The 121,896-nt window shown below is 51.6% G+C and overlaps 3 protein-coding genes and 1 long non-coding RNA gene across 14 annotated transcripts; all 4 read left to right on the top strand.

Annotated features, from left to right (window-relative positions):
• The first annotated feature begins 275 nt into the window (after positions 1-275).
• EIF3B (eukaryotic translation initiation factor 3 subunit B) lies at positions 276-22,772 on the top strand. Of its 4 annotated transcripts, none has more exons than XM_061208092.1 (19): positions 276-837; positions 5,568-5,760; positions 7,687-7,806; positions 8,114-8,171; positions 8,366-8,494; positions 8,883-9,040; positions 9,869-10,000; positions 10,083-10,149; positions 10,540-10,586; positions 11,602-11,812; positions 13,451-13,523; positions 14,384-14,506; positions 15,967-16,045; positions 16,802-16,940; positions 18,842-18,961; positions 19,492-19,569; positions 19,936-20,044; positions 20,519-20,637; positions 21,361-22,772. In XM_061208092.1, exons 1-18 carry the CDS (start codon positions 426-428, stop codon positions 20,620-20,622), a joined length of 2,352 nt encoding a protein of 783 aa, XP_061064075.1. In that variant the 5' UTR covers positions 276-425; the 3' UTR covers positions 20,623-20,637; positions 21,361-22,772. The 4 variants fall into 4 exon arrangements, with proteins under 4 accessions (XP_061064075.1, XP_061064074.1, XP_061064073.1 ...); XM_061208091.1 differs by having other exon boundaries at positions 18,842-18,967; positions 22,199-22,772; XM_061208090.1 differs by having other exon boundaries at positions 18,842-18,967; positions 21,347-22,772.
• A 2,905-nt stretch (positions 22,773-25,677) lies between these two features.
• On the top strand, positions 25,678-53,091 carry LOC133104265 (kinesin-like protein KIF19). The gene is given in 14 exon segments (XM_061209895.1): positions 25,678-25,842; positions 27,424-27,534; positions 28,912-28,999; positions 29,960-30,096; positions 30,308-30,433; positions 31,507-31,701; positions 34,796-34,939; positions 35,552-35,695; positions 37,710-37,859; positions 46,029-46,156; positions 47,447-47,630; positions 50,550-50,631; positions 50,634-50,819; positions 53,012-53,091. Coding segments are annotated over 13 exon segments (1,755 nt in total). The 5' UTR covers positions 25,678-25,842.
• A 4,085-nt stretch (positions 53,092-57,176) lies between these two features.
• Positions 57,177-60,101, top strand: LOC133104049 (uncharacterized). The gene is made up of 3 exons (XR_009703462.1): positions 57,177-57,495; positions 58,078-58,454; positions 60,028-60,101. It is a non-coding gene; the product is annotated as an uncharacterized LOC133104049 (long non-coding RNA).
• Positions 60,102-75,830: 15,729 nt separating this feature from the next.
• On the top strand, positions 75,831-94,601 carry CHST12 (carbohydrate sulfotransferase 12). Of its 8 annotated transcripts, none has more exons than XM_061208718.1 (3): positions 75,831-75,894; positions 92,287-92,490; positions 92,878-94,601. In XM_061208718.1, exon 3 carries the CDS (start codon positions 92,952-92,954, stop codon positions 94,218-94,220), a length of 1,269 nt encoding a protein of 422 aa, XP_061064701.1. In that variant the 5' UTR covers positions 75,831-75,894; positions 92,287-92,490; positions 92,878-92,951; the 3' UTR covers positions 94,221-94,601. The 8 variants fall into 8 exon arrangements, with proteins under 8 accessions (XP_061064701.1, XP_061064697.1, XP_061064700.1 ...); XM_061208714.1 differs by having other exon boundaries at positions 75,832-75,899; positions 92,230-92,490; XM_061208715.1 differs by having other exon boundaries at positions 75,834-75,894; positions 92,230-92,490.
• Positions 94,602-121,896: the final 27,295 nt, after the last annotated feature.

Genomic DNA, 121,896 nt, shown 5'->3' with positions numbered 1-121,896 from the left:
ATGATATTCTCACGCACTTCCGTGTACTGAGATGATTTCTGGTACCTCCCTGCGGCTTCACAAATAGTTTATTCCTTTCCCGCAGGGCCCGACGGGAGAAGGAAGGGAGTGGCTGCCATGTTGGACGGAACCATCTGCTACTTTAGATGGGGTAGCCTAGTTCCCAAATAGTTTGTAAATTGACCGAAGCACGTGCGGTGATTAGAGTGGAGCACGCACTTGTCACAGGGGCGCTGTCGGAATCCCTGGTGGGCATATTTCTGCCCTGTGAGCTCTTCCGGGCGCGCGGGGCTGCAGCAAGGCATGGGCGCCCCCCTATCCCCGTGGGCGCCCCGCCGCACGCACATGGCCCGGCGGTAGGCGCGCGGTGCGGCCTGGGAGAGTCGGAAGCGCGGCGAGGCCCGGCGAGGCAGCAGGGAAGGGCCATGCAGGACGCGGAGAACGTGGCGGCGCCCGAGGCGGCCGAGCAGCGGGCCGAGACCGGGCAGCAGCAGCCGACCGCCGAGCCGCCGCCGGGGGAGGAGCCGGCGCGGCCCGGCGCGCAGGAGGCGGCGGGCGGCGAGGACGAGGAGGCTGAGCCGGGGCCTGATGTGCCGGCCGAGCCCGCGGCGGACGAGGAGGAGGCCGGCGCGACCCACGGCGTGTCCCCGCCGCCGCCCGAGGATTCCCCCACCCCGGCCGCGGACGAGGCCCCGGCGGGGCAGGCGCGGGACGCTGCGTCAGAGACCGGGTCCGAGGGGTCGAGCGGGGAGCCGGGCGGTGCGGCGGAGAACGGCGGCGCGGACGAGCCCTCCTTCAGCGACCCCGAGGACTTCGTGGAGGACGTGAGCGAGGAAGGTGAGGCGGCGGGGCCGGTCTGCGCCAAAGTTCCCGATCCTCGAACGCGGGAGGGGTGCCCGCCCTCTGCCTGTCGCCCCCACATAGGGAAGGTTTCCGTGAGCGCCTGGATTTTGTTTTCTCCAGAAGAAGAGGAGGGCAGGGTGGTGACAACTTGGGGAGCCAGCCACTGGCACTGCAGCCTGGAGTTTGGAGGGTGATGAGGGCAGACGGCGTGCACGCGGGAGCCGTGGCCGAGTGTGCAGCGGTGTGGCCGTTAGGGTCGAGCCGAGCAGGACACTCCATGTGCTGCACGGTCTCGGGTGACAGTTCTTCGTCTGCAGTCTGGGTGCCCCGAGTGACCCGCCAGACTTGTCAAAGGCCTGAGACTGACTCGATGCCGACTCCTTAGGGGTGGATGGACGCTGTCCCTCGGGAGTGGGAAGAGCAGGGTGGCCAAGCTGGGTTCCTTTGCCCCCGCTGTCCCACAGGAGCGTCTACCCCCAGAGAGTTCCTTAGGAGGACAGTTCGAGGCCGGCTCTACCCGATTCCTCCTGTTTGCGTCTCTCTTTTCCTAAGTCTGTAGGCATACCATCATCCGTCTGTTGGCAAATAATTTTCTTGAGTTGTAGGATTGATTATCGCTTACTTTGCCTTACTTTTTGCCTTGGTTCGACTTACGTGCATTATTTCTGCTTTGTGCCTGAGAGAGCCTGTCTCCTAAGGTGACTTCTGATGATGGCTGATCTCATTTGTTTTTATGTTTGTTTTTAGCCATTTTACCTCTTCAGGCTGGGAGCACATCAGTGGATTCCTCTGCATATTGACCACCTTATAATAAAATGGGAAAAATGAATTAGACACCATAGAGGTAGCCAACTATACACCAGGAAGATGTTGCCACTTAAAGTTAGATTTTTTGGAGATGGGTGTGATCTCTCTGAGAATGAGTCAGAGTAATAAAGGATATCATAAAATGAAAAAGAAGGTTTAGAGAAACAACACAGAGTTGTTTGACTTTGAAAGATAATTTTATTTATTTTTAAAATTTTTATCAAATGCTTTTGGTTTTTTTTCCTTCCAGTTTTACTGAGGTATAATTGATGTACAGCACTGTATACGTTTGAAGTGTGCTGCATAATGATTTGACTTATTTGAAACATCATTTTAAAGGGCTACCTGTTATTGTCACTGTTGTCTTATACTTTATTTCATGAGACAAAAAACATTTCAGCGTGAAAAGCAGGAAGGGCTCCACAAGCTAGTGAGGACCTGGGAGCCCCTGATCCAGTCAAAGCCCTTCACCTGTAAGAAAATGTGTTCCTTGTGGAGTAGGTTGCTGGGAATTGACAGAGAGGCTGTGTTTCTGGGCTCACCCCCTTTCCCCTACCCCCCAGCCTAGACCAGTGTTCTTTTCTTACAACACCAATTTATCTTCTATTTTAAAATTTGAGTTTTGATTTTAAAGCCTATTTTGAGCCCTTAGGTATTTATTCACGACTGGTTTTTTTGTTGTTGTTGTTATAAATTTTATTTATTTATTTATTTATTTATTTTTGGCTGTGCTGGGTCTTCGTTTCTGTGCGAGGGCTTTCTCTAGTTGCGGCAAGCGGGGGCCACTCTTCATCGCGGTGCGCGGGCCTCTCACTGTCGCGGCCTCTCTTGTTGCGGAGCACAGGCTCCAGACACGCAGGCTCAGTAGTTGTGGCTCACGGGCCCAGTTGCTCCATGGCACGTGGGATCTTCCCAGACCAGGGCTCGAACCCGTGTCCCCTGCATTGGCAGGCAGATTCTCAACCACTGCGCCACCAGGGAAGACCCACAACTGATTTTTTTTAAGCATTATTTGAGCACACCTAATTTACACAAGATTTCTAGTATGTGACTTCCGATGTGTGACAAAGGATACTGACATGAGCACAGGCCAGCCAGGCTAGGTGACTGCTGGGAGGGCCTTTGGAAGCCCTTGTGATCCTGATATTTCGCCAGAGTGACCTGTGAGGCTCCTGGTCCTAAGGAACAGAAACTGAGCAAGCTGTCAGTTTTCTTGAGGCCAGTAGCTCACGTGTGTTTTCTGGTTCATGAGAACTGCCCTGTAGGGTCAGAAAGTGATGCTCAAGATGCTGGTTGTTTTGAAAATGGGCTGAGTCTCGTGATGAGCCCTCTCGTAGGTGCCGCAGCCCCAGTGCCGTTGTCTTGCCTCCTTCCTCTTTGAGACAGGTGAACTCTCACACAGTTGCATCTTTTATTTTTTTAATTAATTAATTAATTTTATTTTTGGCTGCGTTGGGTCTTCGTTGCTGCACGCGGGCTTTCTCTAGTTGCGGCGAGCCGGGGCTACTCTTCGTTGCGGCGCGCGGGCTTCTCGTTGTGGTGGCTCCTCTTGCTGCGGAGCACAGGCTCTAGGTGCGCGGGCTTCAAGTAGTTGTGGCACGCGGGCTCAGTAGTTGTGGCTCACGGGTTCTAGCGCGCAGGCTCAGTAGTTCTGGTGCACAGGCTTAGTTGCTCTGCGGCATGTGGGATCTTCCCGGACCAGGGCTCGAACCCATGTCCCCTGCATTGGCAGGCGGAGTCTCAACCTCTGTGCCACTAGGGAAGCCTGCACAGTTGCACGTTAATCAGTTTAATTTTTCAACTGCCTTTGGTGCTTGGCCAAGCAAATATGTGATAACGGTTTTAACTAAGTGTCTTCTTTGCTACTTAGTCTTGAGAACTGTTTCTTTATTCCCTGGAGTCAGAGTGGGAATCTGACTGCGTGGGCTGGTAATGATGAAGGAAATGTGTTTCTTCTTGTGTAGTTACTACTCTTATTCCCTTAAGTGTGTGTGGGTGGGTTCTTATAAACCAGACACAGTTTGTATAAAAGCTGAGCTTTTTGTGGTAAACTTTGTAAATTTGGATCAGGCTTAACAGGTCTTGTAATTGTTTGGTAAGTCAGCTTTAAAAGTAACCCAAGGATTTGACTGCAGTCTCTGTAGGAAAGATGCGATGACCTAATCTGCCTCTTTCCTTCTTTTTCCGTTTTGCTTGGCCTCAATTTTAGCTTCATTGAAATTTAACTGGCAATTTTTTTATCCAAGGTAACATTTTCAGTATCATTCGTTAAAGGTGTTGAAGTTTAATTAGAGATAGTTTATAACAGGGCTTGCCTCTGGAAATTAAAGGACTTTTTTTTCTTTTTTGAAGACCTTTTAACTTTTTTCAACACAAAAGTGAAGAAAATTCATCTTAAGTTTTGAAAATGAAATACAACAAAGAATATTTTCTGACATGTGTCCTATATAGCATGTTGAAATGCTTGAGTATAGTGCAGAAATTAGAGTGATAATTAGGTTCCAGAACACATAGATACCTGAGTAACAAGCCATTGTTCTTCAGCTGTTGTTTAAAAATTACCTTGTACACTCATTTTGCCTGTACAGACAGTCCCCACGTTGTGATGGTTTGAATTACAGTGGTATGTAAGTGGGTTTATCAGGAAGGAACCCCACTGTAAATCAGGAAGGTCTGTATGACCAGTGTAGCTTCGTGTAATGAGTATGCTTTGATGGCAGCCTTAAAGATGCCCTTCTGTTCTCGCTCCTAACACAGTGCCTTGGAATCTTACAGCTTTCTAGACAAGCTGGCTAACTAATTGGGATTAGGATTCGTACAGAATTTGTGTTAAAAAGAGGAGGATTTGCTTTTTTCGTCTGATACTCCATTTGCCCTCCGAGAGCCCATCTGCAGCAACCAGTCCAGCGTTTCTGTTGGTGCTGGGGCGTTACGGTCAAAAGGACTTCAAGCCTGAGACAGGCCTCTGATAAGACAGCAGCAGGCAGCCCCCAGATGACATTGAATCGCCCAGAAAACAGTAGGCCTCCAGTTGGCTTCCCAGACCTGTTTGCATTGATTCCTCTGTGTTTCTTTTTCCTAATTCGTTTTACACCTATCTTTTCTTCTTTTTCTCTTACTCTTGCTGACCATTTTATGGAAATGAAGCAATTCTGAGAGGTTTGAACACTTAAGATTTGGGTTCTTTGATCTTAATTTTAAAAGCGGGTGGCATGAACATAATAGGTTTTGAGCTTTGAAGTTACGAGAGTAAGTTGACGTTGCTTACTGTGTTCCAAGCACTGTTCGAAGCATTTACAATTTAAGGTCTGAATGGCTGGTGTCTCCCGGTGATACTGCGAGGTATTTCGTCGAACTGGAGACACCGTCGTCGGTAAGATGCATCACTGTTTGCTCGCTTTCATGAGCTTCTCTAGCCTGTAGTCACCTGGTTGAAGAGCCAGTCTCGGTCCCGTGTGGTTTGCGAACAAGGCTGTTTTACGCAACGAGTATAGGGTGACGAGTTCGTTTTGTTGTAAACTGAAGGCAGTGCCTGGGGGTGGATTTGTAGTAGAGGCGGGTCAGAGAAGGCCATTCCCTGGCTTACTTCGGGTTTTTTCTGATTTCTGGTGAAAGGCCATCCTCTTTTTTGCCTTCTTCATTATTAAAACCTCTTTGAAAAGATTCATTTAAAATCTTCCATTATTGCCAGACGTCAGTTGACATATCTTGACTGTCAGTGGGAGTGTAAAGAGTTACAATATTTCTAATTCTTTCAAGTTTAAATTTTGAGTCAAGCCAGGGCTCTGATTTCTTTTGCTCACAGTGAAAGCATTTAGATTATTCACTTTTTGCTTTTTGGAAACTTGTTCAGTGTGCTAACCTAGTGCATTAACTTGGTCAAAAAAAGTCATTCGACAAATCTTTCACTTGTACAGAATTACTGGGCGATATACTCAAAGATCGGCCACAGGAAGCAGATGGAATCGATTCCGTGATTGTGGTCGACAATGTTCCTCAAGTGGGACCTGACCGTCTGGAGAAACTCAAAAACGTCATCCATAAGATCTTTTCCAAGTTTGGGAAAATCACAAATGATTTTTATCCAGAGGAGGATGGAAGGACAAAAGGGTGAGTCATGTTCTCCAGCACGGAAGTGTCACTTGTGTTTTCTTGGTAGCTGACAGACACCGTGAAGATGATCGTGTGCTCAGGAGCTCACTGTGAATGCGGGAGCGTGGCCTCACTTTGGCACTTTGGCCACGTTTATCCAGGCCGCCCTCGGCTGGCAGCTCTGTGGAGCAGTGATTTGGTCCTTGGGGTCATTGGAGGGAGGGCGAAGGAGATGCAGTGTGGTTCTTGAATTAGGTATTGTAAGGTGGCTGCTATGCTTTTAAGAAATAAGACCTTGATCTCTTCGTCACTGAACAGTTATTGACACAATATACATTCTGGGTAAAGGGACCAACAGATCTGAAAGTTGGCGAGATTTCAGGAAAATCTGACATGGTATTTTATTGATTCTAAGATGTGCTTTTTTCCCACATTTATCATCTCTGAAATGGAGATACTTCTTAGAATCTAGGGGACATTGTGTCATTCCATAGTAACTTTTTTGTGGCATCACCTAAAATATTGTATCTTTTATTTATTTTTAAATTTATTTATTTATTTATCTTTGGCTGCATTGGGTCTTCGTTGTTGCGCGCAGGCTTTCTCTAGTTGCAGCGAGCAGGGGCTACTCTTTGTTGCGGTGCGCGGGCTTCTTATTGCGGTGGCTTCTCTTGTTGCATAGCACGGGCTCTAGGCACGTGGGCTCAGTAGTTGGCTCAGTAGTTGTGGCACGCGGGCTCAGTAGTTGTGGCTCATGGGCTCTAGAGCGCAGTCTCAGTAATTGTGGCGCACGGGCTTAGTTGCGCCACGGCATGTGGGATCTTCCCGGACCAGGGCTCGAACCCATGTCCTCCGCATTGGCAGGCGGATTCTTAACCACTGCACCACCAGAGAAGTCCCTGTATCTTTTTAAAATGGAAGCATGAGGTATGTGTCTTGCAGTTTGCTTTTTAAGTTCAATGTTAGGTTTTTTGTGTTGGTAAGTGTAATTCTAGTTTCTTCCTTGTAAATGCTCTGTGCTCTGTCATATCATATGATAGTTTGTCTGTTTTCCTATGGATTGACAGTGTTTTGAACAGCAGTTAGGAACAGCCTAACAGTCTGTCCTCTTCTGAGCACAAGAGAGGGTTTGGGCTGCATGAAGTGTCCCTCTTCAGTGCCACTGGCCAATCCCAAATTATGCCTGAGTGTCGTGACCAGTTTACATTCGACCAGCAGTAATGAAAGTTCTGTTTGTTGCTCCACAAACTTGTCAGACTTTCACCATTAAAATTTCATAAAAATATCAGCCTCTGGGTACAAGCAAAATTGTCTTTTATGGGACAAGAATGAGAAGGTGGTATAAACTTAATTTTTTTAAATTTCAAATTTTGGAAACTACCTAGAATAGTTTTAATTTCTTAAAAAATTATCACATGCAGGTAATGCTTCATACTTTTTTTATTTCAGGAACTAGGTGGAAGGATAACCTTTTTTTGAGCAGTTGCTTGTGTTATTTTTGTTAAAATGAAACATTCTCTGAGAGCCTTTGTAATTTTGCCTGTGATACACAGTATTAGACCACCCATGTTTTTTTAAACAGTTTTGTTGAAAGGTACTTGACACAGAGTAAAATCGGATAGTTCTAAAGTGTACAATTTTATAAGTTTTGGTGTATGTGTACACCCATAAAACCATTATCATAGTCAAGGTAATGGACGTTTTGGTTAATTAGCTTTTCTATAATTTCTGATCGTGTACTTAGAGACTTTGGATCTTTGCTAGGATTTTGTTCACATTTAGAACTGTCCTGCTAGTGATCTGACTGCCTCCGGGACATGGCAGGAAGACAGGTCTCGGATACCCGTGGTGGGTACGAGCCCTGTGGAAGTCTGGGTGTGTGGAGCGTGCCCTGCCTGATCTTCAAGTCCGCACTTGTGCAAGTTGCCCTCTTTCTCAATTCAGGTATATTTTCCTGGAATATGCATCCCCTGCCCATGCTTTGGATGCTGTGAAAAATGCCGATGGCTACAAGCTCGACAAGCAGCACACATTCAGAGTCAACCTCTTCACTGATTTTGACAAGTGAGTTCTGACTCAGCCCAGGAGAACCTGGGCATTTTCCTGAGCGTGAATGGCCAGCCGTTTCTGCCCCGGGGGGCAGTGGGTGCTTAGTGGCCTTTTAGGTAGCTGCATTCTCCCGTCAGACCACTGCAGGACCATTTCACGTCCCTGGCCAGTAGCACCCCCTGACCACCAGCATCCCCTCACCGGTTATGACCAATCAAAACCTTGTCCTTTCCCTCTGCGGGGAGGGCAGGGGTGCAGTAGTGCCTGTGGTTGAGAGCCACTCAGCCCTGTGGTAATCGTCATCGTGTTGCTACTCTTCCAGGTACATGACTATCAGTGATGAGTGGGATATTCCAGAGAAACAACCTTTCAAAGACCTGGTATGCTGTATAAAATCTATACGTAACTGGAAGAAGTGGTGGCTAGCCTCTTGGCTTGAAGTGATGTATTCCTCAGGAGTTAAAGCTGCTGACTGAACTGGTCAAATCTCTTAAGAGCAACAGTTATGAATAAGTATTCTTTGGTTAAAATTAATGAAGTGTAATATATTCCTTGCCTTTGGTTCTGTTTCTAGGGAAACTTACGTTATTGGCTTGAAGAGGCGGAATGCAGAGATCAGTACAGTGTGATATTTGAGAGTGGAGACCGCACTTCCATATTCTGGAATGACGTAAAGGATCCGGTCTCCATTGAAGAGAGAGCGGTGGGTATTTGCTGCCATGTGGGGGCTTGCCTCGTGTTTCCGTAGCAAAGAGGAGCTTGGTGGGAATTCCCTGGCAGTCCAGTGGTTAGGACTTGCGCTTTCACTGCCAAGGGCCCGAGTTTGATCCCTGGTCAGGGAACTAAGATCCCAAAAGCCACACGGCAAAAGAGAAGAGGAGCTTGGTATAAGAGCAGGTGAAGTGTCACGTGCTTTGAGGTTACGCCTCTGAGAACAACTTTTATTCTTCCAGCTTTGAAAGGCGCCCTAAGAAGTGGATAGGCTTCTTGTGTTTTTAGCCTAAAGTTTGAGGAGTATATTTGTTGTAGACTTTGGACTCTTTGTGTTCGGCTTTTTGTTGTGTTAACATCAGCACTGATTTTTTCCACAGAGATGGACAGAGACGTATGTGCGTTGGTCTCCTAAGGGCACCTACCTGGCGACCTTTCATCAGCGAGGCATTGCTCTTTGGGGGGGAGAAAAATTCAAACAAATTCAGAGATTCAGCCACCAAGGGGTTCAGCTTATTGATTTCTCACCTTGTGAAAGGTAAGCTGTTTGAAAATTGCAAATGGAGTCATGCCAGCCTTCTAGGGATAATTTTTTAAAGCTTTATTTTGCAGTAATTTTAAAGTTAAAATAGAAACATTATAGGAAGAGTCCAAAGGACTCCCGTGTGCTCTTTACCGTGAGTCTCTAGTTACTATTTTGTTGCACTTGCTTTATCGTTTTCTTTCTCCACACATATGCATAAACTACATCTTCTTGCATAAGGGACTTGAGTATCTGCTGACTTTGGTATCGACCGCGGGGTGGGGAGGCCTGGAACCAGTCCCCTGTGGATACTGCACGTGACCATCTGTTCTCTTTACCTTGTCTTAATTAAAATCCAAGGAAGAGAAAGTATGAGAATTCCACATCTCTCATTCCGCTCGTGCACACAGCCGACGTTTGTTTGGAATCTGTTGGATCATTCCTTGTCCTGATTTTATCAGGGAAACATTTTTTTTTAAACACCTTTATTGAAGTATAATTGCTTTACTCAGGGAAACATCTTGAGGTGACCCTTGGAGCACCCTGGTGCCGAGCGGGACTGAATGGTCTGTGCCACGGTGGTTCTGCTCCGTATTTCGAGTGGGGTCTCCAGGCGGGAGGACGTGGTCGGGGGAGCCTGGAGTTTGGAGAAAGTGCTACTTACACGAGTCTTGGCTGCTGTTCTGGCAGCCTCACTTGTGCCTGGAGTCACCTTCTGGAGCGGAAGCTTGGCCACGTCCACTGCAGCGTGGACAGGTCCTTGCCACACCCACACAACTGTGACCTTCACATGAGAGGAGGTGGAAGTGTGCAGGAGATGAGTAGGTGTCCCCTCTGTTGCAGATACCTGGTGACTTTTAGCCCCCTGATGGACACTCAGGATGACCCTCAGGCCATCATCATCTGGGACATCCTTACCGGGCAGAAGAAGAGAGGTTTTCACTGTGAAAGCTCAGCCCATTGGCCTATTTTTAAGTAAGTGGACCCATGGTAGCCAGTGGTGACCTCTTTGTGGCCTTTTCTTCGTCGATGAGTCTGGCACTTTTCTTCTTTGTAGGTGGAGCCATGATGGTAAATTCTTTGCCAGAATGACACTCGATACTCTCAGTATCTATGAAACTCCTGTAAGTGATTTATTTGATTATCTGCAAGTGAGCTGCCCCGTCAGTTGCTTGTCAGCTGCAGTACCTGCTCGAGGATGCAGTGCTTTCCCTTAATTTGTGGTGCAGCCAAAAGGGAGAGAGACTAGTTCTGTGCCTTTCAGTTGCTCGGGTCCTGGATTTGGGTCTTTAATCCGCCAGCCCCCGCTTCTGCCGCTGCAAGGGGTTAAGGGTGGGAGTGGGTGAAATGGGCTCTGGAAATATGTACTTTGCTGCTGTGGGCGAGTTGCTTCATTGTTGATCTGTCGCCCTCTGCTTACACCGCTCCCTCGGCAGGCTCACGTTGTAAAAGATTGTACGTACCACTGAGACATGGGCTTGGTTTAACTCCACTGTAACCTTGCTTTTCCGCAGTCTATGGGTCTTTTGGACAAGAAGAGCTTGAAGATCTCTGGCATAAAGTAAGCGACTCTCTCAGCCTGTGGTTTTTGCCTCCCTCCTCTAGCACTTGGCTCCTGCGCAGTTGGAGAAAATGCTGGTGCTTTTGTCACCCTGGCACAAGGGTGTCACTTGTGCCTGCCACCGCGCACTGTGTGTTAGCGGCCCCCATCAGCGTTCCCCGTTCGTGCTCGTAGGGGCATCTTGAGGGCCTGCTTCCTTTCGCGTTTCTGCCTTGGAACCAGAGACTTGGGGGCGCAGTCTTTGAGGAAGAGGGGTCTCCACTTAGTTGAAAGTCTCTGTGTCTCTCTGGTGGTCTGTGCCATGGGGTTTGCGTGGCCTCAGTGGTTTTCTCTGTCAATGAGGAGGCACGTTTTTATTTACCTGAAATCTCCGGGGGCAGTGAAGTATCAGCAGTGCAAGGACATTCACGCTTCTTATTATTTTTATGTTTACATTCTTGGGCAAAATGATGGCTTATAATTAAAAGTAAAACTGGGAATTAATTCTCAGTAAAATGCAAAAGTAAAGGTACTCTTCACAGATACGAACTCATGGATTGTTTGTTACAGCACTTCTTAGTGTAACTTTTGCAGTAGAGAGAATTGCCCTAATTCTTCTTTAATCCTCTTATATTTTTTGATTTGGGGTTTTCCCCCTTTAGCCCCTTAGTGAATCTTCAGAAATCATGTAGCTGGGTCCATCAGCCTAAAGTTTATTTTACTTGCCTTGTGGTTAAGAGTTTGAGTGGGGTTTCAGAGCTTGGGGATTGAATCTCGTGACCCCTGTGTGACGGTAGGTGGTATTATCAGCACCCCTCTCTCTCCTCGCTGGCACAGTGTGTCTAGCAAAGCCCCCGAGTTGTTCTGGGGACGGAGCCCATGGTAGTGAGCGCTCAGTGAGTGCTGGCTGCTACGAGTGTTCTTGGGGTACATGCGCCACCGCTGAGCTTTTACGCAGAGAATGAGGTCTCTTGTTCTCTGCTCTCATCATTTCTTAGCCAGTCCTTGTAAGCATTTCATTCTCTTTGTTCTGCAGAGACTTCTCCTGGTCTCCCGGTGGTAACATAATAGCCTTTTGGGTGCCTGAAGATAAGGATATTCCAGCCAGGGTAACCCTGATGCAACTTCCTACCAGACAAGAGATCAGAGTTAGGAATCTATTTAATGTTGTGGATTGCAAGCTACATTGGCAGAAAAATGGAGATTACTTGTGTGTTAAAGTAGATAGGACTCCAAAAGGTACCCAGGTAAGTGGATGCCAGTGGGCAGGGGGCAGGGGTCATTCCTTCTACAGCTCAGTTCTGTTCGGGGGGTGTTAATGGATTTTTTGGTTCAAACTCATGACCTATTTTCACACCCACCTGACACCGAACGTTAGCTGGTGTGTCATAGCTAGAGGTGTTGTCACCTTCCAGCTGAGGAGTGTAATGTTTTTCTATACAACTTTGAGTGGGTGATAACCTTCACATAGTTTAGAGTTGACGTAGGTTAGCGTTCACAAGAGAACACAGGGAACTCTCTAGGCACCCACCTTCCTTTTCTGAAGGAGTTAAGATGAGTAGGTTGTTTTCTTTTAGATTTGCTCTTTAAACACAGGCTAGCATGGTTGACACAGTTCTGCAGCCAGACTTTCTGTTGGTTTGCATCAGTTAGTATTTAACTTATCCAAAAAATTGCGTGATTTTTTCCTTCTAATGGAAATATTTCTCTTCCTTTTACCAAAAAAAGGTTGTTTTAACTGTACAGTTACTGGACTTTATTGCATTCACACAGTTGTACACGTTACCACTGTCTTAGTTCCAGAACATTTCCATCACCCCCAAAAGGAACTCCACACCCATGAGCAGTCACCCCCATTCCTGACGTTCTCTAATGTGCTGTCTTGCTTCCTGTCTCTCTGGATTTCCCTATTCTGGACATTTCATATGAATGGAGTCATACACTCTGTGGCCTTTCGTATCTGGCTCCCGTCACTGCACGTTTGTTCCAGGCTCATCCAGGCTGTGCCGTGTGCCCGCCCCTCATGATACTTGTGGCTGAGCAGTGTTCACTGAATTGTATCATGTTTGTCCATTTAGCTGTTGGTGGACACTTGGGTAGTCGCCACCTTTTGGCTGTTGTGAGTAACGCAGCACCCGCTTTTACGTGAGTGCATCTTGAAACGCGCTGCAGGGCGCTCTGCTGTTTTGAAGTAGTTGGATCAGTCCTAGTCAGTGGACCTTTATGGCACCACAGCTGCAGTGTGTATTCTTGGACCTCTCTGTGCTGGAGATGACCTTTAGGGCAGGTCTTGAATAGAATCTGGGTTGGGGGCGGTGGGATCCATTTGTTCTCCAGAGACTGTACCAGTTTCTACCTCCGTCAGCTTTTTTTTTTTTTTTTTTTAAATAAATTTATTTATTTATTTATTTAGGTTGCGTTGGGTCTTCATTGCTGCGCGCGGGCTTTCTCTAGTTGTGGCGAGCGGGGGCTACTCTTCGTTGCGGTGGCTTCTCATTGCGGAGCACAGGCTCTAGACGTGGGCTTCAGTAGTTGCAGCACGCGGGCTCAGTAGTTGTGGCTCACGGGTTCCAGAGCACAGGCTCAGTAGTTGTGGCGCACGGGCTTAGTTGCTCCGCGGCATGTGGGATCTTCCCGGACCAGGGCTCGAACCCGTGTCCCCTGCATTGGCAGGCAGATTCTTAACCACTGTGCCACCAGGGAAGTCCCCCTCCATCAGCTTTTGAGAGTTACTGTTTCATCATTTTAATCACTACAGATATTCATACGTCTTTACCAGGTGTATATGTTTAATCTTTCATTAAATTCTTAAATTGTCCTTTCTGTCTTCCTCATGCTTTCAGTTTCCAGAATGTTACCCCTTTCCTTTTCTTTTTTTTACACAGGGTGTTGTCACAAATTTTGAAATTTTCCGAATGAGAGAAAAACAGGTGCCTGTCGATGTGGTCGAAATGAAAGGCAAGTCCCATTGTCGTCGTCCTGTGGTTGAGTTCACCTGTGTGCTGTCACGCGTACCCTTAAAGCTTCTGTGAATTCATGGCCCAGGTGGAGTGGCCGAGACTCGGAACCCTAGCACACAGTGAGCAGCATCTGGCTCTAAGTTACAAAGCACGCACGTGTTTAGGGTGTTCTTTGTCCTTTCCAGCTTCAGTCTCTTAGCTTTTCCAGTTGCCGAGTGAAGTGATGCCTCGTGTTTTCCCACACCACGCGATCTGCTTATATAGCAGAGGAACAGGGGTTCTCACCATTTTCCACACTTGGGAGAGAACGTGAAGGGCAGGTTTTCATCACATGCCCAGTGACGGCAGCCGAAGGACTCGTGCTCTTACATGTGAAAGTTCTCAGTTTAATAGAGGTGTTTTGTTTTTTTGGTGGGTTTCTTTGGACTCATGGAAACTTCAGGTGCTGTGTTTCTGTCTTTAGGTGGAAAATTTAGCCTGTATTTTCTGTTTTGCTGGGGAGAGGAGGAGGGGAAGGGGGTGAAGTGGCCGTGCTGCCTGGGTAGAGAGGTGCGTGAGCCCTTGTGTCCAGGGCCGCGGCGAGGAGGGTGAGGAGGGTTCGTCCACAGGCTGCACCGCACCCGGCCTGCCCCTCCCCGCCCCTGCGGCAGGACGTGGTGGGGGGGACGCAGGGTGGTGTCCCTGCTGGCCGGGCGGCTCCACGCAGGGGCAGTGCGCTGCCTTTGTTTCTGTGCTGCTCTCTGGTCCTTTGAATGAATTTAAGAATTTGGGGCATTTCTCTGGGTGAATAACTTTAACTGGTCAGGAACATTCTGTTCTAAGTGACCAAAAGGAGCTCACCCTTCTTCCCGATCTTAGAAACCATCATAGCCTTCGCCTGGGAGCCGAACGGGAATAAGTTTGCTGTGCTGCATGGGGAAGCTCCTCGGATATCGGTGTCTTTCTACCACGTGAAGAACAATGGCAAGATCGAGCTCATCAGTAAGTAGGCGGCTTGCGCCCCGACTCTCGGGACAGAGCTCGGTCGTCGCTCCGCGGAGAGCGCTCGGCGGGACAGGCACAGAGGGTCACGTGGGCTGGTGGCGGTGGTGATGGCCCCAGAGGGAGTTTGTCACAAAGGACGGGCCTTCTCTGCGCTCCCGCGGGGGCCCTTGAACCTCACTGTTCCGAAGTCCTGTCCTGTCCTCTCGTGGCTGCAGCTGCCCGCTCTGGGCTTGGGGTCACGTGCCCGCCCTCGGTCTGCTCCGCCTGGAAGCCCCTGCCCTCCCTCAGGACAGGCTCCCCGCCCAGCCCGGGTGCCACCGGGGCTCCCGCTCCTTGCTCTCCTGTCCTGCGGCCTCAGGGCCAAGCACGAGGCGGGTCCGCGTTTGTGGCGTCAGCATTTCTCTTTGTGAGGACTGAGGTGGGAGACCTCTTGCACCCACCTCAAGGGTGAGGCGCCCTCAGGCTCTGCTCGCCCCACGCTCCCCGAACCTCACACGGCTCCTTGCTGCAAAGGCAGGGGGGTTGTCCCAGTACCTGACAGGGACTCCTGTGCCCTGGGAAGAGCTTTTCCTGAGATATTTCTGTAAGAAATCAGGTTCACCTCCTGAAGTTTAGCAGTATTTGTGGTAGAATCATTTCGTGGTGTTATCAATTGGCTATCACAAAATTGACTGTGTTATTGATTCCCTTCCTTATGAAAGGAAGTAGGGGCAGCTGAAGACTTCATGGTTTCTCGTTACCAAGTAGGTTATAAAAGAGCAAGTACGCGAGCGCCTCTGCCTTCCGAGCGCTCCGCTCCCCTACCCTCCCGTGAAGGGTCCCTGTCGGGGTCGTCGCACGCACTTCCCGGCCTCCTCGTGACGGTGTTCTCTTTCCTTTGTCTCTGTCCGAGAATCCTGCCGCCCCCGGTCAGGGTGATGCTGCCTTCACCAGTCTCTCCCCCTCCACGCCCCCCCAGGGCGAGGACCTGCCTCTAGCCTTCAGGAAGGGAGTGGTTTGGAGAGATGACGGAGTTTAATAGTTTCTATTAGTTAAAAAGGTGTGTGAGTCACTAGAAGAGAGGATTTTTAGGCTTTTCGGGGTCGCACATCTCTCTGAGAATCTGATGAAAACTGTGGATTCCTCACCCTGGTGTTGAGTCCCTGTAGTAACACTAACCGTAAGCGGAGTCTTCTGTCCAGTTACGTTGTCAAGTACATTGTTTTGAACGTACAGTGTTATTTAAAATAGTATTGCAGCTTCAGAATCCCCCCCACCCCCTCTTAGTTTTTTTTTAACTTGGGTCATAATTTGAGGTGTACTTAAGGTGATTTTCTGACCTTGTTTTCACAGGTAGCAAACAGGTGTGGTACCTCCATAGAGTTGTGGTGTGTACACCCGTGGGGGGCGGCGAGAGCCCACTGCTGGTCCTTCCGTCTCTGCTGCAGGCTGACCTCTGACACTTTCTTTCCTTTCAGAGATGTTTGATAAACAGCAGGCCAACACCATCTTCTGGAGCCCCCAAGGACAGTTCGTTGTGTTGGCTGGTCTGCGGAGGTGGGTTTCTGTCTGATGCTGCGGGCTTTGGCTGTGGGCTGTGCAGAGACCCTGGCCCCCGGGCCCGCGCCCTGGTTCTGAAGGTAGCGATGCTGGCTCTGCGCAGATGCAGTGGACAGGTTCTCGCACAAAAGGGTCGGCCCAGTTTGGGTGAAGCGTTGTGTGGCGTCTCCATCCTGCTCCCGAGACGCAGGCCAAGACCAGGCAGATTAAAACAGCCTGCCCGCAGGCGCTTTCACTGCGGGCCTGGAGGACAGGTCTGCGTGGTTATGCAGGACCTCTTGCTGGCGATCCCGTTACCATGTGTAAGATCCGTGTCGCCTTGTAGGCAGGATGTTCAGTCAGGCCGTGAGCCCATCTTGTCCTCTGGTTGGTGTGACCACGAGGACCTGGGCGTTAACCTCCCTCGCTCCCCCTTAGTTGCTGTTCAGCAGGACGTGTGCAGTGCCCGCCTCTGAGCCAGCAGGACACCCCCGTCTCACCATAGGTGCTTCTTGCTGTGGCTTTGGAGGCTTGGCCTCAGACGGCCTTCCCTCTGAGAATAATCACAGCAGACACTACGGTGCTCGTGTGCCCTGTACGTCTTCAGTCACAACATCCTTACGAGGTCCTCGCAGTGATTATTTCCACGTCGGTGATGAGGTGGTGGTTAGGGGACCCCGGGCTCCCGAGTCTGGCCTGTACCCTCCCCCTGGAGCCGGGGGCGGGCGCACACACGGCTCCTGGCGAAGGCCCACCGTGCCGTCTGTTCCCCAGCATGAACGGCGCCTTGGCCTTCGTGGACGCTTCGGACTGTACGGTCATGAACATCGCGGAGCACTACATGGCCTCCGACGTCGAGTGGGACCCGACCGGGCGCTATGTCATCACGTCCGTGTCCTGGTGGAGCCACAAGGTACGGGGGCCCGGGGAGCCTCGGTGCCACGTGGACCGGGCCGTGGGGGAGCGCACCGAGCGTGGCATCGCATCACCTCCCCTCCTGCGGCTCTTCCCGGCGGGCGATGCGGTTCACCCACTTGCTGAGCTCCCGGGCCCGGCCCAGGCCGCCCAGAATCCCTCTCCCCAGAGCCCCGAGGGCAGCCAGCCTCCTCCACGAACAGGGCGGCGTTGCTTCATCTCTCTTCCTAAGCTAGAGCGCGTCTTAGTCGCTCCAGTCGGAGCCCGGGCCGCCCGCGTCTGCCGCCGCAGCCAGAGGGCTTGTAGAGTGGGAATCAGGTGGCACCGCTTCCCGACTCGGTTAGCACCCACCCACTGCACTGCAGGGCTAAACCAGGCTGCTCATTGGAGGGTGGGTCTCTTCTGGTTTGCACGTGGTTTCCCAGCACAGTATTTCCCTCTTGAGCAGTTCCTGGTTCGGACCGTCAGTACTTGGTCGCCCAGCCCGTTAGGTCCTCTGTGCAGCGGCCTCTGACGGCACAGCCTTTGGCTGTGCGCGTTTCCCGAGCCGAGGCCGCGCTGACCCCGAGCGCCCGTGCTCGCTCCCGCCTCGTGGCCTTTGCGTGCGTCCCCTTCCTGGAATGTCGTTCACGTGGGTGCTGTGCTTCCTGCCATTCAGGTGGCGTCAAGCGCGCATCCGCAGAGGCTCCCCTCCCCACCTGCTCCCTGCGTCCTCTCACCCCGCTGTATGTTTTCATGGTGCTCAACGGTACACGCTCGCCTTAGCCGTTGTTACGAGTTCCTTGTCCCCTTTTCCCGCTGGCATGGAACTTTGCAAGGACAAGGGCCTTTTCTCCTGTTCTGAGCTGTGTTCCCAGCATCTGAAACTGCTCAGCCTTCAGTCAGGATTTGCTATCTGAATTGGGCTGTGTGAAAACTTTTGCCGTTTCTGTTTTTAACTTCTTGAAAAGATCATCATCTCTGTCTTTAGCAAAAGATTTGCGGGTGTGTCAGCGGAAGTAGAAACAGGATTCTGTGATCGCAGGAGCAGGTGTGGACCGCCAGTGAGCGGGCTTCTCGGCCTGGGGCCTCCCTGAAAGGGCATGAAACTGTGTCTGTGCACAGGCACTTTTCTGGGGAGAGGACCCATTTCCTCTGGGGTCTCAGGAGAGATCCATAGCCTGAGAAATTTGTGGGGCTCAGAATTTGTGTCCGTACAAATCACGCTCTGTAGTGTCTTGTTCACAAGCTCAGTATTCTCACACTGGTGGTAAAACTTGCTGAGGACCCTACTTTGTCTTTACTGACTGTTTTTATTGATTGAGGTGTGGACAGTTGAACCAGCTCGTGCCTGTTTACAGACCCACTAGGGCAGTTCTGTTTAACGAAGTGATGAAGTTTTAGGAACGTGGGCTTTGCAGACGTCACTGGAAACTGTGTCTTGAGTAGTAATCCTTGCATTCGGAGCAGGATGTGTTGACCATGCCCGTGTCTAGTTTGTTCAGAGGTCCCCTCAGTGAGGCCTACCCTGACTTTACAATCCTTTTAGACGGCTGACCACGCGGTGTTAACTGCCCCCCGAGTGCTGGTCTGCAGCGGGAGTTCACCAGAGCGTAGATTGTGGCACTGCCTCCTTTATCCAGCTGCACCGTGTTTGGTGACGTGGTTGGTTTCTGCTCTGGCACACGTGCTTTGTTAGCCCTGTTCCTAGCTGCTGCACGCTGCGCTCTCCAGTCAGGTACATGATTCTAAGTGTCTCCCAAATACCAGCGACGTCGTTTGGCAGATGATCGGCTCTCGAACAGCTGTTGAACGAGATGGTTAGTTTTGTCACTCTGTCCACACTGCGGGCTCCAGGGCCTCTGCATCCTGGTGTAACCTGGTGCGGGGCAGCTCAGTGGGGCCTCTGCTCTCTTCCAGGTGGACAATGCCTATTGGCTGTGGACCTTCCAGGGCCGTCTCCTGCAGAAGAACAGCAAGGACCGCTTCTGCCAGCTGCTGTGGAGGCCTCGGCCCCCCACCCTCCTGAGCCAGGATCAGGTCAAGGTCTGGTCGTCCTCATCAGGTGTAGGGACGTGAGAGCAACTGACGCTGAAAGAAGCAGCTGCTGCTTCCTGTTAGCGTTAGGCTGATAATGAGTGAGGAGTAGAAGCGGGACGTTTATGGGGGACCCTGTGAAGAGACGCAAAACAATTCAAGAATCAAAAGGAAAAGAGTAGTTTCAGAGCGGAAACTTAGATTTTCAGGTTAAGGCCACGTCAGTACCGTTCCAGGGAGTTTGCACGAACTGGGGGGGGGATGAAAAAGATGGCAGGGGCGACTAAAAAGTCCTGATGGGATTTACGTAGTTATGGAGAAACACGCTGCTGGTATCAGGACGGAGCTGAGGGAGCGTGTAAATCCCAGGGAAGAAGGCAGGCCGCTGGCGTGCGGACGCTGCGTTTGAGCGCTCTCGGAGGCTGTGCTTTGCTCATCATCAAGGAGGTCGTTCCACGTTGGCAGCTCTGAGGGTTACATGTGTGGTTCTTGCTTCGAGTGTGTAGATCCTGAGTGCCTTGTCCTTGTTTCAGCAAATTAAAAAGGACCTGAAGAAATACTCCAAGATCTTTGAACAGAAGGATCGTTTGAGCCAATCGAAAGCCTCAAAGGTTAGCCGTGTCCCCAGGCCCGAGGGGGGCGCCACGGACCGTCCCCTCATGGCAGAGAAGGCCAGCGCCAGGCCATGGGGACAGACGGGCGGGGGCGGCTCTGTGCCACTGGGGCCCGACTGTGGCCCTCGGGTGGCTGGCTTTTCAGACACGGAAGGCGGGTGGTACGGGCCACGTTAGAGGCAGAAGGCAGCGAGCAAAGGTCCCACCTTTCCTGCCCCAAGAGTCTCTGTAGAGTCCTTACGTCAGTCATCCCGTCAGGTGGGCCTACTGCTGACCGTGTTTTCATTTTCATTTGGGTTGAGCAAAATTATGACAGTGATGAGAGTTGTTAGTTCTGTAAGTTCTCCGCAACTCTACCCACAGGAATTAGTGGAGAGAAGGCGAACCATGATGGAAGATTTCCGAAAATACCGGAAAATGGCTCAAGAACTCTATATGGAGCAGAAAAACGCACGGCTGGAATTGCGAGGAGGTAACTTTCTTAGCCAAAGATACGCTCTTCAAAGCGTACAGTTAAAGTGTTTTTCCCTTTTTTCATCTTAATTTCCCAGAGTTTTCAGAAAACATCAAGTGTTGCCTAAAGATTCTTAAAAAGAATCTTTCAAAGAAGATTGTGGCTTGCAGTATCTTAGTTCCCTGCCCAGGGATCGAACCCAGGCCCTGGCAGTGAGAGCACCGAGTCCTGAACACTGGACGCGAGGGAATTCTCTCTTTAAAAGTATCTTAAAGGGAATCTTTAAAAGACTCTAGAAAAGAACTGAGAGTTTCTTGCCACCTGCAGGTCAAGGCCATAGTCCTTTCTTCGCAGGGGACCTTGCTGTGTTCACACTGGCCTCTTGGCGGGTGCGGGACACGTGCGCGCGCGTGTGTGTGTGAGCGTGTTCCACGAGTTTTCGCCCCACATCTGCACACAGTGTGACACACGCACCCCTGCCGCCCCCTGCAGGTGTGGACACGGACGAGCTGGACAGCAACGTGGACGACTGGGAGGAGGAGACCATCGAGTTCTTTGTCACCGAAGAAATTATTCCACTTGGAAACCAGGAGTGATCCGAGAGCCCTGTGGTAAGACTTGAGACGGGGAGCACGTAGCGCCCTGTTGACTCTTCCTTCCTGCTCTGTTCTCCCGCAAGTCAGAAGGCAGCTCGTGTAAGGGGATGAGTGAAACCCAACTTCCTGTACTCGGGGTTAGCCACGTCCTTGCCTGTGAGCTGTGAGGGGTCCAGTGCAGACCCTGGGTGTCTGGAGCCTTTCGTCTGAGGGCTCTGGGCCTCAAGCTCCCGTAAAATCCAGCAGGGCTTGGCCATGGGTGAGAGGAGGGCCGGGGCAGACACTGGTGGTTGATGCCGGCGGAAGAGGAGGGAGGCTTTGCTGGGAGAGGGCCTCGGGGTGTCCAGCAGAAAGGTGGGTCTCACCAGCCGCAGCACCCGTCCTGGTCCGTCCCTGGTTGGTCAGAGACAGGAGCCTCCAAAATCCCGTCAGGTGCAGCCAGAACGCAGGCTTCAATAACAGAGAACAGACGTGGCGGCTCTGGACCTCAGAGCGGACGTGTGTGCGGGGAGAGGAGGTCCGGGCCTTCGTGTGCCTCGGGTGTCCGGCCGTGCTGCCTCCGCGGCAGGGAGAGCAGGGGTGGCGGCTCCCCCGTCCAGGCTGCTGCTGTGCATCTGCAGGCGTCGGACCGGCGTGGTCCCTCCTGCTTCCTAAGGGCGTGTGCCGTGCGCTCACCACGCGCGCTCACCTGGGGCCGAGGCCGCTGCTGACCGACCTGATGTAGTTCCCTTGTTACAGGACAGCGAGTGGACGGTGTCCCCTTGTTGCAGCGTCACCGTGTGTTGTGCTGGAACCGAGGTCATCCTTTTGCGGAAAGCCTGCCCACTCCTGACTTTTCACCTGCGCTTTCTCTTGCCCAGGCTGTGGCCGCGCCTGGGACTCGCCGTCTCCACACGTCGCTGTGCCTTTCAGCCCCTGGTACCCAGGGTGGGGGAGGTTTGCCGGCGCTGCTCTCGGTTTTCGCTCGCTGGGTTTCCAATCGCACCGAAGACTGGGCCCTGCCTCACGCGGCCAGCGCCGTCCACAGCCGCGCGGGGTCCCTCCAGGGCTCCCTGGCTGCCAGCAGGGAAGCCGCTTGGGGCACCAGCGCGTCCCCCGCCATTCAGGTTGTGACAGGTTCTCTCAACAGGCTGAACGTGGAAATAAAAGCAAACCTGTACGAAAAAGCTGTCTTTCTCCTGTCTTTGAACGTAGATAGCGGCCTTGACCTTCGTGCTTCTTCCGTCTGCCACAGTAGCAGCCGCCGCTGGGCTCAGTGCGTCCAGCGCTGCGCTCGAGAGGCAAGGAGGGGCCGTCAGCCTCCCTCGGGGTTTCCTTCTGCTTTGCAGCTGAGCTTTGAAAAGTGATGCATCAGCCCAAACACAGTTTCTTTTTCAATTTTTGTTTCCTGTGCTTGTCAGTTCACCTGATGAGAAAGAACCCTTTAGTCTTTTCCTCAGTTACACAGGTTTGAAGACTTACATTGACAGTTGTCACTTTAGCCACTAGTATGTGGTCCTGTTTGAATATTTAACTCTTTCCCCCGCGGAGGAGGGAGTGAGCAAATCCAGGTAACTCAGCTCGTTTTCACCTGCAGTGTCCTGCTGCCCTCGGTGCCTTGTGAAACGGCAGCTTCTTCCACCTCTGTCTCTTTCTCTCCTGGAACCTGAAGCTTAGTTTAAAAAGCAGCGAAGCACGGAACAGGTACACTTGGAGCTCACAGCCGTGATCTCTGTGTACAGTGGACAGACCTAAGACGACCTTGTGGGGCAGGAGACAGGCAGATGTCTGCCCCCGCAGCTCGGCCGGCTGGTGCGAAGCGGCCCCCGACCGGCATTGTCCCCGCTCCCTGGCCTCTCCTGTGGGAGCCGGGGCTTCGTGCTCTTCCTCTCTCCGGGGCCTGGGCTTTCTCTGCAGCCCCTCATCCTGCCGTGTAGCTCATCCTCGCGCCCCCTCGGAGTCACAGCAATTCCTGTTTCCTTTCACGTTCCTTAAACTTCACTGTGTCAAGACCTAGTTTTTCTAATTTCATGGCAGTAAGAAGGAAAAGGCACATGGTTCTATCATATTAACAGATTTTTAACAGAGCTTTTGAAAGATTAACTTTTCACTGTTTTAAACTGGCTAGTTGTAACTTTTACATAGTTTGTGAATAAAAATTTCTTAAGCAATTGCGCTTGTGTCACCTCTCTTTCTGTGAACTGGTGGCCCAGGGCCGGCCCTTTGTAGAGGAATTCCCCCCCCACCCTGTGGGGGAGGGGGCAGAGTGTCCCCAGCTCGGGCGTCGGGGTGGGCGCTGGGCTCCTGGCCACCCACGCGGGCCTGCCCTCCATCGTGTTCGGAGCAGGCAGGATGTGAGGGATCTGCCCTCGTGTCGGAACCCGGTGACGTGGGCTCTCCAGCAAGTTCCTGGTGGGTCAGCGGCCGGGCCTTTGGGGGGGAGCATGGATGTTACAGGGGCGCCCCTTCCCCGGCCTCGTTCGTGTGGCCAAGAAGTCCTGGAGCCCAGCACTGACCTGGGCGCGGCCAGCGCACTCCTGCCCGTGGACGACCAAGTGACCGGGTGTGGCCGCTCCCTGCTGCTGGGCTGGCCGCACTGAGAGCCGTGGCTGGGGTGAATGGGCCTCTGGGTCCTCTGCAGCTCGAACCATTACGTTGGGTTTCTCAGATCCGAACTTCATGGATCTGGTCTCTCCGTGATTTATATGAAAATGCAGCAGCCGTTTACTGCACCTACACCCACGCTGGCTCTCGTGGGCGGGAACAGTGCTGCTGTCACCTGGCACGCTGGTGAGCTGCGTGACTGGGCAGGTGCAGCCTGCTTGGTTCACGGTGTAGTGACTTCCCTGGAGACTGCGATGGAAAAGTTGAGCGCAGCATTTAAGTAGTAAATACGCCTGATGGTTAATGGGAGTCGGGCCCTGGGTTGTGGTGCAGACTGGCAGCGTGGGAAACGGGCTTAAAAACCATGTCCTAAAAGTCAAGAAAACCCGCGGGTCATTTCAAGTTTGCTTTAGAAATGTGTCTTTGGGGAGGAGTATTCCTAGGGGATTATTTCATCAAATGTTAGCTGGTGGCATGTGTCCCCCTTTGGTGGGGACAAGCCTCCAAGGCCAAGCCTGGTGGGTGCAGATCTCAGGCAGGTGCGCCTGCAGACCAGGTGAGGCATGTAGGAACCCTGGGGTTGCCATGGCGTTAGGCGAGGGGGCCCACCCGAACCACGTGGGCAGTCCCTGAGTTGCTGAGACACTTAAGGACCAGCTGGGCTCCTGGGGCCCTGCTGATGTCAGCGGGGCAGGGTGGGGCTGACAGGCAGACAGGTCTCTCCTGCCGGTATAGCAGGGAGCAAGGAGCTCGCGTCTCCAGCCAGCCAGCCCTCCCGCCCCACTGCCGGCCCCTCCCCGGCCCAGGGCAGCCCAGCCAAGAGGGAGGTGGAGCCCAAGGACCAGCGGCTCACGGGGAGGGTCCTCCTCCGCGTGCCTGGCCAGCACTCGGGCTGCGTGTCTCGGGCTGCCTGACCCGCTGCCCCCGGTGTCTGCTTGTCACAGGTCAGGTCTCTGTCATCAGCCCGGGTCCCCGTCCAGGGCTCTGCCCCTGCTCTGCTTAGCCTTCCCTCAGGGGACCTGGCGACCCCCTGCTCCCCACCTCCAGATGTTCCTTCACCCCTGCCCTCTGAATCTCACTCCCCAGGGAGCTCAGGGCCTGGGCCACAACCCCCGGATGGAGTGGTGTAGACACCCCCTACCCCGGCCCCATCAGGCCCCCCGAGGCCTGTCTCCTGGGTGACGTGGAAGCTCAGCTCATTAGACTGGGGTGAGCAGAGGCTAGGGACTTGCCCCTGACCTGTAGGCTGGTTACAGAGAGACCCTGTCGTGTCCCCGTCCCCGTTCAGGGAGAACTATAAGCTACCGTTTCTGCCAGGAGGAACTTTCCCATCTTGCAGATGAGAAAGCAGAGGCCCAGAAGCATTGTGCTGGCTTGCTGGCGGCTCACAGCTCATAGAGACTAAGGAGGATTCGAGGCCTGGGTCGGCGCGATCCCAGAGGGCCTCCTGTGGGACTCCCTTAGAACTGGGCTGGAGGTGGGGCAGAGAATGATGGGAAGCAGAGCCCAGGGGTTTTCTACTTAGAAAACCAACTTTTGCTCTGAAAGTGCTCACAGCCTGCGTGAAGGTTTGGGTCCCTCGGGTGGTGGGGTAAAGAAGGCGGGGTGAGGTGGTAGGACTCCTTAGCCGCTGTGTGACCTTGGGCAAGTTACTTCACCTCTCTGTGCCTCAGTCTCCCCAGTTCAGACTAAGGAGGGTGACCTGATCACAGAGCTCCTTTCAGCACCATCGTGAGCTGTGAACTGGAAGTCAGCACCCGGTGGGGCCTGGGGGTTCAGCGGCCTTAACTGCTTCACCAGGAGTGGGAGGCTCCTGGGAGGTGAGCGGGAGGTTGGGCGGGGGTCTCCGTGCCCTGGGAGGACTGGGAGGCAGCTGCCGCGGTGTCCCGCCAGCAGGTGGCGCTTCGGACCCGCCCGCTCAGCGACGCAGAACGCGAGGAAGGGGTCTCCGTCATCGCCCACAAGGCGGGGACCGGGTGGGGCTGTGTCACCGGGTCGCGGAGCTCGCCCGCGTGTGATCGCCTCCCTCCCTCCCTCCCTCCCTCCCTCCCTTGCGGAAAACTTATCAAAAGTGCTCACAGTGGCCGGCACGTTCCAGACGCTGGGGTGGAGCCGGGAGGAGGGGGGACTCAAGGTCCTGCCCCCCACGGCCCCAGCTCCCTTCCTGGTGGGGGTGGGGTGGAGTGTGGGCGTCGAGCAAGAGAGAAAGTATAATGTCGGGGAGCTGAGTGCACGGAGAAGAATGGAGCGGACAGAGGCGGTCACTGACGACACGTTTGAGCAGCCTGGAGGCGGGGGGTGGGGGGAGGTCGGCGGTCTCTAGGGAGGGGCGGTCCGGAGGCCGCTCCGGGCCCTCGTGCGGGGGCGGGCGCGGGCGCGGGCGCGGGCGGGGCCAGGTGGGGAGCGGGAGCCGGGACAGGGCGGGAGGGGCGGGAGGGGCGGGCGGGCGGCGCTTCAGCAGGTGGGGGCTAGGTGTGCAGCTGGGAGAGGGCCCCGCAGGACCGCGACGGCACGCCGCCACGTCGCCACGTCGCCAAGGATTCCTGCTCCTTGGGAACCGGCTCAGAAGCTGAGCTCTCAGCGCAGAAGTGTCGGTGCCCGTGGTCGTCACTTGCCAGCATAAATGCCCAATTTGGGGTAAAAGAAAATTGAATTGCATTTCCCCATTTGTCACTAGAGAGGCAGCTTTACCCAGGATGTTCCCGGGATGTGCGTTTGCACTCCGGGGCAAAGGACCCCGGGTCGGGGGATGGGGGCGCCAGGGGAGGAGCTCGGGGGTGACACTGCAGGGAGATGAGTGCACAGGACGTCTGGGGCGTGTAAACGTGCCGAGGGGGCTGGGCAAGGAGGCTGGTGTGGATTAGTGCTGAGTTCATGGCGACCCAAGCGAGTAAAACCCGTTAGGACGGTTGTTATATTGAGGGGAACAAAGTTTTGCAGGAAGGGATTTGGCTGAGCTTTGAAGAGCGTTTACATAGATAGTCTTAACGTGGAGACGGCGTGGCTCTAACTAAATTTATGACATGACTGCACTGGGAGGCGGGACGTAGGGGCCGGGGACGTAGGGGCCTGTGTTCTGTACAGACAGGGCGGTGACAGCCGGAATGTCAGCCACAAGAGTCGGGGCAGCAGGGGTGGGGCAGGAGCTGTTGTCCCACAGGCTGACAAGTCTTGAAACTGTGTGCACCTCACTCATTAAAACGACACAAGTTAGAGGAAGCAGGCAGTGCCCTTGGAATAACTGTTAAGGCAAATAATTTGCTGGAATCCATAGCGGCTCTCAGAGTCATCTCATCAGTCCCCAAATCTTGGCACGTCGCCCATCGTGGGGGGTGGGGGGTGCTGACGTCCTCCCAGGCAGCTCTGGCAGCCCTGGGTGAAATGGGCGGGTGGCCAGGTGGTGGGGCTCTTGCTCGGCCCAGTCCTGCCCCTAAGACTCCCTGGTGCACCCCAGGCCCCGCACCAGAGTAAACAGCTCGACTGGTCTCCAGCTGCCCTGTCCCTGACCCCTGGGAAAGGCTCTTCTGAACGTCCCGGTCCCCAGAGGTGCTCGTACACCTTACTGTATAATTACATATTTATGTGAGAAAGGAGAGACCCAAGGTGCTCAGAGAGACAGCGCGGAGCTGCAGAGCTGGATGGGTCCTGCCCCCTCCAGGCACCTGCGGCCCCCCTCCTCCGTTCTCCCCTTTCCTTTGGGTGGCGCGGCCCCCTGAGCAAGAGGTAGTCGGGTGGGGAAGGCATATCCCTAGGGCTGCGTGCAGACATCGCGGTAGCAAGGCCTCTGGCTAGGTGCTTTACCATCCGCAAAGCCCCTTGCCCACCTGCAGGTGCTACTCAGGGCGCTGTGGCTGGCGGGGCTCTTCGCCGAGCCCTCAGCGCCCAGGCCGGCTGTTTATGGGCGTCTGGGCTGCCGTCCAGGCGGGGCCCGAGGGATTCGGCATTGGTTGGGCGCTGGTATGTGAGTACTGGAAGCAGAGCCCAGCAGGCCTGGGGGCTCACAGTCATGGCTTTGGGGGTACAGCAGCCAGGAGATGCTGCACCCTCAGATGGAAGTGGAGAGGCTGCCTGGGGGTGAGCGCAGAGGCCTGCAGCCCTTCCCGGATCCGGGCCGAGCCCCTGGATGCCACTGAGGGTAGAGGCCAGGCCTGGGGTCCTCCCTCCACCCTGATTCTGTGAGCGGCCCCTCCTCCGACCCCTGCCTCTCACTGCTCCTAGATGGTGGTGCTCATGGACCCCGGCGAGGACCCTGAGGACACACTGCACACACACCGGTCCCGGGAGAAGACCTTCATCTTCGACATTGTGTTCGACCAGCACACCTCCCAGGTGCCCGGCCCTACCCACCACCCCACGGCCCCGCTGGGCCAGGCCCGCCAAGGGTGTCCTCATGTGGGAGGACTTGGCGGCCAGGTGACCTCATCCGTGACGTCTCATGGGGTCTCCCTGATGCACGAGGAAGTTGGTGCTCTGGGTCACTGCAGGGACAAGTAGCAGGCCCCTTCCATGGGTGCCGGGGGCCACCAGGTGCCCGGGCTTTACACGCATTCTCGTTTATTCCTCCGTGTGTCCATGTGTCCACCCACCCATCCATCCAACAAAGCCGTGTCCTGTCCGCCACGGGGCTAGAACACACTGCCTGCCCACAGGGGCTCACACCCCAGCCAGGGAAACAGGCCCGGCTCTCTGAGCAGACAGGATTCTTCTATTGCCGAGATCTTAATGGCGTCGGAAGTAGAAGGACCAGGTCACCGTCAGTTATCGAGCAGCTATTGCATGCCAAGTGCTGTGCTTAAGTGCTTGACACGCCTTGTCTTCCAAGCGTCACAGCAACTCTGTAAAACACACGGTGATATTATCCCCACTTTACAGGTGAGGTGCTGGCTTAAGGAGGTCAGCAACTGGCCTGAGGTCACACAGCTAGAGAGCTGCAGAACCAGGACAAGGTCCCAGACAGTGTAAGTCCAAGGCTGGAGGAAAACAGCACCAGCTTTGGAGTCTGTCCAACCAGGGCTCAGATGCTTCTGACTCGTGTCACCAGCCAGGGCTGTTGGGACAGTTAAGTGAGATGAAGAGCAGACCCAGAGGGGGTTCAGGGAAGGCAGAGGAAGGGGGACCGTCCTTTCTATCCAGTCCAGCCAAACGCCCACGCCCTCAGACACCAGCCCTGGAGGTGCCCTTCCTTGAATACCCCTGTGGACAGGGAGCTCACTACCCACACACTCCTACCGCTACGAACTGCTGCCCTAAATGAAATTCCGCCAGCCTGAAACTTTCACTCCCTGGTCCTAGTTTTGTCCCATAAGAGGAGTCACAATGCCCTTCCCGGATTTCCCAACCCTGTCACTACTTTCCAGTCCTTTGCATTCTTTTTGATTTCTCTCAATTCATGCAGAAGCCCTGGAAAGGACTCATACCTGTTTGGTACCAAACCTGTCAGGCCTCATGGTGGGAGTTACCACTTACATTCTCTTGCGATCCTCCCTCACTGTGGTCTCACCGTGGGGCTCGGCATGGTCCAGGCGGCTGCAGGACTGGGGTGGGGCTTGCGCCGTGGCTGGGCTGGCTGCCACTGTGGAGGTCCCTGTCCGTGTCCAGGGGGAGCAGGGCGTTTGCAGGCACCACACACCTGTCCTCTCCAGACAGCCAGGTGCCCGACTCTGGTCAGAGTGTGCATTTGCCTGTCTTCCTTCCGTCTGTCCGCAGCAAGATGTGTACCTTGCCACCCCCCAGCACTTAGTGGAAGGCGTCATTTCTGGATACAACGTGACGGTGTTTGCCCACGGCCCCTCAGGTGCTGCCAAAGGCCGGTGTCCCCCGGAGGGAATGAGGTTGGTGGCAGCGGAGCTCTTCCTAACAGCACAAAGCACCTCGTATGTGCTGGCCTTGCGCTGGTCCCTCTGCATCCGTTGGCTCCTTTGGTTCTTTCAACAGCCCTGAAAGGCAGGTAGAACGATCCACCTGTCACAGATGAGAAAACTGAGCCTCAGAGAGGTAAAGGGACTTCCCCAAGGTTACACAGCTGGTAGGAGTGAGTGTGGAGCTCAACCCAAGCCTACACTTTTCTGCCCATGAGAACCACAGATTTCTCCTCTGCAGTTACAAGTTGGGGTCGGCAAACACTTGGGAAGCTAAGCTACCTCTCCGCCTGAAAACTAGAATCACAGAGGGTCAGAGCTGGACGGGCCTTAATCCCCTCCCTATGCAGGTGGGGAAACTGAGGCCCTGAGAAGCCTGGTCCGAAGTCACAGCTTGTTTATGGCATTCATTCATTCATTCTTTCATTCAACAAACGTTAGGGAGCACCTGCTATGTGCTATGCTCTAGCAAAGGAAGAGGGCCATCTGGTCCTTCGTACGGGGCAAACGGGTAAGGAGGAGGCAAGGATCCCATGAAGAGGGACCGCTTAGAAAGTTTAACACATACGTTAATTCTCCTATTATGAGAACAGCACAAACACCTTAAAGCGAATTTGGAGAGAAGTACAGACATCTCTTGGGCCTCCCTCCTCTGATACTGTCTGCATCTTCGCTTTGTATCCTCCCGCTTTCCCTGCCCAGGTTTTCTTCCCCAGAGTAGCCATCAGGCTGTTCAGACAGGGTTTTTTTTGTTCTTGTTTCCAAAATGGAAACTGAGCATGTCAGAGCAGCCAGGGCAGTTTGCACAGTACAGGCGGCAGGTGTGACCAGGCTCCGGGGGGGCCCGAGCCCAGATCAGGAGCCCTGCCTTGGTGGGCATCCCATGCCTCCCGCAGGTGCCAGCAAGACCCACACGATGCTGCGCATGGACGCAGGGCCCGGCATCTACCTGCAGATGCTCACTGACCTCTTCCAGGCCATCGAGGAGACCCGTGAGAGCACGGACTGCAGCGTGTCCACGTCTTACCTCGAGGTGAGCCGCCCACCCCCTCGGCTGCCCTGTCTGCAAAACGGGCCTGATCATGAGTGCAAAACCCCACGTGTTACCCCAAGGGCCCCCCAGCCTGTGGGAAACCTCAGGGCATCCCAGACTTCTCTGGAGATGCAAAGCCCCAGTGATAGGTAAGCCCCTGTGCTTCTTTTGCATCAGACCTACTGCTTCCAGCGTTTCTGTCTCATCCCAGATTTATAACGAAGTGATCTGGGACCTCCTGAACCCGTCCTCAGGGTTTCTGGACCTGCGGGAAGATTCTAGGGGCAGCATCCAGATCGCAGGCATCACGGAGGTCTCCACCTCAAACACCCAGGAGGTGAGGGTCACAGGGGCCCACGGAGGGACATGTGGCTCCTCCACGTCAGCCACGCTCACCAGCGCTCACAGAGCAGAGCCAGACACACAGCTCCAAAGCTGCTTTTGAGCTAAGGGAACAGCAAACTTCTGCACCACGTCCCCGCTCTCCTCACCTGTGCTCAGGGCAGACATCACCAATGGATCACGCACTCTTCCCTCTGCATCCAGATGCAGGTGGGGATTCTTTTTTTGCAGCACTCCAGGCAGTCGCAGTCAGAGTCGGCTTCAGGTCTGAAATCTGTTTGCCATCTTGATCCTAAGTATGGCTCCCATAACGAGGGCGAGCTGTAAACATTTCTACAGCCCTCTGTCTTTCTCTCTCCCTCCAGTCTCTCTCTGTGCAGCCCTTGGGGTGGGCCTCCCGTCTGCTCAGAACATTTCAAAGGTTCCTGATTGCCTCTGAACAGCATGGACTTCTCGGCCCCCAGGCCCTGGATGACCGTGTGCTCTAGCCATGCTGGCATAGGCATGAGGCCACTTGCCCTTAGCACCGTCCCTTATGGGTTCCAGGTGCAGGAGGGGAGACTTCTTGCCTATTCTTTAATAACAACAACCATATGAGTCTCTCTCCACAATGCTCTGTGGTTCTAGCAGGCCTGGCACACAGTAGGTGCCCAGCAGAGGCTCACTGGCTTGATTTCCACAGCTGCCTGCACACAAGTGGGTTTCAGGCCACTCGCCAGCTCCAGCAAATCTGTACAACTGCCTGGAGTTCCATATGGAAAAGGGCTCAGTGGGGAAGAGGTGGGTAATCCATTGCTGATGTCTGCCATGGGTAGAGGAGGCAGAAGTGGTGATACAAGTGTCAGCAATCTGCCATTCCTGCTGGATTAGTTGACTCGATTAATTAATCTCTTCATGCCACAAACCAGAAATTGCTTCCACTGGATGCAGTTCTGCCATCAGCATCCCAGCCGGGCAAGAGCTGCCCGAAGGAGCTCGGGAGAGCACATCTCCTTCTCTTGTTCTGCAGGGAGCGTGTGGCTACTTAGGGGCCCTTGACCGTCTGCCCGCTTCTGCCTCTGTCTTCAGACCACGCAGCTCCTCACCAAAGGCAACTGGCAGCACACACAGGAGTCCACCGCCACCAGCAAGATGTCGTCCTGCTCCCACGCCGTGCTGCAGGTCACCGTGCACCAGCGCAGCCACGGCACAGACATGGCAGAGGAAGTGCACATTGGGAGGCTCTCCATGGTGGACCTGGCGGGCTCGGAGCTGGCGCCTCAGGTTCCTGTCCTCTTCATCTCCATTACTCGCCTTGTGTCCATCTGCCCTTTAGTCTGGGAGCAGGACCCTGTCCGTCCTTGTTGAACACTGTCTCCAGCACCTAGGACAGCACCCGGTCTAAGGGAGGTGCCTGCTACACGTTTGCTGAGTGAATGAATTCTCAGCAGGTATTGGGGGTCACTCCCGCGGAGCCAGTATTTATGGAGGGCTTCCTGTGTGGCAGGCTCTCCCGGGCACCAGAGACGTGAAGATGAGCAACCCTCAGACCCTCGCCCACGGGGAGCTCAGAGCCTCTGGGGGCGGGCGGGAGACAGATGTGTAGCTGGTAATTACAGCACGGGGAGGCCTGTGCCTGGAGCCTCGGGGTCACACAGAGGCTGTGGAGCCCAGAGGAGGGTTGGGCCTCAGGGCTGAGCCTGAAAGGTCATCAGGAGTTTGGTGGGTGGAGGCAGCAGCGTGTGCGGGGTGGCTGTCGGGATGCCCTCCGAGGACCTGCCTGCTGCGCCCGCGCCCCTGGCTCGCCGTTCTTCTTGGCATCTGTTGCTGGGAGTGAGGGTTGTACTCACCGTTGCCCCAGGGGCCGGAGCAGTCTTTGAGGACAGGACCCAGCCCAGCGCCAGGAACAGAGAAGGTGCCTGATGGAGGCCAGGTCAGAACGACGGTAATATTATCAACAAGGGACATTCTCACGTCCCCCTAATGCACCAGGCACTTAGCGTTCATCACCCACTGAATCCCCCGACGCCCGTAGGGTAGGCGGCCTCATGCCTGGTTTACAAATGCACGGCTGAGACTCGGGGTGGTGTGACTTCGCCTGCACAAAGGTATCAGGTGGATCCCGCCTTTGGACCTGGAGGGATCTGGCCCAAATCCGTGCCTTTCACTGATGATATTTGTCCTCCAGTTTGCAGGCTATGCTCTGAGTCCTTGGGTTTGTCAGTCATTGCATTGCTTCATTCAGTCATTCATTCGTTCACCTGCCCTGCACCTGGCCCTGCCCTCGGTGCCTGGGCCGCTGAAAGGAGCAGAGCCTGGCCAGCTGGCCCAGAGGCCGACAGGTTCAATGTATTGTATTAATGTGGTATGAAATTTGAGGTACAGTAAGGCCAGCAGATCAGAAGATGACTGCCATTGAAGAAATAGTTTGCTACTCACAGTTCCCAAGAGGAGGGGGCAGGAGAAGCCAGGCCGGGCCACACGGGGAAGCACCAGGGTTGGTCTGGAGGCAGAGGGAGCAAGGGGAAAACATGGGCCAGAGCCTCTCTCGTGACTTCCATGGGAAGGCAGGCTGAGCACTGGCCAGTTTGAATAATTCCAGCAGGCTCTGGGGCACAGAGGATGTCTTTGGTTGTCTGGTACCTGCCCTGGGTGATGAGGGCAAGTAGACAGTGGCCCAGAGTGTGGGAGCCCCAAGGAGGAGGGGGTGGGGTGAGGGCTCTGGGTTGGCTGGTTTGCTTTTGAAAGGTGTGCTCACGGGTGAGTTGTTTGTTATCAGAAGGAACTGGCAACCCTGGGAGGGGCAGCAGGGCCCCAAGATGACAAAACATTAGGATACAGAAAATAAAAGACATGGTTCATACACAGACAGATGTGGGTACAGACAGTTTCATGTAGACCAAGCCGAGTGTGATGGAGCCCTGGGAGTCTGCCCGTGCCAGCTGGACTTGGCCATGTGCTCAGGGGACAAGGTGGAGACCAGCCTCCTCAGATCTTAGCTCTTGGAGAGGCCATTGGACAGGGGTTCAGGCCCTAGGTTCTTGTTCTCCCTCTGTTCCAAATAGCTGTGTGCCTTTGGTCAGGCCCCTGTCCCTCTCTGGGCCTTGGTTTTTAAGCTGTATACTCAGGTGGCTTAGTGGGCTGTCTTCAGATCTGGTTGGCTATCACAGTCTGTCATTTCTTCATAGAGAATCACTCACAAAAGAGTTTGTTCCACGGCACAAGGTCTCTGAGAAAAACCCCTAATTTTGTGGCACAGACACGTGACATGTGAGCAGCTGCCATGGCCTGGGTCATGCTGGCAGCTCCCACTCAGTGAAAGTAGCAGCTAATGTTTACTGCTCTCTTCTGTGGGCCCATCTCTGAGCTGGCCTCTTACACACGTTGCCCGTCAAATCCTCACCATGACCAGAGCAACTGCCTCTTTTGACAAATAAGGAGACTGAGACAGGCTGGGAGACTTGTCTGAGATGTCATTTAAGCCGTTCTCAAGCCGTGCTCCAAACTGGCTCTAAAACCCATGTCCCTTAAAGATAAAACGTTATTTTCCTTTCTGATTTCAAATGTAACCAAATCAGTGCAGAAAATATGGAAAATATGGATAAGCCAAAGGAAGAAAATTAAAGTCCCCACAATGGCTGCACTGAGAGGCAATCATTCCCGGTGGCAGTTTGGCGTGTGTCCTCCTAAGGCCCCTTCAGGCATCTTTATACATTTGTTCAGTGCTCAGACATCCAGCCACACTGTGGGCCAGACGCCTGCCGGTGTCCAGGCTCTGAGGACAGACGGCCAACCAAGGTGACAGCTCCATCATGGAGCTTACGTTCTGTGGGGAGCAGTTAGGAAAATAACAAACGCATAAAAGAGCAAGATAATTGCCGAGAGAGCTAAGCAATTTGAAGGAAACATACAGGGTGGCGTGGTCCCCCCGTGGAGTGAGGGGGGTGGGCACTCCCGCAGGAGGACCACTAGGCTGAGACTGGGAGGGCGAGAAAGCTTCGGCGTGGGGGGGCTTTCTCGCGAAAACACACGCGTTTGTATTTTTATCATAAAAAGGGGACTGTTCTGCCCAGGCATCCCTCTGAGCCCTTTTTAATCTCATTTCACGGAGAGCATCTTTTCAACATTGGTAAACACTCTACCTTACCCCCTTGCCTGGCTGTGTGGTATTCCACCGCAGAATCTGATGTCGTTTCTCTCTCCAGTCCCTGGGCTGTGAGCGTGTAGTCGGTGCGTCCACCCTGAGCCTTCCAGGGTGGGGTGGGGTTGTCGCATCCTCTGGACCTCAGTCCCCTCCCCCCGGGGCCTGGGGTGGGGAGATGGCAGGGTCGGGGTGGGGGAGGACCACCTCCCCGCCAGCTGGCTTCTTCTCACTCAGACCCAGAACGGAGGCAAGAGGATGAAGGAGGGCGCCCCCATCAACCACTCCCTGCTGGCGCTGGGCAACTGCATCAACGCACTCAGCGAGAAGGGCGGCAGTCAGGCGCAATATGTGAACTTCTGGGACAGCAAACTCACGCGCGCCTGCTGAAGGTATGAGCCCCAGGCCAGAGACAGGCGTGGCTGCAGCATCTGACTGCATCTTTCAGGATTTACCTGGGCCTAAGGGCCCTTCCAGGAACCCCTGAAAGCAGGAAAATCTCTGCTTTATCTGGAGAAATCATCTCTAGTCACTGCTCGAATCCCCCCTCCATCCCTCTGAGTGTGGTCCAGCCCATGCTTGTACACTCCTAGGGACAGGGAGCTCACTACCTCACCAAGGCTGTCTGTCTCATCACAGACGGTCTGAGAAAATTCCTCTTCATACTGAGCTGAATGCTGTCATCTCTATTCTACAGCAAGGCAGGGTGCAGGTAAACAGATAGGAAAGCAACAAATAAATGGCTCTGTAAGTTTGGCCTCTTGGTCTAATCTACCTGCATCAGAGTGGAAGTCAGACGGGGCGGGCCTTCAGCAGGTCCATCTCATCCTGAGCGTCACCTCCCTGAGCATTGACCCCTTGGTCCAGCCTCAGCTGCCCTTCTCAGGGTTTGGAGCAGGAACCCCAGATGGGCTGGTCCAGAGGAGCCCGGGACGGGTAGGGGAGGGATGGCCCCCCCGAGCAGGTGGGAACCCCGGTTCCCACCACCCCCAGCTGGCGCCTTCCACTGAGCAGGATGCCCTGGGAGGGAACAGCCGGATGGTGATGATTGCCCACATCAGCCCAGCCAGCACGCACTTCGAGGAGTTGCGGACCACCCTGCTGTACGCGTACCGAGCCAGGAACATCAAGAGGAGGGTGAGCCGCTCCCTCCCACCTTCCCTCACCCGCTCCCTCTGTTTTACTCTCCCGCCTGCTCACTGAGTTCTACAGTTCTCCCTCCAGAGGCTCTAGGGGAGGGTCCCTTCCAGCTCCCATGGCTCCTGGCGCTTGGCTTGCGGCCACATCCCTCCAGTCTCTGCTCCGCCTTTACGGGGCCTTCTCCTCCTCTCTTTGCTTCTCTCCTTCTCCTCTTTTATGAGGGCAGTTGGCATTGATTTTAGGGCCCTCCCTAATCCGGGATGATCTCATCTCAAATCCTTAATTACATCTGCAAAGACTCTTTTTTCCAAATAAGGCCACATTCACAGGGTTCAGGGAAGGGACTTATCTTTGTGCCTGGCATCGCTGTAAGCTCTCAGTGTGATCTGATTTACTTAATTCTCAACAACCCGCTCCCTAGGAGGTAGGTCCTATTATGATCCCATCTTACGGAGTGGGCAGCTGAAACACAGAGAGATAAAGCAACTTCTCTAACCTACCACAGCTGGGGCAGAGCTGGTGTTGGGGCCCAGGGAGCCTGGCTCCGGAGTCCATGCCTCACACTGCTGTGCTGTTCTGTCTACACTGCTGTACTCAGTGTAAAGGATTCATCTCTTAAGGCTGTGTGACAGTCAATGAGATAATGCACATTAGCGACTTAGCACAGGAGTGAGTAGTGGCCAACATATGATAGGTGTTATTTTACTATCATTATTACCATTTGTCGACAGACAAGGGATGAGCCCTTCCCAATGTCCAGCTCTGAGCGAGGCGCCACCATAAAACCATCACCAGCATCAGCATCAGCATAGCTTCTGCTCCCACACGAACCCTGAGCTTAGCAGAGGAGAAGGCAGCTATGAGACAAGAACCCACACAGATGAGTGTTCCATTTCCAGCTCTGACAAGTGCTCTAAACGAAAGCCACAGGACGCCGCAAGGAAGAATCACAGAGAAGGCCGAGTTTAGAGGAGTCTTCCACCAAGGGGGACTGGCTCCGGCAAGGGAGCTGAGCCCCAAGCGCTAAAGAGAGCGTGTCTGTGCAGACTGAGGGCCAGTGTGCACATCTGGTGGAACTTCAAGCGCGTGTGCCCTGCGGCCAGCAATGTCACCTTCCACGTCTACCAAAGAGAAACTCAGACCCACGTGCTCCGGGAAGTTGCGTCACAGGAAAGCCCCAAAGTGCCCGTTGAAGAGGAGGGGACAGGTGCCTGCTGTGTCCCTGTTCCGGCCCGCTCTGCAGCTGTTACAGAGAATGGGGTAGACCCATCTGTGCAGACGGACAACCTCTAAGACACACCGTTGGACCAGAAAAGCAAGTTAAAGAACAGCAGCTACAGTCTGATATAATTTACGTAAACCCCCCAAAGCTGAACCCACACCCCCAAAACTCCCCATGTGTATCTCTCTAGATACATGTATATGTATAAAACTGCACAGAGAAAGATTCGGAAGGGCACACACCAAAATGGTAGCAGTGGTTCCCCACGGGGAGGGTTTTCAAAAACCTCTCCATGGATTGTTTGAATTTTGGGTTTTTTGTGGCAAAATATACATAACATAAAATTCACCCCTTGAACCATTCTGAACGGCCCGGTTAGGTGGCATTAAGCACATTCACATTGTTGTGAGACCATCTCCACCGTCCGTCTCCAGAACCTTCATCTTCCCAAACTGAGACTCTGCCCAGATTGAACACCGACTCCCTCCCCTCCCCCACTCCTGGCCCCTACCCCCTACTTTCTGTCTCTGTGACCCTGACTCTCCCAGGGACCACACACGTGGATCATACGGTGTTTGTCCTTCTGCATCTGGCTTATTTCATTTTTCATCATGTCCACCTATGTTGCAGCAGGTGTCAGAATCTCCTTCCCTTTTAAGACAGAATAGTACGGATTTAAATTTTCCTGACAAAACGTGCTTGCGTCTTTCTGGCATAAATCCATTGGGTGACAGGTGTCCTTCGCGGGGCAGCCAGCTGGCCCTGACCTTGGCCATGTCCCGCCACCAGGTCAAGCGCAACCTGCTGAACGTATCCTACCGCATCGCGCAGTACGCGGACGTCATCTCCGACCTGGGCAGTCAGATCAAGCACCCCAAGGCCGAGGTGGAGAAGCAGGAGAAGGAGAAGAGAAGCATCCCGGCGGCCGGGATGCTCAAGGTAGGGCCGTACATGCACCCAGTGCCTCCTGCTGCTGGGCCGTCCGGGACACCAGAGGCCCACTGCGTCCTCCTGCCCTTCCTGGAGCGGTGTCTGCGCTGAGCACCCCACATGGGGTGACCGCCGAGCCCAGCCTGGCCTTTTTTTAAAAAATATATTTTTTATTTATTTATTTTTTGGCTGCATTGGGTCTTAGTTGCCGCATGCGGGATCTTTCATTGTAGCACACGGGCTTCTCTCTAGTTGTAGAGTGCAGGCTCAGTAGATGTGGCGCGCGGGTTTAGTTGCCCCGTGGGATGTGGGATCCTAGTTCCCCGCCAGGGATCGAACCTGCGTCCCCTGCATTGGAAGGTGGATTCTTAACCACTGGCCACCAGGGAAGTCCCCCGCGGCCTCAGGGAGCAGGCGTCTCTCTGCTCTCTTCTAATCTCTTCCTTCTTATCTTTCTTCAGCTTTTCTTCTTGCTGACTATTTTTTTTTTCCTCCCAAATCAGTTTTTTTTTTTTTTAATCTTTTCATTTTGGAATAATTTTAAATTTACAAAAAATTTGCAAAGATACTACAGAGTTCCCAGCTTCCCCTAATGTTAGCGTCTAGGGCCTTCCAAAAAAGTGCATTGAGGCAAAACTCACACAACATAAAATTCACCATCTTAAAGCAAACACTTCGTTCAGCACATCCACCGTGTTGGGCAGCCGCTGTTTCTGTCTCGTTCTGAAACGTTTCCACCCCAAAGTGAAACCCGTACCCACTAGGCAGCTTCTCTCCATCCCTCCCTTCTCCCCAAATCGGCTTGATCTAGGCCTCCTTTTGGGGTAGAGCACACCATAGTTTTACCCTAAAATTAATCAGTAAGTTTAAAAGGTGCCCATAAAAAATACCTGTAACGAAGTCAAGTAAACGTATGTACACACACACACACACACACACACACACACACACGTTCTTTTGGCTTATTAAGATAAGTTTTGGCATAGTAAATAAAGGATTTTTGAAAATCAATAAGAAAGAACCAACAGCCCAATTAAAAAATGAGGGTGAGGAAATGAATAGGCAATTCAGAGAGTTTCTAGTGGCCATAAATATAGGAAAAAGATTCTCAATTGCATTAGGAAACAGAGATACAAATTGAAACAATTTTCACTTATTGGACTGGCTAAAATTAAAATGTCAAGTAGTATTAAATGGATAATATAAAATAAAGTGTGGAAGGCAGCCTTAACCACTATTATTGGGAGTCTAAATTAACACTTCTCTTTGGAGGCTGTTTTAGCTGCATCTTTTCAAACTTTAAGTGTATGTGTTCTGTGCCCAGCAACTTCCCCCAAATCTACCAGGAGACGCATGCACTCACATGCCCATTAAAGGGGATGGGACGGGGCTTCCCTGGTGGCGCAGTGGTTGAGAATCTGCCTGCCAATGCAGGGGACACGGGTTCGAGCCCTGGTCTGGGAAGATCCCACATGCCGCGGAGCGACTGGGCCCGTGAGCCACAACTACTGAGCCTGCGCGTATGGAGCCTGTGCTCCGCAACAAGAGAGGCCACGATAGTGAGAGGCCCGTGCACCGCGATGAAGAGTGGCCCCCACTTGCCGCAGCTAGAGAAAGCCCTCGCACAGAAACGAAGACCCAACACAGCCATAATTAAATAAATAAATAAAATTTTAAAAAAAAAGGGGGGGGATGAGACAAGCTAACTGGTGGGTCCCTCCTATGGATCACCCTGCAGGTGCTACAGAGAATGGGGCAGACCCATCTGTGCAGACGGACAGCCTCCAAGGCCATTGCTAGATGAGAAAAGCAAGTTAAAGAATAACAGCCATAGCCTGATATAATTTACCCTCCAGAAAACCCGTATATCTCATTAGATACAGATATATGTACAAAACTGCACAGAAAAAGATCTGGAAGGGCACATATCAGAATGATAGCAGTGGTTTTCTGTGGGTGGGGGACTGGGGTTGTGGGGAGGGCAATCAGGTAGATGATCAAGTCTTGATGTATTATTCGAATTTTTATCACAAAAACGTGTTCCTGTATTAGATGTGTAAATACATCATATTTAAAACGTTTCCTGATTGTTATAGTAATATGTGTTTATCATTCAAAACTTGGAGTATGCTGCAAAGTGTAAGAAGAAAATAGAACTCACTCATAATCCCACAACTTGGAGATACCACTGCTAGATTTAGCTATTTCCTTCCAGTCTCTTAAATAAATCCGTACACACATGCAAAACAAAACTGGGAGTTGGGGGGACTTCCCTGGTGGCACAGTGGTTAAGAATCCACCCGCCAATGCAGGGGACACGGGTTCGAGCCCTGATCCAGGAGGATCCCACATGCTGCGGAGCAACTAAGCCCATGCGTCACAACTACTGAGCCTGCACTCCAGAGCCCACGAGCCACAACTACTGAGCCCACGCACCACAAGTACTGAAGCCCATGCGCCTAGAGCCCGTGCTCCACAACAAGAGAAGCCACCGCATTGAGAAGCCCGTGCACCGCAATGAAGAGTAGCCCCCGCTCTCCACAACTAGAGAAAGCCTGCACGCAGCAACGAAGACCCAACAAAGCCAAAAATAAATTTAAAAAAAAAATTTGGGAGTTGGGATCAGGCAATGTCACACATTTAATGAGTACCTACTATGTAACAGGTGCATATCAGTGTTGGGGATGCAGGGAGGGAACGAGCCATACACAGACCTGGTTCAGAGTCGTCCAGCAGAGGAACTGCACATGCAAAGGCCCTGGGGTGGGAGTGGGTTTGATGAGTTCAGGGGGCAGAGGGCCGCCCACATGGCTGGCACCTGAGGAGAGGTGCGTGGTGGGAGCTGAGGCTGGAAGACGTCGAACAGGGTCCTGGGTTTATCCTGACTGTAACGGGAAGCCAAGGAGACCTTGAGCAGGATAGCAATGTGCCAGGAGCTCCCCTTGAGCTGTATATTCGAGAAGTGGAAGTGAGACTACTCACGGGGCAGGTGGAGATTCTCCACGGTTGGGGTTTTGTCTGGAGACCATGACAGGAGTGGAGGAGGAGGCCAGGAGTGACCACAGTGGTCAACTGTGAACACCACGTCGAGGAGGGAAGTAGAAATTGCTCACACTTTTGTTATGAGGATTTTCCAGTACTCACAGAAGGAGAAAGAACAGTAAAGCGAGCCCTCGTTACCCACTCTCCCGGCCTTTTTTCTTCCCACGCACTTCCCTCAGCCTATTATCTTGAAGCAAATTTCAGTCATCATATCATTTCATTCATAAATATTTCAGCCTATAATCCCTAAAAAATAAAGGCTCTTTACAAACACATAACTACAGTATCATTTCCACACCTTAAAAAATATTAACAGTAATGTGTTTGTATCACCAGAGAGCCAATAGGTGTTCAACTTTCCAACAATCTCAGCGGCGTCCTAAATCTCTTTTGTTTTTGAACTAGGATCCCGAGAAAGTCCACATCTTGAATTTGGTTGATAAATCTTAATCTTTTAAGTCTCTTTTATTCTATGTGCTTTCCTGCTCCACTTCCTTGGGTTTTTCTTTTGATTGTTGTTGAAGAAACTGGGTCGTTTGTCCCGCGGAGTTTCTTACAGTCTGGTTTTGCCAATAGCATATTCCTCTGTGCTTCCTATATGTTGTTGTCTAAAGGCTTGAAAGAGGAAGTTTAGAGAACTTTTCTAAAAAACAGAATTGAGAGCACATTGTTTTTGCAATGGGGGCGATAGCTCAAACACAGCGAAGTGGATGGACCGGAGAGTTCTGGGGCTGGCGGGGCTGGCAGAGCCTGGGGGCTGCAGCTGTGCCTACAGGTGGGAGATTCGGGTCAGTGGAGGGTGAGATCTCCGGAGGAGAGGAGGCCAAGGAATGCAGGCCCTTGGGTGGCGACTGGATAGTCTCTGAGGACTTTGTTGTCATCAGGAGTGATGAGCAAGAAGCAGTGAGGAGAAAGTCAGAGAGATGGATGAGAAAATTTTCCGTGGAGAAGGGAGTGTGGCCACGGCATTGAGCAGGCACTGGTGATGGGGTGATAACACGCCCTTCAAAGGAGTTGGAGAAAAACACTCGGAGGGAGTACATGTCCGGAAAGAGCAGGAGGACGCCTACCTCAGCCCCAGCCCCAGTGGTCAGAGGGGGACAGGAGAAAAAACAGCCTCCCTGGGAGGGCTGCTTGGAGATAGACACGCCATCATTTTTTTCTGGCTTTATTGAGATATAATTGACACATAACAGTGTGTGAGTTTAAGGTGTACACGATGATGCCTTGTTACCATATATTTCGCATTTATTGCCACGGTAAGGTCAGTAACACTTCCTTCTCTTCACACAATTACTATTTTTTTGTTGAGGCTGTGAGAACATTTAAGATCTATTCTCAGAAACTTCCAAGTAAACAATATTGTTAATTAGTAGTCACCATGCTGGAATTAGATCCCCATAACTTAGTCATCTGATAACTGGAACTTTGTACCCTTTGACCAGTGTCTCCCCATCTTCCCCACCACCACCTCTGGCAATCACCCACCTGTTCTCTGTTTCTATGAGTTCGGCTTTTTTTTTTTTTTTAATGTATATTTTAAAAATTTATTTAATTAGTTTATTTTTGGCTGCATTGGGTCTTCGTTGCTGTGCACAGGCTTTCTCTAGTTGCAGCGAGCAGGGGCTACTCTTCATTGCAGTGCGCGGGCTTCTTGTTGCAGTGGCTTCTCGTTGCGGAGCATGGGCTCTAGGCACATGGGTTTCAGTAGTTGTGGCACGTGGGCTCAGTAGTTGTGGCACATGGGCTCAGTAGTTGTGGCACATGGGCTCAGTAGTTGTGGCTCACAGGCTCTAGAGCGCAGGCTCAGTAGCTGTGGCTCACGGGCTTAGTTGCTCCACGGCATGTGGGATCTTCCCAGGCCAGGGCTCGAACCTGTGTCCCCTGCATTGGCAGGCGGATTCTCAACCACTGCACCACGAGGGAAGTCCCCATACTGTTTTGATTACTATAGCTTCATAAGATAGTTTGAAATCAGGATCTGTGTTGCCGTGTGCTTTGTTCTTTTTTTCTCAGGATTGCTTTTTCTACTTGGGGTCTTTTGGGTTTTTTTTTTTCTACTTCTATGAAAAATGCCATTGGAATTTTGATAGGCATTGCACTGAATCTACAGGTGGCTTTGATTAGTATGGATGTTTTAACTATATTAATTCTTGTGATCCATAAACAAAGGATATCTTCCAATTTATTTGTGTCTTCTTCAATTTCTCTCATTGGGGTCTTACAGTTTTCAGTGTATAGCTCTTTCACCTCCCTGGTTAAATTTATTCTTAAGAGTTTTATTATTTTTGATGCAGTTGTATATGGTATTGTTTTCTTTATTTCTTTTTCAGATAGTTTATTGTTAGTGTATTGAAAGGCAACTTATTTTTGTATGTTGATTTTGTAACCTGCAACTTTACTGAATTCATTGATCAGTTCTAATGGTTTTTTCGTGGTGTCTCTAGGGTTTTCTATATAAAGTCATGTCATCTGCAAACAGACAATTTTACTTCTTCCTGTCTGATTTGGGTGACTTTTTTTTTTCTTTTCTGATTGCTCTGGTTAGGACTTCTAGTACTATATTAAATGTGAGTGGTGAGAGTGGGCACCCTTGTCTTGTTCCTGATCTCAGAGGAAAAGCTTTCAACCTTTCACCATTCGGTATGTTATGTTAGCTGTGGGCTTGTCATAGATGGCCTTTATTATGTTGAGGTGCATTCCTATACCTACTTTGTTGACAGTTTTTATCATGAAAGATGTTGGATTTTGTCAAATACTTTTCCTGTATTATTGAGATGATCATATGATTTTTGTCTTTCATAATATTAATATGGTGTACCACAATTACTGATTTGCATATGTGGAACCATCCTTGCATCCCAGAGATAAATTCCACTTGATCATGGTGTATGAGCTTTCAATGTGCCATGGATTTTGGGTTGCTAGTATTTTAATGAGAATATTTTCATCTATGTTCAACAGGGATACTGACCTGTAGTTTTCTTTTCTTGTAGTGTCCTTGTCTGGCTTTGGTATCAGAGTAATGCTGGCCTCATGAAACGAGTTTGGGAGTGTTCCCTTCTCTTCAATTTTTTGGAAGAGTCTGAGGATTGGTGTTAATTCTTCTTTGAACGTTTGGTGGAATTCACCCCTGTGCTTTTCTTTGTTGGGAGGGCTTCGATTACTGATTTAATCACCTTACTCATTATTGGTCTGCTTAGATTTTCTGTTTCTTCATGATAAAGGCTTGGTAGGTTGTATGTTTCTAGTAATTTATCCACTTCTTCTAGATTAACTGATTTGTTGGCATATAATTGATCATACTAATCTTATGAGCCTTTGTATTTCTGTGGTACCAGTTGTAATGTCTCCTCTGTCATTTATAATTTTATTTATTTGCATCTTCTCTCTTTTTTTTTTTTTCTTGGCAAGTCTAGCTAAAGGTTTGTCAATTTTGTTTATCTTTTCAAAACACCAGCCCTTAATTTTGTTGATCTTAATTGTGTTGATCTTTCCTGTTGTTTTCATGGATTTCTGCTCTCATCTTTGTTATCACCTTCCTTCTGCTAACTATGGGTTTAGTGTGTTCTTCTTTTTCTAGTTCCTTGAGGTCACTGCTATCATTTTGAAGTATTCCTTCTTGGATCTTTTTCTGTGCAGTGCTGTAGACATAAATGTATCCAGAGAGGTATGTGGTGTGTGTGTATGTGTATGGGGGAGTGGCTTTGGGTTTTTGTATAAATGACTTCAGACTTTAGCTGTTATTCTTTAACTTGTTTTTCTCAGCCATCGATGTGTCTTGGAGGCCGTCCATCTGCAGAGACGGGGCTCCCTCATCTCTGTAACAGCTGCAGAGTGTTCCATAGGATGTCCATACTGGAGTCTGCTTATCCTGTCCCCTCTGACGGGCACCTTGGGGCTTCCCAGTCACATGGCCTCCTTGCGCACATGGGCGCCTGTTTCTCTTTGGTAGATCTGGGGCTCGGGTTTCTGCTGGAGCAAGAGGGTGAAGGAAAATTTCAAAGAAGAGTGGTTGTTGGTGATGACACACTGAGTCCCATGGGCCAGCAGAGGGCTTCAGGGGCTGGTGGGGGTGGAAGATGGCGTTGTTGTAGAGCATATATAAAGTTAGGTGATGACCAGGAAGCTTGGGCTTCTTTGGGGTCAGGGATCAACAGGGATGCATGCCATAATGGCTCTCATCCTGCTGGCCTATTAGTTATTGGGACTGGCCTTGGTGGTCTGAGGAGGTGGGCAGCGTCATGGAGGGGATGAGGGTCTCATGGTGAGCCCTGAGGGCATGAGGGGCTTCCCTTGGGTCCTGCTATGGCGAGCCTAGGGCAGCAGTGGGCAGCTTGTGTCCATGGCTATGCCAGGATCATTCCTTTATGAGCATTTCCTAGGATATCATGTGTTCCCCAAAAGCTTTGTTTTAATGACTGCAATGATTTGGTCATCTGGATGCATCATAATTTATTTAACCAATCCCAGATGGCTTGATGTTTAGGGAAAAGGAATCCCTTGACCACTGCCCTCAAAGTCAGGGGAACCAGCTGCATGTGACCAGAGTGGAGATACCTACTGGGACAAGCAGGGAAAACCATCGATTAAGCACTGTATAGCTGTTAGGTAGGAACTGATCATGGGAAACAAAAAGACAAACTAGTTTAGTTCCGTGGCACTTATATTCCAGCAGGAAAGGCAGGTGTTGAACATTTACCACGAAATGTTACCAAATTATCGATATGCAGAAGACTGCCAAGGAGAAGGTAGGATGTTTTCAGAGCAAGTGTCAGATGGACCCAGATTGAGAGTCTAGGAAGGTTCCCCTGAGGAAGTGAGGTCAGAGCTGAGACAGCTAGCCCAGCCCCATTCTTCCTTGGATTCCTGAGACTCAAATCCATGCAACCCAACCGCAGAACAGGCAGAAAGTCTAAATCCCTCTTAATTAACCATGCAAGTATCCACCCATCCACCCATCCATCCACCCATCATCCACCCATTCATCCATCCATTCACCTGCCCATCCAGCCATCCACCCACCCATCCATCCATCCTCCATCCATTATCCACCCATCCATACACTGTATATAAAGCCTGTCTTTGGACCCGATCCTGTGCAGCCCGGCAAGCATGGATTCAACCCTGGCCTAGGTGGCACTGCTCCCGGTGCAGCTGGCTCTCTTCCTGCCCCCTGCCGCCATCCCTCCGCCCGACACAGAGGAGGACAGCCACCTGCAGATGAAGGAGATCTGGGCGCAGCTCATCGGGGGCTTCAAGTAGCGGCTGGAGGTGCGACGCAGCCTGGTGGAGCTGGAGAACGCCAACATCGACCTGCACGTCGACGTGCCCACTACCTGCCGACCATGGCAGGGTGAGCGCGCCCACTCTCCCAGGGATGGGCCGGGGAGGCCAGCGGGCCCTGGGGGTCCTGGGGCGGGGAGCTCCTCTTTCTGCTACCGTCCAGCCTCCCTCTACTGCCGGTGGGTCCCCAAGGGGACTTCAGCCAAGGGCACCCTCGCTGCCCTGCTCTCCTGGCCTGTGGCTAATCTGGGCCAGTGGGAGAGGCTCCCAGGCCCCTTCGACCTCCTTCTACAGGTGGAGTCCAGGGCCAGCCCTGGCAGGTTAGGGTCAACCCCATTTTACAGCGAGGATGTTGAGGTCAGAGGGGATGTGGGTTTGCCCGAGGTTGTGCGTCCACTCGGCCAGGGTCTTTCTACCATTCCACACGCACTCGCGGTTCATACCTACTGTGAGTGACGGACTGCCTGGAGAGGGACTGGCCGTGCACTTTGTCATCCAGACCAGGAACACCAGAGGGTGGGGAGGCGCTATTAACAATCGTGCTGGGATTACAGTGGGCAACCTAGGACACGTGTCCTCTCTGCTTACAGGCCCCAGCGCTGTGACTTGAGTCCATTTCTTCGCCAGTCCTCCCCCATTTCTCCTCCTCCTCCTTCCTTCCTGTTTATTTTCTTAATCACACAAACAGCAGGGCACCTGCACTAGAGGAATTCTAATAAAGGAAGCGCTCCCTCCATCCCATCCGCTGCTTCCAGCCCTCGCTCCCTCTGGGTCCTCCTTCCTTGCAGTTTCCACATGACCCTCGTTATAGTTTAGGTTCGGTCGGGCGCCCTGCGTGAACCTTTGGATGTGTTGCCCTGAGCTGGGTCCTCCCACTCTGTCCTCATGCAGCCCCGGGTGTGCTGCTGTCTCCAAGGTTTACAGCTGAGGGAACCGAGGAGCGTTTACGCGGCAGGCGGCCCACGTCACCCAGACGGTCCTGGGTGGGTCTGGGATTGGAGGCAGGGCGGGCACTTTGTCACTCGGCCATCCTGCCACAAATGTTTACCAATTCTTTACTTCCTTCCAGTTTTGCTCATGACCTCTTGTTCTTCATAAGCATAGAAGGCATCAGATAGCAGACCCAATTCTGCCCCGTTTTCACGCCCACGCCTGCCAGTAGACCAGCTGGGACCAATAGGGACTCTGAGACAGGAGATGCCAGGGCTCCCCAGGCTCCCCGGGCGTGGCCTGCGCTCTGACCCCTGACCCCTCTGTTGAGGCTGCAGCTGGGAGCGGGAGAAGACCCGCCACCTCGCGCACAGGGACAGGCCCCCTGAGAGGGACAAGGAGCCGGCGGAGGCCGACGGGGATGGGGACTCGGGCGGGTCCGCGGAGCCGCACGAAGTGGCCCTGGCCAGAGGGGAGGTCCACGTGCTTCTGGTCGAGCAGCGGAAAACCGAGGCCCTCAAGGTGCAGGAGGGACCAGGCGCGCCATGGTCACAGCAGCGCTGCTGAGAGCTGCTAACGCTTTCTGACGGCAGCCGGCGCGCCAGGGCCTCCTACAGTAGTCCCCCGGAGGAGGGCCGATCACGACCATTCTACAGATGTGAAAACTGAGGCTCAGAGACGAGAGAAATTGTCCCCAGTCCCCAGAGAGCAGGACCCGACCTGAGCCTGACTCCAAAGTCCATGCCCCTTTGAGTTAGACTTATGGCTACACTGGGGGGGGGGGTACAGGGGGCTGTGGAAATGGGGCACGAGTGGTGGCGTGGGGTCTACCAAGACCCCCTGCCTGCCTGCCTGTCTGTGGGCGCCTGCAGTGGCCGCCGTGTGGGGAGCACTTTAGCCCCGCACGGCTCCCCATCGGCGTCCCCTCAGTCTCCCTGAGTCTGGTCTCAGGCGCATGGCACAGGAACAAGGAGCACGGTCAGAGGAAGCCCAGACTCTAGGCTCCTCTCTGGAGAAAGAGCTCTTCTCACATTCCTGTCTTCTGAGAAGAGCTGGCTATTTATATGAGCTATTTATATAATAGCTGGTTATCTAATAGTCTCACTTCAGAAAAATGACAGAACTGGCGCTTGATGGAGACTTTGGGGAAAATGCCAGTGAAGCTGGCTACTATTTCAGCCCATTAGTTAAATGTTAGCAGGTGTATTTTCAGGCAAGTGGAGAAAACATCTGATGATGTCATGTTGCTAAAACAGGCAGTGTTTATTTCACTTAAAGGCTATTTGCCAAACCAAGAACCTCTTAATATTATTGCATCTGCCTGCAGCAATTTGGAGATTACATGATCTCACTGCAAAAGTCTTCCAACATTTAAAAGTAAGAAAAACGCCTTTTTCTTAAAGAGATAATGTGCGTCGGCAGAGAGCATGGCCTTCGAGAGCCAAGTATAGATATTGAGCTGTAGCATGTAAATGTGAGTCTATTAATGAATTAATTAGTTGATCAATCAGTCAATAACAAATCAATGTTTTAAGTGTCCAGCTCAGTGCCAGGCCCTGAGGACATAAAGATGAACAAGATACTCTCTAAGACTTAAGCTGTCAATCTATTGGGAAGAGACACAAACAACTATGTACAACCCAGTATGATAGCAGGATAATAGACATAGCAACAGGGTGCTGGGGAGCTGGCGGAGGGGGCTGTTGATTCAGCCGGGGGGTCTGGGAGGACCTCAGGGAGGAGAGGAGGATCTTGCTAGGGGAGCTGAGCCAGCTCCGCCCAAAGTGGTCCCCTCTCGGTCCCAGAGGATGAAGACGCAAAAGGCTGGAGCACGTCCTCTTGGGCTGCACTGGGGGCTGTTATCCGACCTGCTTCCAGGGACCGTGATTTGGGGGAAGGGATGTCAGTAGCTGCAGCCCCAGGCGTTACTATCTGGGGGCCTAGATGGAGTTACATGGTGTGGTGGCGATTTTAGGTGTCAGCTTGGCCAGCCCATTGTACCCAGTGATTCCATGAAATGCTAATCTAGGTGCCGCTGTGAAGGTATTTGGTAGGTGAGGTGAACATCTACAATCAGTTGACTGTAAGTAAAGATTATCCGGGATAGTGTGGCTGGGCCTCATCCAATCAGTTGAAAGACCTTACCAGCAAAAACTCAGGTTTCCCAGAGGAGAGAAAATTCTGCCTCAAGACTGTGGCATCAGCTCCTGCCTGATTTTCCAGCCTGCTGGCCTGCCTGACGAATTTTAGACTCACCAGCCGCGATTCTTTAAAATAAATCTGTGTGTGAGTGTATGTATATGTGTGTGTATATATATATGTATATATACATATACATGCAAACATATACATAAATGTGTATATATGTATTTATATACACATAAACATATATAAACACATATGTACATAAACATGGATAAATAGATATATGTATGTGTTTCTCTCTCCTATTGGTTCTGTTTCTCCAGAGCCCTGATTGACCCACAGAGTAAGGTAAAGGGTCCCAGGCAGACCTCACAGGCCCCCCAGCCGGTTTTCTGCAGGAGGGAAGCAGTTCCCAGTGGCTGCAGTGGACAAGCTGGGCCTCCTGTCTCCCTGCTCCTTCTCATGTCCTACTTTGGCTCAGGAGAACCAGGGCCTCCTTTGCAGACAGGAGACCTGCAATATGGTGGCTGTAGAAGGCACCCCTTCAGAGAGTACTCTGTGAGGGCCAGGAACAGCTCATGAAGTCTTCATGGTGTGAAAACGGGCAGCCTTGGCGTCCCATAGCAGACACAGTGGCGAGGGGCGAGCCCTGGGTCTGTGTTCTTGAATAGAAAAGGCAAGGTACAGTGAGGCCAACAGATCAGGAGATGACTGCCTTGGAAAGATCGATTGTTACTCACAGTTCCCAAGGGGAGGGAGCATGTGATGCCAGGCAGGGCCACACGGGGAAGCACCAGGTGTCAGAGGGAGGGGCAGTGTGATGTCTGTGGAAGGAGTGGACAAGGCAGGTGGGCAGGCTGAGGGCTGGCTGGTCTGGATCATTCCAGCGGGCTCAGGGGCACAGGGCCCGTCCCTGGTTGTCTGGTACCTGCCCTGGGTGATGAGGGCAGGGGGACAGGGGCCCAGAAGGGGGGAGCCCCATGGAGGAGGGAGTGGGGGTGGGCTCTGGGCTGGCTGGTTTGCACTGGAAGGTGTGCCTGAGGGAGAGTGGCTCACTCGCTGTAGGACTTGGCCATCCTGGGAAGGGCAGTCCCTCCAGGGTCAGCAGGGTCCCCAGATGTGACAGTATCAGAACAGAAAGTAAAGGACACGGTTAATGCAGGGTGGCGGCCGCACATCCTCAGAGTCAATCCCGAGTGTGTTCATGAGCACAATTCGCAAAGCTGAGCCCGTATGAACGAGCAGACGTGGGAGCAGAGACCCACATCTGCCCTGAGCCCTTGGTCTCTCCGCCAGGCTGGGCTGGAGCAGCGTCTGGCCAACGCCAAGAAGAAGGCCTCGCCGATGGAGCAGCTGCTGCCCACGCAGGTCATCAGCAAGGACAGCGGGAGGCGCTGCGACTGCTGTGCAGGGCCCGCGAGCTGGAGGTGGAGGACACGGCGCTGCAGGCCAACAGCCTGTGCAGGAAGAACCTGCTGTGCCAGAAGGACTTCGTGATCCAGCGCTGCCAGCAGCACCGGCGGCTCTGCGAGCAGATCATCCAGGACCAGCGGCAGCTGATTCAGGGTGAGGCCAGCCGCCCAGCCCACCCCAAGGCTCTGATCTCTATTAGTGTTACTTTCTGGAAAGAGGAGGCAGTGCACATGGTCCAAAAAAAAAGTCACATCCCACACGGCAGGCCAGGAGACACCAGTGTCCCCGCCCACTGCTCCCGGTCACCTGCATGTCCCCCAGGCAGGGTCTGTGCAGGGCATGTGTGTGTAAACAGATTTCTTACACCAACAGGAGTGTACCATGCACGCCATGCTGTGCTTTTCCTCACTTACTCGTCCATCCTAGAAATTGTGTTATGAGTGAAATCTGCCTCATCTGCAGAAATGTGCATGATTTATTTAACCATCTCTGTTGACAAATATTGCGATTTTTTGCAGCCTTATGTTGCTACGACCCTCCCCTCCTCCACCCCCTCTTCAGTGTTCAGACCCCATGTGTAATGGACAACCCTGCTCCAGGTCAGCACCTGTGCAGGTGGCAACCCCCCTACCTGTCCTATTGCCTCTTAGCTCTGCCCCATCATCACCATCACCATCATCACCATCATCACCATCATCATCATCACCATCATCACCATCATCATCATCACCACTATCACCACCGTCACCATCATCACCATCATCATTACCATCATCACCATCATCAACATCACCACCAGCACCATCATCACCAGCAACATCACCACCATCCCATCATCACCATCATCATCATCACCACCATCACCATCACCATCACCAGGATCATCATCATGATGATGTTTTTATAGTCAACACTGATTTAGGCTGAATCACGAGTCTCCCTTTAGGGAGGCATCTCACAGTTCCTCTTATAATGGGGAAAAGGCACTTAAAAAAACCCCAATGACACGGCTTCCCTGGTGGCGCAGTGGTTGAGAATCTGCCTGCTAATGCAGGGGACACGGGTTCGAGCCCTGGTCTGGGAGGATCCCACATGCCGCGGAGCAGCTAGGCCCGTGAGCCACACTTACTGAGCCTGCGCGTCTGGAGCCTGTGCTCCGCAACAAGAGAGACCACGATAGTGAGAGGCCCACGCACCGCGATGAAGAGTGGCCCCCGCTTGCCGCAACTAGAGAAAGCCCTTGCACAGAAATGAAGACCCAACACAGCCAAAAATAAATTAATTAATTAATTAAAAAAAAAAAAACAAAAAACCAATGACAACATTAAAGAATGTTCTGGAAAAGAAATCAGGTTTACTTATAACCTAACCCCTTACCAGTCCCTGCCTGTGAGCAGTCAAATTTTGTCAGAGCCATAATTATGCTGTCTTTTAATTTCTTACTTTTTCTTGAGGTAAAATTTACATAACATAAAATTCACCATTTTAACCATTATAAAGTGTGCGACTCAGTGGCATTTAGTACGTCTACAATGTTGTGCAGCCCTCACCTCTAGTTCCAAAGCATTTCCACTAGTCCCTAGAGAACCCAGTCCCGTCAGCCATCACTCCATCCCCTCGCCCCCCAGCCCTGGGCAACCATTCACCTACTTTCTGTTTCTGTGGATTCACCTCTTTAGGACATTTCCTATAAATGGAATCCTAGAATATGTGGCCTTCTCTGGCTTCTTTGGCTTAGCATAATGTTTTTGAGGTTCATTCACATTTTAGCAGGTGTTAGTGCTTCTTTCCTTTTAGTAGCTGAATAATATTCCATTGATATATCACATTTTGTTTCTCTGTCATCAGTGGATGGACACTTGGGTTGTTTCCACCCTCTGGCTATTGTGAACAGTGCTGCTGTGACCACTCATGTACAAGTTTGTACATGTTTGAACACCTGTTTTCAGTTCTTTTGGGTATACACCTAGGAGTGGTTCTTTAACTTTTTTTTTTGGCCTCACCCCGCGGCTTGCAGATTCCCCAGCCAGGGATTGAATTCGGGCGAAAGCACCGAATCCTAACCACTAGACCACCAGGGAACTCCCATTCTTTAACTTTTAAATTAAATTTTATTTATCCTTTAGAATTGTTAATAATATTTTTTTATGATTAGAAGGCAATACATGAACATAACAGAAAACTTTAACAACAGAAACATAAAGAAGACAATCTACAGGAACTCCATTTTCTAGAAAAACCTTTTATCAGGTTGGAGCATTTGCCTTTGAGCTTCCAAAAAAGATACTGTCTTTTTAACAAGTGGCAGATGTTTCGCCCCATCTCTGCTTCCCGGACTCCCGCAGACGGCGGCCTCGCGTGGTGCCGGAAGCCCTGGAGCAGCGGTACGGCCTACACTCCCGGGAGCTGGGTGCAGACACGCTGAACTGCCTGCTGCGGCTGCACTCCGTGATGTCCAGCGCCCTGCGCGTGAGTCCGCCTCAGGCTCAGGCTCGTGCTCAGCGCCGTCCCCTCCTGCCCGGCCTGTGCGCTAGCCCTGAGGTCGGGGGGGACACCGGCCCTTGTAAAGAGGAGAGGAAACTTGGAAACCCCATGAATCAGGCTGCCTGGAGCCAGAGGTAATTGGGGCTGGACGGGGCCGTGCCATGGGCCGGGGTCCAGGCAGGTTTCTGGTGAGGCATCCTTGGTGGGGTGGTGGGAATGCGCTGTGTGCTGCTCTCACGGCAGGTCTGTGCGCTTGGCTGCCATAAGGATCCCTCGTGGTGGACGAAAGCCCGTGGGAAGGAAGCCTGAGTGCGGGGTGGACCTTGTTACTCCGCGATCCAGGAGAGGTGTCTTCCTGGGAACCTCAGAAGGATTCTTAGGGCTTTCCTTGGGCTTGTTGATTCCCCAGGGGGTGCCTCCAGGCTCCTGCGTGAGGATGATTCTGGGGACTCACTAGGGAAGAAGGCTGGGGGTGCAGGGCTCTGCATTCATTATTTAGACAAATGCTGCTATCAAAGCCCTACCCGTGCCCTCAACCAGGCCTCGCGCCCCCCGTCCACCCTCTCGGGAGAACAAAGGAGAAACTCCCAGGCTTTGGCCAGAGTGGGTGAGGGCAGCTGCCTAGAAGTGTGGCGTGAGGGAGGGGTCCATGGATCCGACAGCATCTAAAGCCACCCCCACCCCCAGTTACTGAGGACCAGGTGCCGACAGTGTCTGGAACTTTGGACGCGGAGCCGAGTGGATCTGGATAGTTGTCAGCCGCTGCCGCCATGTGGCTGCCTTTCCTGGGTGGGCTGGTGTAGTCGCCACTGAGACGTCTGGTGTCCTGCTTGCAGAACGTTCTTGCTGTGTGATGTGCTCTCCCGTTCTTCCCACACGCGTGTCTATTTTAAAACAATCCTTTCCTATGGTAAGTGTAGGGGTCCCCAAGACCACCCTCAGGCTCAGTTCACTAGAAGGACTCACAGAATTCAGAAAGGCAGTTGTACCAACTGAGACCCTGTCCCCGTTCAACACGGATGCCCCTCCCCCTCCCCCAACCCCTCGCCCCAACCCCTACTTTCTGTCTCTGTGACCCTGGCTCCTCCAGGGACCCCATAGGAGTGGAATCACAGTATCTGTCTTTTTGTGTCTGGCTTATTTCACTGAGAATCATGTCCTCAAGGTCCATCCACATTGTAGCAGGCGTCAGAGTTTCCTCCCTTTTGAAGGCTGAGTGATATTCCATTGTGTGGTTGGACCACATTGTGTTCATCCATCATCCATCGATGGACACTTGGGTGGCTTCCACCCTTTTGGCTGCTATGAGTAATGCTGCTGTGAACGTGGGTGTACACGTATCTGTTTGTGCCCTGCTTTCAATTCTTCCAGTTACATCCCTGGGAGTGGGATTGCTGGATCCTATGGCGATTCTGTGTTTGACTTTTCGAGGCCCTGCCAGCTTTCAAGGGGGCTCTGACAACACGCATCTCCTTCATGCATCATTTTGCTCAGGTCAAGGCCGCGCCCAGTGGTCCCTGGGCTCTCGCCCTTGCACAGAGCCTCCTTTCTGTCCATGATGGGAGGTGTAGTGGAAGAGCTCACGATTCCTTCCAGTGGTGGTGGCCCCTCAGGGGCTCTGCTTGACGACACAGCTCACCCGAGTCCGTGGTCCCTGCCGCCTCACTCCGCCCTCTGTCTGGCCCCAGGACGGCTCTGTTCTGAACATCTCTCCCCCGCCAGAGGAGCCCAGCTGAGACCAGCGGGACGACAGGGAGGAACTCCCATGGGGGGCCCAGTTTGAGCTGCTGCCCATGCTGCTGGATCCGGACAGGTAAGGAGCTCCTTGCTCTCGGCCGAGGGCATCACCTAGGTTCCCAGAGTGAGGTGGAGTCATATGGGGAGTTGGAAGCCGGCAGGTGACCCCAGGCGCGTCTTGTGAAGTGCAGCTAATGTCCCGGTCCTTGCAGGGTTGTTTAAGGAGAATAAATACATCCTAGGAGTTGCTCGCCCCACGGAGCAATTGTGAGGTTTGGGAGTTTGATGCTACAAAGACCGGCTTCACTTCACATGTGGTTTCTGTTCACCGTCTGCCACCTACTCCCAACCTCAGTGCTTTTCTGCCCTTTTCTCTTCTTCTCACTTTTCCTTTGGTGTTTTGAACATGCTCAGACTTAGACTAGTAAGCTGAACACACAGAGTCATCACCTAGATTTAATAGCTAACATTTTCCCAATTTGTGTCATATCTTAGCTGGGGCTGCTATAACGAAATACCACAGACCAGGTGATGTAAACAACAGAAATTATTTTCTCACAGCCCTGGAGGCTTGACGTCTGAAATTGAGGTGCCAGCAGGTGGTCTCTTCAAACCAGGATGAGGTGAAGGCCTGGACACGGCATGTGGCCGCAATGCAATGCCCAGGCCTGATCCATGCCCTTTGGGGTAATGAAAACACCAGGGCTCCGGGCAGACGGAAGGCTGATTCCCTTAGTGCATTCATGCATGTGTATGTGTTTGTGTGCACATGTGTGTTTGTGTGTACGAGTGTGTGCACATGCATATGCTTGTGTGCATATGTTTATGTGTGCACGTGCATGTATGCATGCATGTTTTCATGTGCGCATGTGTTCATGTGTTTTTACACGGATCTGTGTGCATTTTTGTACACGTGTGCTTGTGTGTGCACGTGTGTGTCTATAAACAAAGTGTCCCCATCTCCTTTGATCCAGACCAGATGCCTCTCCCACCTAGTCCTGCCCTGCTGCCTTCCTGCTCTAGGTGATGAGCCCCAGGCCACTTGGCAGGGAGCCTGGGTTTGATGCCTGATGCTTTGTTCTTACACAGTCACTATGACCTGACTTGAAGGAAGGCTGCTAGAAATGCCCTGTTGTTTTTACGATACAGTGGTAGGACCGTGGGTCCCTGCCCCAGGGCCTTTGCCTGTGCTGCACCCCCTCCTCCCACCGCAGTGCTCTTCCTCCAGCACCTGACAGGGCTCTTTCACTCTCATTCTTTGGGTCTCGGCTCAGATGTTCCCTCCTGTTCTGTTTCCACCACAACTGGTCTAACACCACCTGGTACGGTGCAATTCAGTTCTGGCACTAACCCCCCAGAGTTGACGTCAGATGCCACCAGTTAAGGGCTCCATTCTCCATGGAGACACAAGGGCATCCTCGCCTCCGTGCCATGTCAGATGCCAGCTGTAAGTGGGGTCCCCAGGCCACCTGTGCTTCTGTCCAGTAGGTTACAGCTCTGGGGGTTCCTATGACCGCATCTTATTTGATAATTCACTAGAGTGACTCACAGAGCTCACTGAAACCCCGTAGTTAGGATTACAGTTTTATTATAAAGTGTACACGTTGGACAAAGTCTGGAGGGGTTCAGGATGCAAAGTGTCCACCCTCTCTCCCCGTGGAATCAGGGCACATCAGTCTCATGGCGCAGCCCATGTTCACTGGCAGGCAGCTCCACCGAGGCTCGGTGTCTGGAGTTTTTATGGGGTTTCATTACGTAGCATGATTGATTACATCACTGGCCATGTGATTGACCCGAAAGTTCCCGCCCTCAAGCCACGAGCCACTGGGTTGGTCTTTATGGGGAGCAGCCCCCATCCTGACATCTAGGGAAACTCATTAGCAAAACAAAGATACTCCTGTCCCTCGGGAAATTCCAAGGGTACTTCAAGGTTGGTGCCAGGACTAGGAACAAAGACTGTGAGGTCTGCCCTGGCTGCCTGCCCGTCTAAGGAAGTCTGCTGCTCACCCCTCCTTCTTCGAGTGGCCCCACTTGCCCCATTGTCCACATGTCTGCTGGCTTATTTGGAGTGTCCCTCCCCTCAAAACGCAGTGTGGTCAGGGCAGGGCCGTGTCTGCTGTGAACTGGTGCAGACCTGGCTGTGGATTCCGGGTGGCCCATGGCAGGTGACCGGCGTGTATGTGTTGCATGCATGAGGGGGCGGATGAATGAGCCGGCCTGGCTCCAGACCACAGCAGCATAACCTGCCGTGTGGGCCACAGCTCTGGTCTCCCCCTGGCTGTGACGAAGGACCCAGGGGGCCCCGGCGGCTGCTCTGCTGAGACCTCTGTGTTTTATCTGCGGTGATGGTTACAAGTCATCGAAAGCCACGCCATCAAAAAAGCCGGGGAAGCAAGACTCTCTTCTCCCCTCGTCATCCCTCCGCCTCCTGCTGACCCCCCAAGTTCGCGAGGTTGGTGTGTGTGGCGCTAACCGGGACCCCAGGCTCTGGTGAGGCCTCCCCTGCCAACAGGGTCGTGGGGCCCCGTCAGAGCTGTGCTGGGCCAGAGTCGAGCACGAGAGAAGCTTCTGGAAGGAGGACTCTCCTTAAGCAGCCGTCACAACAGTGGTGAGCATGTACTGAGGCCGGCTAGTGTGACCACGTTAGAGTCCAGGGGCAGCTGGGCTGAAGCACTGCAGACCAGGCGGCTTAGAGCTCAGACGTTCATTCCCTCCCAGCTCTGGGGGCCAGAAGTCTGAGATCAGGTGTCCCAGGGCCGCGCTCCCTCCAAAGGCTCCGGGGGAGGGTCCCTCCTGCCTCTTCCAGCTCCTGGGGGCCCCGGGCTCCTGGGCTGCATCCTCCACCTCTGCTCTGCCTTCACAGGCCTCCTCCCTGTGGGGCTCTGTGTCACCCTTCTTGTAAGGACACCCATCATGGGATTCAGGGCCCACCCTCCATCCAAAGGTCACACTCGGAGGTCCCGGGTGGACTTGGATTTGGGGACACCATTCACCCCACTACAAACACTCCCCCAGCCACACATAGGCAGGGGTGCTTGTTACCCTCGATTTATAAACAGGAAATGAGACTCATAGAAGCCAGGTGGTCGCACCGTGACCCCTGCAGCTGGGTCCGCTTCTGGGGCCCAACCTGGGGCCGCAGGGGTGGCCCGGGGACATCTGACCGTCCGCTGCTGCCACTTTCCCACAGAAGCCGAGCTCCCTGAGCGTGAAGAATCTGGTCCCCCAGCTATGCTCCCCGGCCGGCCTGGAGCTGGGCACCCCCACCCGAGGATGGCAGCAGGGGCTGGGCTGAGCGCCCAGGCCCTCAAGGAGCACCGAGAGCATTGCCCTCACTGCGGCCACCCGGTGCTCCAAGGCATGGGACCGCGAGGGCGGCAGCGGCCACGCCTCCCTCCACCCTCCAGAGGACGTGGCCCTGGACTTCAGGGACCCCAAGCCCAGCGTCACCCCGGAGGCCAGCCCAGCAGACAGGAGGTGGCCGCACGCCAGCCCGGGCAAGGACCGCTCCGTGGAGAGGAAGGCTGGGGGAAGCGGTCACCCTCCCTCACCTGGGGCGTCCAGCTGGTGGGTGCTCTGGTCCCAGGGGTCCAGCTAGAGCAGCAGAGGGGGAAGGTCCGGGACTGACCTCAACGAAGTTATGGTGGGTGCGGGAGGACCCAGGATGCAAGGGAGAGAGAAGAGAGCCAGGGCCCCCACCTGCACCTTCACTGTGATCATTTCCCCCGCCTTCTGACCTGAAGCCACGTGTGTACATATTGTGTGTGGTCATCATCCCAGGGGAAATGCAGTTTTGTGATCTGGGTCTTTTCCCTTAACGTTATTTCATAAATATTCATACACCTACATAGTATTTGCATTTTAACTTCAAAAAAGGCACATTACTTGATTCTGAAACACATCAGCTAAATAATAGTTGTGTGAGAGGTGAGTTGTTAAGCGCTGACGACCACGAGATGTGCCTTTCCTCCCCATGTCTGGCACTGGGCCCTCCGTCATATCTGCAGAGGGATGACCTGACACACGCGATTCCATTCGTGGCCACTTTGTGGGTTTCTGTTCCCCGTTAAATGGCCACGTAGGTTATCTTTTATTTTTGACTATCACACACGATGCTCACGCATCTCTGTGGGAACGGTTTTCATTTTGAGTTACTTTCTTGGGATATTAGACAGTGTCGACCCGTGGAAAAGTCTCAACAAAATAGGATTACGCAAAAGCAGAGAGCACGTGGCAGAGAGTAAAAGTGACCGCAACGGTGCGGAATGATGTTCGCCTTGGGGAGGGGCCAGTTTCGCACGGAGATGGTCTTCGTTGGGAGGGGTTTCTTTCTCACTGTCTGCTTGGTTAAATAAACTGAGAGTAAGGGAGCAGGCTGCTCCTGGGCACGTTGGCTGGTGGCCAGGGGGCTGACAGAGCTCCACTCTGCCTCTGCTGGCCACACCCCGAGCCCTACTGGACACAGAGTGGGCATTTGCTGATTCAAATAGAAATGACTCTGGTGATCCCTCAGTGGAACCAAAGGTGGGACGGTACCAGGGAGCAGAAGGTGGGTGTACTGGTCGGGGGTCTCCCAAGAAACAGGACCAAAAGAATATGTGTGTATCTATGTACACACACACACACACACACACACACACACACACACACAAGCCAGCAGAGCTGAAGTTTCAGTTCAAGTCCAAAGGCAGGAAAAAGCCGATGCCCCAGCTAAAGGCAGTCAGCAGGGGGAGTCTCTCTGACTCAACGGGAGAGTCAGCCTTTTTGTTCTATTCAGGCCATCAACTGATTGGATGAGGCCCACCCCACTAGAGAGGGCAATCTGCTTTACTCGGTCTATGGGTTTAAATGGTAACCATCACAGTGGGTTTAGATGAGAACTCCCTCCGTGGGGGCGGGTGGTTGAGAAAGGAAAAGTGGGGGGACAAAAACCCAGGAGAGCATCATTCATTCATTCATTCATTCTTCTTTGGGGGTTAAAGGAGAACGTTAGCAGTGGTTCTGCCCATGGTGTTCACAGAGGTACCCATGTACCTGGCACACAGTAGGTGTTTAATCAGTGCATGGCTGCAGCTCAAAATGACCTTGACAATTCCTTCCTTGCCTACCCGCTCCCCTGCCTTGTGATTTTTCCCTGCAGTCAACAGAAAAGCTTCAGCCACCCTCCGTGGAGCACGTGACTGAGAGCCAGCCGCTCGCTGCGCTCCTTCAGCTGTCAAAGTCGCTGGGAAAGAGCTTTCTCCCTGCCATCCCTTCAGCCTCTAAGATGAAACCCAGCCTCAGTTTCCATGCAGGTACAGGATCGATAAAGGAAAATAGCAAGTTGGGGTATTTCTGTATCTTAAGACTCTGCCCCTCCTCTCAAATGTAAATCCTTGGAAGGTGTGACAGTCTGGGCTGTTACCAGTTTTCTGCTCCTTGGTGTGAGTGAATTTCAGGTTTTCTTAGGCAGCGAAGTAACAGGTGTGGTGCTGAGAGAGAGGACTTGTTACCACTGCTTAACCAGGAGGTTAAGTCTGCCGTGATCACCCCTCCCTAACTCCAATCACTGAAGTCGATATTTTATCTCCTCTAGAGATAAGCCCCATGGAATGTGTTTGTATCGATGATTTTGAAAGGAGTTCGCTTTCCCCTGCATTTTGTTACGAAATTCCTGACACTCAGGAGCAGAGTTAGCATGAGGCCTCCAAGGCAGCCGCCATCACCTGAGATACTCTGGCAGTTTTGTTTTGTGGTCTCTGCACATTCTCCTTTGGTCATTTGTTATTGGTTTTCCTGGAGGTGTTTCGAGAAAATCCCAGATCGTGTCATTTCACCCATAAATATTTCAAGAGCTCTCTCTAAGGGATGGTAGAGTATTTGTTACATGTCACAGCTAGAAGAATTAAGGCAATTCCCTAGTACCATCTGATGTCCCATCCACGTACAGAAGAAATCAGCCTTTTCCGATGAGAGTAAGCAGTCTGTAACTGGCCCTCTCAGTTGGCAGGAGACGGTACACATCTTCGTTGGGACCAGGCTGAACCCTGGCCCCTGGGAGTTGCCGAGCCTTCCTTGGTGGGACCCCCTTCCCTCTGTCTGCCCCGTGGGGGGCAGAGTTCTCAGCTCCACAACTGTATGTTCCTGTGATGGAAAAGTCGATGGTCCTTCCAGATCCACAGCCCAGCTGGTTCAGACGGATAAACTGAGGCCCAGAGAGGGGAGGTGACATCTCCGGGGTCACAGTGTGTGTTGATGGCACAGCCAGGATTGGTGGCCCGCATGTCCCTCTCCCTGAGCCCGCCACCTCTGTTAGGAGAAAGAACACGTTTGGACTTGGCAGGTGTGCAGTGGGGCCGGCAGGTCTGTGTGAAAACAGGCCTCCCCGGGGAGCCCGAGAATCATGCGCTCACAGTGTCTGCACAGAGGCCTGGGCTCCCTGGGCAGAGACCCTGGGGTTCCGATCTGATGGCTTGTTCACTGTTAGGGTCACGGTGTGGTGGATCCCGCATCCTCGCCCTGGGGGGTATCGCATCTGGGGGTGCAGAGATGAGCCGCGGCCTGGGCGCATCTGAGAGCGGGAGGAGCAGCCAGTGGATGCTGGGCAGGGGCATGTGTGTTGCCTCCTTTATCATCCTCAACAACCCTACCGAATAGGTGCCCATTTCACAGAAGGATAAACACGGAGCAGAGAGGAGGACGGAGCTCGCGGGCCACGCGCACGCCTTTGGGGGCCGCCCGGCCCGGCCCTCTGCACCCTGACTCCCCAGGAGCTCCTGCACCTTCGCTCTGGCTCCCATCCTGGGCGAAGCGTGAGGCAGGTCTCCCCTAAGGTCCACCCAGCTCGTGTGGGGAGGGGAAACGTTCTAAAACCCTTCCGAAGAGAGGTTCGATTCCTCTACCTGAGGAACTCTTTCCCCCCCAATTATATAAGAGCAACTGAATTAACACCTAGAGCAGCTTAGAATTTTCATCCCTAAAGCAGAGGTTACAGACGGGCAAGTCACAGAGCAAACCCAGCCCCCTGGGCTGGGAGGAGCCTGGTTGACCAGCAGCACATTCTAGATGATGTGAAATGAAGTGCAGGCGTAGTCAGGTGGCTCCCTCCTCGCCACCTTCAGATCCCCACTCAGCAAGGCCTCCCCCCGGCCCCCGGCCGCGCCATTTCAAACTGCGACCGTGGGGCGTACCCTCAGCGACGGGACTGCAGATGGAGCTCCTGGTTTTGTTCATCGTCTTCCCCCCATGGGTCTATAGGTCCGTGAGCGCAGGGGTGTTTGTTGGTCTCAGTCACTGCTTTGCGCCCAGTGATTACAGCAGATGCCCAGTAAATAGCCGTTGAGTGGACGGATGAATGAATGGGTGGGAGTGACCCTGAGCAGAGACCTGGGGAAGTGGGCACCCGACCCAACCTGGGCAGAGACCCCCTTCTCTCCCCGCCACCCCTCCCTTGCTTCCTTCCTGTTGATGATGACATCTGATTAAGCTGTTCAGGGAACCCAGAAAATCCGCTCACTGCCATGTCAAGGCCCCCTAAGAGCAAGAAGGGAATAGAGGGAGGGAAGAGGGAAGGGCTTGGTTGAGGAGAAGGGAGAGGGGCCAAAAGCCAGAGGGGGAACGTTCCGGAAAGGCCCGCGCTCAGGAGCTCACAGGAGACGTGACCCCTCGCAGGGCTGTGGGCGAGCAAAGGGGTAACTTCAGTACAGAACCGGCGCGTAGCAGGTCTGAACGCGGTGCATCCAACACTCATTATTTAGCTTATTTCCAGGATTCACTGGGTGGCCCCTGAAAATAATAATATTCTCTTCCGTCCGGTTCACTGTTTGGAAGCAAACACGCTGCACGTGCCGGAGGTCAGCTGCACCTTCCGCAGCGCCAGCGGGCCCGAGCAGGGCGCCCCTCCTGCCCCGGGACGGCCGAGGCCAGTGCCTGCCTCCCCCCCGCGCACGCCCTCCGCTGTCAGGGCGGTGAGAGCAGAGCGTGAGTCCCTCAGACGTGACCGTCACCACACGCCCTGCCACCGGAGGAGCTGTGCCACCACGGCACCCGCGCCTCCCGCTGACGAGGCTGATGGCGGCGCACGTGTGCCACACACGCGACGGATGCCACGGGCCCCTTCACCCGAGGGGGGATGAGCGCACCTGTACCTGAGACCGGAGTGCTCACCACATGTCCCCTCACCTGAGGAGGATGTGACAGCGTACACGTGTCCCTTACACATGACGGTTCACCACACGCCCCCTCGTCTGACGAGGCTCAGACAACAGCGCACGTGTCCCTCAGACGTGACCGATATCAAAAACTCCGACACCCGAGGAGACTGTAGGAGCACGCAGTGTCCCTCAGATGTGATCAGTCGCCATGTGTACCTTAGGTATGGCTGGTACCACACGCCGCCACACCCGTGGCGCTGTGACATCGGTGCACGAGTACCTCAGACGTGACAGTTCACCAACGTCCCCTCATCTGAGGCGGTGTGACACGTGCACGTGTACCTCACGTGACCGATGCCACACACACCTCCGACTGGGGAGGCCATGATAGCAGTGCACCTGCCCCTTAGGCGTAGCCAGTCACCACGTGTGTCCTCTCTCGAGGAGGCGGTGACAGCTGGCACATGCACCTGAGACGTGAGTGGTCACCACACGTCCCTCACCAGTGGAGCAGCGACAGCGGGGCATGAGCACCTCAGACGTGACAGTTCAGACAAGTCCCCTCACCTGAGGTGGTGTGACACCAGACACCCGTCCATCAGACGTGACGGATACGACACAACCCTTCACCTGTGAAGGCGCTGACAGCAGCGAATGTGCCCACACACGTGACCCCTTAACAAAAGCCTTCTCACCTGGAAAGGCTGTGACAGAGTGCAGTTGTAGCTCAGACGTGACCCACACCACGGGGCCCGTTACCTAAGGAGGCTGTGACAGCGTGCACGTGTCCTTCAGCAGTGGCCGGTCACCACGTGTCTCCTCACTTGAGGAGGGTATGACAGCAGCCATGGGTACCTCAGACGTGACCGATATCAAAAGCTTCTTCACCTGGCGAAGCTGTGGCAGCGTTGCACGTGACTCTCAGACGTGACCAGTCACCATACGTCTCCTCACCTGACACGGCTGTTACGGTATTGCAGGAGTAGCTCACACTTGATGAGTCACATTGTGTCTCCTACTTAAGGAGGCTGTGACAGTGTGCACGTCTACCCCAGACGTGACGGATAGAAACGGCGTCTTCACCTGAGGAGTCTGTCACAGCAGGCACCTTTACCTCAGAAACGACCGACACCACAGGTCTCCTCAACTGAGGAGGTTATCACTGAACTGCACGTGTTCCTCACACGTGACCAGTCACCATGTGTGTCCTCACTTGAGCACGCTGAGAGAGCTTGCACATTGACCTCAGACCTGACTGGTACCACTGGCCCCTTTACCTGAGGAATGCACATTGACCTCAGACCTGGCAAATCACCACATGTCTCCTCACTTAAGGAGCCTGTGGCAGCGTGCACCTTTACCTTAGGCCTTACCGATATAAAAGGCTTTTCACCTGAGGAGGCTGTGAGAGCCGTGCACATATCCCTCAAATGTGCCCAGTCACCAGGTGTCTCCTCACTGAACGAGGCTGTGGCAGCATGCACCTTTACCTCAGACCTGACCGACATAGAAGGCTTTTCACCTGAGGAGGCTGTGAGAGCCGTGCACATATCCCTCAAATGTGCCCAGTCACCAGGTGTCTCCTCATCTGAGGAAGCTGTGACAGCGTGCACATTTACCTCAGATAGGAACTACACCACAGGCCACTCACCTGTTAATGAATGGGATGTGTTCCTCAAACAGGATCAGTCACTAGGTGTCTCCTCACTTGAGGAGGGTATGACAGCAGGCATGGGTACCTCAGACATGACCGATATCAAAAGCTTCTTCACCTGACGAAGCTGTTGCCGCGTTACACGTGACTCTCAGACGTGACCAGTCACCATACGTCTCCTCACCTGACACGGCTGTTACGGTATTGCAGGAGTAGCTCACACGTGACGAGTCAGCTGTGTCTCCTACTTAAGGAGGCTGTGACAGTGAGCACGTTTACCCCAGATGTGACGGATATAAACGGCGTCTTCACCTGAGGAGTCTGTCACAGCAGGCACCTTTACCTCAGATACGACCGACACCACAGGTCTCCTCACCTGAGGAGGCTATTCACTGAATTGTATGTGTTCCTCACACATGACCAGTCACCAGGGTCTCCTCACCTGAGGAGGCGGAGAGAGCTTGCACATTTACCTCAGACGTGACCGATATCAAAAGTTTCCTCGGGGCTTCCCTGGTGGCGCAGTGGTTGAGAATCCGCCTGCTAATGCAGGTGACACGGGTTCGAGCCCTGGTCAGGGAGGATCCCACATGCCACGGAGCAAGTGGGCCCGTGAGCCACAACTGCTGAGCCTGCGCGTCTGGAGCCTGTGCTCCGCAACAAGAGAGGCCGCGATAATGAGAGGCCCGCGCACCGCGATGAAGAGTGGCCCCCACTTGCCGCAACTAGAGAAAGCCCTCGCACAGAAACGAAGACCCAACACAGCCATAAATAAATAAATAAATAAAAATTAAAAAAAAAACAAAAACAAAAAAAATTACTGTTACTACAGGTCCCCTCACCTGAGAAGGCTATTACTGAAGAGCAAGTGTTCTAAGAAAACATGACCAGTTACCACAGGTCTCCTCACTTGAGGAGGCTGTGACAGTGTGCACATTCACCCCAGACCTCATAGATATAAACGGCGTCTTCAGCTGAGGGGTCTGTCACTGCATGCCCCTTTCCCTCAGATACGACCGATACCACAGCTCTCCTCACCTGAGGAGGCTATCACTGAACTGCACGTGTTCCTCACACGAGACCAATCACCACGTGTGTCCTCACTTGAGCACACTGAGAGAGCTTGCACATTTACCTCAGACCTGACTGAGACCACAGGCCCCTTTACCTGAGGAATGCACATTGACCTCAGACCTGGCAAATCACCACATGTCTCCTCACTTAAGGAGGCTGTGGCAGCGTGCACCTTTACCTCAGATCCGACTGATAGGAAAGGCTTTTCACCTGAGGAGGCAGTCAGAGCAGTGCACGTATCCCTCAAATGTGCCCACTCGCCACAGGTCCCCTCACCTGAGGAGGTTACTACTGAGTCCTCACACGTGATCAGTCACCTCGTGTCTCCTCACTTGAGGAGACTGAGGGAGCTTGTACATTTACCTTAGACGGACGGATACCACAGGTTCCCTCACCTGAGGAGGCTGTGAACAACATGCACATTTACCTCAGAAGTGACCGATATCAAAAGCTTCCTCACCTGATGAGACTGTTACATCATTGCACATGTTTCTCAGACACAACCAGTGAACATAAGTCTCCTCACCTGAGGAGGCTGTGACAGCATCGCCTGTGCAGATAGCACGTGACGAGTCACCAGTGTCTCCTCACTGAACGAGGCTGTGGCAGCATGCACCTTTACCTCAGACCTGACCGATATAGAAGGCTTTTCACCTGAGGAGGCTGTGAGAGAATTGCACATGTTCTTCACATGTGACCAGTCACCCTGTGTGGTTGAGGAGGCTGAGAGAACTTGCACGTCTACCTTAGTCGGACCGATACCACAGTTTCCCTCCCCTGAGGAGGCTGTGAACAGCATGCACGTTTACCTCAGACAGACTGACACCACTGGCACGTTCACGTGTGAAGGCTGTGACAACAGTGCACATATCCCTCGGACTGACCAGTCATCACGTGTCTCCTCTCCTGAGAAGGCTGTGAACAGCACGCACATTTACCTCAGAATCGTCTGATCCCACACTCCCCTAAAACTGCGAGTCTGCGATACCAGTGTACGTGTCCCTTCGTCACGCCCAGTCACCACGTGTCCCCTCCTTTGTGGAGGCTGCGTAGTATGGCCGTGGGCCTTACAGGTAACTGCTCACCACGCTCCTGTCAACGGCGGAGCTGTGACCGCAGCGCACGCGTACTTCAGACGTGACAGCTCGCCACACGTCTCCTCACCTGAGCTGGCGTACGGCATGCACCTGTAACTCGGAGTCGAGCGATACCACACGCCCCTTCCGCTGAGGGGGCTGGCACAGCAGTCCCCGTGTCTCTCAGACATGAGCGCTCGTCGCACATCCCCTCGTCTGTCACGGGAAGGCCGCAGTGCATGGACCTCCCACGTGACTTCGCTTTTGCCTCCGTAGCCTTTTTGGCCGCTGACTGCTCCAGTGGACAGCACAGGTCTAGAACCTGATGAAAGTCAGGCACCCTTTTTCTTTCACTCAGAAGCAGGTTTGCTTGTTTTATTTAACTCCTAGCCAAACCTCTTCCTAGCAGACTTGTAATGTTCCCAATTTGCTAGCCCTATCAGGAAATTACGAGTTTACCATGATATTGGGTGTCCTGCATGTTAACCTTAAAACACGAGACACGTTTGTCACTGTGCTGATGGCCCTCCATTTCTTCCTCTTCCCCCGTCTTTTATTGTCTTGTTTTTGTATCTTGAAGCAGGAACACCCATGTGTCTGGGTATCTGATCAATCCCAGTGATGGTGTAAGTCACATTAGCACCCACGTTCATGTCATCCTCGCCCCAGCTTATGAGGCCCGTGTTGCCTGAATCCTTTCTGGGAATAGGAAGCTCCCTCTGACGTCGTGGCACCATTTTCTCTCTACTGACCCAGCATACAACCAAGCTGTCCGTAAGGATGTGTATAAATCAGCATTCGGCTTAAAGACCACCAGGAATTGCTGGCCCTATGTGGGAAGTTCTTCCTTATGTCTAACCCTGGTCCCTCTTGCTGTACCTTTAAGACATTCCTTTATGTTACGGTTTCAGAAAAGGTTACGAGTCTCCCATTTTATGCCCTTCTTTTTAAGGGTTCTTGGGGAAATGGTGTCAAAGGTGTTTACAAAGGTTGTGGCCAGAAGCTCCCAGACCAGAGTAGGGTGAGTAACAGCCAACTGTGCATAGTTGATTTAAACAATGTTTCTTTAAATGTGAGCGATGGGAAATATTCCACAAGGATTCCCTCGTCCTAATGGCATGTGTTCACCATAGTGGAGACCTTGGCTGAAGGGGTTCTGCGGGACAGGCCTGGTGTTAGGAGAGGAGCAAAGGCCAGGACAGACCCAGAAGCAAGGCCCCAGGTCGGAGAGGTGAAGCCCCGCAGGGCCCAGAAGGTTGCCGGGGCGTGGGCAGGGCTGGAAGGGGCGGGAGTCCACACCGGTCTTGAACTGAGTCTGGCAGGAGACTGAGGCCGAGGCCCGGGCGTCCACCCCAGGCAGGGACCAGCCAGCCACCCTAGCTGGGACTCTGGCTTTGCTCTAAGGTCTTCCCATCCCCCCTGGGGTCTACAGACCGCGGAGGCCGACGTCACAGCCCACTGCCCCCCAGCCACCCCCGCAAGCACCGGGGCGGCAGGGCCACGAGGCCAAGAAGACCAATGTAAAGCCGGCGGCAGGCAGAGCAGGCAGACGGGGGCGAGCACGCTGGAGAGAATGATCTCGGGTACCGGGGTCTCTCTGCCCCGAAGTTGGGATTTGAGAGGCAGGGGCTCTGGCAGGGACGCTTCGGGGGCAGCCCGCCCCGTGCCCAGCCTCCTGCGGCCCTCTGCACCAGATCCGGCGGCTGCCTCGTAACCGTCTCACCACCCACCTTCAGCAGAGCGAGCCCTTCCCAAAGGCCTCAGTCCTTTCTTGGGGCCATTCCCGATCATGGGCGCTCTTCCCAGGATCACCCCACGCCATGGTTTCTGCTCTGGGAGCACATTCTCTACGGGCTGGGACACCAGGGTATCGCCCCGCAGGTCAGGCTCAGGCTGCGGAAGCCACTGGGGTTACCGGCATGGCTGCTGGTGAGAGGCAGGGAAGACTGTCCCAAGCCCCATTTCATAGCTGAGGTTCTCCAGAGAATGAGAACCAAAGGGGTGTGTGTGTGTGTGTGCGTGTGTGTGTGTGTGGACACAAAACAGGGAGGGAAAGAGAGAGAGAGGGAGACTGAGATGCGCCTGAGGAAACCGGCTCACGTGGTTGTAGGAGGAGGCAGGTCTGAAATCTGCAGGGCTGGCGGGAGACCCAGGGGAGACCTGACGCTGCAGCCTGGAGTACAGGCCAGCTGCAGCAGAGTTCCCTCTTCAGGGGCTCCCCCAGGGGACCTCGGGCTTTTTCCTCTTTCCACATTCAGCTGATTGCATGAGGCCCACCCACATCATGGAGGGTCATCTGCTGCCCTCAAAGTCTACTGATTTAAGGGCTTCCCTGGTGGCGCAGTGGTTGAGAGTCTGCCTGCTAATGCTGGGGACACGGGTTCGAGCCCTGGTCTGGGAAGATCCCACACGCCGCGGAGCAACTAGGCCCGTGTGCCACAACTACTGAGCCTGCGCGTCTGGAGCCTGTGCTCCGCAACAAGAGAGGCCACGATAGTGAGAGGCCCGTGCACCGCGATGAAGAGTGGCCCCCGCTTGCCGCAACTAGAGAAAGCCCTCGCACAGAAATGAAGACCCAACACAGCCAAAAAAATAAATAAATAAAATGTTCATTTAAAAAAAAAAACAAAAGTCTACTGATTTAAAAGTTAATCTAATCTACAAAATACCTTCCCAGCAACATCTAGACTGGCGTCTGACCAAACATCTGGATACCGAGGGCCTGGCCGGGTTGATACGCACAATGAACGCTCTTGCTTCACAAGCCCTGACCAGCCTGAAGAGGGACACTGGTCACTGCACACAGGGGCTCCCAGGGAAACACCAGAACGCTCTCCCGTTCCCATGGCCTACCCATCCCCCACTGCGATCTCAGGTCCCTCTCAACACCCCAGAAATGCAGAGAGGAAAACGTTGCTAGTTGTCGGGAACAAGATAGAATTGTCAGGGTACATGAAACCAGCCATGTAAATGGGGAACCCAAAAGTAGAGGTTCCATTTGCATTAGGATTGAATAAGCTTCAGTCATTTTTTCAAGACAGAAAAAAAAAAAATCAAAACACAAAACCAGAAAAACTCTGAGCGCCGTCCTGTGTGGGCTGGCTCATCACCTTCTTTGGTTGTGCTTTTGGCACTTGAGGCAGTTTTCAAACTGGTGGCCTCATCCCTCACTTTCAGGGGCCGCCTTGTTTGGAGGTCGTGGGGATCAGCCACACCCCCTGGTGGCAGGAGCCACCCTGGGCAGAGCACGTCACGGAAGGGAGGTGGCGGCCTTCATGTCTCGTGGCCCTAGCGGGAGGTGGGGCGTCTTTGCCCTTGTGTGTACCTGGCACGTGGCAGGCACCCCACGAGTGTGTGAACTGCACCCAGAAGGCCGTGACCTGGCCACCTCCTCGTAATGCCTGCTGTCAAGGAAGACATGTTAGGGGCTTCCTCGAAGCCATGTTTTCCTCTCTGGAGGAGTGTGTGGGTCCCATTTACCTTCAGGGCCTCTGCCGGCTGCTTTCTGCAGATCTGCTGTGTGGCCACCGTCCACTGCCCACTTCCCTCACCTGGAGGGAAGTGCCGAGGTCACAGTGGGGTGGGACGCCTTCTGCTTTCCTGTCCTGGCCCCAGAGCCTGGGAAGGGCAGAAATTGCTGATTGCTCCCTTTTATCTGCTCTCTTTCTTCCGTGATAATAGAACCCCAACTTTTAGCTGGCCACAGCTCCCAAAATACTCTGTTTCCCAGCTTCCTTTGCAGCTGTGTATGGCCCCATGACTAAGTTCTGATCAACGGGATATAAACCAGAAGTGGCTGCTTCCAGGACTCTTTATCATAAAGGATAATTAGCACGTTCCTCTTACCTCTTTTCTTCTTCACTTCCTCAATCCTGCTGCCTGGAATTTGAATGTGATGGTTGGAACTCTAGCCACCATCTTGGGGCCATGAGGGCAAAGGCCACACCCTACAGAGGATGGAGTGGGAAGTTGGAAGGAGACTGGGTCCTCAGGGAGCAGAGATGTCACTCAGCATTGTTATTACATCCTACCACCAGACTTTAACCCGAGAGAGAAATAAACATCCATCCAAAGCCACTGTGGTTGGTGCCCCTCATCCCAAGTGACACATAAGGGGAAGCTCAGGCAGTTGGCAAGTCATGGCTGGAGAAGATCCTGGTGCTTTTGTGGAGTGACCATGGGCGATTAGAGATGGCAGCGTGGTGGCGCAAGGCCGGTCTTTCTACACTCTGTCTTGAGTCAGGTGAGAAAGTTGGCCAAGAAAGAGAGCTGGTGGATCTCGGGGGTAGGGTCTTCACTGTGAGGCTGTGGAGTGGCCCACGCATTAGAAGTTGCAAACTTGTCTTTCCCCAATTACCAACACGTGCAAACCTGGGCCCACCGTGCCATGCACGCATTTTGGAGCTGTTCGTTCTCTTGACCAAATTTGTGGCATCAAATTGCCTTCAATGGCCCCACCCGGAGCCTCCTCCTCCCTCATCCAGCACACGATGGGTGCCTGGATGGGCAGCCTCCTTGGCGTGGCCGCCCCGCTCTGCGCTGGGGGCTGTGTCCACGGCTGCAGCTCTGGAGCCCCTCGCACTGCTCTCTGAGTTTCAGTTTTTTTCAGCTGTACAATGGGGACGTGGTTGAGACCGAGCCCTGCAACGTGGCAGAGCTGCATTCCATGCTTGCCTTACACGTAGGACAAAGTCAGGGGGGCTCGACATTACCCTTGAAAACCTCTCACATCACCTACGTGGCGCCGCACTCATTTGCTTGAAAGGCCGGCCCTTTAAGGTAATGCAGCAGACGTGACTCAGGAAGGCAGCAAAGGAGGTGCGGGTGTTCCAGCAACTTTAAGAGAACTAGCAGGTGCTATCGGGGACGGGTGCTTTGACGGAGGACGTGTGATGACCTCTGAACTGCCCCCCACGCCTGTGGCGTGGACCCTATCCTGGGACCTCACCCAGGTCCTGGCATCTTGTACAGGGTAGAGGCTGAACGTGCAAACGAGGTGACTCCACTGGGAACGTCCTGTGATTATCACTGTGGTTGTTCTGAGGCTTCGTTGCAAGAGGAGAGAGATGGGCAAGGAAGTAGAGCCCTTTGGCAAATGGTGGAGAGGACTAGCCGAGTTTTCCCGGGGAGGAGAGGCAGAAGGTCTGGGTGGCCCAAGTGTAAGGAGTGAGCTCCCCAACTTGGAGGTGTGCCAGCAGGATGAGCCCCGTCGTTAAGAGCATCTTGTTGGTGACAGAAGCCACCAGGTGGCAGGAGGTTTAACATCTCCCAGGCTCCTTCCTGAGAACAGCTCATTCTAATTCTGCGACGAGGCCCGTCCTTTCTGGTTTTGCATGGCTCATCCTGTGTGTGGATCGTCCGGACTCAGCCAGTGGCTTCCTCTCCAGGGGTGCCCAGGCTTCCCGTCTGTACCCCCAGGGTAGCCTTGAGCACGTCGATTTGGGGGACTGGGTTTTGCTCTTCCAGCTTCTCAAGCCAGACCAGGGTCCCCTCTCCCTTCCCTCTGGGGGCTCTTGCTGCCCCCAGAACGAAATGTAGCCTCTGTGGCATCTGGGCCCTACTGGCCATTCCAGCGGCCAGGAGGGTAGAGCAGAAGGTGGCAGAGAGGGTTTGCCAGGATTGGGGGGTGGGGGGAGGTGCAGGGACCCGGCGTGGTGGACCCCTGGGGTGGGGGTACCCACTTACAGCACCTCTGACGCTCACACCTCCAGCCTGCACCCCTTTCCCTGAGTTCAAGATGCAAACATCCAACTGTTTCCCTGATGGGTGTGCTGTCACTCTCCACGCAGAATACCAAGTTCACAAAATTCGCTCCCCAAACTGTTCTCCTCCGGGTATAGTGGCACCACCACCCACTCAAATGCCCACCTAGAAATCGGGCATCACCCTCGACCCCTCCCTCCCCTTCTCCCTCCATCAGCCTACCCTCTCCATTCTGTCCCCCCTTTCCCAAATCTCTCGATCATCCTTTTCCCCCCATCTCCTTTCCTAACCACCATCTGAGCCTAAGGCACCATCATCCACGTCGGGACCACCGCAGTGCTTCCCAGCCGGTCTCCCAGCAGAAATGCCGTTAGGGGCCAGCACTCCGCACACACCTTTCCTCTCATTATGTGTAAACGCTGTGGGAAACGGGGTCATTATTTCACGCCTTATACAGATAAGGGAACTGAAGCTCGGAGAGGCTGGGAGAACTGCCACGTTCACAGTGCTGCGTTGTAATCGCCTTAGCATCCGGGGTGGGTTCCGACCACTTCTGCATTACTCCATACCACCCACGAGACGTCTGAAACAGAAACACGGCAGTGAGGCTGGGATGGGGCTGAGGGTGCATGAGCTCAGATTCATCAGGAAGGTTCATCTGTCTGTTCTCCTGGATTATCTTATCACCTGCAAAGAAGGTGAGTGGAATTTGCACTTCTCATACCTCTTCTTCTACTACTTCTTCTTCTTCTTTCCCTTACCCTGTTGATGTTCACAAGGATTCAGCACCCACAAGTAATCAGAATCTCCTAGCTGCCCCTAACGGGGGCAGCTGACATTTCCTGGCCCAAGCCACAGTTACGTCTATCTTTTTCCGTTGCAACACTGCTTATGAAAGCAGAAATAGTTGTAGTCGGTACGGGACATCATGATAAACTAAATCATGGAGACTGAGCCAGGCTGTGGTCAGCCCTTGGGAGGCGGTTGCCTTTGCAAAGGTGCCCAGGGGTCCTGAAGGTGGGCCACAGTCCACGACGTTGCTGTGGGGAAAGATGGCCAGCTGGGGTCCACCAGCTTGAAGCAGCTCGGGGACTGGAAGAGGGGAGACGAAAGTCACAGTGGACGGGAGCTGGTCTGCTCACAAATCCCTCATAGCAGGTGCCCTTTCGTCAAGGCGGTCACCGGGGTGCAGTGGAGCTCTGGCTCTGGAGCCCCAAATTTGCCTTCCAGCCCCAACTCTGTCACTTACGCAGCTGTGTGTCTTTGGCTAGTTGGTGAACTTCACTGAGCCTCAGCTACCCTCTAGGTAAATGAGGAGGTAATATGTAGCTATTTCAGAGAGGATAAGTAAATATGTAGGTTGTTAATGTAAGAACTGGTTTTTCTTTTAATTGAGGTGAAATTGACTTAAGATAAAACCAACCCTTTTAAAGTGAACACTTCGGTGGCATTTAGTACCTTTGCAGTGTTGTGCAACCACCAACTCTATCTGGTTCTAAAACATTTCATCACCCCAAAAGGGGGCCTGGCCCCATTCTGAACTTGCTCCGCCTTACTTCTCCCCACTCCCAGGGAAGGGTGGTATTTATCTCAGCTCCAGGTCCAGTCAGCTGAGACCCTCACCCGGCTTCCTGACCCTGAGTCCTGGCACACACCCAAACAACCTTGGTGCTCTGTTCACTTTCCCAAGAAGGCTTCTGCAGTGTGAGATTCTGGCTCCTGGGCACCTGAACATCTACTTAATTCAAAGAAGCCTTTACCAACACCCCCAGGGGCTGGGCCTGGGGAATTCACAGGGAAATTCATTACAATTCACAACATGCTTTATCCTGGCAAAGGGTCTGAGAAGTCTGGCTGCAATTAAACGTTTAAAACTTTATTTCCTGTGCCCTGCTCTTATTTGACCAGAGAACCCTTTCATCTTATCAAGGGGGCACCCAGAACCTTCTCTGCAGGCCCCCATTTCAGGGGATATGTTGGGAATTGCTGGCCTAGTGGAAACATTAATTGAGCGCCTCTGAATGCAGTCCTCTGGGTAAATGAGTTCATCTTCATTATGCACCACTTCTTTTTTTTTTTTTTTTTTAAATGGGAATTATTTATTTATTTATTTATTTTTATGGCTGTGTTGGGTCTTCGTTTCCGTGTGAGGGCTTTCTCTAGTTGTGGCAAGCGGGGGCCACTCTTCATCACGGTGCGCGGGCCTCTCACTATCGCGGCCTCTCTTGTTGCGGAGCACAGGCTCCAGACGCGCAGGCTCAGTAATTGTGGCTCACGGGCCTAGCTGCTCCGCGGCATGTGGGATCTTCCCAGACCAGGGCTCGAACCCGTGTCCCCTGCATTGGCAGGCAGATTCTCAACCACTGCACCACCAGGGAAGCCCCTGCACCACTTCTTCATAATTAGCAAAATCTTGGCTGGAGGAAATTACATTTTAAAAGTTTTTTTTAAATGGAGGTATAATTTATATATAAGCAAAATGCATCCTTTTGAGTGTAGAGTTTTGGGAGTTTTGACAAACGTATACAGTCATGTAACCATCACCAACACCACAATCAAGATACAGAACAGTTCAATCACAACTGAAATTTCCTCATGGCCCTTGTTAGCTTTCCCTCAGAAGGCAGCCCACCCACTGGGAAGAACCATGAACAACTTCACTGACAGAAAATGTTCTGTGGACAAACAGTGGAAACGGCTGCACAAAATGTGAATGTACTTAATGCCCCTCGGCACACTTAAAAATGGTTAAGATGGCAATATGTTATGGGTATTTTACAATTTAAAAAATCAGTAAGAACCACGATGGGAGTGCTGACGATGCATCAGGCATCTTGCTCAGCGCTTTACACGCACCCTCTCATCTGGTGTCACTAGCTCCCTGCAGGCTGAAGTCACGACCCTACTGATGGACTTGGACACAACCTCAGAGAGGTTCAGTCACTTGCCCAAGGCCACACAGGGCCCGGCAGCAGGATCCTCAGCAGGCAGTCAGCGCTCGCGAACGGGTCCTGTAGACAGCAGGTTTTGCCTAAATGCTGGCCCGCCGGACCCGAGAGTCTGCAACGCCTCGCCGGCCTCGGGCGCCGGGCAGCACGCGATTGGCCGCAGGGAGGGGGCGGGGCTCCCCGCGGCCGGGGGCGGGGCCGCTCCCGGCCGTAAATACGGCGCCACATGGCACTGGTTGGGGAGGCCCCGGGCGGTGCGGAGGGCGCAGGCGCACTGAGGGGGTGATCCTCGGCCTCCGTGGCCTCTCCGTGGGCCGCGATTTCTCGCGAGAAGAGGGGCGGGGGGGCGGGGCCGGTGGGGGGCGGCCTCGAGAGGGTCCGCTGTTCGTGAGGCGGTGGAGGCGCGAGCGGCGGCGCGAGGTGAGGTGAGAGGAGGTGCGGCGAGGGGCGCGCGAGGTGAGGCGAGGGACGCGGGGCGAGATGAGGGGCGCAGGGTGAGATGGGGTGAGGCGAGGGGCGCGAGGCGGGGGTCCCGGCGGCGCGGTGGGTCCTGCCCCCTCAGCTGCCTGGGCGGGTCCGGCGCGGCTCCGGGCCGAGCCCCCGCGCCATCGCTGTGTGACCTTGGCCGGGCTCGCACCGTCTCTGAGCCCCGGTCCTGTGGGGATGAGGGAGACCTGGACGGGGCGTGGGGCGCCCGGCGCGCCGCCCATCCGCGGTGGGGCTCGCGGCTGTGGTCAGCTGCCGCCGTCGGGGCTGGTCCCCGCCCGTTTCTGGCCGCCCGGCATCGGCCCTGCAGCGGTGGGGGGGGGGGGCGGGAATCCTCCTTGCACGCTTGTCAGCTTCCCCGTTGGGCTGGTCGGGAGTGTGGAGGGAGGAGCAGGCGCGGGGTTCCAGGGAGCCCTTCGGGGGTCTCCGTGCGCGGGGACCGAGAGTGGACGCCCGGGCGCACGGGTCCCTCCACCAGCCTCGTGCAGGGGGGGAGCCCCCGGCCCGGTGCCCTGGCTCGCCGTGGGCACTTCCTCGTCCCGCTGACCGCGGACCTGTGACTGCAGACCCGGCGGATGCGGGCGCGTCCTGGAAGAGTACCACTCAGATGACCCTTTGCTCCAGAAGCACCGAAAGGAAGCCATGTATTAGTCGCTAACAGTAGGACTTATATCTTCCATTTGGGCTCCTAGCCACCAAGACATGTCCCGCAAGCCGTTGGCTGGAGCCGAGGTTCCGTCTGGCGCGGAGCACAACAAGCCGTAGTGTTCCCGTGATTATTGAATTATTTATGTTATAATTAGACGCCGGAGAGACTCAGGAGACCCGGGATGAATGACAATGTGGGTTGGGGGCAGAGCGGATGCAAGCGCATCTTTGAGGGTACTGTCCCCACACGTGCGGGTCCGGACAGGGGGCAGCTGGGAAACAGCTCAGCTGGTCCTCACCTGCCCCCAAACCAGGACACAGTTTAGGCCTTCTCTGTGAACACCTGGCTTTGGGAAGGTGACTCAGGGCTGGTGTCAGTGTGAAAAAGGAGATATTAGGAAAACTTTTTTTTTTTTTTTAGTGGTTTGAGAGGCGGCAGTTTTATTTATTTATTTATTTATTTATTTGTCTGCCTCGGGTCTTCGTTACTGCGCGCGGGCTTACTCTAGCTGCAGCGAGCACTCTTCATTGCGGTGCGCGGGCTTCTCATTGCGGTGCGCGGGCTTCTCATTGCGGTGGCTTCTCTAGCTGCGGAGCACGGGCTCTAGGCGTGCAGGCTTCAGTAGTTGTGGCGCATGGGCTTCAGTAGTTGTGGCGCGTGGGCTTCAGTAGTTGTGGCGCATGGGCTTCAGTAGTTGTGGCACGTGGGCTCAGTAGTTGTGGCTCGCGGGCTCTAGAGCACAGGCTCAGTAGTTGTGGTGCACGGGCTTAGTTGCTCCGCGGCATGTGGGATCTTCCCCGACCAGGGCTCGAACCCGTGTCCCCTGCATCGGCAGGGGGATTCTTAACCACTGTGCCACCAGGGAAGTCCGGGAAAACTTTTAAAAATTGAAGTATAATTGATTAACGTTGTATAAGTTTAAGATGTGCAAAGTGTTGATTTGATACACATATATTGCAACATGATTACCACCAAAGTGTCAGCTGACACCAAGGAAAGTGTTACCTGAAGGTAGCCCTACTGAGAATTTAGAGAGTGCCTGCATGGACATGCATGGATGTTTATTTTTCTTGCCAGATGGTTTATAAAACTTTGGGCTGTTATTTTCTGGCCAGCAGTACTGTTCACTGTTACTCACTCAGTGTGCACCTACTTCATTATCTGAGCAAACATTGAGCCTCTCATCATCTGTAAGATGCCAGGTTGGGCTAGATGCTGGTAATATGATTAGCCTGACTGTAATACCGTGTGATTCGTGCTGTCATCTAGGTGTTTACAAAGTGTGAAGAAAGAGGGAGCAGCTAAACTTGTTTCTTGGTGTTGTAGACGTTTTCCATAGTGGAGATGACATATGAGTTGGACCTTGAGAGACGAGTGAAGTTTGGGGAGAACATTCCAAGTGGAGGCAGCAGGGTATGTGGAGGCGTGGAAGTGAATGGGACGTTTCAGGGGAGGGAGCAGTGAGTCCCTGTGTTCATTGTGGGATGGGGTTTGAGGATTGAAATGGAGGCTAAGGCCAGAAAGAGGTTTCTGACCAAAGGGCCTTGAATGCTGTGCCGGGGAGTTTGGACTTTTATCCTTTTGGTGAGGAGTAGTCAAGGTTTTGGGTGGGATGTGAGAGATGCGTTTTAGAAGAGTAACACTAGTGAGAACAGAGGATAGATCCAGGGTATCAGGAGGTGGAGACTGAGTTGGGTACATTTGAAGAGGGTGTGGGTCAGGACAGTGGCTGAGAGTTGAGAAGGGCGTCAGCTTGAAACAAGCAGGAGAATCCACAGTGCGATGGCACTCTGTGGGATGTGGTGAAAGGGAAAGGAAAAAGGCAAAAGTGACCAAGGTTTCTCACTTGGGTGCTGAGGATGGGGCTGGTACCTGAGATAAGGAATACTGGAGCAGGTTTGGAGAAGGAAGGGGCTAAAATGCATTTGATTTTTAGACTTGTAGAATTTGCAGTATTTGTGGGCCTTCCTGGATGAGATGTGCTCTTGGAGAGAAAGAATGTGTCCGGGGATGGAATCCTGGGGAATCCAGCCGGAAAGGGATAGATGGCAGAAGAGAAGCATGTTGGATGGCTGACAGTGGAAATGCAGTTTACTGTCATTACCATACAGTCACCAAGGCTGGTGGGTGATTCTATTCTAGAAAGGTCTCAAGGCTGAAGTGCCATTCCTGGATAAGAGACTGGTTATTGATAATACTGAAACAAATGCTGCTAGTTTATAATTTTTTTTAAACTTACGTTTTTAGTTTCAATTTTTAGACTGTTTCTTTATCTTTTTCTTCAGAAAGTAGTGGTTAGTTTCACGCTTACTTAGTGGGTCTGTGGCTGCAGCCAGGGCTGATGGTTCTCCAGTCATTTGCCAACACATGTGCTTAATGATAACTGACTGAGTAACTCAGTACTTCCTGTAGTTAACCAAGGTGGTGGTTTCTGTAACTGTTTAGAGAACTTTAAAAGTATTTCAGAGAGGAATAAGAAGCACCGGTTGCAGTTGAGTGGGGCAGAGGGGCTGGACTGCTGTACTGAACCCAAGAGGATGAAGCGAATGGAACCTGCTTGGCTCCCAGAACACTATCAGTTGGTACTTTTCCTTCCAGGCAGGAGAATGGAAGAGTCTTTGGGGAAAGTGAGTAGCCTGAGAAAGGACCTAAAAATAGTGACATCAGGGGGTCCACAGTAAGGAGGCCCAGTTGGATCACTCACTAATGAAGCTCATAATTAATAACCCCTTTCTAGGGTCCAGAGCTCCCAAGTTCTTTTAATCCCCTACCCCTTAAATAGGAATAGATAACCAAAGACAAGTGAAGAAACCTCTGATTTGGAAGATAGAGACCATAACGCACACTTGGAAGCAATAGAGAGTGTGCAGGAAGCACACTTAAAAAGCATACTGTCACTAATACACACATGGAGATAGAAAATATTGCATGCAAGAGACAAGAACAGGATGCTCTTTTTTTTTTTTTTAAAGGAGCATTCAGAAATCCAAAAAGATAACTCATGGATATAAAAAATACAGTGGAAGAAATAAAAAACTCAGTAGGTGAAAAGGTTGAGAACTGAGGAAATACAACAGAAAAACAAAGAGATGGAAAATGAGAGAAAAAAAATTAAAGCATCAGATTAGGCAATTGACAGCTGAATAATAACAGTTTCAGCAAGAAATAAAATGGGATAAAATCATCCACAAAATGATAAGGTAAATCCTAGAACCAAAACTTTCTGCATTGAAGGGGCCCACTGAGTGACCAGCACCATGATGAAAATGCAGGTATCCTTCAGTCACCTGTCTATTCACTTCCCAATTTGGATATTCAGAGTGTGGGCAGCAAGTTTGTATAGGGAGGGATACCGAGTTTCTGATAGTGACTAGTAAGAGTTTGGGAAGCAGGTTTATTTGGAAGCGCATCTGAAGCTGTTTCAGAATTTGAATAGTGAGAGTTCACATGGCGAGAGAGACGTGCACACTCACTCCAAGACACGTTGTTGTGAAATTTCAGAACTCTGGACAAAGAAGATCATGCTAGCTTCTGAGAAAGAATAAAGACAGGCCACCAACAGGTCATCACGGGATGAAGCAGAATGGCTCCGAACCCATCTACAGGAACATTGGAAGCTGGGAGACAAGAGACCATTACTTTCAAAATTCTGAAGGAAAATATTTTCCACCTTGAATTCTAAACTCAGGCAAAGGAGGATATAATAAAGATATTTTCACAAATGCTCCAAAAATTTGTCTCATGTATTTTAAAGAAGTGACTGGCAGGCATACTCTCCCAGAATGAGGTGGTGAATCTGGAAAGACAGGCTAGAGGAGACAGGGTTATCCTCAGAGGAGAGGTGAAAAGAATCTGCTGGATGAGATGGAGAGGCTAGGATGCCAACCAGGCCAGGCACCAGGCATGAGAGCAGGTATCTTGTGACGTGAGCCTCAAAGTTTCCTCAAAGAGATTTTTTGGGGAATGTGAAATTGATGGGGCACCTGATGCTCTGGAACATCTGGAGAGGAGATTTAGACAGTTGGCAGAGTTGGGGCTGTATTAGAGATTAAGTACATAGAAAGCAAAGCAAGCGAAAACACAAGACTGTTAACTAGTTCCAGGGAAAATAAGCCGTTGTGCAGGAAAGAGATAATTACAGTGTACTGCAAGGCTCAGCTGTGAATAGCCTTTGCGCAATGATAATAATTTATGTAAACATAGAATATTGCTCTAATTAAAATGATGATATGCCTGTCTGGAGGAGGCGTGGAGATGAGAAGGGCATGGTTGTTTGGAGGGCCCAGGGGAGGAAAGAGAGACTACCTTTCTGCCAGCTGCCTGCCACCATTTGGGGAAGTCAGTAGATGATGTTCAGGCTGAACCATCGCTTATCGCCCAGGGCTATTGCTTAGAGGTAGCTGGTGACACCAAAAGATTCAGCTAATAAGAATGAGAGAGGAAGATGGAGGTGGGTAATGAGAAAGAAAGGGACTGGGGACTGTGTGTGTAGTAAACTCCTGGGACAATTTAATCCTTTAGCATACATGCATAATGCTGATCAAAATAAAGACAAAGCAGTAAGCTTCCAACTCTGATGAAAGAAGAGGCCAGACTCTTGCCTGTTTTGTGTGCAGCTAGGTCACTCACCAGGCTGTCTTTCTTATCAGGGAGAGTTTACTTGTTCTTATTTCCTCTCCATTATTGTCATTGTTCTCTGTATCCTGTCTCTTGCCTGTGGTCACATATCGGAGATTTGGTGCTTTCTTTAGCTTTTTTCTTTTCTTTTAACTTGTTATAAAGGAATTGTAAAACATATCCAAAAGTAGAGATAATAGGGACTTCTCTGGTGGCGCAGTGGTTAAGAATCTGCCTGCCAATGCAGGGGACACGGGTTTGAGCCCTGGCCCGGGAAGATCCCACATCCCACATGCCACGGAGCAACTAAGCCCGTGCGCCACGGCTACTGAGCCTGCGCTCTAGAGCCCGAGAACCACAACTACCGAAGCCTGCGCGCCTAGAGCCCGTGCTCCGCAACGAGAGAAGCCACCGCAGTGAGAAGCCCGCGCAGCGCGACAGAGTAGCCCCTGCTTGCCGCAGCTAGAGAAAGCTCTCACGCAGCAACAAAGACCCAACACAGCCAAAAATAAATAAATAAATAATATATTTTTAAAAAGTAGAGATAATAGTTTTATGAACTCTTCTTTACCTATCACCCAGTTTCAGAAATTATGAAATCAGGGTCAGTCATGTTCATCTGTTTCTGTTAGCATAACAACTCTTTATTGAGTACCTACTGTATGCCAAGCACTATTCATAGCCTTGAGGCTACAACTATGACAAACTTTGAAGGGTCAAGTACCTCCCTTCTAAAGTTTATATTCTAGTGCAGATAGACCATAAGCAAATAAACCAGTGAATCTATAATATTGGAGGTAATGACAAATGACATGGAGAAAAAGCAGGTACGGAGGATGGGGCATGCAGGGTGGGGCGTGATCAGGGAAGCCCGCACTGATGAGGTGAGCTTTAGGCGGAGGTCAGAAGGAGGTGCCAGGCTGAGCCACAGGATCCCCTGGGTGTGTGCAGGCTAGGCAGTGGGAGCCTGCTTGGTGTAGCTGATGAGCAGCAAGGAGGCCATTGTGGCTAGAGTGGGGCCAGTGACGGGGAGTAAAGGGGATGAGAGTGTGGGATCCCGGTCATATAGGGCTTGTCATGGGCCATTGTAAGGACTGGAAATGGGAAGCTGTTGGACTCCAAAGATTGGAGGGTTTTGAGCAGGGCCATGACATGATCTGACTTTTAGCAGAATAACCGTGGCTGCTGGGTTTAAAGAGGATAGTATGGGCAGGAGAGCAGAGGTGAGAGAACAAGTCGGATGCTGTTGCAGTAACAGGTGAGAGCTGGTGGTGGCCTGGGGGGCGGGGTGCACAGAGGAGGTAGGGCAGTAGAGGGGTTAGGGTCTGCATATATTTGAAGTTAAAGCCCTAATCAGGTTCTTAAGCGAATCATAGTGAAATTTATTATCTATTTTCCCTTGAAATAATTTCTTTGAATTGACTTAACTCTGGGAAATGAGTTATTTGGATTCCAGAGTCAAATGCCATGCAACAAATATTTGAGTGTTGCGAGGAATATAGAAGATATAGTAGACATGATCCCTGTCTCCTAAGAACTTGAAATCTAGTTTGGGAATATGGGACTGGTGTGCCTACACTAATACCCTGCCTACTTGTGAGGTACCGACGGGGCTTAGAGACCAGGGACGAAGACACCAATGTGAGCAGATAGCCAAGTGTGCTGTGGGCCACCTCTGTGGGAAGTTACTTTATTTCAAAGGCCAAGTTTGGGCTCAGTTTTCATTCAGGTCTTCTGGGATGGACATCAACCTTTCATTCTCATCAATGTGCCCATTTATTACTTATTTTTATTTGGATACACTGTCAAATTTAGTTCTCAGGGTTAACCGAATACAAGTGAAGTAATTTTATAAGCAAATAAACCCCCAGTGCTGGTGGCACGGAAGTGAAAATACACCTTACAATGGGGGTTTTAATCCAACACCAAAGCATCAATTGCAGGGCTGGGCCATACAGGGTGCAGAGAGTAAATGTTGAGAGCACTAACAAACCTTCCAAATTTCTGTTGACTACAGTCATGAGAACCTTAGTGAATTATTTGCCTTTGCAAAGCTGGAAAAGAAGTAGGTAGTTTCTGGTCTCTTTGCCAGTAGCATAAGTGAATAAAACTTGAAACATTCTTGGACTTCTTTTTTTTTTTCCCCTAACTTTAAATTTATTTATTTATTTATTTATTTTTGGCTGTGTTGGGTCTTCGTTTCTGTGCGAGGGCTTTCTCCAGTTGCGGCGAGCGGGGGCCACTCTTCATCGCGGTGCGCGGGCCTCTCCCATTGCGGAGCACAGGCTCCAGACGCGCAGGCTCAGTAGTTGTGGCTCATGGGCTTAGTTGCTCCGCGGCGTGTGGGATCTTCCCAGACCAGGGCGCGAACCCGTGTCCCCTGCATTGGCAGGCAGATTCTCAACTGCTGCGCCACCAGGGAAGCCCCCTGGACTTCTTTTTTTTTTTTAATTTTTTAAAATTTGTTTATTTATTTATTTATTTTTGGCTGTGTTGGGTCTTCGTTTCTGTGCTAGGGCTTTCTCTAGTTGTGACAAGCGGGGGCCACTCTTCATCGCGGTGCGCGGGCCTCTCACTATCGCGGCCTCTCTTGTTGCGGAGCACAGGCTCCAGACGCGCAGGCTCAGTAGTTGTGGCTCACGGGCCTAGTTGCTCCGCGGCATGTGGGATCTTCCCGGACCAGGGCTCGAATCCGTGTCCCCTGCATTAGCAGGCAGATTCTCAACCACTGCACCACCAGGGAAGCCCCTGGACTTCTTAATGAAGGTCATGTCACTTGATTTAATGCTCAGAAGTTGGTTATTTGGACAAGGAAAAGCAAATTTTCTCAGAAATAAAGGTAATAAAAATTTGAGTGTCTAGAAAAACCAACCAATTCTGCATTAAATATTTACTGTAGAGGCTGGTAGACTGTAGTGGTTGGGAAGGTAGGCTCTCAAATCAGTTGTTCAAATGCCAGCTCTGAACAGTTGTAGCTGTGTACACACTTCGGTAAGTTGCCTGGCTGTTTTGCCCTAACTTTATCACAATTACTGGGAGGATTAAATAAGTTAAGATATGCAAGGCCTATAACAGCACTTTGGAAAACATATTAGCTATTGTTATTATTATAAAATTAATTGAAATCATAACATTCTTCTTTGACTGCTGATAACTGGCTATTGGTAGAAAGCATGAGTAATAATAAAAATAATGTTATATTTATATGATACAAATATTTGAGGGCCAGATGAAATAGAAAGATAAATAAGACCAGTGGTATAGTCTAAAGAACATGCTTTACTATTTTACAAAACACTTAGCTGTTATGTTCTCATTTTTGTCCTCTCAGTAGCTCCGGTTAGCAGAAAGACCTTGATTGTTCTTGTTTTATAGGTGAAGAATTGAAACTCACACTTGAAGAGATATCCCAGGCCACTCAGCAGAGACTGGACTTGGCCTCAGAATTCCTTTCCTTTTCGTCCCGATCTCCAAATGTCTGCGTAGGGCTTCAGTGCTGGTGTTTTTATTCTGTGTTGTAGCAATCAGTGACAGCTGGTTAGTTCATAGTGTTTGTGCTGAAGAGAAAAGTTTTAGCTTCTGGTGATTGACTTAATAAGACTGCTCACATTTTTTTCCCCTTGAAATCAAATGTATCAAGGTATAAGTTACATGCAATAAAATGCACACATTTTAAGTGTAAAGTTCCATGAATGTGGACAGATATATCTACCTGTGTAACTACCACTACAAACAATATAATAGAACATTTCCATCACCCAGATTTCCTCCTGGCCCTTTGCAGTCTATGATTTCTGTCACTATTTTTGCCTTTTATAACCTTTGTATAAATGAAATCATGTGGTGTGTACTCTTTTGTGTCTGGGTACTTTTGTTTAGTGTAATATCTGCAGGATTCATCCATGTTGTTGCATGTATTGATGTGTGAGTACGTGGTTCACTCTTTTTTATTGTTGAGTAGTTTTCCACTGAATGAGTACACCACAGTTTGTTTATTCATTCACTTGTTGATGGACCTCTGGGTTCTTTTCAGTTTGTAGCTATTTTGAGTAAAGCCACAGTGAACATTCTTGTACAGATCTTTCTGTGGACAGTTATTTCATTCATGGATATTGTCTTTGATGTTGTATCTAAAAGGCATCACAATACACAAGGTCATTTAGATTATCTCCTGTGTTACCTTCTAGGAGTTTTATAGTTTTGCATTTTACATTTAGGTCTATTATCCTTTTTTTTTTTTTTTAATTTATTTATTTATGGCTGTGCTGGGTCTTCGTTTCTGTACGAGGGCTTTCTCTAGTTGTGGCAAGCGGGGGCCACTCCTCATCGCGGTGTGCGGGCCTCTCACTATCGCTGCCTCTCTTGTTGCGGAGCACAGGCTCCAGACGTGCAGGCTCAGTAATTGTGGCTTACGGGCCCAGTTGCTCCGCGGCATGTGGGATCTTCCCAGACCAGGGCTCGAACCCGTGTCCTCTGCATTGGCAGGCAGATTCTCAATCACTGCGCCACCAGGAAAGCCCCCTATTATCCATTTTGAGTTAGTTTTTTTGAAGGTCTGTGTCTAGATTCTTTTTTTTAATTTTTTTTTTTTTACACATGATATCCAGTTGTTCCAGTACCATTTGTTGCAGAAACGGACTGTCTTTGCTCCCTTGTATTGCCTTTGCTCCTTTGTTAAAAATAAGTTGACTATATGGGGGTCTATTTCTGAGCTATCTGTTCGGTTCCAGTGATCTACTTCTCCATTCATTTGCCAATACCACACCATTTTGATTACTGTAGCTTTATGGTAAATCTTGAAGTCGGGCAGCATCAGTCTTCCAGCTTTGTTCTTCTCCTTCAATATTGTGTTGGCTGTTCTGGGTCTTTGGCTCCTACATATAAACTTTAGAAACAGTTTGTTGATATCCACAAAATAACTTGCTGGGATTTTGGTTGGGATTAATCTATAGATTAAGTTGGGAAGAACGGACATCTTGACAATATTGAGTCTTCCTGTCCTTTAGCACTTTGAACATGGAATATCTCTTCATTTCCTAAGTTCTTCTGATGATTTCATTCATCAGAATTTTGTAGTTTTCCTCATATAGATCTTGTACATATTTTGTTAGATTTATACTAAGTGTTTTACTTTTGGGGGGTGCTAATAAATGGAATTGTGTTTTTAATTTCAAATTCCACTTGTTCATTGCTGATATATAGGGAAGTGGTTGACTTTTGTTTATTAACCTTGTGTCCTGCAAACTTGCTATAATCACTTGAGCCCGTAAAATTTTATAATTGAAAAAGTATTGATAATCTAAGATTTGTATATCATATTTTGATGGTCAGTTTGGTCTTTAAATAGAGTCTCTAAGCTTTATTACAGAACATCTACTGTTATGGATCTTACAGAACCTTCCAGGAGGTTACAAATCTGCTTGATATTTTTTAATACAATCTTTTTGACTTTTTGAAAGTCTCAGCATAAGAAAAAACTAGTCTGTATGCAAAAACAGTTGACATCAATTTTTTTCATAATAGCCAAAAAGGAGAGCGAACTCCAAAGTTCATCAGTTGGTAAATGGATAAACAGATAGTGGTATATCCATATAGTAGGGTACTGCCCAGCAATGACACAAGCAACAACTTGGACAAATCTCAAAAGCATCTTCCTAAGTGAAGGAAGCCAAATACAAGAGGCTACTTCCTGTATAATTCCATTTATGTGACATTCTAGAAAGGGCAGAACTATAGAACAGAAAACTGATTGGTAGCTGCCTGGAGCTGGGTGTTGGGGGAGGATAAGGGAACTTTGGGGGATGATGAAGATGTTCTATATCTTAATTATAGTGTACATTTGCCCAAATGCATCAGACTGTACAGTTAAAAAGAGTGCGTTTTATTGTGTATAAATCATACCTCAATAAACCTGACTTAAAAAGGAAAAAAAAGCAAGGTGCTAAAGTGATTTAATCAGGAAAGAACCGTCTTTTAAACAAATGGTGCTGGAATAACAGACTATCTCTATGGGAAAAAAATGAATCTTAACCTCTCCCTCTGGAATACTTGTATTGGATAGTGGCTGAAATTCTCTGCATTTAACATTCCTTTCCACCATGGTAGATACATTAATTTCCATTTATTACCACCCACTGTTTAATTCTCACTGGTTTGATCACTTGTATCTATAATGTGTAGTAAATACACATACACACACACACACACACACACACACACACCCCAGTCCATATGACAAAATAAATATTGATATATTAGTGAGGGTTCTCCAAAGACACAGAACCAATAAGGTATGTGTGTATGTGTAAAGAGATTTATCATGAGGAATTGGCTTACATGGTCACGGAAGCTGAGCAGCTCAGACCCAGGAGAGCTGCTGGTGTGCTCCGGTCTGAGTCTGAAGGCCTGAGAACCAGGAAGACTTCTGGTGAGACTTCTAGTACTCGTCCAAGTCTGAAGGCATGAGACCGGTGTCCCAGCTCAAAGACAGTCGGGTGGAGAAAGGGAATTCTCTCTTCCTCTGCCTTTTTGTTCTATTCAGGCTTTCAACAAATCGGATGAGGCTAACCCACACTGGGGAGGGCCGTCTGCTTTACTCAGCCTACTGATTCAAACATTAATCTCCTCCAGAAACACCCTCACAGACGTACCCAGAATGTGTGACCAACTACCTGGGCAGCCATAGCTCAGTCAAGTTGACACGTAAAATTAACCAGCATATACCACCTGACCTTTTTGTACTGTAGTTGTCAGTTCTGCTATCAAATTTTGGGAAGTGCCCTTATACGGGTCTTAGTATGAGTCTGGCCTTGTGGCCCTCTATTCTAGATATGTCAGGATGACACACATCTGAGTGTGAGGAGGTCAGCCCTCAGCTTTCTGCTCCACACCACCCCATCTTCCCGGATTCTTGCCTGCTATTGGTGTGAAGGCTCCTTGAGACCAGCAGCCTTATGTGGGCGGCCAGCACGGGGTGCTTGCTTCCTGGGGCTGCCAAGCTACCCCTGGCATCATACCCTGCCATGTGTGAGAAGAAATGTTTAACAACCCCACCTTGAGCTAAGAAACAACTCCACCTAGCCACAGTGTTTTGGTTTAAACCCAACCTAATTCTTTCATCAGTAGTGTTTACAAGGGCCTTTGACAAAACCCTTGTAGAAAACCAGCCCCCCAAAGATGAAACTTCTGGATAGACTTTGCTGTCAGTTCTATTGCTGCGGGCAGAAGCCTGAGACTGATATGCATCAGCCAGTCGTAGATCACTTCCTCTGTGAAGGTTCTTCTTGCTCTGCTTCTTCAAGACTTCTGGGGCCTTTTGTTGACTGCGTTTTGAAATAGTGGGAGATTTATGTTCGGAAACAATGCCCTTATTTTTGAATGAAAAATTATGAGGTCATCGTTGTTCCCTGCCATGTTTTGGTTTTTTTTTTAAAGTAATCTTTTATTTATTTATTTATTTTTATAGTTTTTTTTTTTGGCTGTGTTGGGTCTTCGTTTCTGTGCAAGGGCTTTCTCTAGTTGCGGCAAGTGGGGGCCACTCTTCATCGCGATGCGCGGGCCTCTCACTATCGCGGCCTCTCTTGTTGCGGAGCACAGGCTCCAGACGCGCAGGCCCAGTAGTTGTGGCTCACGGGCCTAGTTGCTCCACGGCATGTGGGATCTTCCCAGACCAGGGCTCGAACCCGTGTCCCCTGCGTTGGCAGGCAGATTCTCAACCACTGCGCCACCAGGGAAGCCCCCTCTGACATGTTTTTGAAGCAGTCTTCGGTTCTCAGCCTGGCTTTCCCCACGGTACTGCTCTCACCCCCAGAAGACAAGGAAGTGTCACCCAGATTGTCCAGCTTGAGCTGCCCAGGCACCTGGGCCAGAAATTCCTAGATGTCCTACTCCCTTTTAAAAAGTAAAACTTGTTGCTGGCGATGCTATGTGGTAGTCTTGACTCTATTCTCCACTCTTCCGAGAAACTGGGAACTTGTGCTCCATGCATATTTTGAAGTAGCCACAGTCCTTTCTTCTCAAAGGACTACTCTCACAGGCCATTTAATAGACTCAGCCAGTCTTGTTTCCATGCTGTTTTTGTGGCATGTTTGAGGTTAGAAATGACAACACAAAGGACTGCCCTGTTCCTTGATGTTAAAAACGAACCATGGCCTCAGCTTCATCGGTAAACGCTGCCTCAGCTTGGTGTGTAGGCGCTCATCCCCTTGATTTAGAAAGGCCTGGAAGGGGCTGTGACGTGGCAGGACTCCAGGGCAAGACAAGGCTCTTGGGACCAGTCTCCGCACTGAATAACCAGACAGGGTTTTGGCTGTCCCAGGGGAAGACCTGTCTTGCTTTTGTGCAACAGCCCCCCAATTATAAATTTTTAAAACTGTGTTTGCTTAATAAGCAAATTGCAGGTAAAGTCGGCTTGTGGAGCTTTTGCACAAGGTTGTAAGGGTAACTTGTGGCTTCGGCAGCAGGCTCCAAGTTTAGCCTCTGTTACAGCTCTCTACCATATTTAGCTTTGTTTATTTTTCACACACTGTCCTATATTTGCCTTATTCTTTCAACAATACCTCTTGGAAATTCCTCCAAGTCCACTGTTACAGCTCTAATTCATTTTTTTCCCTCCAATTTGTTTTTATTGTGGTAAAATACACGTAACATAAAATTTACCACCGTAACCATTTTTAAGTGTACAGTTCAGTGACATGAAGCATATTCATATTGTTGTGCAACCATCACCATCATCCATTTCCAGAACTCATTTTATCTTCCCAAACTGAGACTCTGTCCCCATTAAACACTAACTCCCCATCCCCCTCCACAGCCCCTGGCCCCCACCTTCTACTTTCTGTCTCTATGAATTTGACTCCTCCAGGGACTCATATAAGTGGAATCACACACTATTTGTCCTTTTCTGTGACTGGCTTATTTCACTGAGCATCATGTCTTCAAGGTGCATCTATGTTGTAGCAGGTGTCAGAATTTCCTTCCTTTTTAAGGCTGAATAATAATCTATTGTATGGATGGAGCGCATTTTGTTTATCCATTCACCCATCGATGGACATGGGTTGCTTCCACCTTTTGGCTACTGTGAGTAATGCTGCTGTGAACATGGGTGTACAAATATCTCTTCAAGACCCTGCTTTCAATTCTTGTGGGTATAGACCCAGAAGTGGAATTGCTGGATCACATGGTAACTTTATATGGCAATTCTATTTCTAATTTTTTGAGGAACCTCTATACTATTTACGCAGTGACTACACCATTTTACATTCCCATTAACAGTGTACAAGGGTTTCACCTTCTTCTCATCCTCACCAGTACTTGTGATTTTCTGGTTTGGGTTTTTTTGTTTTTGTTTTTGTTTTCAGTAGCCATCTTGGTGGGTGTGAGGTGGTGTCTCCTGTGGTCTTGATTTGCATTTTTCTAATGCTTAGTGACATTGAGCATCTTCTCAGGTGCTGATTGGCCTCAGTTTCTCAACTGTAAGAGGATTATGCTGCACCCCCGCCCCAGATTGTGTGCAGAGCGCCTGCCGTGACATACGTGTGTAAAATGCGCATCTTAGTGCCTGACACACAGTAAGAGGTCGATAAATGGCAGCTGCTATTAAGAAGATGTTATCAATATATAGTAATTATCCAAAAAATATTTGACCATGTCTTTTCCTTGCAATTAAATTGAAGTCTTATTAAATTATTAGTAAAGAGAGTCAGAGTTTTTACAAAATGTTGTAGGCACTGGCATTTATTAATGTGCATATACTACCTTTTGACTGAAAAGTAAGTCAAGGTAATTAGGTTATCAGGCCAGGTAGTTCTGGTACTTAGCATTATAAGTATGTGGCTGATAGCACGATCCTTGATCTGTGGCTATGCCTGTGTCCACAAGATGTAACTGTGATGCTGCATCATCTCTACTCTGTTTATTAGTCTTGATCTTAAAATTGAAAACTGATCTCTTAAATCACTTGACATTTTAAGTTAGTTTTTCCCTTTGCTGCTTTCTCAGCCTTTGGCAAACTTTTTTTTTTTTAATATGGTTTCACCTTCATCTTTATAAACTGTTCGCCCTTGCACATCCTTGAGAAGGGATGGTCTTGAAAACTTTAATGACATGGGTGCTTATGATCTAGTTTTAAAAATAGGCTGTAAAGTTGTGTGATCCTAACCATTACCATTAAAAGGGTATTAAAAGCTGTTGCAGTGTTACTTGTTCTTATTCCACTCACACCCACGACCCACTCGAAGGGAATGAGCTAAAGTACCAGCAGCAGTTGTGCAAGAGACAGCAGGATATTTCACCTGTAATCCTGTTTCCTGTTTCATGATGTTTGTAGTGTGGTTATTACCTTTATAATGTGTAATAATTATATAATAAATATATAACATACAATAAATATCTAGCTGTGTGACTCTAGCACATGGCCGACAGCCCTGAGTGGGTGAGAGGAGGTGTGATCGCCGCCCCTCAGGGTAGGGGTCACCAGATTTTTCTGCTCTTCCTTTTTCCGTGGGAGCACATGACAAGCTCTTAGGGCTCAGGAAACACTACATGAAGGTGACGATGACCAGAGAATGTACTCTTCTCTGTCAGATGGTCGTTTCAGCTCCTTTGGTGTAAAAGCCCACACCACCCTTTGTCTGCTGACCTGTTTACCATAAGTATGTATTACTTTTTCCATTTAAAAAAAGTGAATTAAGAGGAAACACAGCTGTAGAGGTGGATAGAGACTGCACCCAAATTTCTGCCTAATGAACTTTTAGGTTCATTTTATGAAAATGTATTAGATACCAGGCACATAGTCGAATGCATACGAGGAATATAGACTCAGAAGTGTTCACTGGGAGATGTCCCAGCGGGTGCACAGTGCGGGACCCTCCCCTAGAACACCCCAAGACGTGCTCCATCTGTCTGTGCCCCGATGCCTGCAGTGATAGAAGTCCTAGTATGGCTTAAAAAACAGCCCGTTCTGGGTTTTGGCCCACTTATAATTATTAGTGTTCTTTCCTTAGGCTCGACTCAGTTTCTGAGTTGTATCTTCTGAAGCTGCTCTCTCTCCCACGTGACAGCCCTCCAGATAGCTGAAGCCCCGACACGAATCTCACTTCAGGCCTGCACAGCCCCTCCTCGTACAGGTGCTGTGGACCAGGAGGCTGAGAGCCGGCAGAAGCCTGCACCGCTCACAGCACGCTGTCGGCCTCACACGGGGGCCCGTCTCAAGTGTTTGTTTGGATGACGTGTGCACAGAAGAAGGGGTTTGGGCGGGAGAAGGGGTGAGTTCAGCATTGCACTGAGCTTTAACTTTCTTGTTACCGTGTTTTGTTTCGCTGCGCCTCTCCTTTCATTCTCACACCCACTCTTCACGAGGGTCTGCGTTCCCGCCTGGGGGCTGGTCTGGGTCCGGCCTCCCCCTTTCAGTGCGGTGGTAAGGGATCTCCAGTCACACTCACCCTCTGGGCCTTCCTAAGCCTCATGGGTCACATCACCTGGAGAAGCTGAAGCTCCCCATCAGGCAGCCCCCCAAAGTCCACCTCACGGAGGGTGGAGGAGGGAGGGAAAAGCAGGGCCACTGGGTCTGAGACGGCAGCAGGCACCATCCTATCAGGACCGCAGGCTGCGAGAGGACCTTAACCTTTAACTTGGCTTCTGTTGCCTTCCAGCTTCCTCGGAGGGCAGCGTCCGGTCTCTACAGGAAGCTGAAGTGAAAGGATCCGGGGACGAGGCCCCCGCATCCATGGACACAATGACCAAAAGTCGGTTCTTCCGCCTGTGGCTGGTCTTGGGGTCCGTCTTCATGATCCTCCTGATCATCGTGTACTGGGACAACATGGGCACCGCCCACTTCTACCTGCACACTTCCCTCTCCAGGCCTCATATCCTGGAGCCCTTCCCCAGCCCCAAGCCAGGGAATGAGAAGTATTTCACCGCCAGCATTGAGGAGATTTTGGAGAAGCTCCTCAGTGCTCATGCGAAGCAGAACGTCCTTCTGGGTAAAAAGGTGGAGCAGCCCTCCCTGCTGGCCTCCAGCAAGCCTGTGCTCAGCAACATGGAAGAGAGCGTGCGGGGCTACGACTGGTCCAGCCACGACGCCCAGCAGACCCCGGACCCGGACAGGCGGCAGGCCGAACGGAGGAGCGTGCTGAGGGGGTTCTGCGCCAACGCCAGCTTTGTGTTCCCCACCAAGGAGCGCTCTTTCGATGACATTCCCAACTACGAGCTGAACCACCTCATCGTGGACGACCGCCACGGGGTCATCTACTGCTATGTGCCCAAGGTGGCCTGCACCAACTGGAAGCGCGTGATGATCGTCCTGAGCCAGAGCCTCTCGGACCAGGGCACGCCCTACCGTGACCCCCTGGACATCCCCCGGGAGTACGTCCACAACTCCAGCACCCACCTGACTTTCAACAAGTTCTGGCGCCGCTACGGGAAGTTCTCCCGCCACCTCATGAAGGTTAAACTGAAAAAGTACACCAAGTTCCTGTTCGTGCGGGACCCCTTCGTCCGCCTCATCTCGGCCTTCCGCAGCAAGTTCGAACTGGAGAACGAAGAGTTCTACCAGAAGTTCGCCATCCCCATGCTGAAGATGTACTCCAACCACACCAGCCTGCCCAAGTCGGTCAGCGAGGCCTTCAGTGCAGGCCTCAAGGTGTCCTTCGCCAACTTCATCCAGTACCTGCTGGACCCTCACACCGAGAAGCTGGCGCCCTTCAACGAGCACTGGAGGCAGGTGCACCGCCTCTGCCACCCCTGCCAGATAGACTATGACTTCGTGGGGAAACTGGAGACCCTGGACCAGGATGCCACCCAGCTGCTCCGGCTTCTCAAGGTGGACAAGCTGCTTCAGTTCCCCCCGAGTTACCGGAACAGAACTGCCAGCAGCTGGGAGGAAGGCTGGTTCGCCAAAATTCCGCTGGCCTGGAGGCAGCAGCTTTACAAACTCTACGAAGCAGATTTTGTCCTCTTTGGCTACCCCAAGCCTGAACATCTACTTAGAGACTGAAGGCGTTAGGGGAAAATCCTGAACACCAAAAAAAAAAAAAGTGCTTGTGTTGTTACTTTAAACCTGAATGAAGGGCCTGTGGTACCGCGAGCATCTCCCGGAGGATGGAGCGATGCGTCGCCGCGTATATTTTTATATGGCTTTGTTTCTCTCCTGGTGTGACACATCGCAGAATTCCACAGTGCTCCTGTTGGCGAGTCAGCTGGAAACACCTGGAACTGACCACACCCACACTCTAGTTTGTAAAATACCCTACGATTTTGCAGTCTAGACTTGCTGTTTACTCCCTCCCTATATTCATTGAGTACTGTGTTAATATTGTTTTTTAAGATTAATATATTTCAGATATTTAATATGAAAAGTGGAGAAGGAAATGGTGGAGTAAAGGGTTACATCTGCTCCTGCTGCCTGCGCTTGTGGTTATTTCGTTGGAGCGACAGATGCTCATTAAGGGGCTCCAAGCGACGTAGTGGCTGACGCTTAGGCCTCAGAATCTCGATTTCAGGAAGGGAGGGTTCCTGGTTGTCTTCAGCAAAAAGGAGGAACTTGAATTTGAGATCAGGCGTTAACTGTGTTTGTGCAAGGGTAGCAGACAAATCCTTCAAAAGTGAAAGCTCTCTTATTAGGTGATACGTGTGAAAAGGAAGGCTGTTAATAAGGGCTTCATACTTGAGATCATATCAAAGGTAAATCGTACATCCAGGTCACAGTCACAGAGGCTGGATTTTAACTCCAGCTGCCTCCTTTAATTTGTCAGTCACGGATGTAAGGGTTTGCAGTAGCAGGGGCGGTGTGGTAGGAGTTCATCCCTAGAATGCGTCCCCAGCATCAGCAGGGCGAGGCCCAGGTGGGAGTCTCATTGCCAAGCTGGCTGGTTCGGTTCAGCTTCAGGGACATTCCCTCGAGGACGTGACTCACCCAGGGATCTTCGTGTTCGATGGCCCTGCCTCGGTGAAGGTGTCTGCTGGTCCAGGAAGGCTCTTTCTGAACATCTGGTTCAAATTCCTTCGCAGGTTTTGCTCTGAAGCCATAATTGGTGAGAAGCGTGCGGTCATTTCGTGGCGTTTGGGCATCACATTCGACCGTGTCTTCTTAATCTGTAGCATTTGGTCCTAGACGCCCAGTTCCTGAAGAGCTGGCAGAACACGTGGAAGGCCTTCCCCCGGGTGTCCTTGGCGGGTGGTGGCCCTGCTTTTCCCAGCTGCGAGGTGGTGCTGTGTGTGGCTGGAGCCCGGGCCTCCGGTGCTCACCTTGCCGCTTGGGGCTCCACAGTATTAGAAACCACCGCTTCCTTTGGAAGCTTCCCTTCTTTCTGTAAGACAGTCGGCAGCCGGTACGCAAACTTGAGGAGTCCAGCTTTAGAGTGCTTGTCTGGAGAGGCATCTGCCTCTGGGGGGAGTTTTTCACCGAAGTGTGTTCATTTCGAGAATATTCAGACAGATGTCAAAACTCATTGGGTTGTGAGCTTTTTAAGGACAGGGCCACATCTCCTTCTTTCCATATTCCTGGTTCTTTGCATAGTTACCCAGTAGGTCGGTTTCTCTGGGTGTCGGAGGCATGTTTGCAGGGATGTTGAGGCCCAGGGACTGTTGGAGTGGATGCCAGCTGCATCCACACAGCCATCCAGATTCCTGTGCCAGGGCCCCAGCTGCTGCCTGTGCCGGAGGGATGACTCAGGATGTGATGGCGGAGAAGGTCCTCCTGGTCTGGGTGTGTGTTGGGCGGGGGGGGGGGGGCGGTGAGACAGGCTCCAGGAAGAGAGCGGAAGCCCGCACCTCGCCTCTTTCTGGGGCATGAGCCTGAGAACTCATTCCTTTTATTCTGTGCCATTTCCCTGACCCACACAGTAGTATCTTGTAGAGGAATTTGGCTCCATGTTTTTTTTGGCTAAGATACTATAAAAATTTTTAAATTGATACTGTACAATTAGACAATTTAACAGGGCAATTCCATAAACTTAAAATTCTTTATTTTGCCTCCGTCTTCCAGCCCTCATCAACACATTTACCCACAGTCCTGATAACACTGTGGTTTGTGGTACAGAATCCTCTCTCGTGTCATCTCTGAGCCTCCAGGGCGCTGCACCCGTTTACAGTCAGGGAGAGGGCGCAGGAGAGACTCGCCCAACACGCAAGGCTGTGGGCATCTGAGCCTGCCTGGACTTGGGCCTCCTGACCCTGGTGCTGTGCATTTTCCACCTCACCCGGGTGTTTAGCACGCTTGTTGTGGTGGTGGGGGGGTGTGAGAGAGAGAGACTGTTGGTCCTCTTTCCTCTAAAAGTGTCTGGTACACTTTTTCACGCATTGATACGGCGTATCCACTTATGGCTTCTAATGAATATTTAGGCAGTGTTCTGCTGTATTGCTTTTACCCTCTATTTTTAAGGAATTTCTACTATTTGGAGAATTTTCAGCTTGTTTTTCAGCAAAGGCTGGGATCTCACTTCTCTCCCCGGTGCAGTTAGTGTGTGCCCGCATCCATACTTTGGTGAAGGTGGGGCTTTAACCCGACTCTGCCGCTGATGGGCAGTGAGAGGGGCTGCCCTGGCCTCCCCACTGCAGGGACCGCCCTTGAGCTGGTGAGCAGGGAGCACAGGGCTGGAAGGGGCAGGGTAGGCATTCCCATCCTTGGGATGGGACAGGAGCCTAAGGGAAGAAGGCCGGGTTTTGGGGACAGAGCAAAGCAGAAGCTGTGAGAAGCATGCCTGTCTGACCTGCCTGCCCTGGGAAGCTCCCTTCTGAAGCACGTGGAGCCCACCTGAGGTTTCCAGGACTGTGCTTCCCTGGGTTTTATTAGAGCCGAATCTCTGCACTCAGACGTGGACACTGATAACCCCTGTCGCAGTTGGAGTCTCCTTCCCGTTCATCCCGTGCCTAGAGCAGGGCCTGGCACGCTGCGGGCACACGGTAACTGTTTACTGAGTGAGTGAGGAGATGAATGATGCTGTCTGAGCCTCGTTCCAGGCTGAGAGCCAGGAGGGCTGCCGTCATTCTCCCCACGTGTTTAATAATAAGGTGGCCAGGGCTGGTGGAGGTTCGGTGACTGACCCTGAGTGGGCTTAGAGCTCACTCCCTGTGACTTCTGGCACTTGCTAAGCACCGTGTTGTCTGTGGGGCTCCTGAGGACAACTTGCACTGTTTCTGGGGAACTAAGTGTTCACCTCAAATAATAATGTGTTTGTGTTCCCTTCCTGTATTCTCCCTTCCCTTTGGAGGATGCCGTTGCTTCCCTTTTCCTCTCAGAGAGAACGAGGATTGCTGTATTCCACGCTTGGCTCCCACGGCCCTCTGCTGAGGGAGGCCTGTGTCCATCAGGAGCTGGCCAGGCTGCCCTGTCCCTTCCCTGCCCCTCGTCCCCCCCACTCTTGTCACCTCGAGAGCCTTCGTGGGCTGGAGACCCGCGTGGAGGAGAGAAGCAGGCTGGTCCGCCCCTGGCGGCGGCTGGGAGCTCAGGGATGCCTCCCTCATGCAGTTCCAAGGCCCCACAGGTGAAGTGTGTAGTCTGTGAATGTGCTGTTTCCTTCCCCAACAGGCACGTGTCCCCAGACATCTGCTGCCTTGGCTGCACCTTTGTGTGGGGGGGAACCTAGCTCTGGACCAGCCGTGCCGGCCCTGTTGATTAAACATGGCACCAGATGGGTTCCCAGCGGCAGGATTTCAGGGGATGTGCTGGCATCCCCAGAGCCGCCTTCTTAAGTTTCTCTGGAAGAAGTTCGGTTTCTGGTGGGACTTGCTCCTCGGCCTGTGCTCTCCCCTCTTGGACAGGAGAGCGTCTCAGAGGGGCGGCGTGATGCTCTTGGCAGAAGGTCCAGGGTGGTCTGTTCTCCTCAACGGCCCCATCCTGCAGGGTAACAGGCTCCAGATATCATGCAGACCCGAGGGGGTCCACTCACCCGAGCAAATTATCCGGGGGTAATTATTGCCTATTTATTGATCAACTACACTTCCTTTTCTGCCCACCCCACACTCCAAAACCTAAAAATATGATCAGGTAAAACTTGGATAACACAGACATAATTCATCTAAAAATGTGAAGTGCTTCTCCCAAAGGGAAAGTTTGGAAGGACTATTTCTGGTCGACGTCTGTTGTTTTTTGCCGACACAGGTTCCTCCTTCTGGTCAAAGAGCCCATAACTGTCTCCCTCACTCTTAGCCCAGGAGACTTGAGCAAGGCCATCCCCACCCATGCCTTAGCGCTGGCTAGGCTGCCAGTGCATTCTGGACCCATCAGTCCCAGTGCCCTCTGCTGGAAACCTCTGGGTGGGGGCTTTACCAGACTGGAGGGACAGAAGCCACTCCTAGAAGAGCTGCACCGAGACTCAGACCGCACGGTGAGGGCACAGGGCTGGGCGGAGTGCGGACGGCCTGGGGGACGTGCGCTGAAGCTGGTCCACCTGCGCTTTGCAGGTGTTGGGGGCCAGTCGTTTCCACTCGCTTAAGCTCATTTGAGCCGGATTTCTGGCATTTAACATATGGGATCCTGACTCGCTATTTAATCTCTACCCTGGATCCGACAAACTAGGGTTAAAGAGGGCCCGTTAGTGAAGAGAAGCCATTGACCTTCTGAGCATACTGGCTGTTGTTCATGTAGGCGTGAACAGTTTATCAGCATCACGAAACTTTCTAGACACTCCCTTACTCTACCAAGGCCCAGTGGCTGGCAAAGGGCCCCCCTGGGATGCCAGTTCAAACCAGCAGAGAGATTAAGGGACTGCGGGATATTTTTTCTTTGGGGAATTATTTCATCATGCATCATCCAGAGGGAAGCTAATGAGGAAGACACCTGGTTTGAACTCATCTCTGCCTTTGCCCTTGGGTACTTCAGATGCAAACCAAATGTCATCCCTCAGGCCTGCCCGAAATGATTCAACTTGGCTGTCCTGGTCACCATCTGGAGGGTATTTGCTCACGGTGATGGCACCATCACGCTGGCGGACAAGGATCTGTTGGGTGACTTTGTCGGTGATGAATGAACATGGCCTGTCTTACTGCGTCTGCACCTGACAAATTTTGAGTGTGCGAGCTTGCAGTCCTAGTTGGAGGCTGGCAGGACCGTGAGCGTGTGTGCTGGATCTGAAATGTATAGCTCAGGTCTTTGGGGAGTGCTTGACCCAACTCAGAGCCTGGGCATCCAGAACTTTCCTGCTCCTTCGGGGACTGAGCACACTTCGGCTGCGTGCAGGTTTGAGTGGGATGGTGCTGACCTTTGAAGGGAAGAATGCTTCCTCGGAGGGGCAAGGGGACGTGCTGGCCCTGATGGTCAGCAGAGGTGCCTGGAGCGAAGGGCTCTGCAAACTGGTCTGCGAGTGGACTTCTTATAGTCCTTTTTTTGTGTGTGGTGATATATCGACACTCAAATAGAAGGTTTTTGTATAATCAAAATGCAAAAGAAGACCACTGCCGCTCAGGTAGATCTGATAGAATACGCCATTTGACAGAGGCCTGGAGACTGTGCTGCAGTTCTGTGTCTCTTTGTGGCTTTGTCTTGGGCCGGGGAGCTAACAATACATTTTGTGCTTTCATTGCTGCTATCTTGTGAAATTACCACCTCTGAAGTGGCAGTGAGTCTAAACTGCTCTGAATCCTCGCATGAAAGAAGGTGAGGCTCCACCTCTTTCCCTCTCTAAGCACCATCCAAAACACGAGGTTGGTTAGCAGAGACATGGCTGCCCGTCCTGGATTCTGGGCCAATGCTCTGCTTGTGTCTCAAGAGCTTCCGAGTGCGAGGGCCTGTGCTCAGTGAGTGCCCTGGGCTGGGTCAGCGGAGGCCGCTGGCCGTGCTCATCTCAAGAATTCCCACAGGCCCAGAGGGAAGACCAGAGCAGGAGGGAAAGAGCGTGTGATGGCTGGGTCAGCCTCCAGACCTTCCCAGATGCGAGAGGCAGGATAGCTGCCGTGGCCGGCACGCTCACCCTCGCGGCCGAGCTCGAGTCCCAGCCCTGCAGGACCCAGAAGCCACGTCCAGGGGGCAAGCGAGGGGGCTGGCAGGGACTTTCAGTCTTAGGGCTTCTGCCCTGGGCTAGAGTACATCTTTTAAGCAAATCTGGAGTAGGAACCTTTAAAATGCTTTTTTCACCCAGTAAAATAATAATGATGATAGTAAAGCTGTTTATTTTATCATTAGATGGCTGGCCATCCTATTTAGGAAAATGGGTTTCTCAAAAGAAAAGAGAAAGTTGACCTTGTGAATACATTTTCTTGGATGAATTAGGGTGTTGATGTGATGGTTTCAACTGGTGTTAAAATCTGTTAAAAATTGTGGTAAAATACACATAACATAGTATTTACCTTTTTAAAACCACTTTTAAGTGTCCAGTTCAGGGGCATTAAGTTCGTTCATATTGTTGTGCAGCCATCACCACCATCATCTCCAGAACACATTTCATCTTCCCAAACTGAGACTCTGTCCCCATTAAACGCTAACCCCCCTCCCCCTCCCCCAGCCCCGGGCCCCCACCCTTCTATTTTCTGTCTCTATGAATCTGGCTCCTCCAGGGACCCCATATGAGCAGAATCCTACAGTGTCTGTCCTTCTGTGTCTGGCTTATTTCACTGAGCATCATGTCCTCCAGGTTCATCCATGTGTCAGAATTTCCTTCCTTCACAAGGCTGAATCATATTTCATTGTATGGCTGGACCACATTTTGTCCATCATTTGTCCATGGAAACTTGAGTCGCTTCTGCCTTTTGGCTACTATGAGTAATGCAGCTATGAATGTAGTTGTGCAAATAGCTGTTTGAGTCCTGCTTTTAATTCTTTGGAGTATAGATCCAGAAATGGTAAATCTGTATTTAATTTCTTATAGAACTGCATTTCAATTCTTTTTATTGCCAAAAATGCTTACAGATGATAATACATGGGAGTAGCACATAGTAGGTACTCCACAGTTGGGTTTGCTTCCTTAAGTCCATGTAAAATTACAGTAATTAAGGCAGAGCCGCTGCCGCCGGCCTTGTGTTAGCCCTGATGGGGCGGCCCCCCTGTTCACTGCCCCTGGCGGGCGGGCAGGTGTGGGGCTGTGAGCGAAACACCGGTTTCATGGCCCAAACCAGGGTGGCTTCTGGTGGTTCGTGCAGAGGTCTCGTCTCTTACCCATCGAACTGCAGGCTGTATGTCTCCTCTGAAGCTGGCACCTTCACTGCCTCGTGGGGGAGAGGCCACTCCTGACGCACAGATGGCTTGGGAGACCTGACCTGGGTGATGCTGCCACCAGGCTGGGAGTGCCTGGCACACCGGTGGTCTCCTGGCGGAACCGGGAAGTCACTCCATCCTGAGAGAAAACAGGCGCTGTGGGAACACTGAGGGTCAACTCCAGCCCGATGGAAACCATAAGGAAAGTGGTGTAATTTAAAACCCAGGATGGCGACGACCCTCGGACCGCAGACCTCTACCCTCGCTAACCAGGGCTTCCACGCGGCCCCCGTACTTCTGTGTGTCCTTCACTGCTCCTCTCTCTCCATCCGCCTCGGTACCGCGAGCCGGGGGAGTGGTGGCAGCAAAGAGCGGAAAATGCAGTCCCCCCAGGCCCAGGACACAGTGGTGTTTACTGGGCCTGTCGGAGAAGTGAAAACGGTGAAGATGAGAAATCAAGTGACAGTTTCAAGTGTGAGGAGATAGGATTTCTACTACTCATCTCTGCATAGTCCCAGCCTTGCCCACCTGGGACCCGTGGTCACTGAGTTCTGGTACTTTGTGCCCCTTCATCTGGCACCGAGGCTGAACAGCCCACTGGGACACCAGAAAGGACAAGCCGCGGGCTAGTCGAGACAGATTCTGATGCGTGGTTCCGGGATGGGTTTTTCCGCCGCAATCACTAGAGGACAACAGTATTGGGCAGAAGATTGCTGGGTGGAGAGTTTGAGAGAGAAGTGGGTAAAGCAGAAGATCCAAGACTCCTCCCAAGATCCGGACACAACCCCTGTTTACAACTTGATGTGTGTCCTTAAGGAACAAGCAAGCACTGCTGTGAGCTCAGTTCAAACATCTGAGCTTCTTCCCAGGAAAATTCTAGCGGAAACTCTGGCTTTGACAAAACCGCTTTTACTTCAAAGCAGTTTACAAAAACTGGGGGCTTAAAAACAATCCAGATGAAACCGTTTTTGCCATTTTCAATTGGTTTTCTTCCAGAGTATCTTGCTTCCAGGAGGTTTCCAGAATATTTTGGTTTCAAAACTTTGGGGCACAAATTCGAAAAGTGGATTTAAAGTGTCGGGTTTCAAAGTAGGTTGGCTTTGAAAGTGGTCTGGGTTTCTAAAAGGTTTGGTTGAAAAATGTTTTGGTTCTAAAATCTTCCAAAAATGTTTCCCAGAGCACAGAGCCCTCACAGCGCTTTGGGAGGCGGCAGGGGTGTGGAATGGGGACTGTAGCGGGGCATCATGGTGGGTGGGCCAGGGTGAGCAGGGCCATCCCGGCCTTGGGAAGTTCTGTTGCTCAGCCCTCAGTCAGGTGCTGGAAGGGGCTGGGCACCCCTGGTCTCATGTCTGGCTCAGAAATCCACTCCTGTGTGTCATTTCTCCTGCAGCTGTCCCCTGCAGGGCACTCTGCTAATGAGTGCTTATCTCTTTGTGAGGGGCCCTCTTTCATCCTGACCTCAGGTGGTCCATGGGCATCACACTCCAAGGCGAAAGTTACCCTGAGACTAGACTTTCCAAGGAAGGAGGCCTAATTTGGGAAAAGCCATATTGCTGGAAGTGCTGGGGCTTCGTGCCAGGGTCTTGTAAAGTCGTGGGCTGAACCAGAATCCATACTCATATGGATTATTGGCACCACTTTCCAGATGGGGAAATGGAGACCCAGCGAGGCTGTGATGACCTGTTCAGGTCCCACAGTTCTCAAGAGCCCAGGTGTTTTGCCCCTAAGACCCTGCTGAGCCCAGCCTTTCAGCGCACTGCTTAGGAGCGCTGCCTGCCATTGAGGCACTTGGCCCAGGCCCTCCCCCACTTGCCCTGTCTGCATCAGCCATGTGTTGGTCCAGCAGGCCTTGGGGGCTTTGGTGTCAGGCCCAGCCTTTTAATTTTTTTTTTTTTAAACACCTTGGCAGTTTATATTTTTTTATTTTTTATTATTTATTTTTAAAAATTTATTTATTTACTTATTTATTTTTGGCTGTGTTGGGTCTTCGTTTCTGTGCGAGGGCTTTCTCTAGTTGCGGCAAGCGGGGGCCACTCGTCATCGCGGTGCGTGGGCTTCTCACTATCGCGGCCGCTCTTGTTGGGAGCACAGGCTCCAGACGCGCAGGCTCAGTAGTTGTGGCTCACGGGCCTAGTTGCTCCGCGGCATGTGGGATCTTCCCAGACCAGGGCTCGAACCCGCGTCCCCTGCATTGGCAGGCAGATTCTCAACCACTGCACCACCAGGGAAGCCCCAGGCCCAGCCTTTTAGGGAAAGCCAACCTAGGAAGAGACAATGGCTGGAAGGAAGGTGACAGGCAGGGCCTTGGGGTGCCTTGGCCCTCAGACTGGTGACGATGGAAGAGTGGGGAGTGGGTGGGAAGGGCACATAGCTGACAGCCAGCCGCAGGTCCTGGCGGTGGAGTGATGTGGGCGACTGAGGGTTGACAGGCCCAGAGCAGAGGGGAGGAGAGGAAAAATCCAGCGGAGCGGCCCCACCCTGGGCAGCAGCGCCTGTCTGGGGAGCCCAGAAAGTCTTGCTTGAAATGTGTTAATTAATTATGGGGCCCCTTCCCCTCCAGCAGAGCTCACGCCACTTGGGTGGCAGCCAGGGAGAGCCAGGCGCGCTGTGCTCAGTGTTGCTTGTTCCTTATCTGCCGAGATGATGGGGATGTCTGAGGCCTCCGGCTCTACCTGTGGCCGTGAGCTCCCCCCAGAGCCAGTTCTGATGCCCCTTGAGGGACAGACCTCAAGGGCATAATCAAAAGGAAGGCACTCCAGTACAAAGATCTTTGGGCAACGCCAACCAAGGGAACAGTGGGTGCCCCGCCATGTCCGCTACACCCTTACATCCTCCTGGGAAGTGGGACCCTGTGCCCACAGCCGATGAGAAACCAGGCCGCCCAGACTCTCCATCCCCAGCCCTCCCCTCTCCGAGCTGAACTTCTTCCAGCCCGGCTGGTGGACCCACGTGGCATGGTAGTTACCTGGCCTGGCCTGGAGACGGGCCGAGGTGCCAGGTAGAGGTGAGAGGCAAGCCTTGAGTCGTGCTGCTAAGACGGCCCGGAGACATGGACTTCCTGAGTTCCTCAAGGCTTCGGCCATGGGGTCCCCACAGAGCCTCCCTGCCGCAGCCCCACGTGCTATGGGTCTGGGGCTCGGCACTGGGCCTGCCTCCCCAGGGTTCCTAGGACTCGGCTGCGCAACTCCAGACGGCAGCCGCTGCCTTAACGCTGGTTGTGATCAGGGAAGCAGGGAGAGAGCAAGCAGATCCTTTCCTCGGGTATATGGACAGAGGCTTGGGGAGTCCACGTGCAAAGGTGAGTGCGGAGCATCAAGAGACACTGTCACCTGAGTGAAAAGGCAGCCCACGGAATGCGAGAAAATATTGCAAATCATGTATCTGATAAGGGAATAATATACAGAACATATAGAGAACTAAAATTCAACACCAAAAAAGTGATCTCATTCAAAAGTGGGCAAATGACTTGAATTGCCATTTCTCCAGAGAAGACACAGGAATGGCCAATAAGCACATGAAAGCTGCTCAACATCACTAACCGTCAGGGACGTGCAAACCAAGACCACGGTGAGGTACCATCTCACACCCAGTCAGATGGCCGTCGTCACGACAACAGTGTGGGCGAGGATGTGGCGAAGTCGGACCCGTTGTGAGCAGTCAGTGGGAATGTAAGACGGAGCTGGTGGACCCGCGGGTGCTGAGCCCAGCAGCCTGGCATCCGGGGCTCAGGAGAGGTGGGCGTCCTGCTCCCCACAGCTCAGCCCTCAGTGGTCGGGGAGGAGGTTTGTCTCTGGCTTCGCCTGTGCCCAGCCCCGCTCTGGAGTGTCTGTGGAGGCTGGCTGGGAGCCGGCGGGGGGCCCCGAGGGGGGCTTCGTCCCCACGCCTGCCTCCAGTAACTCAACCTGGGGGCCCAGTGCCGCCCACACTCTCCAGGACGTTGTCACCAGGCTGGCTGTACTCGCACTGCCGTGTGCAACGAGGCCAAGCGTGTGCCCGGGGGGTAGGGTGAGCTTTGCCACGGAACGCAGCCTTCCTCTCTAGCACTGGCTCGGCCTCCGGCGGACTCTGTGGTCTCATGTGAGGAGACCCTCAAGCCCCAGCTTCTTCACTCGCGAGCTGGCCATCACAGCACGGCCCAAATCCCTAGCGGGAGGGAGGAGGGGAAGGGCTCTGCTGCCACAAGGGGAACTGTGGCTCTAACGCCTTCTGGGAGGGGACACTTCTAGTACAAGGTTGTGTCCGCCTGGAGCAACTCTCCCCCACCCCACCCCCCAGGGTAGCCAAACTCTACCCCCAACTGGCATCAGCTCCCAAGAGTTTGAGTGACAGAGCTGGGATATGGGAGACCGCTGCTGAAACCTGCTGCAGGGAAGGGGTCTGGGAGCTGCCCTGGCCTTCTCTAAATCCTGGCCTTCAAGATGGCACCACCTCCTCCTAGAAGCCTCCCCCGGTTTCTCTCCCTATTCCCCTGACAGCTGGGACCTCGCCTTTCCTCGAATCTCCCCACACTCCTCCCCGACTTCAACTTCCACCTGTGGCTTGCCTGCCCCCGTGACGGACAGTTCCGGAACTCACCCAGGCCCAAGTTCTCATGGGGCTCCATCACTTACTTTCTGCCTGTGAGGAAGGTCACTCCCTGCTCTGGCCCCTCTTGGGTGATTCCAGGAGATGTGTGGCTCAGTCTCCTCCAGCTCCTTCCGAGGAATGAAAGCAGCATAGACAGTTCTTTCTCTTTTTGTGTTACCCAGAGCATGGGGCCAGCAGGATGGGGCTGGACGGGTGGGCTGTGAGAGCAGCGGGGCTGGGCCTCCTGCTCTCGGAGGCGGTGTGGCCGTGAGGTGTGCCCAGCCCTCCCTGCTTCCCTTGGGCACAATCCCTGCCACTGGGCCAGGGGGCACAGAGCCCCGCTGACTCACAGGACAAAAGGAGGCACATCTTCCTCAACTGGTGACTTTGATTCAAGTTTTGTTAAAAAAATTTTTTCATGAGAAGAAGCACAAGAACAGAATTCAGAGTTACTCTGAGTTTTTCAGGTAACACACAAGATTTTGAAGAAATTCCTCCTTTTAGTGGCCACTCTGTGCTAATAGGAACAGGATTGTCCACCTTTTATCAAGGTTTACTGGTCACCAGGTGCCATCTCGTTGAATCTTCCCAACAACCCTTTGGGCCACATGTTAGTTTAAAATTTTCTGGTAACCTCCCTAAAAACTAAACAAACAAGAAGCGAAATTAATTTTAATAATATAGTTGACTCAATATATCCAAAATATTATCATTTCAACTTGTGAATCATATAAAAATTACTTGTAAGATACTTTACAGTCTGAGTGACTGGGTGTTTGATTTTTTTGTTTGTTTTTTTGGAGGTTTTTTTGTACTAAGACTTCAAAATCCAGTGTATATTTTACACTCACAGCACCTCCCAATTCTGACTCGCCACCTTTGCAGGGCTCAAATAGCCACACTTGGCCAGGGGCCGCCATAATGGGCCGCATAACTTTGAGGAGTGGGTTCCGTAGCTATTCCAATTTTTCTTTTTCAGATAAGGAAACTGAGGCTAGAGAGAGGTTTGACCAAGGTCGCACGTCCTCGAGGACTCTGCCCAGCACCTATTCCAGGATCCTGGCTCTGTCCCAGGCAGGGGCCTTCCCAGGGGCACTGTCCTGGCCCCTTTGATTTGGGGCCAGACGCTGAGCCTGCCCTGCAGCCCTGGGAGTGGCCCCCAGTGCTTTCCCTGCCCTGGGGTGGGGACCGGGCTGGTGCCCCCTGTCCCGCTGCCATGGGCACAAGGAAGGTCCCCTCTGGGGAGGGGTCCAGTTCTAAATCGGGGCAGCAGCCAAGGCAGCTGGGGTTCCCGGAGGGTCAGCACGGGGCTGGGCTTGCCTGGTCCTCGGCGCCTCCCACTAGGGGGCAGCCTCGGGTCAGGAATACCGCCTGGGTATTCCTGGGGCGGGGCCTTTGCTCAGGAATCCTAGGGCCTTTCCACAAGCGTGTCTGTGCCCAGGACTCACTGGTCAAAGGGCATGGGCAATTCCACGGCCTGGTCAATCTTCCTGCAGTGATGGGCCCAGGCCTTAGGCCGCCCGGGATGAGCAGACGATCTTGAAGTCCTCTGATTGGCCGAGTCTCTATCAGGGTTGGGTGGGATATGCCCTGCCCAGAAGCCGGGTAAGGAACTGGCCAGTAGTGGGCACAGGAAGCTCAGAGCCCTGGCTGGCTTTGTCACGAAAGCCCGCAGGGATCCAGTGGTCCCATTGAGGGGGAGGGGGCTAGTCGCCCAGGCCTCTGATGCCCATACATCCCCCATCTTCATGGTGGATGCTCCGGGGTCCCCCACACCCAGAGCAGAAGCTGGCAGGAGGTGGCCTCCCCCAGGCTGGCTGGAGGGTGGGGTGGCCCTCACCAGGCCCAAGTTCACGTTCAGCTCCATTACTTGTCTCTCTGAGGAAGGTCACTCCCCACTCTGGGCCCCTCTTGGGGGATCCTGGAGATGTGTGGCTTGGCCTGACATGTCCCCAGGACCACCAGGCCCAAGCCTGTCCTTGGGCCTCCTCTATTCTGGGGGTGACCCAGAATACAGATGTGCGCACACGTACACGATGCTGTCGGGGGTGGGGCAGGACGGGGCTCCATCCCACCCTGGGTTGGGGGACTGGGGCCACCCTCCAGCACACACTTGTCCACTTGTGGGGCCTCAAGAGAAGCGGCTCTTTGTGTCTTTTGCCCAACTTCTAAGTAGATTTTTTCATGTAGAGCTTTGAGAGTTCTTGCACACTCTAGACATGAGTCCTTTGTCAGATATGTGGTTTGCAAATATTTGCTCCTATTCTGCTGCTTGTCTTTTTGTCCTTTAAGAGGGTCTTTCACAGAGCAGAAGTTTCTTTATTTTGATGAGATTCAACTTACTGATTTTTTTCTTTTAGGGACCATGACTTTGGTGTCCAGTCTAAGAACTCTTCACCAAGCCCTAGCTCCCGAAGATTTTCTCCTAAACTATCTTCTAAAAGTTTTGTATTTTACATTTAAATCCATGATTAATTTTGAGTTGATTTTAAAAAATAAGTTGTGACGTTTAGATTGAAGTTTACTTGTTTGCCTGTGGATATTCAGTTGTTCCAACGTTGTTTATTGAAAAGGCAATCTTTCCTCCACTGAATTGCTTTTGCACTCTTGTCAAAGCTGGCGGTACTTAGGCAGGGCTTTTTCCGAGTTCTCTGTTGTTCCTCAATCTGTGTGTCTACCCTCCGCCCACACCATACAGCACTGATCACTGTTGCTGTCTAATAAGGCTTGAAACTGAGCAGAGTAATTCTTCTCACTTTATTCTTCTTTAAAATTGTTTTTTATTCTTCTTTAAAATTAGCGAGTAATTCTTCTCGCTTTATTCTTTAAAATTTGAGTTTGTCTTTCCACATAAATTTTAGCATAATCTTGTCTATTTCTACAAAAAATACTGCTGGGATTTTTACAGGAATTGGATTAAGTTTGTATATCAGTTTGGGGAGAAATAACATCTTTACTATGTTGAGCTTTATAATCCACAAACAATAATAATGTCTCTCCATTGTTTAAGTCTTTGATTTCTTTCTTTGGTGTTTTGTAGTTTGCAGTATAAAAGTCCCATACATGTTTTGTTGATTTGCACCTAGGTTTTTTTGTTTTTGTTTTTAATGATTATAAATGGTATTGTGTTTTTAACACAATAAAATAATACAGCAAACACAGATACAATAATACCACAAAAATAATAAATGTTTGTTTCTTTAAAAACAGCTTTGTTGACAAAGTAAAATTAACATCGCACAAAATTTACACTTTATAAGTGATTTCTAGTAAATTTACAGGGTTATGCAACCATCACCGCAATCCAATTTTAGAACATTTCCATCATGCCAAAAGTTCCCTCGAGCCCATTTAGCCAATCCCTGCTTCCACTGGAGCCCCAGGCAACTAACTACTGGCCCGCTTTCTCTCTCTATTAATCTACCTTTTCTGAACACTTACATAGACGGAATCATGCAGTATGTAGTCCTGTGTGTCCGGCTCCACTTAGCATCATGTTTTTGAGGTTCATTCTTTTATTCCATTGTCTGGATGGACCTCGTCTTGCTTAGCCATTCCACAGCTGCTAGACATTTAGATGGTTTCCAGTTGGAGACTATTATGGAGATACCGCTATGAACATTCATGTACCTCTGTGTGTGGACATATATTTTCATTTCTCTTGGGTAAATTCCTGAGAGTGGAAATTCTGGGTCATACGGAAGTTTATGTTTAAACTTTTTAAAAAAACTGCCAGACTGTTTTACAAAGTGGCTGCACCATTTTGCATTGTCTGCAGCTATGCATGAGGGTTTCAATTTCCCCGCATCCTCACCTACACTTGTTATCGTCTTTCTGATTCTAGCCAGCCTAGTAGGTGTGAAATGGTATCTCAGTGTGGCTTTAATTTGCATTTTCCTAATGACTAATGATGTTGAGCAACCTTTTATGTACCTATTATCAATTCATATATCTTTGATGAGCTGTCTATGCAGATCTTTGGTCCATTTTAAAATTAGGTTGTCTTCTTATTAAATTGTGTTTGTTATATATTCTGGATACTAGACCTTTATCAGATATACACTCTGCAAATACTTTTTTCCCAGTCTATGGCTTGTCTTCTCGTTCTCTTAATGGTGTCTTTTTTTTTTTTTTTTTTTTTTTGGCTGTGTTGGGTCTTCGTTTCTGTGCAAGGGCTTTCTCTAGTTGCGGCAAGAGGGGCCACTCTTCATCGCGGTGCACGGGCCTCTCACTATCGCGGCCTCTCTTGTTGGGAGCACAGGCTCCAGACGCGCAGGCTCAGTAGTTGTGGCTCACGGGCCTAGTTGCTCCGCGGCATGTGGGATCTTCCCGGACCAGGGCTCGAACCCGCGTCCCCTGCATTGGCAGGCAGATTCTCAACCACTGCGCCACCAGGGAAGCCCCTTAATGGTGTCTTTTGAAGAGAAATTTTTATTTATGATGAAGTGCAGTTTTCAATTTTTCTGTTATGGATTGTGCTTTTGGTGTCATATCTAAGCCAAGATCACAGGGATTTTCTCCTATGTTTTCTTATAGTTTTAGCTGTTACAGGGAGTCCTCTGATGCATTTTGAGTTAATTTTTGTATTGGGTTGGCCAAAAAGTTAGTTCGGTTAGTGAATACCTTGTTCAATACAGTTCTTGGTGAAAATGAAAAATGTCTTTTATTTTTACTTAAAACCAAACGAGCTTTTTGGCCAACGCAATACATGGTGTGAGGTTTTATTGTTTGTTCGTTTTTGCAAAATCCAATTGTCCTAGCACCATTTGTTGAAGACTATCCCTTCACCATTGAACTGTCTTTGTACTTCCATTGAAAATCATTCGACCATAAACACAATGCTGATTTCTGGATTCTCAGTTCTGTTCCGTTGATCTCTATTCCTATATGCCACTGTCTTAATTACTGTGGCTTTATAGTAAGTTTGAAATTGGGTTGTGTAAGTTTGAAATTGGGTCGTATATGTTCCTTTGTTCTTTTCTTTCAAAACTGTGTTGGCTATTCTAGGTCCTTTGACTTTCCATATAAATTTGGGACTGTCAATTTCTGCCCAAAAGAGCCTACCGAGATTTTGATAGAGATTGTATTGAATATACAGATCAATTTGGGTAGAGTTGAACGTGGACTGTCTCTCCATTTACTTAAATCTTCTTTAATTTGTCTCAACAATGTTTTGTCATTTTCAATATACAAGCCTTGCACTTCTTTTGTTACATATATTCTTAAGCATTTTGTTATTCTTTATGCTACTGTGAATGGAATTGTTTTCTGAATTTCATTTTCAGTATGTTCATTGCTAGTATATAGAAATACAACTGATTTTGTATCTTAAATCCTGCTACCTTGCTAAACTCATTTATTAGTTCTAATAGCTTTGGGGAGAGATTCCTTAGGATTTTATACATACAGGACTATGTCATCTGTGAACAATGATAGTTTTACTTCTTCCTTTGCAACCTGAATGCCTTTCATTTATTTCTTTTGTTTTATCTCATTTTATTTTTGCTTATTCCACTGACTAGAGCCTTCACTATAATGTTGAATAACAGTGGCCAGAGCAGATATCCTTCTTTTGTTCTCGGCGTTAGAGGGGAAAATGTAGTCTTTCATCATTAAGCATGGTATTAGCTGTAGCTTTTCATAGATGCCTTTATCAGTTTGAGGAAATTCCCTTCTATTTCTAGTCTGTTGTGAGTTTGTATGTTAGATGTTAGATGTTAGACTCTGTCAAATGCTTTTCCTGTATCTATTGAGGCGATCCTGTGGTTTTTGTCTTTTATTCTGTTAATCTGGTATATTACATCAATTGATTTGTGAATGTTAAACCAACTTTGCATTCCTGGAATAAATCCCACTTGGTCGTGGTGTATGATCCTTTTTACATGGCACTGTATTCAGTTTGTGATATTTTGTTAAGGATTTTTGCATCTGTGTCCATGAGGATATCGGTCTGTAGTTTTCTTGTGATGCCTTTGCTTTGGTATAGGGTAATGCTGTCCTCATAGAATGAGCTGGAAAATGTTTCCTCCTTCTTTATATTGTGAAAGATTTGGTTTTATTTCTTCTTTAAATGTTTGGTAGAATTTATCAGTAAGGCCATCTGGGATGGACTTTTATTTGTGGGAAGATTTTAAGTTACTAATTCAATTTCCTTGCTACAGGTCTTTTCCAATTTTCAATTTATTCTTGTCAGTTTTAAAATTTTTAGTCTTTATGAGAATTTGTCCATTTCATCTAAGTTGTTTATTTTGTTATCATAAAGTTGTTCATAATATTCTCTGATAAGCCTGTATTTCTGTAGGATTGGTGATATCGCCTCTTTTATTCCTGAATTTGATAATTTATGTCTTCTGTCCTTTTTTTTGGTCAGTCCAGCTGGAGGTTTATTTTTTTAATTGATGTTTTCAAAGAATCAATTTTGGCTTCATTGCTTTTCTTTTTTTTTTAATTTTTTAAAAAAATATTTATTCATTCATTCATTTATTTATTTATTTATTTATTTATTTTTGGCTGAGTCGGGTCTTAGTTGCGGCATGCGGGATCTTTCGTTGTGGTGTGCGGGCTTCTATCTAGTTGTGGTGTGCAGGCTCTCCAGTTGTGGCGCACGGGCTTCTCTCTAGCTGTGGTGCATGGGCTCAGTAGTTGCAGGGCACGGGCTTAGTTGCCCCGTGGCATGTGGGATCTTAGTTCCTTAACCAGGGATCGAACCCACGTCCCCTGCATTGGAAGGTGGATTCTCAACCAATGGACCACCAGGGAAGTCCTTCATTGATTTTCTCTTCTGTTTTTCTGCTTTCTATCATTGATTTCTGCATTAGTCTTTATTATTTCCTTTCTTCTGCTTTTGCTTTGGGTTTAATTTACTCTTCTCTCTCCAGCTTTTAAGGTGTTTTCTGATCTAGCTGTTCAGAGCTATAATTTCCCTCTAAGCACTGCTTTAGTTGCAATGCTTGATATGCTGTGTTTTAATTTTCATTTGGTTTAAAATATTCCCTGTTTTCTCTAGTGATTTCTTCTTTGACTATGTTTTCTTCAAACATGTTGTTTATTTTCCAAATATTTGAGGATTTCCCAGATTGTTTTCTGTTGTTTGTTCCTAACTTAATTCCACTGTGGCTGGAGAATACGCTTTGTGTGTTTTCAGTCCTCTTAAGTATATTGAGACTCGATTTGCGGCCAAGCACACAGTCTACCCTGAGACTGCTCCAGGTGCACTTGCGAGAGGTGTGTTTCTGCCACTGCTGGGTGGCGTGTCTGTACGTGTCAGGTCTAGTTGGCTGCCGTGTTGTTCAAGTCTTCTCTGTCCTTCCTGATTTTCTGACTAGTTGTTCTATCGGTTATCAAGTGTAGGGTATTGAAATCTCCAACTGCATCGTTTAATTTTTTCCTCCCCGTTCTGTCAGTTTTTGCTTCATGAATTTTGAGGCTCTTACATTAGAGATGCATGCACTTTTAATTGCTATATTATTATGAAATGTCTCTAGTAATATGTCTTATCTTAATGTCTATTTTGTCTGATATTAATACAGCCACCCCAGCCCTTTTATGGCCAGATGTTTGCGTGTGTACCTTTTTCTGTCCATTTTCTTTCATCTATTTGTGTCTGTGAATCTAAGGTTTAGACAGTATAGCGTTGAATCTTGATTAAAAAAAATTTTTTTTGTAATACGGTCTGAAAACATCTGCCTTTTTTAAAAAATATTTATTTATTTATTTGGCTGAGCCAGGTCTTAGTTGCGGCATGTGGGACCTTTAGGTGCGGCATGTGGGACCTTTAGTTGCGGCATGTGGTACCTTTAGTTGCGGCATGTGGGATCTAGTTCCCTGACCAGGGATCGAACCCGGGCCCCCTACATTGGGGTGTTTAGACCCAAATTCACATTTAATGTAATTATTGACATATTTAGTATCTATCAACCTAATTCTCTGATTCTCTTACACCAATTGGGTGTACCAAATTCAATTCGATCCTGACACGAACCACCTGGAGTCACAGACCCACAGGTGAAGCGGACTCCATCCCATGAGGCTGCCCCCACTTCAGACACCAGTTGCAAGTTCTGGGTCCCCAGGCTGCCCTCACTTCTATCTGACTTAGCTACACGTTCAGAGGTTCCCATAACCCCTGTCTCAGGTTCAGTAATTCACGAGAATGACTCACAGTACTCAAAAAAACATAACACTCAGGATTACGGTTATACTACAGAGGCTGCAACTCAGGAACAGCCAGATGGAAGGATGCACAGGGCAACATACAAAAAGAGTGGGGATGGGGGTGCAGAGCTTCGTGCCTTCTCTGGGTGCACCATCCTCCAGGCACATCGATGTGTTCACCAGCCTGGAAGCTCCCAAACCCTGCTGTTTGGGCTTTTTAGATGGTGTTCCATTACCTAGGCGTGGTTGATTAAATTATTGGCCATCAGTGATTGAACTCAATCTGCGGCCCTTTTCCCCTCCCTGGAGGTTGTGGGGAGGCCGCTGGAAGTTCCAACCCTCTGATCATGCGGTTGGTTCCTTGGGCATCCAGCCCCCATCCTGGAGCTGTCCAGGGCACCGCCCCATCAAGAGCCACCTCATTAGCATAAACTCAGATCTGGCCCCAGAGAGCTTATTATGAATAACAAAAGGCACTCTTAACACTCAGGAAATTCCGAGGGGTTTAGGAGCTCTGTGCCAGGAACCAGGGACACAAAACAAGTATGTGTTTTTAGTATTCTACAATTAGGTTTACATTTTTAATTTTGCTATTTATTTTCTATATTTTCCTGACTTTTTTCTTCTTCCGTTCCTCCCTTATTAACTTCTTTTATGTTAAATAAATATTCTTTTAGTGCACCACTTTAATTTCTCTGTTGATTTTTTTAAACTAGAAGTTTAGTTATTTTCTCAGTGGTTGCCCTCGGGATTACGCATGCATCTTATCAGCATCTCCTTCTGATCAATATGGACTTAATTCCATAAAACTTATAACTCCATCTTGCCCCATTTTTTTGTGCTATTATTGTCATATGTGTTACATCTATATACGTCATAAGTACAGTGGTAAAATTATTTATTATATTAAAAAATAGTGTTATACTTATTTAGTTATACAATCTTATGTCTTTTAAAGAAGTTAAGAAATCAAAATATATTTACACAGTCTTTTACCTTAATACACATATTTACCATCCCAGTGCTTTTCATTTATTTCTATAGATTCGAGTTACCATCTTTTGTCATTTCTTCTCACCCTGAAGGACTTCTTTTAGTATTTATTGTAAGACAGGTCTGCTAGCAATGCTTTTCCTAAGGCTTTTTAAACCTGGCAATGTTTTTATTGCACCTTCATTTTTTATTGTTTTGCTGGATATAGGATTCTGGGTTGATTTCTTTTCCTTTTACCACTTTGAACATGTCCTTCCACTGGCTTCCCTTGTTTCTGTTAAGCAGTGAGCCATCATCCTGCTGTTCCTCCTGTATATGCAAGAGTTGTTCTTCTCTTGCTGCTTTCATATCTCTTTTAAAGATTTTTTAAAAACAATTAGACATTGGATTTTTTTTTTTTTTTTAATAAATCTATTTATTTATTTATGGCTGTGTTGGGTCTTCGTTTCTGTGCGAGGGCTTTCTCTAGTTGCGGCAAGCGGGGGCCACTCTTCATCGCGGTGCGCGGGTCTCTCATTATCGCGGCCTCTCTTGTTGCGGAGCACGGGCTCCAGACGCGCAGGCTCAGTAATTGTGGCTCACGGGCCCAGTCGCTCCGCGGCATGTGGGATCTTCCCAGACCAGGGCTCGAACCCGTGTGCCCTGCATTGGCAGGCAGATTCTCAACGACTGCGCCACCAGGGAAGCCCTGGATTTTATTTTTATTTTATTTTATTTTTTGGCCACACCGCACAGCATGTGGCACCTTAGTTCCCTGACCAGGGACCCAACCTGTGCCCCCTGCAGTAGAAGCTCAGAGTCTTAACCACTGGACCGCCAGGGAACTCCCTGCTTTCCTATTTTTCTCTTTGTGTTTGATTTAACCTTGTGGCCACCACAGGATGGCCGGTGCAAGCAGTAGACCCGTCCTCGCATCCTTCGTTCAAGACCCAAGTCCCAGCGGACAGCGCCAAACGGCCCATCCTTGGCTGATCCAAGGGATGAAGAGGGGTCCAGCCAGAAGACCCTCCAGATACCTTCAGCCTCTGAGGTGGGATCTTCTGCACCCCGAGACCACATTGCACAGGGGAGGGACAAGTCTCCAAAGAGAAGTTGGTGTGTGTTTGGAAAGGGACAAGCGAAGCTTTGTCCCTTCCTGCTGCACGGGCAGGAGTTAAGGAAGGTGACAACTTATAGGGAAGATTTGTGCCCAGGGATAGGATTGGTAGCAGGACATTTAGGCAGAGTGGTCAGTGGGAGCAAAAGCTTGGAGACTTGAGGATGTGCGAGCAGCACGTGCTCCTGTCCGCCTGGGAGCAGGAACTGGTGAAGCCGCCGGCGTTGGCTGGCATGTGTTCGTGGTCCAAGTCATAGTAATACTGTCATTTTGCTGACGCTCCCTTGCAAAGCCGGGGCACCCCGCTCATTGTCTGATTGCCTCAAGCCCTGACTCAGCCTCAGCCAAGGCCGGCCCTGACTCCCCAGTGCCCTTCTTCTCCAGGCCTCAGTCTCCCCATCCACCAAAGCCAGGGCCCGCTCCCCGCCGCAGGGCTGCCGAGAGGCGGGAACGTGGGAAAGCACTTGTCATTGTGCCAGCCCTGGCCCTTGCGTGCTCGCCACACTCTGACTCCCAAACAATGCCGGCCTCTGAGCAGAGCCATGGGTGGGCTGTAACCATGGCGAGGGCCCTGCCAGGCAGCAGAGCCAACTGCCCATCCAGGGTCAGCCGGGCCTGTGGCCCTGGTTACCGCTTTGTCCCGCAGGCTGGAACTGGTCCCGGCTAGCAGGCTCTGAATGGCTGGCTGTCAGGGAGGGCAATGCTTACGGCAGGGAACGAAGCTCTTGGCTGGAGAGAGGGTTGGGCTTGAGGTGAGGGTAGCTGAGCTGCCTCCAGGGTCCTGAGACCACAGCCAGGTTGAGGTCAGAGCACGGCCGGGTCACCGTGCTGCGGGCAGTGCCTTCCCACAGGCCCCAGGAACACCTCCACCCCTCCCCCGCCGCCGCCCTCTGTGCTGCCCCCTCCACAGGCGCGGAGCCTGGTGCCCCCGGAAGGAGGCTGCCCCCTTCTCCAAATTCCAGGATGTGCCAGGCAGCTGGCCAGAGTACGCAGGGTCCCCTCCAGGCTTCCCCTGGGCGCCTCCACAGCCTGGATGCGCCACGGCCACTGGCTCTGCCCGCTTCCTACTACCTGCCTGTCCCAGTGGCTCCCCTCTCAGCCTGGCAGACACTGGGCATGAGTGTGTGGCCTCTTCCAGAGAGATCAACTCCTCTCCAGCTGTGGGGTCAGAGTCCCCCTCCCCAAACTGTGTTTACAAAACCCACGTTTGCAAACTCGAGACCTCATTTTTAAAAAAAGAGTAAGGAGAAAAGCAATACAAATAGCACTGAATATGCATATGTATTTTTTTCCCCAACCATGCCCACACAAATATCTAAAAGACTCTGGGACCAGATTGCCTGGGTTCAAATCCCAGCTCTGCCAAGGACATGCTGTGTGACCTCAGGCCGATGTCTTCCCCTCTCTGTGTCTGAGATCCCTCATCTATAAAAATCAACAACGGGACCAACCTCATAGGGCTCTTGTGAAGATAAGAGAGGTCAACCTCTAAGCGTTTAGAAAGAACATCTGCTCTGCTGAGTCCCTGGAGGCCTGGCCCCATGACCCAACCTGCACAGTTCTCATATTTTTCATGAGTGAGCCCCCTCTCAGCAAGGTCAGCCCCCGGAGCTGGCTTCCTTTAACCCCTGAAATCATCACTAAGACCCCAAGTGGGGAGGGGCAGTGAACAGAGAGGGAAAGAGTGGGGGGGGGCTGGGAGTGTGGCCCAGACTCTGGAGGGGAGCTGCCCCTCCCCCAGGGAACAGGACGTAACTGTCAGAGGTGCTCCCCACCCCCCCAAGCTGGGAATGGGACACTGCCCCGCTGGAGGGGCCTCAGAGGAGGGGGGAGGGAGGGCAGGGAGGGCCTCAGGGGGAGGGTTGGGGGGTGTCCCTTGCCTGTCCCAGTTTATCTGCTCCCAGCTGTTCTCTCCTCTACTTGGAGCCTTCTCAGCCCCCCACCCAGGTGCTCTGGGCTGCTTTGCCCCTCCTGGGGAGGAGGGCTGGGACCCAGGCCCTGCCGGAGGGCCAGGGAGGTCTGGGGAGGGGACTTTCCTCCCATCTGGTCTCCCTACCCACGGGCACCGAAAATGGGGCTGGGGGGTGAAGGCTGCAGCACGGTGAGGCCAGCAGGACCCCCATCTGCAAAACAGAGGCACCGGCCCCCAACCAAAACCTAGGCCATGACCCAGACGGGAGGCTGAGCCCCCTTCTCCGTAGGACCCCACCCGCCATGGGCCTCCCAGGCCTGGACAAGCCATGCCCCCAGGACTTGCCGGGCTGCCTGCCAGAGTGGACTCTCCCAGGGTCAGGCACCCACACCAGCACCTCCTCAACCTCCCACAGGAGAACCAGTGGACTTGGAAGACAGGGCTGTGGGCTCAATGCCCACTTGAGGAGCCCCACCTCCTACGAGTCAGCTGATGCCCATGGGGCGCCCTTCAAGGAAGGGCTGCTGCTCATGGGGCTGGGGTGGGGGCTTGACCTTGCCTGGGACCCTCACCCAGGGGGCTGGAGCCGAGGGCCTCTTGGTGCTGAAAAGACAGCTCCAGCCAACGGGGTGGGGAGTGGGTAAGCACGGGAGGGACACGCCCCTTACCCAAGGCTGTGATACACGGGGACTGAGGGGGTCAGGGGCTCCGGCCAGGGTGGGGAGGGGAGCCGGGACAAACAACAGGTCTGACCACAGCCTCTCACTAGTGTTAATACCTTGCCCTGCTTCGCCGCTCTCCGTGGGCCAAGTGTCCTCTGCCCAGCAGCCCTGGGACCCCCACGGGCATACAGGGATGGGTGGTTACCCCATTTTGCAGAAGACAAAACTGAGGCTTCAAAAGAGAAGAGCCCTAAACAAGTAGTGAACTTTAGTTATGGATGTTCGTGCTGAAGTATCCGGGGTGAAGGGCTGATGTCACCCCTTACTTTGAAATGTATGCGAATCCAGGTCGGATCCGTATGCGATGGAGCCATGGAACAAAACATTAACTGTTGATTCCAGATAGTGGGTACTTGGGTGTTTGCCGAAAATTATTTCAGCTTTTCCACGTGTTTGAAAATTTTCACAACAAAATGTTGGGGGGAATTAAAATGAATATTTAAGACGGGTGCTCCAGCCTACTACAGCCCAGCAGGTCCCGGTCACCTGCAACCAGGTTTCCCAAATCCTTCCAGAGACGGTCAGTGCGTGTTGAGCATCTACACAGCTATTCTTTTTGTTCCACTGATGTAGCAGACCTTGCCGCACGTGCGCTGCTCGCCTCACTGCTGCAGCCGGCAGCCCTGTGGGACCCTCACACCGTAGGCGAGTCCCCGCGTGGGACCTCTGGCCACAGAGGCCTGCAGGGCCCCCAGTGACAGGCAGCACCCACACCACTGGGACCGACGAGTCACTTCCCTCCTCCCGGGAGCTGCCCTGGGGGTCCAAGGTGGTGACAGCTTTTGCCACTCAAGCCCCGCTTCTGCCCTAAGCAGAGAGGAACCGCACTGGGGGTGTCACTGTAGTCCCCTAAGCATATTGCCCTGGTGGCCCCCCCAGCGCTCCTGGGTCAGGCTGAGACACACTTGGAGCTCAGTGTCAGCCTCTCCCGGCAGCCCCCGCGCTCATGGTGGCCATAAAGGAGCCGTGGCAGCCACTCCTCAGCCAGAAGCAGGAGTCAGGTGAGCCGAGGTACAGGAATTCTGGGGTATGGTGTGGGAGGGGCCCTCAGCTGTGCCAGGCCAGGCTGGAGACGTCCACGGGCCCTGGCAGGGAGCAGCTCCGGCCCGACCCTGTTCTCCTCCATGGGAGGGCCAGGGGTCACGTTGACCGCACCCTGCTGCACTTGTCAGGCCCCACCCACTATGCAGAATTGGAAACTGAGGCTCAGAGAAATTGTAATTTGCTCAAGTCCATCATTCAGCCCAGGGCCAGGGCCTGGGTTCTGCAGTCAATAGGACAGGGAGGGCCTGGCCAGACCTGATTCTCCCTGTCTCAGCGTCTGGCCTCGGGCCCAGGCTGTCATTCTGCAGGAACTCAAACCTTGAGCACAGGAATGCAGACCCCACCCTGTCCCGGCCCTGGAAGTGGGTCTCTGCGACCTGTAGCTGGGGTTGAGGCAAACCCATGCCCGGCGCCCTCTGCTGGTCTGTCTGTTCCTCACGGGGTGGAGAGGCCTTAAGAATGTGCGGAGGGAGGGCAGGAAGGCAGCTCCCCGCCCAGGGTGACCCGTAACCCCATCCTGATGGGACGAGACAGGGCAAAAGCGTTGAACTAGTCACCCCCAGGGCAGCTCGGAGGTTGATACCTTGTTTAGTATACATAGTGGCCAGTATTTAGAAACAGAGGTTATCGGACAGCAACTTAACTTCAGGTTTTTTTAAATCAGAATATCTGCCCACTCTGGACCCACGTTTTCCTGTGCGTAATTGGAAGGAGCTGAACACGATGGGGTAAGTCCTTTCCTATTAGCCACAGGCCCCACCAGTCCCTATTGCCCTATCTGCCTCATTTAGTCACGTGGCCCTGTGGGCATTTGAACTCTCTCCTTGACCATCAGAGAGACTGGCTCCTTTGGCCAGTCGGTGGTGTTGGAAGCCTGTAAACCTAATTCTCCAAGCCCCAAGCCTTCTCACCAAGGCAGCTGTGTCTCCTCAGACAGGCCCAGCCCAGTGGATCTGCCCCTCACACACACCACCCAGAGAACTGAGGGGAGGAGAGGTCCTCTGAGAGATTTTATTTGGCTTGCCAGGAGCAGGGGCTGCCTGGGTTCACCTCTTACAGCTCCTTTAGCTGGAACACAGCACCCTGCTGATGTCCTTGGATCTCTGTAGGGTGTCAAGGAATGTGTGGGCTCCTTCCGAGGGGCCTCTGCCATGGCACAGGGGAGGGACGGGAATGCTTGGGGGGAGGAGGAGAATTTGCTTCCAGTCAGCAGGGAAATGGGCTACTATGGTAGTGAGCTGCCTGCCCCTAGAAGGGTTCAAGCAGGATGTGGTTCCATTAATTTAATAGATATTTATTGGTGCCTCCAGTGTGCCAGGCTCTGTTCCAGGCATGAGAAATCCAATGGTGAGCACATAGGCCGGCCGGCCCATGTCCAGGAGCTGACTGTCCAGCTGGCAAACCTGTGAGCAGGTAGATCTGTGAACCATAATTTGCTGCTTGGGAGCAAATGCAACAGCGATGGAGAATAAATTCAGCCAGATGCTAGAGGTCCCTCTGAGGAGGCAGCATCTAGAAGAGAGGCCTGAGTAATGAGAAGGAGCCGGCCAGGCTGAGCGCTGGGGAAGAGTGTCCGGGGAGGTGCCAGTGCAAAGGCCCTGGGGCAGAGACGGCTCGGTGTGTTCCAGGATTGGAAGGAGGTGGACAAACGGGGAGAGGTGGAGCCAGAGGTGCGAGGCCTTCGGGCGTGGAGGGGAGGGGTTGGGTTTGTTCTCATCACCCAAGTGTGGGGACCACCTTAAACAAGACGGGAGCCTGCAGTAGAGGCCTTATCGGTCCACAGCCCCTGTTGGGAGGGCCATCTCTAACTTGTTCAAGGCTCTAAGTGGTTTTGTCCACGTCAATCATTCTTTTATTCACTTACTCGTTCAGCAAACATTTCCAGAGCTAGATGTGCTCTGGAGCAGCTGGGACCGGGGGGCTGGAGTGAGACCTGGTCCCCGACCTCCAGAAGAGGCAGTGTGATGAGGGCAGGAGGTAGAGGGAAGCAGAGGTCAAGGAGGGCTTCCCAGAGGAGGTGTCCTCTGAGCCGAGGGAGGGGCCGATGGGTCTGTCCAA

This window comes from Eubalaena glacialis, chromosome 13, assembly GCF_028564815.1.
Source record: "Eubalaena glacialis isolate mEubGla1 chromosome 13, mEubGla1.1.hap2.+ XY, whole genome shotgun sequence".
NCBI lineage: Eukaryota > Metazoa > Chordata > Mammalia > Artiodactyla > Balaenidae > Eubalaena > Eubalaena glacialis.
The sequence above is the reverse complement of the archived record's forward strand: the minus strand, read 5'-3'. Positions and strand labels throughout refer to the sequence as shown.

Excerpts from the sequence above, each read along its gene's own strand:
- EIF3B (XM_061208091.1), top strand. The coding sequence starts at position 426 with ATGCAGGACGCGGAGAACGTGGCGGCGCCCGAGGCGGCCGAGCAGCGG. Across the intron at positions 838-5,567 it reads GGAGGACGTGAGCGAGGAAG|AATTACTGGGCGATATACTC; the intron begins GTGAGGCGGCGG and ends TCACTTGTACAG. Across the intron at positions 8,495-8,882 it reads TCTCCATTGAAGAGAGAGCG|AGATGGACAGAGACGTATGT; the intron begins GTGGGTATTTGC and ends TTTTTTCCACAG.
- CHST12 (XM_061208718.1), top strand. The coding sequence starts at position 92,952 with ATGGACACAATGACCAAAAGTCGGTTCTTCCGCCTGTGGCTGGTCTTG.